Here is a 144,179-nt window from a genome sequence, read left to right on the forward strand (position 1 = left end):
GTAAAATGAAACCAAATGGACCGTACGGGTCCATTTGGTTTCATTTTACGCTCTCAAGAGTTAAATTATTGTTAAACATCTGCATTACTTAATTTACAAGAAGTCTACACAATTAGAGAATGTTTTGATTTTGATCATTTTGTTTGCCTGTTATCTCTCCTATATGGTACCAACAGCATGGAATTGTGGACAGAATCCTATCCAACGATAACAAAAATGCTCTTTAGTTTTGGCTCTGAGAGGCTAAATCTCATCACATGGTGGTCCATCCGTGGCTCAAATCAATGCCAAATAAATAATGGGCCTTGCTATGAAAAGGGTCGAAAACCACTGCTTTATTGACTTTATCAACCTATCATTTTAGTTTCATCAGACCATCTTCCAGATTTGTATGAGGTCTTAACTACTCTTCCTATAGACAAAAAACATAATTGCCAGATGCTGGTGCTCACCAGTGCTTTTTCCTTAGAGTATATATGAATAGAGACGGCACCCGAGTTCTCCTTCCATCCACTTGCATTAAGTTGCTCAGAAGCGCATGAGGCGATTTCACTCCTCCTTCCGGTTAGGAACAGAGTGCATTCTGGGATTGATTGGGCCAAAGACATGAACGCGCTGCCATTGCACTGAAACCGCGCTCACGTGTCATCATGAACGTGCGCAATGATAGTCAACGGACCAGCGTGTTCATGTTATTGGCCCAGCGCTGCAATACCAAATTCGGCCACTATGTCCATTGCGCCTCAGGGTTTCCTCCGGGTGCCGTCTCTATTCATATATACTCTAAGGCTTTTTCCCACTTACATTATTTGCTCTTAATGTTATTAACTTGCTCCTTATGTTGCCATCCTAATATGCTGCCATGGCAGTGCATATGATTTTCTTTGGCCTTGTTTGGCCGTCCTTTATAAGGTTCCAGGAATGCAAAAACAATGCTTTGTCAAAAGGCAAGGCAAGGCAGGGCCTTTTTATTTGCCACCACCGGTTAAAGGCGTTAAAGGAATAATACCAAAGAATGACTTATTTTCTATCAATTTCTCACCCCATGAAGCCTTGAATACATGGAGATTTTTATTTTTTATTTTATATAGTATTTATTTTATTTTATTTATTTCGTTTTTGTCGCATTCCTGAACCAATAATCCAATATTTGACTAATTTGAGTTAACACATTTTGTGCCCAAGACGTCCACAGACGTCCTAGGAATTACCGCATGTAGTGCCCAAAAAAAAAAAATTCCTTAAAAAATGTCAAAAAGTGGGTCTAAAAAGTGGGCACCCTGGGTCACCATTTTGAAAGAATGAAAGGGCACATAATGTGTTAATAGGAGACCAATCTTAACAAGAGCAATACTATATTTAAAGCATTCTCTTTGAACATGGATCATCACATGGTGGGCGGCGGGGGCTCAGGGGTAGAGTGGCTGGATGGGAACCGCAAGGTTGCCATTTCCAACCCGGGCTCCCCTAGAGTTAGTGTCGAAGTGTCCCTGAGCAAGACACTGAACCCTGGTTTCCTCTGTCATCGGGTGTGTGAATGGGTGAATGTAATGCACAATCTATGTAAAGCACCTTGGATAAAGGCGCTACATAAAGGCACCATTTATCAGTAGGTCTCTCAAGTGATGACACTGTGAGAGCCGTTTTAAGTTAAGAAGTTTTATAATAATGTTTTATATAGTGTAGTTGTCTTGGTCTCCTACCACCGCCTATATTGGATTATTGGCTCACAAATGTGACAAAAACAAAAACATCACCATTAATTCAAGGCTTCGTGGGGTGAGTAATTGATATTAAAAGACTATATTTTTTGGGGTGAAGTATTCTTTTAAGGCCAATTTCTCCAGTCCTTTCGCCTTTAAGCAATACATGGGATACAACAGCACAATAAGATAATTAGACGACGTTTACTGTCACTGACGTTAACTTGGCACTCACATGTTGGTCGCAAAGTGTTTTAAGAAGTACACCTTGAATTTTGTGTGCAGATAATTATGTACACTGCAAAGAAACTGCAAATTGTGATTGCGTTTTGTTAACGCATCACATAACCGGAAGGTTCATTTACGTCTGCACCGAGTAGTTAGTTTGCAGTGTTCAGGCTACTGATTGCAGACACTAGCAGTGGTGGACAAACGGTGTGCCGAGTCAGGAATTTTGCCTTGGAATTTTGTGTCAACCATACAGTATTGTATCAGTTTAATCTTTATACATTTTCTCAAAACAGAGGAAAATTCTACGGTATACCCATGTGTCATTTCTCAATAAAGGAAGCAAATTCTACTGTATACTATATATGTTTTTAAACACTTAAAATTTGGCGGCCCTATTTTGGGTATGTAATTAGCGGAAGTTTAAATTTATTTTAATTTTCCAAATTGTACAAAAATAGCTAAAATAGCTGTGAGCTTGTAGATGGGGCTATTTTTCACTATGACTTTAGGTGTGCCTTGAGATTTTAAATTGCCCTGGGCACAAAAAGTTCGAAAACCACTGCAGTAGCCCATATGGATGTAAAACATATACAAATTTAGTTTAATCTTTTCCATATGGGAGACTAGAGTTAACGGTTTGAACAATCCAAGTCTTACTAACTGCAACAGCGACGTTCCAAGGCCATAATATGACAGACGGGAATCTAGTTTCATAGATCATTTTACATTTCAGTAGGAATATTAACAAGCTGCTATAGACTGTAGGTTGGTAGGTTTCGGTTTGCGGCTTGGCACTGGCATAGAAGTCAATGGTGAAATCTTTGATTTAATTTTAACATGACTTAACAGTACATTCAAGAGTTTCTTGATACCATGGTCTAAGAAGGAACTTTCCATTTAAATGAGATGGGAAATGAAGGTAAAACAGATTATGCAAAAAAAAAGGAGAAAAGAAAGTATGTATAGATAGATAGATAGATAGATAGATAGATGTATACTTTATTAATCCCAGAGGGGAAAATGAAGTGTTACAATAGCAGCGCCAAAAAACGGGGCTTCATGTGTAAATGCTGCGTATGAACAAAACTCGGCTCAAAACCAGCCGTACACCAGTTTCCATTCATGCAGTTTAACCACTTGAAACCTAGCATCTATTCTGAGGGTAACTTCCACAGAGAATAGAAACCTAGCATCTATTCTGAGGGTAACTTCCGCAGAGAATAGCCGACCTACAAACTCAGAACGTGTTGAGTTTGTGGGATTTGGTATATAGAGGGGGGAAAGTACAGAGTTGACCCCAATAAACTTAAGTATTAGTTAACCAAGTATAAAGGGTTTAAGGTCCTTAACACTGGGAGTGTTTATTTTGTCTAATTCACATGACTTCAAACTGCCCTTTTGTGAACTGCGTACAAGAGTACATTGATTGAGAACAGTACGCGATAAAGTGCCGTAATTTCCGAAATGAAACCGATTTATATTTTGTCTTCAAATGGAACATTTAATGTAAATTACATTGGATACTCATTCTTCAATAATCAATAATGCAAATGCAACATAAATGTAAATAAAATAACATTCTGGGCTTAACATTCTGGCTGGTTAATGAATGAACAAATTCAAATGGAACATTTAATGCAAATTAAATCATAAAATGACATTCTGGCTGTTGGCATGAACAAATTCAATTTGAATATTTAATGCAAATTAGTAGTAAATGACATCTAGAAGCTCAGCCTGGAGGGGTTGTCTAGTCAAAAAGGCCATCTTAGATAAGTTGGTCCTTGTCGGCGGCCTCCTTCTCCACAGCCTAGTTTATCGTGGTGACACTTTTCTACAAAAGTGCCCACAGACTGGGAGGTCTACCATCGTCTTTATCCATCCATCCATCCATCTTCAACCACTTATCCGTAGTCGGGTCGCGGGGGCAACAGCTCCACCAGAGAGCTCCAGACTTACATCTCCAGAGCAACATTAGTGACTTCCTCCTGGGGGATCCCCGAGACGTTCCAAGGCCAGTGAGTCGATGTATTTCCTCCAACTGCGCCTTGGTGTGCCCCGGGGTCTCCTCCCAGTGGGACGTGATCCTTGGTGTGCCCCGGGGTCTCCTCCCAGTGGGACGTGATCCTTGGTCTGCCCCGGGGTCTCCTCCCAGTGGGACGTGCCTCGAGGACCTCCCTAGGGAGACGCCCGAGAGGCATCCTAACCAGATGCCCGAACCACTTAAAGCTGGCTCCTTTCCAGGTGACGAAGCAACGACTCTACTCCGAGTCTGTCTCGTGTGACTGAACTGAACTTGGTCTTTATTCCCCTGTCTAATCTCAAACTGCATCTGTTCGTTCTGCTTTTTGGGCAAGGTAGCAGCGGTCTTCTTCATCCATGACTATCCCTGTTCCATCCAATCAAAGCTATTGAGCATTCCTCCCTCGCACCCTTTCTGTCTCTGTTAGCTTCTCTGCGTTTCGCCCCTTTCCAGGTGACGAAGCAACGACTCTACTCCGAGTCTGTCTCGTGTGACTGAACTGAACTTGGTCTTTATTCCCCTGTCTAATCTCAAACTGCATCTGTTCGTTCTGCTTTTTGGGCAAGGTAGCAGCGGTCTTCTTCATCCATGACTATCCCTGTTCCATCCAATCAAAGCTATTGAGCATTCCTCCCTCGCACCCTTTCTGTCTCTGTTAGCTTCTCTGCGTTTCGCCGCATTTCTCTTGAAAAGAAGGTTATTGTTGATCTTTATAAATTTAGGTCATCTTTTCACGTCCGCAGGATCCGAAAACATGAGGCAGATTTTGCACCGCAAATAAAAGCAAAAAGAAAACCCCGAAAAACTGAGGCATCGCTAAATTTATAGTTTCATGTGAAATATTTTAGCATTTTCTGATCATTTATTTGTTGCTTGGTGTGTACGGACCGTTAATAAAGCTGCTCTGCCCCCTGTGTTTTGGACTCGTCTACACACCTTGAATATTTTAGGAAGGTAATTATGTAACATGACTTGAATTATGACTAGTCTAGACTAGGCTACTCACGAGATTGTTTCTTATGAGAGCTGCGGTAATGTACTATAACTACAGTAATTGGGAGCATTGCTGGTTGTTAATGTCAGGACTTAAATTTGACAGATCACTCACACTGATTTAGTCAATCGTTTTCAACAAAAAGTGTTTTTCTCATAATCAAACATATATATCCACATCACTATAAGAAATGGCTGGCTAGATTTAGCCTGGCTAATAAGCCAGACCGAATCAGCCGTTGGCTAGGCTAGATTGGCCTTCATCACTTAACTGAATTTAAGGTCCTTAGAGAGCGAGAGGGGTGTCTGTGTCGCAAGGGTTATTGTTGGCAATTATTCGTGAAACCGTTTGAATTAGTAAAACATGACCGATAACAGTTGACCACATAAGAATTAAAAGTAATTATTCCTCAGCACTTCGACTGCTAAAACTATCACCAAAAACGACTCCAGTCTGTGACAATCCACTCCATGAGCAGCGATCTATGCGCCAGACCACTCATGTGATTGGCTGACCGTCGTTCTATGCGCCGGACCTCTCGTGCGATTGGCTGACCGTCGTTCTATGCGCCGGACCTCTCGTGCGATTGGCTGACCGTCGTTCTATGCGCCAGACCTCTCGTGTGATTGGCTGACCGTCGTTCTATGCGCCAGACCTCTCGTGTGATTGGCTGACCGTCGTTCTATGTGCCAGACCACTCGTGTGATTGGCTGACCGTCGTTCTATGTGCCAGACCACTCGTGTGATTGGCTGACCGTCGTTCTATGTGCCAGACCACTCGTGTGATTGGCTGACCGTCGTTCTATGTGCCAGACCACTCGTGTGATTGGCTGACCGCCGTTCTATGCGCCAGACCTCTCGTGTGATTGGCTGACCGTCGTTCTATGTGCCAGACCACTCGTGTGATTATACGAGGCCATTTAACATACTATTAGTGAGGGGGGTTGTTCAGGTGTGTGCTAACTGAACCATATTGGAGTGTATAATGATCACTAGAATACAGACACATGCCAGTTTTATCCATTGAAATATTTGTATGCTTTTTCTCCTAATTATATATATTTATTTGTTCCTCATTTGTCCACACAGTGAATTTTGGTTTTGATGCAATGACATTTTGGGCTCCATTTGTCACCACTACATTTTCTTTTTACTATTTTGCAAAACATTTTTGAATAGTTAAAATGGCCAGTCTACAAGCTCACAACTTGAGCTTGTAGACAATCGATTGAAAATCGATCATGTGAGCGGGGGGGGGGGGGGGGGAGGGAGGGGACCAAGTATAGACCCCTGGGGTATTTAGGGTTTTAAGTGGTTAAATAGTCTTGAAATTATTTGGTGCATCAATACGATGGGGAAACTGTAAAGTGTGACATAATGTAGATAGACAGGTAAGATGAAATGAAGATGTTGCAGCAGCTATCATCATCGGAAACAAAGAAGAAACATAAAAAACATCTAAAATGCGCTTCTTAAGAATCTACAGTATTCAAAGACAGTCCAAACACGAGTAAAAACAAAACAGTCCAGTGCATTTATTGAATTTTAACGTGGCTCCTTCATAATCGGCCAAATCAAGTGTACGACAAAGATTGAGTGAATTGCGTCTTAGCTGTAAAAAATGACAACCCCCTACATACAGTAGCTTGGTCTACATACTGCTGGTAGACATTTAGTATGCTGTATATTGATATTAGGTTGAGTTAGGTTAAGAAATGAAGCTTCTTCAGTGCAATGTCTTGAGATGAAAGTGTTTGACACACATTTTTTAAGAATAGACGAGAAGCAAGTAAATGTCTTATCAAGTTCAAACAAGTAGTCCAATAATTAAATGGCATAGTTTGGACAAAATCGGATTATTGTGTAGTAAACTTTGTGTAGTTTTGCACAAAAAAACACTCCTTGGGTTAAAAACAGCCATAGCCATCATCACAAATGTGATGATGTCAGCACATTTTGTGGACATTTGGGTAAGTGGCTATGGCCAAATTTAGTCCAAGGAGTGTTTTTCTTGCAAAACTAATGCTTGGAATGGATTCAGAATCATGAAAACCCCCTAGTTTGACACGTCACATGCTACTTAAAGCAAATTTAGAAAATATTGCCTTATAATAGGGTGTCAATGGTGGCATCTTGGATTAAGGCAAATTTAGGCTATTTGCAGTGAGCAGATTATGGTAGATCTTTTATCCTGGCTAGTAGACCTAATGTCCTGTCAGAAACACTTGAGAAACAAAATAATCCAATTTTGTCCAACCTGAGAGGATTTTTTTTACTTTATTTACTGGACTAAAGTGGTACGAGGTGCTGTAAGATGTAAAATCGAGAGAAACTAAAAACATGAAGACTGCACAGAAGGCAAAACCATCACAAAACAAAGTGTTTATGAAGTGTGAGTGTTGTGCGAGTGAATCTTTAACAGCTTCTTAAAACTTTCTCCTGTTTTTTTTATTTTTTAGAGAGAGCGTAATTAATTAAATCCTATTCACCATAGCATATATTACCAGTAGGAACCTAAGTTGTATTGAAGTACGTATACACTTCACCTCACTTTACCTTAGATGTATTGATGAAGTCAGTGGACCACTAAGCATAATCTCATGCAAATTGATTTAACGGTAATCAACGTTTGTTTGTTTGTTTTGGGGTTTTTTTAGGTTTCAACCTATTTTTAGGTTGTATAACAGCTCCAAATAAACAGTACATTATATGCACACAAGTATGGCAAGTTCAGTTGGACATCCTGGCATTCTTGGTTTGGATTGTTCACAATCAACAATTCACAATGTCCCCATCATGTAATACTAGCCTTGTGAATAGCACTGATAGTGATAATGGTAGTTTTACACTTTGCCGTCAAACACTTTTACAAAATGTAATTTGCAAATAGCCTACTACTGTAGGTCATATCGGAGTGATTCCTTTGGCTCATATAGGGTGATATCAGGGAATTATTGGAGTCTTCTTCTTCTCACTGGATCTGTGATCCCAATTGCTTTATCCGTTTTGTTTCCTCGAACCTGTGTCTTATGTATGACAATCTTTTACATCTCGATAAATCTTGACAAAACTATCTGGGTTGAATGAACTGTGAGCTGTGTTCATTTGACTGCACACAATGGTGTAAAAAAAAAAAAAAAAAGAGAACTCCACTGAAAGCTTTCCTCTGACGCTCACGCAGTCTACACAGTGAAATCCACTGATAGTTTAACTCTGAAAGTCAATTTATTACACTTTTAGAGTTAAATGAATGAAGGCGTCTACAGTGTGAATATTCATGTTGATGTCATTTGTGAGAATAGAGAATGAATGTTATCGAGACATTTTTTTTCCCCCTCTCCTACTGTTGGTGTTGACTCGGCATCTTCATTATCTGGAAGTTGGTCCATTGTCTCAGACGTGGGCTGGTCTAATCATGATACAGATACAACCATCATGCCATTGTGAAACCTTCTGCAGGTGGGACCAAAAGCCATAGAAGTTAGACCAGTCTGTGACTTTAGCCTCCTGCCAAGTGCTGGTAACGTCCCCCACCCACACAGCCATCTATTTGAATCAGTGGCGTGCACAGATAGACACTAGGGGGTGCTAGAGCACCCCCTGCCCTTTTGGCAATGTGCCCTTTTGGGGGAAAAAAGGCACATTTTCAAAAATAGCAGACCTACAAGCTCGTAGCGCTATGAGCTTGTAGATCTGCTATTTTTCAATAGCTAAAGCATAACACCAAAAGGGGTTCCCGCCCAAAATGGATTAAGGCAACCGGCCGGTTCCACGCGCTGCACAAGGTGCCCTTTTTTAACTTGAGCACCTGCCCCTCTAAATGTCTGTGCACGCCACTGATTTGAATTGTGATTCCCACTTTTCCACGCCATACCCATGCCATATGTGAACAAATATACGAGCTGTTGTGTCATTTACTCATGTTGTAAAGGTACTGAACAGCTGTCTTCCCTTCCACAGCAAAGCTTGAGGCCCTTTTGACAGGAAATCGAGGCTGCAGTCAGACTGACACTGGAAAGCCATATACTCTGTTTTATAGAATAACGAAAGAAATATGTATTAAAGCTGCACTATGCAAGTTTTTAGAGCAACAGTACTAAGAGTTAAATCACAAAATGGATTGAAACCCCGTAAGATCAGCCCATCACCCCAGATTTAACTTGATGCTGTACTTTTATTGAAATGAGCTTGAGTGGCCCCCGGTATGACCCGTGGCACGAGTACCAACACGGTTACCTCTCGCTGCCACCTGGGCACCCAAGTGTGTACAAACTCTGGCTCTTCTACTCTCAGCGCAGGTTCATTGGTAATGTTTATGTTGCCCAGGCTGGATTTCACAATTTATCCCAGCAAGCAACAGTTCTACCTCCATCACTCAGGCAAGCAGGCCCAGCAACTAGAGCCTGGCTGATATACTGGCCATTATTTGACTTAATTTTTTTTTTTTTTACAACATTGGCATTGGCAATTATGTAGCCGATGTGTCCTTGATGTTTAACCACTTTCAACCTGGTGTCCTTATTTTGGGGCATGTCGTAGGCAAAAAATGTCAAAAGATCTACAAGCTCACAGGGTGACGCATCATCTTGCGTCTATTTTTTAAAATTTTATTTTTTTGAATAGGACATAAAATGGTAAAAAAAAAAAATCAAAAAAATATATATCGATCAAAACATCGTAAAAACATCGGTCTGGGACTCTCAAAAATCAGGGTCGGCATTGGACCCAAAACTTTGGCATCGCTATACCAGCAACTACATTTTGCATTGGCTTTCCTTCAAGGCAAGGCATTGACTTTTCAGCTATAAAGTCAGCTTTGTCAAAATATCAGTGGAGTTCTCTGTGACAGTGGCTAATTCTTCTCACTGTAGTTGTTTGTTTTTCTATACATGTTATACCCATCGCTATGCTGTAGTTGCTTTTCAGTGTGATCTTTTTTTATGATTTATTATATTATATGTTATATTTTGCTTTTATATTGCTCTAATTTCAGTGACCATAAACTATAGGTTATATTTTGAAAAATATCAGTTAATGTTTTTAAAGGTATTTATGTGTTGTACTTTTCTAAATAACAGGTACAGTATATATTGCTGTCTCATCAGTAGTGGCTACTGTTGGGTTTTTTTTTTTTTTTTTTTTTGCAATTATGAACCTTATCCCCAAAGGTGTTGTGCTCTCATTTTGGATCTGGAGTAGTATTTTGAGAATTTAAAAAAAATCACACCCGTGTGAACTGAGTGGTGCAAGGTCTTATAAAGTCTGATCAGCTATGTCGGTGACGTCACACACTAACCATAGCAACCATGCTCACCTGTGCACGGACACGTACACAGGTGCACAAACATACAGACAAAGCTGGTTGTTGGAGTGGTTTGCACCACAAAAAAAAAAAAAAAAGACTAAAAGGAAATACATCCAGATAAGGCAGGTTGTGGGTTTTGTATCAGGTTTGCAAGAAATTCACTTCACCTCCTATTGTAAATGGTAGTGAAATGTGGCGGGAACAAAATGCTAAAGTCCAGAGACGGAGAGAAGTTCATTGGGGCTATATTGTAGCACACGTGATAATTGGGTTTGTTTGTGATGGATTTTGTGAAAATCTTTATCACACAACACCTTAAAAACGGTAAAGGTGGTTGTTTTATTTTCATCCTATACCACCAATTATTACTTGCCAAGTAATACTTTATCAATACGTTCTTATGCCAATTAATTTGGCTGGTTGGTTTTGTTTGTCCATGTCTTGCACTGGATTTAGAAACGATTATCTCTTTGAGTATTAGCAGCACAGGCAATACTTTGTCATAATTATGCTTTTATTTTGGGTGAAACCTCATTGTGGGCAGTGTTATGTTATGTAATATTTCTGTTTTTTATATTTTCTAACTTGATTTCATATCTGTTTGAATATTTAACTTTTGAATCATATGGCACTTGTTACAAATATATTATTTAAAGATGATACTTTGCATGTGCACTAATTGTGTTTCATTGAACTGCATTATGTTTAAATAAAAGAGGTTTAATACCTGATGTCATTTATTTTGTTAACTGTGATTTTGATTTGCCCCAACTACATGAATTGTGAAGAAAAAAAAATCGTTGGAGAATAGAAACTAGTGGATTTTGGAGAAAGAATGATTTCTTATATACAAAATCGCCATTTGTTTTTTGCCATGTATGATGTACATACAAGGAATGATTTGCCATCTGATACCATGATAAACTAATTAAAAATACATCTGACAATTTAGAGAGGAAAAAGGTATTGTACGGAACAGCCATCACGTTAAAATCTGGACAACCGTGGACCCGACCGACTTGACACCGGGCACTGCACTCCCTGTGGCGGTGTGGAACACGTGTGTCGAATTTGAACGGTTCTCGAGTTACGTGGATTACAGACGTGACACACACACACAGAGACTTGCATTTATATACATGTGTATGTACTGTATATTCAGGCCTATACTGATTATAATTAATGCTATAGATTGATTGATCAGTAACAGGAGTCTCTCTGGCTCCTTAGAAAACACATTATAGCAATGATTACTATCAAAATCTAGACATTTTACCTTTTAACAAAACACTGTTTTAACAATATCTAAAAAAGATCACATACCCTATAACTGCAGGCCATTGATCGAGTCATATTTCACATCACTCTAGACTACTAGATAATTACAATCTGATGGTAATTGCTTTCTCTCAGACAGAAACAACTAATCATTAGACAAAGCTAATGGAGGGAGGCTGAGATGGCATTGAAAATATGAACAGCTTCAAGAACTCACCACAGTTCTGCGGCTGCCCTGCATTTGCCATGCATGGTAACCTTCCATGTCCTTCCATGTCCATGGTAGTGATGTATCTGAACCATGAGAGCCCCGGAGAAAAGTTGTGACACACGGCAGACAGCAGAAGCAGATCCGAGATGATGTTGTTTATTTCACAAGTACACAGCGCAGCAATGCATACAGGTTAAAGCTCACGCCAGCCAGAGATGGCCTGACGTGCATCCACAAGGCTCGCGCCCGACTGACAAAGAGTCCCATCTTGGTCAACCTTTTAAGCAGTTTACATGAGTGTAGGGTGTCAACAGACATTTTAGTGACAAGTCGTTTGATCAATCAGTCTGTTCCTTCATGTCAACAAACTCCTTTGTCACACAAATAGCCACAGGAAGGCACATAGCAAATGGATGGCCCTCACCACATGGGACCGGGTGTGTGGGAAAGACAGTCACATACTTTGGAGACGAACTGACTAGTGCAATTAACTATGCTTACTGAATAAACAGGATCACCCATATGCTATGAGCACAGTAGCACACATTATGGATAGAATTATGAATTCCAGATTCATCATAACCCCCCTTATGACCGTCCAAAAGACTGTCATACTAAAATATGGAATCATAATTCTTACCACCCCCCTTGATCCTCAGCTGGACGGTACATTCAAGACATCAGAAACAGCAGCATTACAGTAGGACTTTCCCCAAAATGGTTTACAGACATTTAAGATTACAGCTTGTCATAAATGATTACATTACATTACATTTCATCCTCGATGTGCTTTTAGGACTCTCTCTGTGTTACTTTAATCTTAGGCTAAAACATAAAAAAATAAACACTTACAACATTCACTTCATGACCCCTTAGGTCATGGACGGACCATCGTGAGACCTGACCACCTCTTTGTGATTCACACCCACGGAAACAACATATAAAAAACTACATTTTAGCTTAAAAACCACAGTAAAAATCCCCTTTACACCTCGATAACTCAGCTGTCTGTAATTCAAATCATTTTTCTGACAAATACCTAATCCCAAACAAAGAATAATGGTCAAATGATTAGTACAAATAATAACTGACATTTAACAGACGTTGCCGCTTTCAGGAAATTTAGGACGTGCAATAACATACACGTTTATAATGCTTTAAATAAAACTCTGCTCTACTAGGGTAGTACATAATAAATGACGCTGGACCCCAGCTAAACAGTCTGGACCCCAGCTAAACAGTAATAAGAAAAGATAAAAATACATTAACAGGCCAGAGTTTAAGCAATATTTAACTAATATTCTCTACACGTCTCGAGGAAATTACCTAATTGTTTCATAAGTAGGCTACTCATGACTCAACTTATCTAATTATACGACAAAAACATACACCAACATAATGCCTATTAATTCATGTTGAAAACAAACGCGACACACGATTTGTAATCAGAGAGAAGGGAAGTTCATCTTCGCCTCTGATATATGGACAAAGGAAAATCTTCTGTATGCTGCATTCCGTTACCTCAATGTTCGCCAGGCCACGGATCAAGTTGTGAAAAAGTTCACACTGTTTTCGCTGTCCTCATCATCATCTCATCTCCCCCCTCCCAACTCAGAACTCATCAGAGTCGGGAAGAAAAAGGCCATTGCGTAACTTCATCACAGACGCCTCGTAGACGACCGTAAGGCCCTCAGCTTGTGTTGGTCAGCCGGCCAAGGAAAGTGAAAACCACCGCCGCGCCATGCGTCGAGTGGTCGCCCCTCCCCCGGGGAACCATGGGGTCCCCGCCGCCGTGCTGCGCTGCGTCCCATCACCCCGCCGTCCACCGCCAGCGCGCTGATGCAAAGACGAAGGTCCCCGCCAACCACAGCCGCACACCGCTCACCGTCTCCCCGCTGTCGATGCGACCGCTCCTGTCCATCCTCTCGCAGGGCAGGGTCGTGAGGCAGCCTGTAGCCGGTGAAGGCCCCCATCTCCATGTAGACGCACTGAACGCCGGATCACGCGTCCCCGTCGCCGCTCACAAAAACACACTAATTAGACTGAATGAAAAAGCCACCGGTTCTGTTTGTCTGGCACATAAAAAATGTCCAATGACAACGGATTTCGGACACCATCTGATGTATCTGAACCATGAGAGCCCCGGAGAAAAGTTGTGACACACGGCAGACAGCAGAAGCAGATCCGAGATGATGTTGTTTATTTCACAAGTACACAGCGCAGCAATGCATACAGGTTAAAGCTCACGCCAGCCAGAGATGGCCTGACGTGCATCCACAAGGCTCGCGCCCGACTGACAAAGAGTCCCATCTTGGTCAACCTTTTAAGCAGTTTACATGAGTGTAGGGTGTCAACAGACATTTTAGTGACAAGTCGTTTGATCAATCAGTCTGTTCCTTCATGTCAACAAACTCCTTTGTCACACAAATAGCCACAGGAAGGCACATAGCAAATGGATGGCCCTCACCACATGGGACCGGGTGTGTGGGAAAGACAGTCACATACTTTGGAGACGAACTGACTAGTGCAATTAACTATGCTTACTGAATAAACAGGATCACCCATATGCTATGAGCACAGTAGCACACATTATGGATAGAATTATGAATTCCAGATTCATCAGTAGTCTCCTACTAGCTCTGGTCCATAGCCTTCTACTGCTTCTACGATTCTGCCCTCATGCAGTATAAGGCTATGGGACTTTCAGTTTTAAATCTCAAATCGAAATCAGACCAGCCTCTCCTCTTTAGTGGAAATCTCACGAACGTTTGACCTACTCACCAATACAAAGACGGGTTGTGTCAATAGAAAGCCTACTTTCCTTAGTGGACGCACTCTGAGCCCCCCACCACACGTATAAACGGTACTTTTTGGCCAAAAAGGGATTTTGTTTTCACCGGTAAAAAAATACTTTTAGTTACTCCAATGCGCCCTCTACCGATATTGCCCAGAGAACTGCCTCATAGAGAATATTTTTCCTCCGGTGAAAAAAAATCCCTTTCTGGCCAAAAAGTACCGTTTATACATGTGGTGGGGGGCTCAGAGTGCGTCCACTAAGGAAAGTAGGCTTTCTAATGACACAACCCGCCTTTGTTTTGGTGAGTAGCAAAAACGTTCTTTTTATTTACGCTAAAGAGGAGAGGCTGGTCTGCATTCATGCGAGCGGCGGAAGTTGAGAGTAACATAGCTCTAAATGAAACGCATTAGAGCTATGGACCAGAGCTAGTCTCCTACCAGATACACGGCGTCATCAAATTATTGGCTTATAGGCATGCGACAAAAACGGGGTAAAAAAATCTCAATTAATTCAAGGCTCCAGTCCATGGTGTGGGTAATCGATAGAAAAAAAGGTCATTTTGGGGGTGAACTATCTATCCCTTCAACCCTGTCTTCTATCTACCCTAAGCGATCCAAAACTAGCCAAGTGTGTTGAATTTAGGTGAGTCAAGTGGTTTAGTAGTCAAATCAGTTTGTTTTCGGGGGGTCTGAAGCTTTGTTTTTAGTGCCATTGAGGTGTTGGAGAACTAAGAGGTGCCAGCAAGCTAGAATCTTTAGTGCACTCTTGTTGGCAAAAGAGGAGATCCTCTCCGAAATATTGTTTTGTGTTATTTGTTCCACCTGTCAGCTTCAAGAACCACCGACTTATACAGTTATCTTTAACCCATTTTGGGGCGGGAACTCCTTTTGGTGTTTCAAGCATTCTGTTATACTTTAGCTATTGAAAAATAGCAGATCTACAAGCTCATAGCGCGCCACCGAGTGGCGCGCTATGAACTTGTAGGTCTGCTATTTTTGAAAAATCGTAAAAATGCGGCACAAATCTTTGAATAGGTATATATTCTTTCAGAGCCAATGTTTTTTTTATTTCGACGTCAGGCCTGAATGGGTTAAATGCACAACTATGCAATGTTGTGCTCAGGGACGTGCACACATAGACATCAAAGGGGGCTTCAGCCCCTGCCCTTTTACCCGTCTGTAAAACAACTGACCATGAATGCAGCATTTACTACATGGTGGTGAAAGAAATGCAAATGCCACTCCATTCCTTCCCATGCCATGCCGGAAGGCAGCATTCAGGAGAATTGCTTTTTTCCCCGAAGTCTCCTGAACTTGAACGCAGCATTTTGCGTTGAACAAATTTGTTTGGAAATCCATGTCGTTACACCGACCGCATCTCCACTAGCTGAAGAGTGCTGGGTTGCTCCCCGAAAATAGCTGATGTACAAGCTCACAACGCGTCGCAGCGTGACGCGTTGTGAGCTTGTAGATCTGCAATTTTTTGTCCAAAAGTGCCCTCTTTTACGGGATTTCAGCCCCTGCCCCTCTAACACTCTCTGCACGGCCCTGGTTGTGCTCCAGTGCTCCCTATCAGTTTGATCATGCATGTTGGGATCATGTTCATGTTTTGTAGCAACATCCTACATCAGGTTTCGCTGTAGGCTCTGTAATAGGATAACAGAGTATATTGTACTGTTTCAACTCGGAAGGGTTTTGAATTGGGGCAGTTAAGTTGTTAAACCACCTGTGATGTCATCAACCATTGTTGATGGGGGGGAGGGGGAGGGGGGGGGGGGATATTAAATGCAGCAGAATTGCCTGCCCATTTGACCTCCCATGGGGGAGACCCAGGTTCAATTAAATCGGTTCAAATCCAGGTGGTTTACATTATGCTTAACCTGACTTCTCTTAAAAATGACATGAATGCTTCCTCCCACCATCCCAAAACAAACACAAACACACGCACGCACACACGCACGCACGCACACACACAGAGCATTCTTACCCCCTTCCGCCTGTGTTCTGTCTGTGTGACAGTCTGGAAAGATGCCTACATTGTGACCTGACTTTCATGTTGTAATTGGACACAAGGGATTAGAGCGTCCCTCTCCTCCAGAGACCATCTGTGCGTGCGTGCGTGCGTGCGTGCGTGCGTGCGTGCGTGCGTGCGTGCGTGCGTGCGTGCGTGCGTGCGTCTGTGTGAGCGTCTGTGCGAGCGTGTGTGTGTGTGTGTGTGTATGAGCGTGCGTGCGTGCGTATGTGCGTGCGTGCGTGTGTGTGTGACTGTGTGTGTGTTTACCTGAGCAGGCAGATTGCCGTCTCTCTCTCTTCTCAGGCTCAGGTCCATTCCCAGGTGTGAGAAACCAGCTGCTCTTTGAAGAGGAGAGGAGAGGGGGAGGAGAGGAGAGGAGGGGGGGAGAGGAGGGGGGAGAGGGGGAGAGGGGGAGAGAGAGGAGAGGGGGAGAGGAGGGGGGAGAGGGGGAGAGGAGGGGGGAGAGGGGGAGAGCCACCTCTGGAGTTCTGGGGCGAGTCGTTGGGACAAAAGGCAGCGGCGACATTCAATATGATTCCAGCACACTGTCCATCTGTATGCTAATGAGGAGTCCAGTGCAGAGGGGGGAGGGAAACTGGAGATGGCTAGTAAACATCCCGCAGTGGCTTTGTGCGAGACGACTAAAGTGAGAGTGTGCGTTCCCCTCTGTGCGTCTGCCCGCTGCCACCATGGTGCACTCCATTTCACAAGTAACACGCACGCACACACACACACACACACACACACACACACACACACACACAGATGGTCAACACAAAGTATGTGCATGTGGTGGTTTATTTTTGTCACTATTTGGAGAATCTTTGCATGTTTCCTCCACCCTGCTCATGCACCACCTTGGTGTTCTACTACTGCGGCTACAGACGTTAGGCACTTTGTTTCATGCACCACCTTGGTGTTCTACTACTGCGGCTACAGACGTTAGGCACTTTGTTTCATGCACCACCTTGGTGTTCTACTACTGCGGCTACAGACGTTAAGGCACTTTGTTTCGAGGGCACCTTGATGTCGTTTGGTTTGCTGAGGGAGGAGAAAATAAAGCTTCTCATTTATTTTCCCTGCCCAAAATGTTCCCTGCAGCTGGGCAGGCTAACCATGAGTGACCTTCTGGTAAGGGAGCAACGGAATTCAGTGCTCCATCACATCATGATCGACCCCCAATATTCAATTCAAGTTCAAATTCCTTTAATCACCGCACAGTGACAGATAGGCTGGTGGAATTAGTTTCCAGTACAGGCTTAAATGAGCTCATTTCAGATATTAATTGAGACAGGAATGACTGATTACAGGCAAGTAAGGGGGCTAACGCTACCATTTAAAGGAGAATTCCATGCTAGAAGGCTTTCTTACCTTTATTTGTAGTTGTTACGTCCCCACCAAAGAGGTCCAGGTGTTATTTTGTGCAAAAGTGCATTATTGGCTATTTCCCCTACCATAAGCCCTCAATGAATTGCATTGAATTGAATGGGGCTATGGGGTGCTGTGCTAATTCGCTTATTTCCATCTTGATAGGTTCTGACAGACAGGTAGTGTGTGCAGGCTGGGTGGTGTGTGGTTCTGACAGACTGGTAGTGTGTGCAGGCTGGGTGGTGTGTGGTTCTGACAGACTGGTAGTGTGTGCAGGCTGGGTGGTGTGTGGTTCTGACAGACAGGTAGTGTGTGCAGGCCGGGTGGTGTGTGATAATCCGGTTGAAGTATTCCTTTGGTACGGCGACTGCGGCGGCGGGCCCGGGGAGAACAATAACGCGACACGAGACAGTATCACGCTAAAGGTTCACAAAGTTTATTACACAAACAGGGAACATATATAGTGCTGGATCATAATGACGTGACAATAAGATATGAGACAGAATAACGTGCCTACTGCAGCAAGGCTGACCTTGCTGCCACTGATGTCTCTCGTAGCCTCTCTATAAAGTATGCTACAGTACAGGCAGTACACAATACATATCAAGTACACTGTATCTCAAGTTGGAATACACAGACATGGGCAACTCATGATTATAACATAACAGTGATCATGAGTGAGAGTGAGCCAACAGCAAAGAGCCTGGTGTCGGATTGGAACCAGCGCTGGCTGTGGGAACTGGACTACAGTATTATAGCCTTATTTATACACGGGTGCACTTTATGAGGCGACTGTGGCTCAGGAGGTAGAGCAGGTCGTCCAATGATCCATGGGTCGGCGGTTCGAATCCCGGCTCCTCCTGTCTACATGTCGAAGTGTCCTTTATGGGCAAGACACTGAACCCCAAATTGCTCCCGATGTGCTGGTTGGTGCCTTGCATGGCTTCCGCCGCAATCGGTGTATGAATGTGTGTGTGAATGGGTGAATGTAATGCACAATCTATGTAAAGCGCCTTAAGGCGCTATATAAATGCACCATTTACCATTTACCATTTTACACAACCACAACGCGTAGAGGACTAATAAACTATTGTGAGGAATTGTAGAGTATGGCTTTCAGCTGCAAAAATCTAAATTCCTGGAAAGATTAGTCAATTAAATAGTATCTCTTCATCAGTTAAGCTGATCCTTTATTGCTTCGCGCAGCCACTCATTCTTCTATCCTTCGTGCTTTGAAATTATACCTGAAGATTGACTTTTCTTTTCTGCCCCATCATGCACGGGCAAAAGTCTAAGCAGAGTTCCACTGATTGGGTCGTACCCTCGCATCACCTGGGTCAACATGCTTTAAGGCTTTAACCCGTTTAGGCCTGACGTCAAAAGAATGTCTTCTAAATGACATTCTGTATCAGTGGTGCTCAATATTTCATGTCAAGGACCCCAAAAATGATATGTAATTCGTCACCGACCCCCCATCTGAAAATTTGTTGTTCCAGGAACCTCTCAGAAGCAAAGATTTGAGTTAAAAACGTTCGCTCTGAAAGAATATATATTCAAAGATTTTAGCCACATTTTCAAGACTTTTCAAAAATAGCAGACCTACAAGCTCGTAGCGCGGCACTCGGTGCCGCGCTACGAGCTTGTAGATCTGCTATTTTTCAATAGCTAAAGTACCAGTATAACATAATGCTTCAAACACCAAAGGCAAAGCAAAGTTCTTTGTTTGCCCAGGGTGAATGGACTAAGCTCGAGATGCTTGTTTACAGCCAGACCCTGCTCATAGAACATTTCATGGTAGGAGTTCAATGCCTTGCTCAAGGGCACTTCAGCGGTGGTAATTTTAACGTGCCGGTCCGGGGATTCGAACTGGCGACCTTCCGATAACAAGACCGCTCCGCAAACCGTTCGGCCACCGCTGCCCAAAAGGGGTTCCCGCCCAAAGTGCGTTAAGAAGAGCAGAAGGGTAGACTGATCCGATTGGTCTGAACTGATAACGTGTATATGGCCCCGGATAGAAACCAGATGAAACCTTAAGACTTTGTTTTTCCTCATATAGCCCAATATCAAGCCAATCACTCCGCTTTCACTCCACTTGGTTTAGGGTTGGTCAACATAGTGTGTGACCTTATGCTGGAGTGTCTACTGGGTCTTATCAGTTGACCCCTAGGTATATTTACGAGGCTCTGTGGAAAGGGGGTGGCTTGAGGGATAAATGAGCTATCTCTCTCTCTCTCTACATTTAGCTTTTGTTCTGCCTACCGCTCTGCTATCTGGTTTGTTACAACTGGCAGGACATAAATGTGAACATACAGTAGAAGTAGACGTACCTCATCCTATCTAACATCATTGATCTGCGAAAGACAGGCCATGCATGTTGATTTTCTTTTTACATCATGGATGGAGAGGTGTTCATTTTGTTTGTTTAGGATGTGCTTATTGATTGTTTTGTTTTTGTTTGTTTGATGTATATTTATTTGTTTTACACAAAATGCATACTGTATATTTAACCTAATACAATATATCTACCCGTCAGAAGGATAAAGTACAAAACATCTTCAGTAGTTATTTCCAATATACACCCTTTTGAGTGTATGGGCTCCATTTTCGTCACCGCTAAACCCCTTACCCCTAAACTTCTTTGCCTTTTTTTACTATTTTGCAAAACATTTTTGAATAGTTAAAATGGCCAGTCTACAAGCTCACAACGTGTCAATGTAGATTGGCAAGTTGAACTATTCAAAATGTTTTTCAAAATAGTAAAAAACCGCAAAGAAGTTTAGGGATAAGGGGTTTAGCGGTGACGAAAATGGAGCCCCATATGTCCTCCCTGTCCCGCCAGCAGTTATGTGTCATGTAGATCGGCATGTATGGAATCTGAAATGTTTGCAAAAGAAGATTCAAAACTCTAAACATTACCTGCAGCAAAGCAGAGCATCATGAGGGCATGATACATCATTCTCATTACCTGCAGCAAAGCAGAGCATGAGGGCATGATACATCATTCTCATCGTCTTGCAGAGCATCATGAGGGCATGATACATCATTCTCATTGCTCAGACTGGGCTAGACAAACCCACACGTCTCATCGTCTCGTCTCGTCTTGTCAACAGAGGAACTGCTCTTTCCGGCCACTCGATAGCTCAGTCAACCCTGAAGCAAATGGGAACGACCCGTGAAATGTTTTGATGCCATTATTTAAAACATGTATCTGACGATTACATAAATGTAAACATTTGGGGGCATTTAGTTGTTCAGTAAAATCCTCCGTGTTAATTGAATAGGACTGTACTGTGTGTAATGGTCAAATTGAAGCTGAGAAAAGCTTCAACTCGTCTCCAAGCATTATAAGGAGAGTTCATGGGGTTCAAACAATGCTCATGTGATCCTAGATACCCATGTACCACACCATGTTATTTATATAGCCCTGTGTATTTTTACAATTTACAACTTTGGCGAATTGAATTCGATTTGGTCAGAGGCCTCGAATTTCATATTAAAACTTATAGATGTGGCCTTCGATGTAGAGTACATCATTGCTATATATGCTATTGCTATATGCACAACATTTTTTTAACTGTAAAACTAACACCCCATGTTCCCTCTGCCAGCCTTTGTTGTGTCATTTTCCCATTCTTGCCAACCTCCAGCGTTCAAACTATATCGCATTGGGTGGCGGGCGGGGTCTTTTTATGGTTTGTTCACACTCCCTAGTAAAAAGTGCAGCTACATGGCATTTCTCCCACATGCTGTTGAACAGTGAGGAGTGTGTGAGGCGTGTACACCTGCTGTTGAACAGTGAGGAGTGTGTGAGGCGTGTACACCTGCTGTTGAACAGTGAGGAGTGTGTGAGGCGTGTACACCTGCTGTTGAACAGTGAGGAGTGTGTGAGGCGTGTACACCTGCTGTTGAACAGTGAGGAGTGTGTGAGGCGTGTACACCTGCTGTTGAACAGTGAGGAGTGTGTGAGGCGTGTACACCTGCTGTTGAACAGTGAGGAGTGTGTGAGGCGTGTACACCTGCTGTTGAACAGTGAGGAGTGTGTGAGGCGTGTACACCTGCTGTTGAACAGTGAGGAGTGTGTGAGGCGTGTACACCTGTTTCCTGCAGGGAGAACAGACGCATGGGCAGTATTATACGTGTCTTAAGTACCAGGTCTTATTACTTAACTTAAGACCTGGAGGCGTGATCGATGTCATTTGGCTATTCTGAGTGGCCAAACAGCATTGACCACGCCTCCAGGTCTTAAGTTAAGTAATAAGACCTGGTACTTAAGACACACATAATTCTGCCCATGCTCTGCGACATTACCTGCAGTGATGGGTATACACAAAACTGGACGTGTCCTATACTCTAGTCTACACGCTCTACCTTTCTGTATGATCATATAATTCAGCCTCTACCTGTCGGATCAGAGAAAATGACTGAGATTATGTATTCATTGATGTTTAACAGAGCAACCTTTTCTGGACTGACTCTGGAAGCATTTAAGAGGAAGTAGGACTTGGGTCACATTGGGTCAAAGTGAGATTAGGGTTGCTGTTTCCCAATTCTCCTGCATGAGAGGTTGATCTGTCTGTTTTGATGGAAAATGGCCATTTAGCCAACATTTTCTGTGATGTTGAACTTAAAAAGGCTCATTTACGTGTTTGGATTAATGCAATATAGGAGCACGCTGTCTGTCTTGGATGTGTTGCTTAATACCTTCCATTAATTCCGTTAACGTCATTATGTTAAACCCATGGAAACAATACAATTTAACCCATTTTGGACTGAGGTCGATTAAAAAAAAGGCTTCTAAACCTTTTTCATGTCAAGGACCCCCAGAATTATCTCTATTGGGCCACAGACCCCCATCTCAAAATATGTAGTTCCAGGCACCCCCCAGAAGCCAATATTTTAGTTAAAAATGTTCGCTCTGAAATATATATTCAAAGATTTGCACCACATTTTCACAATTTTTCAAAAATAGCAGATCTACAAGCTCATAGCGCACCACAGAGTGACGCGCTACGAGCTTGTAGATCTGCTATTTTTCAATAGCTAAAGTATAACATAATGCTTGAAACACCAACAGGGGTTCCCGGCCAAAATGAGTTAATAACCTGTTTCCAAGAGTCATCCATTCACGTGTACCTCTGGAGGTATATAGCTATAACTGATAATGATTAATAAATCTTGACCATAAGGGCAGCATTAAAAAAAAAACTATTACAAATCTTGAATCATAACCAAATCTAAATATGTCAAAGATCTTTGTACAATTTTAGCCTATATCGACATGCCAAAAAGTGTGTCAGAAATTGAGAAAAACAACAGTAATTTCTCACGCACGCACGCACGCACGCACGCACGCACGCACGCACGCACAGACAGTCCCCAAAAGATCAGAAAAAGATAAAAGGGAATCTAGCCGTCAGTTACAGACACACACACACACACACACACACACACACACACACACACACACACACACACACACACACACACACACACACACACACACACACACACACACACACACACACACACACACACACACACACACACACAGAGAGAGAGAGAGAGAGAGGAGGAGATCTGAAAGGAGAAAAGCCATGAAAAATGGATGAGAAGAAGAAATGTTCTTCACCCCCCTCTCCCTCCTGGAGGCTGCAAGCACCCCACAGAGCCCCATCTCTACACTCTCTAATCCTTCTCCTCTCCTCACCCAACCTCCTGCACACACTCACTCACACACACACACACACACACACACACACACACACACACACACACACACACACACACACACACACACACACCCAACCTCCTGCACACACTCCAGTCTCTCACTGTCTCTTTCTTTTCCACTCGTGCACACACCCACACGCGCACAAGCACACACACACACACACACACACACACACACACACACACACACACACACACACACACACACACACACACACACACACACACACACACACACACACACACACAAACAGTATATATAGAAAGACAGAGAGACAGAGTATCTAACACACACACACACACACACACACACACACACACACACACACACACACACACACACAAAAGCAGATACTCTATATATAGAAAGACACTGAGACAGAGTATATAGACTAGAACACACACACACACACACACACACACACACACAAACACACACATACATACAAACACATGCACACACCCACTACTAGCGCACGCAAGACACACGCACATGCCCTTCAGCACCTCGGGCCCTTTAGTAGGTGTGATGGAACTTAAGGCACACACACAGCCACTTGTGACAGCGTGCGAAACGTTCCAGCCAGAGTGAGCGTGGCGGTTCGGGCTATCACACTCCTTTCAGGCCTATCTGATGACATGGCAGTCGGCTGATGAGACAGACACAGAGATAGGAGGGGGGGGGGGGGGGGGGGGGGGGGCTGTCGAAACACAGTGGTTTTAAAAAGTGTGGTCCAGGTTGAGGAGGTTTCAGGGGGTCCCCAGCAGAAGGAGTTAATATAGCATCAAAATCAGTTCAACCACTTTAAACCTATATATCACACCGGATATTTGGAAGTAGCACATCTACAAGCTACATCTGCAAATTTCAAAATGTCTTGAAAACAATTGAATAGAGGAAAGAAGATCCTTTGTTGTGAACTGAATACAGGTGCTCGTTGGCAAGGGTTCAAACATGAAAAGGGGTCCAAGGCACTCTGTTCCAGTGAAGTGAAGGGTCCCATGGGACCGTACCCTGACAAAGGGGTCCAAGGCACTCTGTTCCAGTGAAGTGTAGGGTCCCATGGGACCCTGACGAAGGGGTCCAAGGCACTCTGTTCCAGTGAAGTGAAGGGTCCCATGGGACCCTGACGAAGGGGTCCAAGGCACTCTGTTCCAGTGAAGTGAAGGGTCCCATGGGACCCTGACGAAGGGGTCCAAGGCACTCTGTTCCAGTGAAGTGAAGGGTCCCATGGGACCCTGACGAAGGGGTCCAAGGCACTCTGTTCCAGTGAAGTGAAGGGTCCCATGGGACCCTGACGAAGGGGTCCAAGGCACTCTGTTCCAGTGAAGTGAAGGGTCCCATGGGACCGTACCCTGATGAAGGGGTCCAAGGCACTCTGTTCCAGTGAAGTGAAGGGTCCCATGGGACCGTACCCTGACGAAGGCTTGTAGCCCAAACACGTTGGTCCATTTTGAATGATCTTTGCCATGCCATAAAATAAAGGCTTCACTGGAACAGAGTGCCTTAATTATTTGGACCCCCTTTTTTTATCTTTTCATGTCTTGAAAACAAATTGACAAATCTTGAATGTTTTTCAAACTGTACATTTAACAACAAAAATCTTGCCATGGGGGCCTAGTTTGGCATATTTTCAGATGGGGGTCCAGAGACAAATAGGCAGCATAATTTGGGGATCTTCGACATGAAAACGTTTCCGAACCACTGGTCAACGTGGTTTTGTTTTTCTCTTTGTGAGGCATAGGCAGCCCAATGTTTTGCTTGCTGTTCAGACAGGAGGGGGACAGCTGCACTGCAGAATGCTACATGTGGCTAATCTGGGCACATCTTTTTATGAATGGAATAATGGGAGTTACAATTCTTATTTTAGTTTGAGGGGCTTATTATTGTTCAGTGAATCTTATTTCTTTATTTATTTTGTACCTTTTATTTGGATATTCTTAATTGTACTACACACATGATGAATTCCTGTTCTGTCTATAGAAGTGTCTATTTGTACGTCTCTAAATGTTTTGATGATTTGAACATGGTGGACCCTATTGGAAACAAGTGTAATGCTTAATTGGGTCGTCCACTCACAGTTAACAGCCTTTGTATTGAGTTTGTGCTTGAAATGTACTGTAATTCTGCAAACTGTTAATAAATTCTTCAATCAATCAATCAAAAACATACAAGGGTAGGCTACTATTATTTATGGAGGCTATGGACACACCTATAGCTACATGTAGGCCTACATGTGTGTGGTTAATAAGTTATTTTCATTCAAGAGTGAATGTGGGTTGAGAAAGTGAAAGGAAAGAAATTATACACAGTTAGAGATGTGACAAATGATTAAACTTTTTTTTTTTTTTAATATGTTGGAAATAATATTATGCAAGACATTATTGCTACGTAACATTTCACCCCCACAGCCCCTGTCTGCACTGGACAGAGAATCTAATCCACATAGACCGCTTTTCCACCGGTTGGTTCCCCCTTCCCGGCCGGTGGAAAAGGGGTCATACCGTCAGTGCATTGTCGGTTCATTGGCTGTAGCTATGTTCACGGAAGAGGGCGCTCTGAACTACTGCAATTGAGGCAATTGAATGGTGTGCGCCTGGCATCCATCCATTGTACATAGACAGACTGCTCACAAAAAGTGGTCCAAGTCATGTGAATTGCTGCTGCAATTGCAAGTCTTACATTGAAATTAAATGTGTAACTCATTGCGTCGGTGCATTATACTGCATAGTATAGCCTACATTATACAAAATACATTATTATTATTAATAGATGGGGGAGAGGAAGACGAAAAAAAGCCTAACAGATTGGTGTAGTAGGGCTAATGGTGAGACTGTATTCACTCGGTTTAATTGACTGCAATAATTAAGAAGCGAAGAAATTTGATCTGCAGCGATCGTCTAGATTAAATTAATTTAAATTTCTATTGAGTTTGCCATGCTGTCTGTGATGCGGCTTGTCATCATCATCAAGCCCCCCATATTAATTAAAAAGAAATGCAATTCAAGTTTTGGGTAGCTGCTATCGTCCGCCCCCTCTATAATCCGGTTGGCTCAAAGACTGGCCGCAGGCGGATTTCTAAGTGGTTTGTAGAGCTGCCAATCAGCGCAGACATCCTCTCCTCAGGCGTGCTGTGTGTGTGTGTGTGTGTGTGTGAGAGACAGTTGCTGTGTGGAGAGATTTGACGGAGGGACACTACTCAACGCTTGCAAACGGGCTCGCTCGCACACAACACGCATGTTGTAATGCTTTCGGCGAAATTTGGACATACATGTTGGAGAAAATAACGCATTTGATTATTTTTTTTGCATGTCAGGAGTGGCGGAACTGGTCGCCGGTAAACGGCCTTCTGTCGTTTTTGATCGCTTTTCCCCCTATGTCACTCTAATTAATCGGAGGCATGTGGGATCGTACAAGGATTAGGAATTGCCTCCCAAGAGTATGCCTGCTGTTGACGTTATGGACCGAGGTAAGAAGATAGCTAGGGCTTCTGTTTTGCAAAAAAATATTATGCTGTCAAATAAATTGGGGATGCACCTTAAAACGGGCAATGTCAAAAGTTGGTGGGCGTGGACACCTTATTTGCTTTCCAATATTGCGTATATTATTCGCATCATATTAATCGATAATTGGGCCCGTCAGTTTAACATGTGATCATGTGTTACCATGGACAAGATTGAAGTCTTGCGGAATTAATGTAGGGCTACTCTCTCTCCATTTTGTCAAGCTGTGTGCCTTACATGTTTTAGAATTAGCAGGCCTACAGTAGCCTACAACACACACACACACGCGCGCACAAGTTCTAAGTTGCATTGCATCAATTGCCTGCTGCTGCAACGATTCATTTACACCACACCACCCCCATATTATCTCGAGCGTTTAATTATCTAAAATTGTTGACTGGCTATGGGTTTAAATAAATAAATGCTCATGATGTAATTGTAACCCAATATTAAAACAAAACAAAAATCATATCCGTGTATCTAATGATTTTACGCACCTATGTTATTTCTATGCTTGTGTGTGTGTGCAGTCTTAAATTCTTCTTACACTTTTCTAAATTTTTATTTTTTATTTTTATTTTGTTAAAGATTTGCCACTCAACCGGCTATTTCGAGCTCCAGTTGATCTCGGTGGAGAACGTGAACGGAGAGCTGGCGGACGGGGAGTGCTGCGACGGCGCCAGGAGCTCCCAGGACCTGCGCTGCAGCCGCGACGAGTGCGACACTTACTTCAAGATCTGCCTAAAGGAATACCAGACGGAGGTCACCACCACGGGACACTGCACGTTCGGGGACGGGCGCACGGACGTGCTCGGTGGAAATATGTTGTCTTTCAGGAGCACGAAAAACCCCAATAAAGTCGACGACGCCGGCAAGATAATGATTCCGTTCCAGTTCGCGTGGCCGGTGAGTGTGTGTGTGTGACTGTGTGACTGTGCTCTGTTCCAATTAAGCCATTAAGAAGAGCGATTGCATGTTCTTCCATACGGATCCAGTTGCAAAGCCACACATACAGCGCTTCCGAATGCTATCTGGGCTCCTATTTTAAAGTTGCCGTGATGCATGAGGTTGGCTTTGTTCCAGTCCACAAACCTGCACCTGCCAAGGCCACGATAGGCTAATTAGATTGGTGGTGGTGTGTGTGTATGTATGTATGGGTGTGGGACTGTGTGTGGGTGTATGCATGGTGTAGGTGTTTGAGGAGTGGAAACTCGTCTATGTTATAGAATAGATTGCGTTGTGCTGCTTGTACAAGGAATGGGTCTTTCTTCTTTGGTCTATTTTATTAATCCTCCTGTAAAACAACGATAAACGAGTCTCATGTTCTTGTTGTGAGCCTTTCTTTAGCAGTCTGAAAGACGCGGTGTTCATAAGACAGAATGATTGGTGCCTCCAGGCAGTGGATTTGATCGTAATACCGTGGTGATGATGATGGTGGTATAGTTGGCTGGTTTTGACACCTCACTACTTCTCGGCACAAGCCTCTGCTCTGCTGCTGTCTGTCTGGGTGCCAGGTGGCCCCTACGGCGCAAATGATGCTTCTCACCGCAGGATGAGTGATGGCTGTTGTTAATAAGAAGAAGAAGTCGATGTACAGGCTACAGCAGTGGTTCCCAAAGTTTTTCATGTCAAGGAGGACCCCCAAATTGACACTAGATTAGCCTGCGGACCACCATTCGAAGAGATATGCCAGGGGGGACTATACCGCCCATAAGATAAGAGTTTTAGCAGTGATTCTCAACCGCTTAATTTCCCACCAGTTTGACATGCATTAGTCTATGGACCGTCTGACCCCCATTTAATGGCATTTCTATCTCTGGGACCCCTAATTTATATTGTAAAATCAATGTTAATGTAACTCTGAGAGTGTACAAATGGATTTGGTTCCATTTGTACACTCTCAGAGTTACAGACCAATAAGGGTCCATTTGGTTCTAAACTATCATTTAGCTGGGGACCCCCTGGAACTCCCTCAAGGACCCCTGGGGGGGGGGGCCCTGGGCCCCACTTTGGGAACCACTGGGGTCCATTTGGTTCCATTTGTACACTCTCAGAGTTACAGACCCATAAAGGGTCCATTTAGTTCCAAACTATCATTTAGCTGGGGACCCCCTGGAACTCCCTCAAGGAGCCCTAGGGGATGAGGATGGATCATTTCTAGTTTTATACCCGGTGTCATGCTCAGTAAAATTGCAGCTCTACAAGCACACCTTGCGTCGGATGTGACGTGTGGTGTGCTTGTATATCTGCTATTTTTCGGTATGCAACATCAGCGTGAAACGAAGTATGTATCAGATCAGATGAGGCTGAATTAGGCTGCGACTGAGAGTTGAACTATTTAAAAAAAAAATGATTTCAGTTGTCCCATGATGACACTCTGGATGCGTTTTATGGAATGTTTTGAATGTTGTATGACGGGCGTTGGGGTAGGCTAAAGAAATGCTGCAGGTCATGTTGTGCATGCTGCAGGCCGTGTAGAACAGAAAGTAGGGTACTACTATAGTCTCTTTTCTCAAAGCAAAAGTAAGATTCATTTGTGTCAGATGGTAGGCTACTTAATGGCCTATTAAAAGTGCAAGATGGTGCTCTTAACCCAGTTTTTTTTGTACTGAACATTCTGTGATCTTGTAAGGCTGTCACTATCAGTACACACTATTCTTATTCTAATGGTGTCTATTTCTAAAACTGGATCTCAGTAGTGTATTTATTATAGGCCTATGATGATGCTGATGATGATGATGATGATAATAATTTGGTAGTAATGAGGATGGACAGATATGTCTGCCTTTAAAAAAAAAATACAGCTGTTTAGTAATTTAACTTATTATTGACTCTTTGATGGCTGACAATTATTGATAACACTTGAAAAGCTTCATCAGCTCGACCACTGCAGTGAAAATGAAAACTTTTTGCGATGCATCACTATACAGACTGCCAACTTGAAACAATCAGTCCAGAGTCCAGGCCAGAATGGGTCTGGTCTTAGCAGTACGCTCATACCTGTGTGTCTGAAACCATACCCTAAAATCAATCCTTCATATCTTTTTATTGTTGTGCTACACAGTAGGGGTTGCCTCTTGTGTTTGGTGCTCATCATCCACACAAGCCGTATTTGTGTCACCCATTACATCCAATGACCAACTTGGATGATATGAACTTGGGATAAACCCTTGTGTCCTTTTTTTGTATTATTTTGACATATTGACTTTAGCACCTCCAGAGTCCAGACAGAGGTGGAGAGACCTATTCTGGTTCTGCTGTCATCCTGCTAAGTGGCTCGTGGCTGATAACAGTGCACTATGCTCCAGTGCCAGATGTCACAACAACCCTACAGGGCTACTGGCTGTGGCATTGTTGCTTCTCACTGAAGAAACAAAGATGCACAGTGTAGTTGACTGTCTCCTGCTGGCCAGCTGCCCAGTCCCAGCCCTGTGGAAGCCAGCATGGACTGGACTCCGCTGTCTGTCACGACTCTATATTGTAGTCATAGGAATGCTGTCTTTGCTCAATGCTCATGTAGATTCTCTCTTCTGTCATTTTGCTATTTTCTCTCTTGGCTAGGCCACTTCCATACCCAGAGGGAGCGGACTCATGTGTGTGTCCCCCCGTCCCTCTCATTCCGGTTATTGGCCCACTGGCACGATGCAATCACAAATAAGTCTGACTTTATTGTATGTGTATGCGTTGCTGCCAGGCATACGATAGTACTCGTGCTGTGTGATGCTTATCTGTGCTTAAGAAACGCTTCCTTAATAATGCTCCTAGAGGCATTTCCAGCTCTGGCTTGTCTTGTCAGCCAGATCAACCACAGTTGGCTTACTGTTGCCCGGTACACTCTGCAATTGGTTTTATGGTTTTGAATTCATGGGGAGACACCCTCTAAAGTCCTGTTTATGATCTATGTACCATAGAGACAGTCGTAAGGTAATGTCTATTGTATTAGTTACTGTATGGGTGTTTGGTAGGTATAGAAATAATTGTGCATAGCAAAGTTATTTATTTTATTGTAATTCACATGAGAAAATTCAGGTCACTGACATACAGTGTGGGTACCTCCATTATAGTTATATACAAATATATAGCTACATTTATGAGGTATGCTCTTCGATGATAATTAATCGGATTCTGTTTGATTGATTAGACACCTTAAAAAGGGGGGTCCTAGACTTGACTGGAGAAGCTTGAGTGTGCTTGCTAGGCTAGAAGTAGAGTCCTATTATTGAGTTTCCTCTATCGTTATCTAGAGTAGATGCAGGTACAGGCCTACAGGGTATAGTTCTCTAGATGCCGGCCGGCACAAGGGACAGTGTAAAGCAATATGAAACTACACTACATGATCAGTGGCTCATGTTGTGTCACTTTTCAAGTCTAGTGTATAGTTATTTACAAAAATAGCAGATCTACAAGGCAAGCTAATCATTCATGATGCGTTGTGACTTGAGCTTGCAGATTGGCTATTATCGGTGTGCAACACCAGCGTGCAACTAAGGATAAATCAGACTTCATGGATGGCTTGATTGTGTTTCCATCTTGTTGGCCCATACTGTGTCACGCAGTTCCATCTTGTGGGCCCATACTGTGTCATGCAGTTCCATCTTGTGGGCCCATACTGTGTCACGCAGTTCCATCTTGTGGGCCCATACTGTGTCACGCAGTTCCATCTTGTGGGCCCATACTGTGTCATGCAGTTCCATCTTGTGGGCCCATACTGTGTCACGCAGTTCCATCTTGTGGGCCCATACTGTGTCATGCAGTTCCATCTTGTGGGCCCATACTGTGTCACGCAGTTCCATCTTGTGGGCCCATACTGTGTCACGCAGTTCCATCTTGTGGGCCCATACTGTGTCACGCAGTTCCATCTTGTCGGCCCGTACTGTGTCACGCAGTTCCATCTTGTCGGCCCGTACTGTGTCACGCAGTTCCATCTTGTCGGCCCGTACTGTGTCACGCAGTTCCATCTTGTCGGCCCGTACTGTGTCACGCAGTTCCATCTTGTCGGCCCGTACTGTGTCACGCAGTTCCATCTTGTCGGCCCATACTGTGTCACGCAGTTCCATCTTGTGGGCCCATACTGTGTCACGCAGTTCCATCTTGTTGGCCCATACTGTGTCACGCAGTTCCATCTTGTCGGCCCATACTGTGTCACGCAGTTCCGGAGAGTCTTCCTAGTTCCTTCCTTTTTGGTGGCTAATGAAATTGCTGTTGGAATCTCTCTGTCACTCTCACGCTCTCTCTTGCTCTCAGTCTTTCTGTCCCAGCTGGACAAGACAGTGAGCCGTGTATGTATGTAGTACATCTATCTGCTCTGTATTGGGACAAACCACGTATATGTCATACCCCAGGGGTCACCAACATGTACAAATGTGTCTGGGTCTTGGTCTTGTCTGTGGCAGATTTTTAAAGTTCTGTTTTACACACCATTATAATGTTAGTTAGATCAGTCTCTGGGTTATGACACTTGTTTACTATGGTATTTTTGTGTGTCTGTGGCAAAAATGGAATTTTGACAATTAATGTCATACCTTGCATGCAAGGAAAAGGAAAAAACTTTGACCTGCATTTTTCACATCTGCATTTTATAGCGCCACCGCCGCCAGGAGGAAAACACATTTTTTTATATTACTCCTGCAGATTCTGTCCAAATATCCCGCAAATATTCCATATTCATATTCCATCCTAATTGGCTTTCAAAGTTTGCAGGATTGGCCAGTTTTGAACTAAAAGCCTCAAATCATGAATGCAGCGTGCAATTTACGTGAAATCTTTCATACACTTTTCTACTAGGCTGAGGAATATATCCCACCCTTTTCACATTTGCCTGTTCTAGCGCCACCAACGGGTGGATCATTGCAAAATGCCTCGAATCATTCAATTGCCATCAAAGAAAGAAATGGCACCCTTTTCACATTGGCCTATTATAGCGCCACCATGAGGCCACAACATGACCTGGAATGGAATCTGGTGGAAACCTGTGTCCAGAGGGTCACTTTTTCTAGTTTTTGATTTGCACTGGCCAACTCCTTTATAACTGCAGTGGTTCTTTAATGAACTCTAATATCATCTGTAGAAGTTATGGTCCTTGCACACTGCTGCCCTTTCCCGTTAAATATTTTTGCACAGAATGTCAGAAGAACTGCTCTGGAAAAGTGGATCTTTTGAAGAACGGGGTGGACTATCGTCGAGATTATCATTCATTTGAGAATGATGTGTAGAACCGCTGTATATGGAATATGGCCAAAATAATTTGAATATTTGCTTGATCGCGGTAGCTGTAGGCTATGTACATGAATTGGCAGGCAGTGGTTACTATTTCTTCTTGCTGTGAATATGGGCAAAATAATTTGAATATTGGCTTAATCGCGGTAGCTGTAGGCTATGTACATGAATTGGCAGGCAATGGCTACTATTTCTACTATATGGAATATGGCCAAAATAATTTGAATATTGGCTTGATCGCGGTAGCTGTAGGCTATGTACATGAATTGGCAGGCAGTGGCTACTATTTCGTCTTGCTGTGCATTGAGCCACTGCGTATGAGCCTAGAAAGCCATGTTTCACACACACACACACACACACACACACACACACACACACACACACACACACACACACACACACACACACACACACACACACAAAACCCAAGGCTAACCAGAACTGCCACGGTTAGACACACCTGATTGGGGAGCTTGCCGGGGCAGTTGCTAGGAGACAGTTTGATAGGCCTCTAGTAAACAATTATGTTCCGTTGTCGTGGTTCCTCCCTCCTCCACTTTGTGCCCTGGAGGTTTCTCTGCCGAGCCACTCGCAAGGCAGAAGGCACAGGGTACGTTTAATTTGCCTTATTAGTTTATCATAGTCTACACATGAGCTCTTGTTTAGTTAAGACCATTCTTTTAAACCTACAGATGGCTTTTAAATGCACTTCTATGGCAAGTGTATGCTTCCATTAACACAGTGGCCTTCATCATTTGGTTTCTTATCTGAATTTATTATTAGGTACAATTAAAATGTATGTATTTGGCAGAAATCTCCTATACACCTGATAATGTATGAAATAGGGGGTCCCTAGAAAACTATTATATACACAGTCGAATTTCACTGGCTAGATGTACCGGTATCCTTTTCCATCTACTGTACTACTTTATATACTTACTACAGGACACTTGAGAGTGCGGTCACTCTCGCCAATTTTTGCACAAATCATTTGGTGTTGTGCTCTTTATCTGGTTACTCCCTAATTTAGTCTCCATAGGTCGTCCTCGGGACGAGCCCTTCCAGTCATCCCGGTTCTCCATACTGTACATCTGGCCAGCTCGTTGGTGCTTTGCGCTCCCGCGCCGTTCCCGAGTACATCCATACATGTTTTTGATTGATTGATTTATTAACAGTTTGCAGAATTACAGTACATTTCAAGTTCAAGTACAACTCAATATGTAAGTGCGGGACGTTCTCGTGCCCGTGTGTCAGTTCTCACAGCACTAGTTTGCTGGTTGGCAGCTCCTGGTGTCTTTGGCAGTGTCCTGCTAGTCTCATTCTCCAGGCTGCTATTTTCTGGCTCACCCTTGGCATTCCATCATACTTACATACATCTTGTTGGTAACATGTGTACTCTTGCTGATGGTAGCACCCAATATGCCAATTAAATCCCTCCCCACACAGATTTCTGTGTGTTTTCACTGCTGTTGTATCCCACTGGCTCACCTGCCAGTGAGGATCCCCCACCGTGAGGACATGGTGTAGAGCACTTGGACCACACCTCCCGCCCAACGCTCCCCGTTGACAGGTGGCGCTCTCAGCCCGTAGAAGTACATGCAGTGTGACAAATATCACCTTCCCTTCCTGGCTCCCGGGCTACAAATGATTTCATCAATGGGGCGGGGCAGGGAGTACATAAGCCTATGGCACTGTTGAGGTGCCCAGATTTCTGTATTATAATTTTTTTTTTTAGTGGTCTCATAAAGACATGCGGCAAAGGCCGTCGGGATCGGGAGTCGAACCCGCGGCACGCCGTCAGGCTGGCTCAGCTGCCTAGGGTGCCCGGACCCCGTTGAGCTTACCGTCCGGGCCTGCAAGGAATATTTAAGGCAAAATGTACTCTCAAGCCTCACATACTATACTCTGCTGTCCTCGCTATTGATTTGGCAATTATTTGATCAAGGCAAATCAACAGGCAGGACTCCCCAAGGTAATGAGTCATAACAAACAAGCTTGTGCTTCATGATGTGCTGCATCTGGCTGTGTGTTTAATTGGTGCTTGATGTTTGAACTCTCAGGTGGAGGAGGGATGTTAACAGCTGGTAACGTGTCTTAATCCCATTCTGGACGGGAACCCCCTGTTGGTGTTTTTTTTTAACCATTATTTTAAACTTTAGCTATTGAAAAATAGCAGATCTACAAGCTAGTAGCACGGCATGGCACTCAGTGCCGCGCTACAAGCTTGTTTCTTGACATGAACATGTTTGAGAACAACTGACATAGAAACATGGGTTTTTCAGAAAACTGTCAGGATTTAGAAGACATTTGTAGAATTGTCTAAATGGTTTAAGCTCTATTTCATACCAAAGATTTCCCAGCAGTAAACGTCTAAGCCCGATTCATACTTTGACACAGGACGGTTATTTTCTGTTGCGCCTCGAATGAATGAGCACCGTTTCCCCTAAGAGTGGATCGGGACCCATGTTTGGGTTCGCAGACAACGCGTTGCTTCGCACCATGTTGTGAGCTTAAAGATCTGCTATTTTCACTAGTTTGGGTACCAGACAAAGTCTAATTTTTGTCTTTTGGGTCATGAGCTAGAAAGTTTGGGAACCACCTCTTTTATAGTAAGGTTGTGCGGTTTTAAGGGTTTAATACGGTTTCATGAAATCTTGACGGTCTCAGTTTCGTGTGTGTGTGTGTGTGTGTGTGTGTGTGTGTGTGTGTGTGTGTGTGTGTGTGTGTGTGTGTGTGTGTGTGTGTGTGTGTGTGTGTGTGTGTGTGTGTGTGTGTGTGTGTGTGTGTGTGTGTGTGTGTGTGTGTGTGTGTGTGTGTGTGTGTGTGTGTGTGTGTGTGTGTGTGTGTGTGTGTGTGTGTGTGTGTGTGTGTGTGTGTGTGTGTGTGTGTGTGTGTGTGTGTGTGTGTGTGTGTGTGTGTGTGTCACAAAAACACTTGTTGCCACGGAAACCCAGCAGTTTACATTACGTCGCAAAAATCATTGCTGTGGATAGCTCTGGTCCATAGCGTTAAGGACTTCTCTTAACGCTATGGACCAGAGCTATGCTGTGGATAGCTCTGGTCCATAGCGTTCAGGACTTCTCTTAACGCTATGGACCAGAGCTATGCTGTGGATAGCTCTGGTCCATAGCGTTCAGGACTTCTCTTAACGCTATGGACCAGAGCTATGCTGTGGATAGCTCTGGTCCATAGCGTTAAGGACTTCTCTTAACGCTATGGACCAGAGCTATGCTGTGGATAGCTCTGGTCCATAGCGTTAAGGACTTCTCTTAACGCTATGGACCAGAGCTATGCTGTGGATAGCTCTGGTCCATAGCATTCAGGACTTCTCTTAACGCTATGGACCAGAGCCATGCTGTGGATAGCTCTGGTCCATAGCGTTAAGGACTTCTCTTAACGCTATGGACCAGAGCTATGCTGTGGATAGCTCTGGTCCATTAGCGTTCAGGACTTCTCTTAACGCTATGGACCAGAGCTATGCTGTGGATAGCTCTGGTCCATAGCGTTAAGGACTTCTCTTAACGCTATGGACCAGAGCTATGCTGTGGATAGCTCTGGTCCATAGCGTTAAGGACTTCTCTTAACGCTATGGACCAGAGCTATGCTGTGGATAGCTCTGGTCCATTAGCGTTCAGGACTTCTCTTAACGCTATGGACCAGAGCTATGCTGTGGATAGCTCTGGTCCATTAGCGTTCAGGACTTCTCTTAACGCTATGGACCAGAGCTATGCTGTGTTGCAGCTCGACATTGCCAAAATATTCCTATCAGCCGTAAACTCAGCAATCACGAAAATGAAATAATGTGATTTGAGAACAGCTCCGCTCCCAAGCTGGAGTTATTAAATGTTGTACCTCGTCGTACAGCAAATGGCAGATATACTGTACAAGCTTACAGTGTGTCGTGCCCCGCGACGTGCTGTATGCTTTAACTGTAAACTTGTAGATATGCTATTTTCCGCACACTGCCCCGTCCTATGACAACTTATAGTACATTCTGTTGTAACACAGTCAATCTAAGCTAAAAAGAGGCGTGAGCCAAAATAAATTGCAATAGTAATCATTGTTTATGACGATTTTTTTTAATGATCTTAGGGTCATCCAAATAACATTAAATATTAAATTATAAATTGTGGATCATGGTAAATTCAGGGGTTGACAGTTGGGGTACCATTAACCCATTTTGAGCGGGAACCCCTTTTGGTGGTTACATACATTATGTTATAATTTAGCTATTGAAAAATAGCAGATCTACAAGCTCATAGCATTGAGGCACATTGTTAAAATGTGAAATCTTTCAGAAAATTGTCATGATTTATTTTTTTATTTATTTTGACGTCAGGCCTGAATGGGTTAAAAGCCTATAGGCTAAGGCAAAAAATAATAATTATGCTTTAAGTAGCATGTGACGTGTCAAACTAGGGGTTTCCATGATTCTGAGTCCATTCCAAGCATTAGTTTTGCATTGACTTGTCTCAGAATGATCAGGCATGTATACGAGTTGCTTCTATCATGGCACTATAAGTAGACAGCTATTTAGGGCTTAAGTGGTGAAATCGGGGTCCATTTGGTTACATTTGAGGTAAATTGACAAGCCCTTGGGTTTGTGGAAGAGCTGAGGAAGTGGATGCCACAGTTTTATCACAATCTTTTTTTTGTTTTGGTTTATAAAATGTGATTTAATGTAACACATTAATTGCCATTGATGTCCAGTGTTTCTCCTAAGCAGTACCTGATAGTCCAGTCCTGATGTCCAGTGTTTCTCCTAAGCAGTACCTGATAGTCCAGTCCTGATGTCCAGTGTTTCTCCTAAGCAGTACCTGATAGTGTGGGGGGATCTTTCACGTGTGCACGAGCAGCGGACCCAGGACTTTATTGTGGGGGTATTTTGCAGCTTTTTTTTTTTTATTTGCCTTTTTTGGGGGGGGGGCCTATACACGGGCGCCTCCCCCTCCCCACCGTCGTGCCGTCACGTGCGGACCGGTGCTCATGACACTGAGCGCAGCGCTTCCAGCCAGACTGTCAGAGTTTAAGAGAGAGAGAGAGTGAGCATGCTTGAGGGCGGCTCAGAATCCCAGCTTTGACTGTTCCATAATCAACGTCAGTAGGTACTACTGGCACTGCTGTTGTGAATCTGACATAAGGATGGCTTTATAAGCTGTGTTCTTGTATTGTCACACGTTGGTTAGGGACTAGGGAACCGTTGGTTAGGGACTAGGGAACACGTTGGTTAGGGACTAGGGAACACGTTGGTTAGGGACTAGGGAACCACATGTTGGTTAGGGACTAGGGAACCACATGTTGGTTAGGGACTAGGGAACACGTTGGTTAGGGACTAGGGAACCACACGTCGGTTAGGGACTAGGGAACCACACGTTGGTTAGGGACTAGGGAACACGTTGGTTAGGGACTAGGGAACACGTTGGTTAGGGACTAGGGAACACGTTGGTTAGGGACTAAGGAACACGTTGGTTAGGGACTAGGGAACACGTTGGTTAGGGACTAGGGAACCGCAGCCATGTTGGTTAGGGACTAGGGAACACGTTGGTTAGGGACTAGGGAACACGTTGGTTAGGGACTAGGGAACACGTTGGTTAGGGACTAGGGAACCACACGTTGGTTAGGGACTAGGGAACCACACGTTGGTTAGGGACTAGGGAACACGTTGGTTAGGGACTAGGGAACACGTTGGTTAGGGACTAGGGAACATGTTGGTTAGGGACTAGGGAACCACACGTTGGTTAGGGACTAGGGAACACGTTGGTTAGGGACTAGGGAACCACACGTTGGTTAGGGACTAGGGAACACGTTGGTTAGGGACTAGGGAACCGCAGCCATGTTGGTTAGGGACTAGGGAAGACGTTGGTTAGGGACTAGGGAACACGTTGGTTAGGGACTAGGGAGCACGTTGGTTAGGGACTAGGGAACCACACGTTGGTTAGGGACTAGGGAACACGTTGGTTAGGGACTAGGGAACACGTTGGTTAGGGACTAGGGAACCGCAGCCATGTTGACAGAAGTCTGTGGGTGTTTTCTCTTTTTATTGTGTGTGTGTGTGTGTGTGTGTGTGTGTGTGTGTGTGTGTGTGTGTGTGTGTGTGTGTGTGTGTGTGTGTGTGTGTGTGTGTGTGTGTGTGTGTGTGTGTGTGTGTGTGTGTGTGTGTGTGTGTGTGTGTGTGTGTGTGTGTGTGTGTGTGTGTGTGTGTGTGTGTGTGTGTGTGTGTGTGTGTGTGTGTGTGTGTGTGTGTGTGTGTGTGTGTGTGTGGACAGACAGAGTGCTCCCCAGCTTATTAAAAAAAGGGGGGGGGGGGGGGGGGTTGCAACTGAATGGCTGGAAAATGGAGATAATAGTTTTCATAGTACATGCATAGACTTTCCTTTAATGATTATATCTGGTTTCATTTATTTTTGATGAATTGTCTATTATTAAGGTTGTAGTAGCAATCGATTTGTATTGGGCGTGGGGAGGAGGGCAGGGCGGGGGTCACGAGACATAGCCAAAGCATTTCCGTGGGTCTCCAGCCAAAAAACTTTGAGAATCCCTAGTCTAGGGGGGGGGAGAGAACTAACTGTCGCGCTAAACTGTTGCGCCGTAGTGCGTTTATCTAGTTGGTGTGCTTCTTTCCCATAGTTTGCAACATCTAGTTCTGGGTGCCTGATGCAGTGCCCTGCCAGCCTCATCCTTCTCTCTCATTTCGGATGCGGTCCGTCCATGTGACACCTAGTGCCATTCGAAGCATTGACTTAAGAAAAGAAAAGCGTTGACTTAAGAAAAGCATGATGTCTTCACACAGCCACAATGATGGAAGACTTGAGCTCCATTGGGTCAGACCTGCCCAGAGAAATATCAGTTGGGCATTGAGATGCATCATCAGAGATTGTAGAGTGTGTGTGCGTGACTGCGTGTGTGAGTGATACATGGATATATTCCATTCTCTTCTGTTCAAGTGGGAAAGTTATTTCACCAATGGGATGTTTTTGTCATTAAATGACCAGTCAAATTTGGTCACTGGTACTCTTGAACTTGTTTGAAATGATAATGACACTTTTACTGGAAGCGACGATCTTAACAGGAGTTAGGCTAACCTATTCATGCTGAAGGACTATTCTCTAGTATAGGTGCTGCGATTTGGGACCGATCACCATTTAGACTATTCTATTGCTAACTAAACCACTTCAACACTTGCATGTAAAGCCAGTAATCAACTGGCATTTTGGCAACAAAAAGCTTCATAAAAACAATGTTGGTGTAAGATTTGCTGGGGAAAACAAACATTTTCCAGAGCATGGGAGAGTAACAGTGAGGTTGTGTGTGCATACGGAGTAGAGAGCATGGGAGAGTAACAGTGAGGTTGTGTGTGCATACGGAGTAGAGAGGATGGGAGTGTAACAGTGAGGTTGTGTGTGCATACGGAGTAGAGAGCATGGGAGAGTAACAGTGAGGTTGTGTGTGCATACGGAGTAGAGAGGATGGGAGAGTAACAGTGAGGTTGTGTGTGGATACGGAGTAGAGGGCATGGGAGAGTAACAGTGAGGTTGTGTGTGCATACGGAGTAGAGAGGATGGGAGAGTAACAGTGAGGTTGTGTGTGCATACGGAGTAGAGAGCATGGGAGAGTAACAGTGAGGTTGTGTGTGCATACGGAGTAGAGAGCATGGGAGAGTAACAGTGAGGTTGTGTGTGCATACTGAGTAGAGAGCATGGGAGAGTAACAGTGAGGTTGTGTGTGCATACTGAGTAGAGAGCATGGGAGAGTAACAGTGAGGTTGTGTGTGCATACTGAGTAGAGAGCATGGGAGAGTAACAGTGAGGTTGTGTGTGCATACGGAGTAGAGAGTGTGTAACAGTGAGGTTGTGTGTGCATACGGAGTAGAGAGTGTGTAACAGTGAGGTTGTGTGTGCATACGGAGTAGAGAGCATGGGAGAGTAACAGTGAGGTTGTGTGTGCATACTGAGTAGAGAGCATGGGAGAGTAACAGTGAGGTTGTGTGTGCATACTGAGTAGAGAGCATGGGAGAGTAACAGTGAGGTTGTGTGTGCATACGGAGTAGAGAGTGTGTAACAGTGAGGTTGTGTGTGCATACGGAGTAGAGAGTGTGTAACAGTGAGGTTGTGTGTGCATACGGAGTAGAGAGCATGGGAGAGTAACAGTGAGGTTGTGTGTGCATACGGAGTAGAGAGCATGGGAGAGTAACAGTGAGGTTGTGTGTGCATACGGAGTAGAGAGCATGGGAGAGTAACAGTGAGGTTGTGTGTGCATACGGAGTAGAGAGCATGGCAGAGTAACAGTGAGGTTGTGTGTGCATACGGAGTAGAGAGTGTGTAACAGTGAGGTTGTGTGTGCATACGGAGTAGAGAGCATGGGAGAGTAACAGTGAGGTTGTGTGTGCATACGGAGTAGAGAGCATGGGAGAGGGTGTAACAGTGAGGTTGTGTGTGCATACGGAGTAGAGAGTGTGTAACAGTGAGGTTGTGTGTGCATACGGAGTAGAGAGTGTGTAACAGTGAGGTTGTGTGTGCATACGGAGTAGAGAGTGTGTAACAGTGAGGTTGTGTGTGCATACGGAGTAGAGAGTGTGTAACAGTGAGGTTGTGTGTGCATACGGAGTAGAGAGTGTGTAACAGTGAGGTTGTGTGTGCATACGGAGTGGAGAGGACACAAGGTTAAAGTGGGAATAGGGTTTCCACTAGGCAATTTATTGTCCAGACTACGTGGCCGACAAGATTCTATTTCTCGTGCCAGATGTGAAATGAATCGGCCATAATGTAATCCACGTCATCTAATACACGTCCCCTTGTTTACAAATGCGTCCATGATCACTACACCTGTTAATGTAACTCGGCACACCTTTCCTTTATGCTTTAGCTATTGAAAAATAGCAGATCTACAAGCTCATAGCGCGCCACCGAGTGGCGCGCTACGAGCTTGTAGGTCTGATATTTTTGGAAAAAAACGACTGACATAGAAACATAGCTTTTTCAGAAAACTGTCAGGATGTAGAAGACATTTTTAGAATCTGATCGCAGGTCAAAATGGGGTAACACAGATGCACCACACTGTTACTGCGTTTCTCCATATTCTCCGAAAGCATCATTTATCTGCCCCATCATCATTCGGAGGCGTTTCTTACCAAAAAAGAACAAAGTATAAAGTAGTAGTCAAGATGTATTAAAGGTGACAAGCTATGGATAGAGCTACCAGTGCTTACCACGCCGCATTGTGTGGTGCAATATCACAGAGATAAACCTACCAAACCAAGCATGTATCTCCTTCAACTAAAGGCTGAAGGAGAACTTATGTACTGTAGGTAGGCTAGGAGACTATACATAATCATCCTGTGGAGCCATGCCTAAAAATAATATAAGGGGTGTCTAAAGCACATAAGACTAGGAATTTGAGGATGATAAAATATGTATTTGGGATGCGAAGAAAAAATAAATATCCTTCTGAAGGCTTGCATTGCAGACAAAGTTAATTCTCTGCTCGGGTCACAGCTCTCTCTCTCTCTGTTGCCCACTGCTTATGCACACAATGTACAGAGAAGATACACTTACAGTATAACTCTGATCGTAGTTGGCTGCAATTTTTATTTTTATTTACATTGCTCTCATTTTGTTCATCTGAGAATATTCAAATGCAGTTTGACGTTTTGCAGTAGAACATGTGATCCAAATATTTTAACTTGTGTTTTTATATTGAATCCTTATATCTAGTAATACATCTGAAATTTGAATCCATATTAAGATTTCACTGTGGTCTGCTCCCACTATTCTCATTGTAGTTGGTTGTAGTTGGTAATATGCTTTTGACTCACTGTCTCCTGCTTCCCATCAAAAGACTCTATTGGTTCATGATTAGGTTGTGATGGCTTTGTCCGCAATAAAAACATTATCTCTAGTTGGTCATAATGAGTCTCTTGCCATGCATAGTATATTTGGTTGGTTTGTGAGCGTGCACGGTGAGGTGTGTTTGTTTTGCATATCAGATTGCAAACTCGGCTCACGCTGGTTTAATTGGCTCCTGGAGGGGAGGAGTTTTGTTGTATTGCAAATGCATGCTTAATGACCCTGTTGGCATAGCAGCAGCATGCTCAATGAGCCATGTGTCTGTACACACAGTCGGAGAGCATACCAGCCAAGTGCCTCGCGTTCAGCGCGACATCTCCTTGGCACGGCGCCTCCAGTAAGCAACGGTGTCCAGAAGAAGAGCCACACCTCCGCAGCACTGTCAAGTTATTGGCACTTTTCCTTTTGTCTCCGTCTGCCCTCTCAGTGGCATTTCCTCACACCATGCCAGGAGGTGAATTAATATTCTCTTGTAATCTTTTTATGGGCCCTAAGTGAATGTGAAGATGCTTCCCACTGGGTGGAAATGTGTCTTGTCTGTCTTGTGTCTACTTCTTATTGTGTCACTGACTGCAGCACAGCATTAAACCATTCTGACCTGAGATCAGATTCTAAAAATGTCCTCTACATCCTGACGGTTTTCTGAAAAAGCTATGTTTCTATGTCAGTCGTTCTTCGATTTTTCAAAAATAGCAGACCTACAAGCTCATAGCGCGCCACCGAAGCGCGCCACTCGGTGGCGCGCTATGAGCTTGTAGGTCTGCTATTTTTCAATAGCTAAAGCATAACATAATGCTAACTCCAAAAGGGGTTCCCGTTCAGAATGGATTAAACCAGCTACTACTGTATAGTAGCTGTTGAACATCTAGACCCAGTAAGAGCAGCTTGTTAACAAGAGGGGTCACTATAGCATGGTGGTTGGAGCTGGTGGATAAGTTTTAGGAGAGTGTCCGATATCGGCACACCGCTGTCCGGTGACATCTGACACAGGCTATGGAGGTTCTATTGCTTTGCTGGAGTAATTCTGTGTGTGTCGGTGTGGGGGAGGTTGGACCCGTATGAGTGGCCATATGATATCTAGACATTGTATCTTGTTAAGTGATACCATACTGACTTGATTATTATTTTGTAGTGATGTATATCAACGTGTATTTACGGATTATGGATGTTCAGGTAACCGGTAAGACATTGTAACCGCTTTTACCGGTTAATTAAATGTAACTTTATAACGTTTTACGTTATACTACTAGGCATCACCCCAAAGTGATGCCTAGTAGAGTCAACCGCCACGTGCACGTAAGCTGCAAATGCTTCATAATTGCTGTCCATGGTGCTGCCTTATACAAGTTAAACATGTGCCTTGAATACTTCAAGTTGAGAGGCTAAGATGGCCTATCGATATAAAATTGTGCAGTGTGATGACTTGAGGCAATTATGTACTACTACTATGTATACTGTGCACAATGACACTCAGCACGGCAGATCTGCAGGAATAGATTAGGATTTTCTTATTTTTTCCTACCTGACAGAGTGGTGAATGGATCATGGTCTCCATACTTTACTTACTAAAGATTACATTTACCTGCATTTGGTTCACACTGGGTTCCTTTAGCAGTTCACGACTGTAAATACAGTCCTAGTGGATATGGATGTGACAGACAGAGTAGGGTCTGTACAGTAACAGTTGCGCTGAATATTTCGCGCTTCGCTGCTCTTTCATTTAGCTTGTTACATTTATCACACTTTTGGGTGGAAAATGAAACTCCTGTAAGTGTGACCAGAACACGTGCACTCGCTCAGAAACATTTCTATTTATTTTTTACAATGAGAGCATTGATAGTTAGCTCACTGGTTCTCAGTGGGGTTCCTGAGAGGATGTTGAAATTGTTGAAACACTTAATTCTTTGGTAGTAAATCTTCACAAGACCACGGGGTCCGTGGCACAAAATCTTTTCATGCGCGTCCATGGCCATTGATTGGCCCTCTATCCCTGAGGGGGACTAGCTTCAGATGAGATGAGATGAGATGAGATGGGGGTGTTCTGCTCTCATGTGGTGCATCAACCTTTTGAATCAGACAATCTGTCATTGTTACTTAGCATGCTAGGTGACAAATGCCACAGCAAGAGGCTAAAATATTGTTTTCCAACTTGATGTTTGTAGTGTGTGGTTCTGCAAAGCTCGTTGAGCCATCGTGAATGCATTGCATGCCCTTGATTCTCTTGGTTTAACTGTTACTCGGTAACTCTATGCTTCAGAGCAGGGGTGGGCAACTTTGACAATGGAGAGGGCCACTATATTTCAACACTCACTCCCTAGGGCCATATATTATGGTCGTCGCAACGTGTTTGCGACGTGTTTTGAGCTTGTAGATCGGCTATTTTTGCTATATTCGAATTGAAATCTTGAATTTTTGCTATTTTTTTTTAATCAGAATCCTGAAAATTAATATTTTTCATTTCAAATGCCTTTAATTATACTTGTGTTGAAGCATTGAGCTACTAATTTAGACTGAAGTAATTAAAGTGGTGTCATGTTCGCATGTTGTGGAATTGTAACAGCTGAAACCAATATTATATCAGTATATTCTGACATTAACCTGAGGGCCGCATTAAGTGAAGGTGGGGGCCGCATGTGGCCCCCGGGCCGCCAGCTGCCCACCCCTGCTTCAGAGCAATACTTCATGTCACAGACCCCGACTCTACTCTGCAGAAGAAAGAAAATGGGGTGGGGGGAGGACAAAGGAAAGAAACTAGAAAAAAGTGCTCATTGGAGGTGGAGCACAGGTCTCCACCAGGTCAGGTTGCATTTGGAATAGTCTTTTAGAGGTGGAGTGGAGTCTGTAGAAGTTATGGGAGTTATGTTGAAGTTACTGCACAGACACTATGTTGTTTTGTGCAATGTGCAATTGTGCATGAAATGTTTCACGGCACTGCATTGTTCAAAACTAGCCACTCCTGCAAACTGGACAATCAGGATGGAATAAGACACATCTGACAGATCATATGACTATAGAGCAGTCCCGCCCCCTACCATGGACCAAGGACAGTCTAAGAAGGATGAGACGCGAAGACCGTACGGGCGACGCCATGTTGCTTTGGAAGGAAAGAAACATGCGCAGTTGAGACCAAGGAAGCGAAGACCGTACGGGCGACGCCATGTTGCTTTGGAAGGAAAGAAACATGCGCAGTTGAGACCAAGGAAGCTGAACGCGGAAGTATTGGCTGCATATAGCCCATTGCGCATGTTTCTTTCCTTCCAAAGCAACATGGCGTCGCCCGTACGGTCTTCGCGTCTCATCCTTCTTAGACTGTCCTTGCCATGGACCAGGAAATGAATCCCAATGCATTTTTCCCATAGACATTTCTTAAAGTATTTATTTAAAGACGGTTACGCCGCGGACAAAGCCAACTCGAGTCGTGACAACTCATGACAACACAAACAATATTTTGGACCAAACAAATAATTACAAAGAAGAAAAACAACAAAAAGTGCCGTTTTTTTCTTCTTTCTAATTATTTGTTCGGCCCAAAAAATTGTGTTTGTTGTCATGATTTGTCACGACTCGAGTTGGCTTTGTCCGCGGCGTAACCGTCTTTAAATAAATACTTTCTGAAATGTCTATGAGGAAAATGAACGGAGAATCATTTCCTGGTCCCTGGTAGGGGGCGGGACTGCGACGCTCTATAGAGATGATGTGTATCCATTTGCATGATGTTTAAACAAAATCTGTACTTTTAAACGAGATCTGCACTTTTTCAAAGTGTTTTGCAAAAATCAGTCTCCTGGTGGCGCTATAAGAGGCCAATGTGAAAAATGAAGGGCAGAGGTTCTGCTCTGCCATCCAGGGAGTGTGTGTGCATGCACACTGCTTTTCCTACTTCACAAAAATGGTCCGTTTTGGTTACATTTAGTTAACTTTGGCAATTGTATTTTTTTTTTATCATTTGGCTGGTTGGTTAATAACACATACTGTGGTGTGACGAACTGGGTATGGAATTGCTTGGTATATGGCGGGCGAGATGTACCGGAGTCGGGCAATAATTGTACTATCTATTAGAGTTGTTCTCGGGCCAGTACCAAAACATCCAATTGACACTAGACTGAACGAATGCAACGATCTACAAGCATAAATGACAACTGACAAGTGTAGATCGGAGATCCATCTGCATCTATGAGAAAAAGGGGGTAAAATAAGGGGTTACTCAACAGAAATGAAGTACTCGTATCGGTACTCTGTATTGGCGAGTACTAAAAATGTAGTACTCGTACTCGGTCTGATAAAAATGGTATCGGGACAACTCTACTATCTATGTAAGGCCTCACTCAGACCTTTACTGCATTGCTGTATGCTTGTTGGATGAATGTTGTGTAGTGTCATGGCCGCCCCAATGCATTTCCAATGGAAGTCACATGGTTTGTAGTCCACATTTTGGACTACAAGCTGCTTTCGGCTGTGTTTCGACTGCGCCCCTCCCCCTCATACAACACAAATGTTGTGTCAAACCCATGTGACTTCCATTGGAAATTCATTGGGGCGGCCATGACACTACACAACATTCATCCAACAAGCATACAGTAATGCAGTAAAGGTCTGAGTGAGGCCTAAGTGAGACTGTATCACTGGACACAGCAGGGTCTGGAGACTACCTTTGCCACTGGCGAGTCTTGAGTACCGAAGTCCTGACGTCAAACTGACGATTGGTTTTTTGAGTCCGGCAGTTGTGTCAGGAAGGTGCCTCTGTATTGTTCAGGTATACTTCTCGGGAAGGATGCAAGTTGAGAAATGAGAATGCAAAAATGCAAGTCAGGAACGATGCAAGTTGGGAATGCATCCCCTGTCCCCATAGTACCCATCTATCTGTATCTCTTTTATCCCATGATATATGGAGATCTCTATCTGTCTGTCTGTGTCACTTTATGCCCCTATGTAGACCTCGCCATAAATGCATCGTATCTCTGTGTGTGTGTGTGTGTGTGTGTGTGTGTGTGTGTGTGTGTGTGTGTGTGTGTGTGTGTGTGTGTGTGTGTGTGTGTGTGTGTGTGTGTGTGTGTGTGTGTGTGTGTGTGTGTGTGTGTGTGTGTGTGTGTGTGTGTGTGTGTGTGTGTGTGTGTGTGTGTGTGTGTGTGTGTGTGTGTGTGTGTGTGTGTGTGTGTGTGTGTGTGTGTGATGCATGATATCTCTGCGACTGTGCGTGCTTCACGTATCCCATTTGAGAATTGTCTGACCGATTGACTTTAAACTTTGTGCACATATCGCAGAAGCCTCAAGGGAGTGCGGTGCCCGTGTCGGATATCCAGTTGTCAAAAACCGCTGATCCGACCAATATATGGGCCATATATGGGCATACATACAGAGATTTCTGCAAGCCTCCATACAGTTTGTTTTGGCGGGAAATTGTATAAATTCTGTAGCGGTATTGAAAAAGTACAGAATCAATGTACATGTGATTCACTGCGGCCTCACTGAAGCACATCACACTGTCAAAAACATTCCTGAGATTTGTAATCGGGGAGAATCACAGAGAATTGACGATGCTCTCCTACATTAAATAAAGAAGATATCCAATGCAACATGATGTGACACAGACGCTTACATGTGCCGTTGGTGTGTGCAGTGACCGCGTGTGAAATGGGAGATGTAGTCGTCACTACTAAGTCATTTTTAAACTTCAGAATTGTGGTCTTATTTGTTTGGATATACATTTGTGCTTTACTCATACTGTAACATGACTGAAAAAGTGTGTTGGGATGTTGAATTGGAGAAAACATCGTCATGGTCCTGGTGGCGTGGTTTATATCGTCATGGCCCTGGTGGCGTGGTTTATATCGTCATGGCCCTGGTGGCGTGGTTTATATCGTCATGGCCCTGGTGGCGTGGTTTATATCGTCATGGCCCTGGTGGCGTGGTTTATATCGTCATGGCCCTGGTGGCGTGGTTTATATCGTCATGGCCCTGGTGGCGTGGTTTCTGATGGCCCTGGTGGCGTGGTTTATATCGTCATGGCCCTGGTGGCGTGGTTTATATCGTCATGGCCCTGGTGGCGTGGTTTCTGATGGCCCTGGTGGCGTTGTTTATATCGTCATGGTCCTGGTGGCGTGGTTTCTGATGGCCCTGGTGGCGTGGTTTATATCGTCATGGCCCTGGTGGCGTGGTTTCTGACGTCAGATTTCGGTACTCTATAGATCTGGCTCCGGTAAAACCAAAAGCTGGGATTGACATCCCAGATTAATGAAGATTACATGCAGCGATTACTGGCCATGGGATGAATGGAGAGACGACCTTATGTCCTGCAGAGGGCAATAAATCAGGAGCTGTCACTGGAACTCCCCATGGAGCCGAGTAGTGTGGTGAGGGGTGAAGGATAGAGGAGGACATTCACTCAGTGTTTCCCATTGACCAGGGGGAAAGAGTTGGCTAATGGTAATTGGTAACATTGTGTGAAAGACATCTTAACCACATATGCCCTCCCTATATACTTTATTATTGTACCATTAACAGAGTAAAGAGCCAAACTACATGCTCAAAATGTGTCTCGATGAGATGTGATGTGAGCTTAATGTAGAGCTGGTATTTTCGCAGTGAAAGTTTTTTTTCTCCCCAATGTACAGATGCGAAGTTGAAAGTGATTCAAGAAACATGCTGGTGTTTTAGATGTTTTAGCCCAATGACTACAAATCACATAAGCCCAATGACTACAAATCACATAAGCGTACCACCAAATTTTCCTATATTCCTTTTTCCGATTGTTAGGTGATGAACCCACATTAGTTGATTTTAAGGGAGGCGTCGTTTGAATAAAGGTTGGAATATTCCCAAATACAAGAAGTTACGTTTTTCTTTTGACACTTAAATGTTGTCCATGGAGGCATTGATTTTCACTGTGCTACTTGTGCGTGAGCAGAGCGAGCAACTTACTCTCGTCAGAGGTATATGTCTACACAGTATATAAATCCTGTACAGTATTGGCCGAGCGACGCCACCAAAGATAATACACAATCCCTGATTGGCAGTAGCCTCGGTCCCAGGCTTACTTTTCTGCGAAAAGAAGAGCCTGGTCACAACGTAAGGCAAATAAGCTATCGGCGGACGTATCCTCCGGAACATCCATCGGATGTATTTCCCCTGGATACGATATTTTCCCGACCAATCACAACACTTGTTTCATTCGTGGAGAATGTAAACTGATTTGTAAAGCATCAACGTCATTTCCTTGGGAGATACTTCCGCTAAAATCCTGCAACTTCCGATGATAGTCTTTTCAGCGTAGGTCTTGTCCAGGGTGGATTGGCAGAGGGCACCACCAAAAAGTCGCAATCCCTGATTGGCTGAGGTAGTCACCGACATATGCAGCCGAAAACAGTACAGCACTTGCGCTCTGCTCACGCAAGTAATAATGCATCATTTGTTGAAAGGAGTAGCACATTAAAGTGGCACTTCTGGGAGTGCTTTTGTGTGTCGAGTGTGTGGAGAGATCATATTGAAGGTCCAATTAGAATACCATGGCTTTAAGGGGAATTTAAGGTGAAAAAAACGTGATTTTTGTTAGTGTCGAACTAGGTTACCTATTGTTGAGTAATTTTACTCTGGGAGCCAACCCAGGGCAAAGCCAGGAGGGGGAAAGAAGCGTACCACCTATGTAGACGTACTGCGGCGTGACCGCTTACCAAACGGCTCAAGTACCTGATGTTGGATAGGAAATTGTGGAGGGCAGCGATCTAGGAATGCACAAATACACTCCTTGGGCTAAATTCGGCCATAGCCACTTGCCCAAATGTGCCTCATCGCATTTGTGATGACCATGTCCATATTTAGGCGAAGGAGTGTTTTTTGTGCAAAACTAATGCTTGCAATGGATTCAGAATGATGAAAACCCCCAAGTTTGACATGTCACATGATACTTAAAGTATAATGAAATTTGGACATTTTTGCCTTATATTTGTATACCCCAACTTTCAGCAGCTGTCGCAAAGTTTCCCAAGGGAGTTGGGTTGGAACAAATTTATATGTGATTGTAGACACCTTTATGAACACATTTGTGAAGAAAGCTAGTGGTAAGCATTTCTTTGGCAGATTTGCCACACATTTCGATAATTTTCCCTTATTAATGTCTTTAACTGGCACACGACCAAAACACACAAAAAGATTGTGATGTTTCAAGGCTATAAATATGATATGTTTTATAATTTGGTGTCTTGTAGTGTCCTCCTAATAAGCTAGATTGATGGTGCTTATTATGACTGGAATTTTACAAATTTACAAGTGTGCGACAGCTTTTTGCTGACTCACTTAAATGTAGGCTTGGAAAGCATATGTGCCTATTTCTTAGAAAGCAAATGCACGTGCGTGCGTACACACACACACACATGCACGCGCGCGCTCTCGAAACCTCTGAAAAGAAGTGTAGATTAGTAGCCCTACTGACCCCAGGCCACCCCAGCTTCCACTTCCCATTGCAACCTCACTCTGTTCCCAGTCCTTTAATTTAAATGGCTACCTTCCAATCCCCCCCCCCCTCTCTACACCCAGTAGCCCCCACCCCTCATCCCCACCCCTTCATCTGGCGTGGGAACCTGCACCTGTGGCTCTCCCCAGGCCGCCCAGCCCACTGTCCACTCCCGACCCTCCAGTGCCTCGTTCACCAGTACAGTCCTGAGTGACGCATGTCTTGTTACTGGTGTTCTGCTTCTCGCAGAGGGCTGGGTGTAAATTCTGATCGCCGCCAACCAAGTGATTACATCACAAAACGGGCACACGTATGCAATTACGCAAAGTCACATGTGATATGTAAACATGGGCTATAGCCAGTCCCCTCGTCGCAGCTTGACAGGGATTTCTTTGGCTAAATCCTGTAATCCATTAGGGGAAGGGCTTGCCAGAGTTTGGGAGATTTGACTCTGACAGGGTACATTCCCCGAGGACCCTGGGGTCACAGTTTTGATTGCATTCCATCAATGCATGCGTGGTGTTGGATTAATTTGATGGTGTTTGAATTTCCTTTGCAACATCTTTAACTGTGGTCTGCTGGATGTCTGAATTGTAAATTAATTGGTGTAGCATGTAGACATGAACTGGCTATTTAGCTGGTCTAGCCTGAAGCGGTGCGGATAGTGCACATGTATGCCTGCTTAGTGCTTACTCAGACTAACTCAACCCTGCACTGCCACTGCTTTATTGAATGAAGGGGGGGTGGGGGTGGGGGGGGGGGGGGGGGGCAGGGGGTATGTTATGGTGTTGGGGACAAGGGTCTTTGTTTGGTAGCCTCTTCTCTTCCCTCCCCCCATTTATCCATCTATCTAGCTCCAGTCATTTGGGCAGCTGTCACTTAATCCAGCTAATCACAGACTGTGCTGGTCGGTGGGAAACCAGACTGTCCTGTGGCCTCAGTCAAACCCATCAGACACTAGTATAGAACCCGACCGATGCCAGATCTTATAGTCCTAGACTACCGATGTAGGTATTTTGTACAATTAAAATATATTTTTTAATTTCCATTTGTTTTGAAAGAGTTGGTCTATTTCCCTATTATGATATGCCCAAAACGGGGGCATCCGTTTCAAAGTGGTTAAAAATCGGGACACACCACTGCATAAATTGCTGATGCCGTCGAACAATGACTAATATTTGCCAAACGCCCAAACCCATATATCGGTCGGGCTCTATCAGACACACACAGATTTAGGTGCAGAGGATTCTTCATTGCACTCATGCGTAACGTGCTCATTATGTCACAGAAATTAAAAAGCTGGCTGACACCAAGATGGCAAAATAATCGTTTCATGTCAAGCCAGTGCTGTGCGTGCTCCCGTGCGTGTGTGTGTACGCACACCACTGGCTTCTTTCACGTGTGACCACACAGAAACGTACACACACACCCACGCGATCAGACGGGGGTGCCCGCCCTACAGCGGGAGGGGAGGGGTGGAAAGGTCAGAAGCCGCAATGCACGTCGTTGGATGATCCGCGTTCATGTTAAATAATCCATCTCGGGTGATGCTGCATCTGTCGTGCGTCTGCGACGGGCCGTGTGGGCGGAATGCAGTTTTTCACTGTCACACAGTGGCGGCAGCAAGGAATGGAGGAATGGCCACACAACCTGGTGTCATGAATGAAGCCCAAAGGCTGTTTGTAGCTCTGTTGGTTCCTATGCAGATCTAGCCCTGTCGTTCTGTTTCCAATTCCTTCCTCACTTCTCTTTTCTTCCCAGTCTCGAGTTCAACCATCACTTCTCTCCTTCTTGCCATCCCTGAAATGGTCGTCTCTTAACACAGTGACTACCCTTTTCTCCTCTTCTCTGCTCTAACCTGGTCTTCCACAACAACACCCCACCCCAGCCCGCCTGCCTGCCCTCCCTGTCTCCCTCCCTCCCTCCCTCCCTCCCACCCACCCACCACCACCACCCGCTGCCAGACAAGCCCACTTAATCCTGCAGCCCAGCAGTGGCTGGCTGGCTGGCTGGCCGGCCGGCCGGCCACCCAACCAACTAGCTCGCTGGACGCCCAGATCAACAACACACCAATGTATTACATTGGTTTATGTATTACTATTATATCGTATTCGTATTATTATTATTGATGTTTTTCCCGGGCTGCAATCAGAGATTCTCTCCCTCCCCTTCTGTCAAAAGCTATCCCATATCCCAAACACTCGTTGGTCTTAAGCTTTTCCTACAACCGGCCCTGTGGTCAATGTCATATCAATGACACTACATTAGAGGTCATATGCAGTCACAGCGTGGCTGCCACTGAAACACTGATGACGTAATGAGTGCTATTTAGGTCAGCTGGTTGCCCAGCAGCAGGCCAGCTAGATTACCCCTGCGCCTCTGGTTAGCTTGGTCGGCAAGCCTCAGCTGTGTGCGTGCGTGCATGCATGCGTGCGTGCGTGCGTGTGTGTGTGTGTGTGGTCAAACTGGTGTCAGATGTGTGCTGCACACTACTTACTAAATTTTGTTGCGTCATCGCAAACATGGACAAAAGAAGGGGAGCCCCACTGGAAAGGCATTGAATTCTCTTTTTGATTACTGATCCTTCAATGAATCAACGCAGCTGGTGATGTGCATTTGACCAACAAATGCTGAATTAATGGACATAAACCACGTTTTGCCGTTACATTCCATCCTCACAATACATTTTAATAGGTTAAAAATAAATTGACAATATGGGATTAGAATACTTCGCTCATTTCCATCTAGATGGGTTGTTTAGACGGTTTTGTTTTAAAGAAGTCGGTGTGGCAAACCCCAACCACCAGTGTATGTGACGACCATACAACTTTGACCCTGTACATCTAACGTATGCATGCATGCAGCTATAGGTTTGGTTCCACAATAATTACAATGCATCAGTACATGGAAATATTATAAATCAAAACAATCATGCAACTTGAACTCCATGCACTCGATTAGGGCTGGAACTAACTCCGTAATTGACTATGGATATTTATCATTGCATTTGATTCGTCCATGCTTGGGCTATAAATAAGATAATACATTATTTGAGCAGTCGATCAATAAGGAGATTATTGAATTAGGCTAATTGTTTCACCCTATGTCAATGCAGCAGTAGGTCATATTAAGTGTTATTATTAATATTATTATTAATGTGTTGAATTAACTGGGGGGGGGGGGGGGCAGTGACTCAGGGGTAGAGTGGCCGGTAGAACCACCGGATGGGGAAAGCGTGCGGTTCCCAGTTCGATCCCGGGCTCCCCCAGAGTTAGTGTCGAAGTGTCCTTGAGCAAGACGCTGAACCCCTAATTGCTCCCGATGTGCAGGTTGGTTCCTTGCATGGTTTCCGCTGCCATCGGTGTATGTGTGTGTGTGTGTGTGTGTGTGTGTGATGTGTGTGTGAATGTAATGCACTGCACCTAAAGCGCTTTGGATAAAAGTGCTATATAAATGTACCATTTAACTAATCCAGATAACGTATTTTTTGTTATAACTTATGAAGCTGTATGTCAATGACCACCAGTGACACGGGAGCAGACATAACACAGTTGCTTGAGGAAACGATCAAAGGCCAACTTTGTCTCCTCTAAACCTTCTGTCCTTCCTTCCTGTGACCATTTCTCACTTCCTTCCTCTTCGTCCTTTCCTGTCCATTTCTTATTTGTGTTGCACAAATATCCCAAGGAGTGTAAGCTGAAGTTGAAGGGCTGAATGGCGGTCAGACCAACATGAATGAATGAATCCACCCACCAGTGAAGGGCTGAATGGCGGTCAGACCAACATGAATGAATCCACCCACCAGTGAAGGGCTGAATGGCGGTCAGACCAACATGAATGAATGAATCCACCCAGCAGTGAAGTGTATAGTTGAAGGGCCGAATGGCGGTCAGACCAACATGAATGAATCCACCCAGCAGTGAAGTGTATATAAAAAGAATCCCCCTCTTCCATCTGACACACGTCAGTGATTACTGATATTGGCTGTAGCTGTGTGGGGTGGCTGTGTGTGCTTAGTGGTGAAGTGACCACCTTAAGTCATACTGATATTGGCTGTAGCTGTGTGAGGTGGCTGTGTGTGCTTAGTGGTGAAGTGACCACCTTAAGTCAGACCACCTGAGGTGTCTTTTTCCTAAAGGAAATTAGGGAAATCCACTGCTTGCTGTTTGACTTGAAGAGTGACAGGTCTACTACTGTAGTTCAAGAGTGGAGAAGGACCTGGAGGATTTCACCCTAGAAACTAAAGGTTCAGGGCTGGGTGAACAACCCTGTTTTTTTTTTTTTAAGCCATAGAAAGAGCACTGGGAGAAACTGCAGTCACTCTATGTTAATTCTATTTGCAGTAGATGGACACAATTTGAAATGTGCACCCTATAACCAAGGGGGCAGGCAGACTTTCCAACGTTGAAGCTCTGGGTCCTAGTGGTAGGAGGAGGGACTACAGGCGGACCCGTGGATTCATGACCGGGAAACCCCGTGCAGCTGGGCTTTAACGTTGAGCGCTCGGTTGCCCTACGTCACTCAGGACCTCAAAGTTGAGGTCCTGGGAGGGACTTCCGGCAGTCTTCCGGGTGCTTCAAAACGCCACTGAGCAACTTCCACTGACATGAATAGCTGGGGGGGCGGAGCTTCGCGCCAGTTCAGTCTCTATTATATATATACTCTATGCCTATAACCAGAAGAATTATGAAATATGTGTGTTTGACTGGATAGTTGAATTCCTACAATGCCCATAATGCTTAGTGTTTCTTGTGTCCTAAACATCATTAAAATAAGATCTGGTTGCAAAAGGGGTGATGTGGTCCTTTAACGGAAAACAATAGTCTGCAACACTGATATACTTATCAACCATACCAGTGATATACTAGCAATATACCAGTGTTGCAGACCTTCTTTTTTGGTTGAATCGCTGTCTGTGCGGCATCAGGGTGAGAGGGGACTGCTCATAATTTCCGACATCCCATTAGTCCGACTACGTGGCTTCCACGTGTGGTTAGGGTTAGTAAAGGGTCCTGTCGGACCAATTGGAACGTCGGAATAATGGGTTGTCGGATAAATGACATGGCACCGGGTGAGATTGGATCGCCTATATTTATTTGGGTGTTCCTTGCTATGGAATAGTATGGAGACCCCTGGTTATATGCAGTGGTATAACCATAGGATCAGTTCTCTTCTGCATTTGTTTTTGTGTAATTTTGTAAATGTATCATTGACTTATTCTTCCCCTCCTTTCTCTCTCTCCAGAGGGCGTATACACTGATGGTAGAGGCCTGGGACTGGGACAACTCCACACGCAACAGTGAGTACAAGAACACTTGAGTTCAACTACATAAAGATTCACATACATTTTGTTTTGCCTGTGTGTCAATATTGGTCGTAGTAATGTCAGGTAAATGAGGCGTTAGTCACTGTACCCATTTTGTGAAACTCGGGTGATAGTTGTAGTATTGTTTATCATTACTGTTGGTTATTGGTTACAAACAATCGTGTTATGTTAGAGAAAACACTGCAGACTGTTTGAAATGCAAATTAGACAATTATTGCCGAGCGGGATTCCAAGGCATGATTTGATAAATGGTACAACCCATTCTGGGAGGGAACCCCTTTTGGTGTTTTTTTTTTTTTTTTAAAGATTTTTTTTTTTGCGGCTTACGCCTTTTATTGTTTTTTTGAAGGGACAGACAGTAGGCTGACAGGAAACGGGAGAGAGATGGGGGAAGACATGCAGTAAAGGCCGTGTCGGGCTCGGGAGTCGAACCCGCGGCACACTGCGACTGGATTACCAGTCGGGTGCCCAGACGGTTACGCCACCGCCTGGGCCCCTTTTTGGTGTTTTAAGCATTATGTTATACTTTAGCTATTGAAAAATAACAGATCTACAAGCTCATAGCGCGCCACCGAGTGGCTTGTAGATCTGCTATTTTTGAAAAATTGTGAATGTGCTGCAAATTTGGAATATATATTCTTTCAGAGCGAACATTTTTAACTCAAATCTTTGCTTCTGGGGGGGTCCCTCGAAGTCGAACAACATATTTTCAGATGGGGGTCTGCGGCCAAATACAGATAATTCTGGGGGTCCTTGACGTGAAAAAAGTTGAGCACCCTGCACTGACATAGAAACATTTTAGACATTAGAAGACATTAGAAGACATTTTTATAAAATCGTTTGGCAGGTCTAAATGGGATAACCCAAGACTCCTTATAATATGATAATGGCCGTAATTCTGAGCCACTAGTGCCGTCTGGGACTGTGGACGCTCACCAGCTGTATCCTGTTTTCCCTTGGCCGTGTCCCCTGGGCGGACTCCTGACTCCTGTAGAACGCTTTCGTCCGGTCAGAGCAAACACCTAGTCTGTGAGGAAGAGAGGCCTGCTTGTGGAATGTAGGATAATGCTGTATCAACCTCCATGTGTGCATTTCACTTTGATCTGTGGATATTGTGGCACGGTTGATGACTGTCTTGTGCGTGTGCAAGTGCGTGCTTGTGTGTGTGTGTGTGTGTGTGTGTGTGTGTCAACCCATGTACTTAACATGGGAAGGACACAAGTAGTCCTTCGTAAATGCAAACTCACTGCGTGTTTACATGAGCTCATCATGTCCTGTTTTGTCCATAACATCAAAAGCACTTCCACCACTCATATGGACAATGGAAGTACGCTAGACATGACATCACACTCTGTAGCCTCCATCTACCCTCTAGCCGCGTCTGCATTTATTTAACCAGTCCGTCAATATTGTCCTTTTGATTTGTTGATATTGTTTGTCACGTCCCGCATGTAATTGCAATTACGGTATTACCAAAGGCACTTTTTCACCATAGCGATATTGTGAGAATAGGGAAAAGTCGAATATATTTTTAACCAGATTGCACAAGGACGTTGGAGATACTTTGAAGCTCAAGCAGGTTACTTTCAGTGTTGCACCTTGTTCAAAGACGAGAGAAGACCAGAATTATGTCACAACCATCAGCTGACCTCAGCCTTGATGTCATGGGTTCAAGGGACATAATCTTGTCAAACAAAGACTCCTTTCAACTCCCGTGGAGGATGACAAGGGAACATGTTTGACATTGTGAGTGTCCTGTCAGGTCGTAGTTTAAGCTGACGACCCTATGACTGACAGTTAGGAGATTCATGGCACTCTGGGGTAGGGTAGGATGACCGCACACCGTTCTTAAGCTCCCAGTAGTTGAAGGGTCGAAACGTTGAGTCATTCTAGCCTTAAATAAACTACTGGGAGCAGAAGAAGTTGCGGACATCCTACCTTCTTTCTGTATGTATATCTTTGTTCAGCACCCGTCATCTTTTTTCTGAGATGTGCGTGCTTCCCTTTTGGATCTTAACACTCTGGGTTAGGGTCCCATACGTCCTCAGGGCCATCAAGTGTTGTCAAAATGAAGCTTCATACCTTGTCTTTAGGCACAAGGTTTTTTTTACGGTGTGGCTCTGTAGGATGCTAGCCGTCTAGAAGAGGGTCAGTCTCTCTCTGTCTGTGTTTATAGGATTTGAGGAAAGCATTCAGTGATTGTGAGTTTGTAGAATAGAGAGGGGACCAGGTATATCATTGGAATACCATTTGGAAGAAGCAGTTTAAAACGCTGAGGAAGGCCGACGTACCGAAACGCGTCCGTTTCTCTAAGTATGACTGCTGCTGCTGTGCAAATCTCTAATAACATGAACCTAAGAAAGAAACTAATAAGAGTGCGGATAATCCTTTAACTGTATATCGTCAATATCCTGCACCCAGTTAAGTTGTAAGACTACACCTTGAGTTGAGTGCGCCTTCTTCTCCTGACTTACTTGATCCGGTAGGAGAGTTCCCTTGGGTTTAAATGGTTTACCCAAAAGGCCATAGTGGTCATAGGTCAGAAGAACTGGCATCGAAGTAAGTCATAAAGGTTTTGTCTGAGATGTTGGCTAACAGGTTTTGTTTAATGAGGAACATACCAAGTGATTAGTCAATGAATGCAGTAGTCAATTTTTAGAAGTGGAAATGTACATACAGACCACCTCTTGCTAGTGGCATGGCCGAGATCATTTCCACACCAGAAGACTTCTTCAGTCGATGCACATCTTCATTATGATCCACATAATGGGACAAATTCAGCTGAATAGAACGTGCATTCATTCATTTCGCCCATTCATTCACACACATTCACAAACCAAAGGCAGAGGAAACCATGCAAGGCACGTCTGTTCATCAGGAGCGGTTAAAGGAGAATTACATACTAAAAGGCTTTCTTACCTTTCTTTGTAGTTGTTACGTCCCCACCAAAGAGGTCCAGGTGTTATTTTGTGCAAAAGCTCCTTATTGGCTATTTCCCCTACCATAAGCGCTAAATGAATTGCATGAAGTGAATGGGAATTGAATGGGGCTATGGGGTGTTGTGCTAATTCGCTTAATTCCATCGCTCAAAATTATAATTTTTTTGTATATATCCTCTCTTCATAATGTAAATAATATCCCAAGCGGCACAGTTTACTACTTATTTCGATGGAAATAAGCGAATTAGTACAACACCCCATAGCCCCATTCAATTCCCATTCAATGCAATTCATTGAGGGCTTATGGTAGGGGAAATAGCCAATAAGGAGTTTTTGCACAAAAAAAACACCTGGACCTCTTTGGTGGGAACGTAACGACTACAAAGAAAGGTAAGTAAGGTAAAAAAGCCTTCTAGCATGGAATTCTCCTTTAAGGCTTCAGTGTTTTGTTCAAGTCCACTTCCACACTAACGGATCGAGCCTTCTGATTCCCAATCTGCCGCTCTACATCCTGAGCCACTGTCACCCCAGTTAATTCAAATGTCAAGATCTACCGCTTGCTTGCTTTTGGGTGGCAACATGGAAGAACAAAAGGTATCTTTCCATGTGCACTTCTTTTACAGTGTGTGCTAATACAGGGGTTCTCAACGTTTTTGACTAGGGACCCCCGGAAATGCTCTGGCCATGTCACCAAGACGCACCAAGTACCCAGTGGTCTAGGTTTACTATTAACCGTGTCAATTACCGTGCCGAATTCAAATGGCTACTACTTTGCACAGCTTTAACTGCTTATACCTGAGCGCACGTAGCCTACACTTGCAGCAGTAGGCTGTGGCTCCAGTAGGCTACTGCTGCTGTGAGGTGTTCTGCACACAAGGAGAATGCCTCCTCCTTCTCCATCAAAGAACAGATTCATTCGTCCAAAGCAAACCTTTTAGTTTCGCTAGTGTGCAGTAAAGATGTTTGACTATTTTTTTAAGTCTACTTTTGTGTTTTGTTTGTGTGTCTAAAACTCTCATACACTATTTAACAATAGGCTTAGCGGCTATGCAGCTGTTCCGTGTGCATGCCGAGATGCGATGCGCACATGCACGCACGCACGCACGTGCGTGAGCGTGACGTTCCGTGGTACCGAAATAAATATCACCATGACACCACTGATAATAGAGAAAATACAACATAAATAATGAAACCAGATATAAATAATGAAACCAGATATAATCATTAAGGAAAGTTTATGCATGTACTATGTGTAATGTAAACTCTTAATTTCCATTTTCCAGCTATTCAGTAGCACAAAAAAAACCCTGAAGGGTCGCGACTTCCAGGTGGAGAACCCCTGTGCTAATACACTGATAATATTATGTTAATGTTATTTTACTAATAAAATGTTCTCATTTGCCGTGTAGTGTGTAAACGGTTTTAATAGAAAAGTGTTATGCAAATAAATGTGTTCTTGTCACAGCACGTTACCAGTGTGAATCAAGTAGTCCGTCATTAATTAGCAAATCTGCTCAAAGCGTTACATCATTAAGTGACAACAACTGTGACTATTATGTTAACATGGATGGAGAGCAGCTATTCAAACAATTCCAGTCTGAAACAGTTGTCAGCGTTGTTGGCAGACAGTGAAACGAGGCTTGACACAGGGCTGGAGGTTAACCCCCTCGCTCATCACTACACCGTAAAACCCTGTATGTTTAGTGGGTGTTAATTTAACTCTGAGTGTACAAACGGTCCATTTGTACACCCTCGGAGTTAAATTAAATTATCACTCTGGATTTGACTGTTTAGAGGGTGATCTGTGGGCTCTAGGTGGTATTTAGGACATTAAATATAGGACTTAAAAGGTTTTATCTCAAAGGCAGAGCTGTATTTAATTGTTACCTCCCAAGGTTTGGATAAACAAATGAGATTGGCTGAATTTGAATGTGTTATGTGAGTGAGTCAGTCATTCTCCATACACACTCTTCACTTTTTCTGTTTTGTTAGGGTCGATATCGGTTTGGCCGATCTGTCCCGATTTAGAAATGGCAGATCTACATTTGCGCAACACCCTGTGAGCTTGTAGAGCTTCTATTTTTGAAACATACAAAATCAGTTTATTGTATAACTATTGTATAACTATCAAAAAGTTAGATATAAATATAACAGTTTCTTGTACCGTACTTTTTTAAATATATTTTTTTCTTAAATATAATATGGGCCATAACCTCAGTAATCTGTGAGCTGCGATTGCAAAAAACTAGTATTTGTTCCCATGTCCTAATCAAATTAAAGAAAAAAAATGCCCTACACTGTCTTCACTTTCTCAATACAGAATAAATGTGACGGCAACATGTATGTCAAGGACCTTATTCTGCAGGCATGTCTGAAGAAGGTCCTTGACCGAAACACGATGTCAATAATAACTAAAGAAGCCGTTCGGCTCGTTCCGCAGTCGACACACACCATACAGAAGAACAACATGTTATAGTCCCAACTGTCAGCTCCGTGTCTCAGCATTCACAAGCAGTTATTAGTGTTTCAGTGCAATTCCCTCCCTTCCAGCGTCATGTCCTCCAGTATGGGCCCCCCCAGCGTCATGTCCTCCAGTATGGCCCCCCCATGTCCTCAGGAAAACCAGCCGGCTGTTTGCCTTGTGTTTATCGAGCAGGAAGTGGGGAGGACTGTACGGCCGGACTCCGTGTTTAGACACCACGGCAGCAGGGCCCGCCTCGGGCCCGGAGCCCATTGTTCTCTATCTGGAAACTGCCGGGAGTTATTTCTGTTATTGTTGCTTAATTCTGTCTGACATTGTGTCGGTGCTCGCCAGAGGAAGGTGCGTGGTACGCTTGTGTGTGTGTGTGTTGGGGCGCGCACGGCGCATTGCAAGCCCAAAAGCGTCCAGGGCAAAGGAAATCGCGGGGCCCCCCATTTCCACAGAGATTGTTTGCCGGCTCTGATCCCACTGTGATAAAGATTGCTTTCTTTGTGGAGGCTGGCGTTGACCGTTAGCCCCACGAGGAGAACCTGAATGCCTAATGTGCGAGGGAGGCTAGACGGTAGCTACCTGCGTGCGTCCTGCCCCATAGAAACCAAGCAGCACTGCTGCCACAGAGAGGCTTAACCACATGAACCCTAGCAATACTAAACATTAGCATCATATTAAAAAGGTATACAGTGTTCTTAAAGTGCAGTTCAATAGACCAGTTTGTGCAACAGGAAAGGTAAAAGAAGCGTGTAGTTCACACCACCTCGGGTGAAAGCACGGCAGGTAGAATCTGCATGAAAAATGTATTTCCAGCAGTGATGTAAATAGGTTTTCAATGTAATGGGTCTCGGGACCCAGGGGTGGTCTTTTAGATGAGTCACAGGGACATTTTATGAGTCCTACTTCAACGATGTTGGAGAGTACAGTATTGCATCCCAGGACCCCCGCAGGGTGACATGATTGTGTCCTTTCTCATTTTAGTGAGTCTTAAGGATGCAGGCTAGTTTGCATCACTGCTACAGCAGCAGCATTTCTTTCCCCCAGTAGGTAGCACCGTAGCAGCTACTGGGGAAAAGATACATGCTGCTGGTATATACACTATACCAAGATTATATGCACGTACATTTTGATGATGCCCTTGAATCTATTGTATTATCTTTTCCTTTCTCAAGTGATGTAAATAGGTTTTCAAATTTCAATGTAATGTGTGTGTGTGTGTGTGTGTGTGTGTGTGTGTGTGTGTGTGTGTGTGTGTGTGTGTGTGTGTGTGTGTGTGTGTGTGTGTGTGTGTGCGTGTGCGTGTGCGTGTGCGTGTGCGTGTGCGTGTGCGTGTGCGTGCGTGCGTGCGTGCGTGCGTCGGTCGTGTGAAGTGAGCGGCGCTCTTATCATCATACATCATCTCATTCCGGCCAATCACAAATTGCGTCCTCACCTTCGTCGTCAAACACTGCACAAACACACAACTGGCCATACATTGTCAATAGCATTAAATGTTTGTGTTGACAACGTTTGCGTTTACACAAACCCTCAAAGCTGGACATTAGGAGGGGCTTAATGCTTACAGGGTTCTCCTTGTCCGAAATGCATCACGCTTATGAAGCCTACTTTTAACCACAACGTATCAGATATCCGTAGCTAGCTGCACACGCCTTCAATTAGGTGCTTGATGACAGCACGACCAGTGACTGCCAAGGCTGATAAGAAAACAGCTGCTGTTTTAGAGCCCAGTTCCTCTTTCCCCAACTTCTTTTAATTAAAATATATTGTATTGTAACTAAGATTATGCAACTGAAATGTACAGACATAATTGTGATGTACCACATCCTGGTGATGGAAATTAAACTGGTAGCTGAAAGAAGCCGCAAGGAAGGACTTTTGGTATAATAAAAAGGGCAGTTTTTTTTATTAGTCTGTCATTGCACCACAGCATGCCCCACATTTTCAGCATGCCCCTGTGATGTCATGTGGCAGGCAGCCACAGTGAGAGCCCCTCACTTCACACAAGTCTGATGTTTGAGGGGCGCTAGCCTCTCCTATTATACAGCTTTTGTCCACACATGTCTCATATTTTGCCTTTGACAATGAAAGGAGAAATTTGGACAAATGTCTGCCAAGTATGACGTGAATTTGTGGCAACACAAACATTGAATGGCATTGACAATGAAGGGAAAATTTACGTCGTATGTAGCCGAGCAAATCGGCGAACCAATTACATAAATTCAGTTGTTCATGACATGATGTATAATAATAATAAGAGCGCCCCTCACTTCACACGGGGGTGATTTTTAATGTCAAAAGGCCATTGGGTATTTGGCTTGATGCAGTGCAGCATTTAGTTTAGTCGGGAAGGGTTGCAAGGTACCACGGTAAACGCTTGCTTTACACTATGGGACCGTGGCCTGATCTGCTGCCTGGAAGGCCTCAAAGTATACCTCATCTCATCATCCCCCTCAGTTTGTATTCATGGTGGTCTTTTTGTTGGACAGCGTTCTCAGACTTGGGCTTGTGTGTGTGTTTTAGAGGTTGGTGGGTATTGTTGTTCGGGAGAACCAATGATGAGACGCAGAGGCAGTATCGCACCACCATAGATTCACAACGTTTATTAGACAGACAGGGAATATTTATAGTGCTGGAACATAGAAACGAGACGGTAAGATATGAAGATGCGCGACAGAGGAACGTGGCATGCTGATGTGCAAGGTTGACCTCACCATGTACAAGGCTAGCCTTACTGTCGGCATGCCAGGCGGACCTTATGGATGCCACCTACCAGGATGTACAAGGCTAGCCTTACTGTCGGCATGCCAGGCGGACCTTACGGATGCCACCTACCAGGATGTACAAGGCTAGCCTTACTGTCGGCATGCCAGGCGGACCTTATGGATGCCACCTACCAGGATGTACAAGGCTAGCCTTACTGTCGGCATGCCAGGCGTACCTTATGGATGCCACCTACCAGGATGTACAAGGCTAGCCTTACTGTCGGCATGCCAGGCGTACCTTATGGGTGCCACCTACCAGGATGTACAAGGCTAGCCTTACTGTCGGCATGCCAGGCGGACCTTATGGATGCCACCTACCAGGATGTACAAGGCTAGCCTTACTGTCGGCATGCCAGGCGGACCTTACGGATGCCACCTACCAGGATGTACAAGGCTAGCCTTACTGTCGGCATGCCAGGCGGACCTTATGGATGCCACCTACCAGGATGTACAAGGCTAGCCTTACTGTCGGCATGCCAGGCGGACCTTATGGGTGCCACCTACCAGGATGTACAAGGCTAGCCTTACTGTCGGCATGCCAGGCGGACCTTATGGGTGCCACCTACCAGGATGTACAAGGCTAGCCTTACTGTCGGCATGCCAGGCGGACCTTATGGGTGCCACCTACCAGGATGTACAAGGCTAGCCTTACTGTCGGCATGCCAGGCGGACCTTACGGATGCCACCTACCAGGATGTACAAGGCTAGCCTTACTGTCGGCATGCCAGGCGGACCTTATGGATGCCACCTACCAGGATGTACAAGGCTAGCCTTACTGTCGGCATGCCAGGCGGACCTTACGGATGCCACCTACCAGGATGTACAAGGCTAGCCTTACTGTCGGCATGCCAGGCGGACCTTATGGATGCCACCTACCAGGATGTACAAGGCTAGCCTTACTGTCGGCATGCCAGGCGGACCTTACGGATGCCACCTACCAGGATGTACAAGGCTAGCCTTACTGTCGGCATGCCAGGCGGACCTTACGGATGCCACCTACCAGGATGTACAGGGCTAGCCTTACTGTCGGCATGCCAGGCGGACCTTATGGATGCCACCTACCAGGATGTACAGGGCTAGCCTTACTGTCGGCATGCCAGGCGGACCTTACGGATGCCACCTACCAGGATGTACAAGGCTAGCCTTACTGTCGGCATGCCAGGCAGACCTTATGGGTGCCACCTACCAGGATGTACAAGGCTAGCCTTACTGTCGGCATGCCAGGCGGACCTTATGGATGCCACCTACCAGGATGTACAGGGCTAGCCTTACTGTCGGCATGCCAGGCGGACCTTACGGATGCCACCTACCAGGATGTACAAGGCTAGCCTTACTGTCGGCATGCCAGGCAGACCTTATGGGTGCCACCTACCAGGATGTACAAGGCTAGCCTTACTGTCGGCATGCCAGGCGGACCTTATGGATGCCACCTACCAGGATGTACAAGGCTAGCCTTACTGTCGGCATGCCAGGCGGACCTTATGGGTGCCACCTACCAGGATGCCTCACATATCTAGAAAGTAAAATGCAGACAGAAACATCTCGCTATCGAGCACAACGCAAGCTGAACTGTAACTTATGAAGTACACTGTATCTCAAGTTCAGTACACAGACTTACTTAGACTTAGACATTATGTAGACTTAGATAGTATTTTAAACAGACTTATAGCTTGTTACGTAGACAGCTCTAGAATTGCACTTTATGTAGTCATAGCACTTTATAGTACACATGTATAATATATTATATAGTATAGTATGTATAGTTTACATAGATACTCCACTGTTACGTTCTTAGTCTACGCATGATTCATGATAACTACTTTTTATATATGTGATGTATGCCATGCTTTTGTTATTGCTTAATGTAAGTCGCTCTGGATTAAGAGCGTCTGCTAAATGCCTAAATTGTAAATTGTACTTAGCTGTAGATGGCACGAATCATAACGGGTACATTGGCAGATATTAACAGTAATAGTCTTGTACTTTTCCCGCCCTTTTTTCCAGACGATGGGGAGCTGTTGATTGAACGCAGCATCCACACGGGTATGATCAATCCTGGAGACCACTGGCAGACCATCCCCCACGACGGGCCGGTGGCGCGGCTCATCTACCGCATCCGCGTCCGATGCAACGAGAACTATTACGGCAACAAGTGCAACAAGCTGTGTGTGCCTCGGGACGACTACTTTGGGCACTACCGCTGCGAGCAGTCTGGCAACCGGGTGTGTCTGGAGGGATGGATGGGCCACGACTGCACAACAGGTAAGCTAGTTTAGTTGGATAATGTTGGGGTTTGGAGCTACAGTACGTATAGTGATTGAATGTCGAGTGTCATTGAATTAATTGACTCTGCTAAAGCGGACCTTATTTGTTAGTCATTACATTCTACCTCACTCTACGTGGAGTAGGATGCTTATTGACTTAAATGAATGATGTAGAATATCTACCATTTAATTTTGCCCCTACGTTCCATTATTATTGTCAACATTTAGCCATTGAGTACACTTGATATTACATGACCCATTTTCAAATCCCTTTTAGAACACAATACAATTAGTTAAATTGGGGACTTCAAATGTCTGTGTCTGTCTGTCTGTCTGTCTGTCTGTCTGTCTGTGGGACAGCTAGTGAGTGCAGGGTTGTGGGTGGGATGGGGGGATGGAGCGATGGCCTTTCATAAATCATGCTGGCTGACCTTAGAGGAGCTGGGGGTGAGCAGAGGAGCAGAGTGCAGAGAGCCTGGGCTGACCTTAGAGGAGCTGGGGGTGAGCAGAGGAGCAGAGTGCAGACCTTAGAGGAGCTGGGGGTGAGCAGAGGAGCAGAGTGCAGAGAGCCGGGGTTGTTTTTAGGAGGGGTGGGTCATGTTGTACACGCTGGCCATAAAGTTGTCCCACCCCCCAGGCCCCCCCTGCTGTCACAGGCGGGGGGCCATCAATTCTCACGTCTTGTTACACTTGTTAGTTATAGCAAACAAACAAGCTTCTCCTCCTCTTGCACCCCCTACAACCACCACCACCACCACCTCGTAACCTCTCCTCTGCTGCATTCGCCCTCTGTCTTTTATGAGGGTGAGAAGTAATTGTATGGGGAGAAATGTAATCTCTCTCTCTGTCTCTCTGTCTCTGTCTCTCTCTCTCTCTCTCTCTCTCTCTCTCTCTCTCTCTCACAGCAATATGCAAGCAAGGCTGTAACCTGTTGCATGGAGGATGCTCTGTCCCAGGGGAATGCAAGTAAGATCACTTTAAAGTTTTGTTCTTTAACTTTGAATCCTATTCATCTTAAGCAAGCTTTTGAGATGTTCCGAGAAATTTTATATTTGCATTTGTATTCTTTCCCACATTCCAACTTAATTGTACTTGGGTTTCATGACAATGAAAGAGCTGGAGTCCTTTTTTAAGTGCATAGTACTTAACAGTAATACTAGTTTGAAATGTAGAACCAAGTGAAGTGAAGTGCTGAATGATTGCGAGTTAACAAGGGGCACCGGGTGCCAAAAGGGGCACCCTCCTCCTCCGTGACACTTCAGAAGAAAAAGGCAATGCCTGCTCATATTTATACCCACCGAAAAATCCTCCCATCCAGAACACCAAGCATCTCATCCCAGCACATGCTGTGCCTGGGCCAGACAGAAGGGAGGTCTCAGTGTGTAAATTTCACCACCAAAAACGACGTGCAGGGAATCGTCACGTCCCCCTTCCCCATCCCCTTCCCATCCCCCCCGTCTCACAACATTCCGCATTGCAGTCCCCCCCCCCCCCCCCTCCTTTTGAATGGCAGCACATTGGAACGGAAATGAATATCCCAGTGTGATGTACATCTAAATGAATATCCCAGTGTGATGTACATCTAAATGAATATCCCAGTGTGATGTACATCTAAATGAATATCCCAGTGTGATGTACATCTAAATGAATATCCCAGTGTGATGTACATCTAAATGTATATCCCAGTGTGATGTACATCTAAATGAATATCCCAGTGTGATGTACATCTAAATGAATATCCCAGTGTGATGTACATCTAAATGAATATCCCAGTGTGATGTACAACTAAATGAATATCCCAGTGTGATGTACATCTAAATGAATATCCCAGTGTGATGTACATCTAAATGAATATCCCAGTGTGATGTACATCTAAATGAATATCCCAGTGTGATGTACATCTAAATGTATATCCCAGTGTGATGTACATCTAAATGAATATCCCAGTGTGATGTACATCTAAATGAATATCCCAGTGTGATGTACATCTAAATGAATATCCCAGTGTGATGTACAACTAAATGAATATCCCAGTGTGATGTACATCTAAATGAATATCCCAGTGTGATGTACATCTAAATGAATATCCCAGTGTGATGTACATCTAAATGAATATCCCAGTGTGATGTACATCTAAATGAATATCCCAGTGTGATGTACATCTAAATGAATATCCCAGTGTGATGTACATCTAAATGAATATCCCAGTGTGATGTACATCTACGCTAAGAAGGAAATGACAACAGATGGTTAAAGTGATTGTTAAATATATGGCCATATATGGGATATGATGCACCTCTTCATCAACGCCCCCACCACCCATCAAGGAATGGCTAAGACACACACACACACACACACACACACACACACTGTGCTCCTGGGACAGTCCGAAGCAGCTTTAGTCCTTAGGAGTTGTCAGCCTCATCCTCAGGAAGTAGCTCAAAACATGGATTTTTTTAAAATAAAACAAACACTTTGCAGCTAGAAAGAGGATAATTCAAGTTTTTCATACAGCTGCAATGTTGGTGAGTTTGATGTCGTTTAATACAATCAGATAGGACTTTTCCCTTTGGATGTATGGGCTGTCAATGGGAGATTGCAGCTAGTTGCCACCCTGCAATTAACTTAACCCATTTTGACCTGAGATCAGATTCTAAAAATGTCTTCTACATCCTGACCGTTTTCTGAAAAAGCCATGTTTCTATGTCAGTCGTTCTTCGATTTTTCAAAAATAGCAGACCTACAAGCTCGTAGCGCGCCACTCGGTGGCGCGCTACGAGCTTGTAGATCTGCTATTTTTCAATAGCTAAAGCATAACATAATGCTAACACCAAAAGGGGTTCCCGCCCAGAATGGGTTTGGCAAGATGGCCGCGGTGTGCATATGGTCAATAAAATGGAGTTGTGGTATAAAAAAAGTTTGAGAACCCATGTATTAATTGATTAGATGGAGCACTAACGAGCACAGAGTGCACACAGTTTGACACCTTTAATGGCCCAATCAATCAACTCGGTGCACGACCCCTGTGAAGTTCAAAGGGAGCAATTAAGAGCTCTCGCCGTGACATGTCACATGTAAATGAGGTCACATGATGATGTCACATGTAAATGAGGCTTTGGTTACACTTTTTTGAATCTCATTTAAAACAATTGGCATTCGAATTCTGATTTGCCAAGATCAGTTTCCGTGGCTTTTTGCTGTTCAGACTTGATTAAAACTAATCTAGTTCCAATCTGGATACGGCAAAATAAAATAAAACAATTTGGGCAGCAAGCGTGAACATGGTTTTAAAATCACTAATTTCTACTAGGGTTTTCCCGATACGATCATGTGATCAGAAATCAGGGCCGAACACGTCCTTTTCTAATGATCGGAATCGGATCGGGAGCAAAAAAACGTGATCGGGACATCCATAGTATCAATATTATATCCATATCATATTAGACTGGATAATGTCTGTGATTTAGTGTGTTCTATAAAAAATATAAATATGGGATCTGGAAAAATCGGTATCTGCAGATATTCAAAATCAAATGATATGAATAGGATCAGGAGCAAAGGAAACGTGATCAGGACATCCCAAAAACGACCCTCTAGCCAAGCGGGTAATAAATGCGGCGATGATGCTTTGCTTAACGTCCACATCAAGCTGTTCCGAGCTAATCATATAGCCTATGGTGGGAAGGGTATGTCAAATATGTCCCGACCCCCCCCCCCCCCCCCCCCCCCCTGCACCCCTCATTCCCGCAGCTAACAGAATTTGCACGGATGGTTTTGAAGGCCTCGTCTCTTGGAGAACGAGGTAGTAGTGCTGTCTGTCGGGCCACCCGTCATGCCTGGCGGTGCCGTCTCCGAGAGAGAGAGAGAGAGCACAGGCTCAAAATAGCCAATTGACAAGACAGCTGGTCCGACAACACCAGCACAGCCTTTGAATACCAAGAGTGCTGTCATGTACACACACACACACACACACACACACGCACACACAAATACTGCCACAGTGGTCCTAGCCACATAACGCTGTCGGAACCGGCATGCCACCCTGCCACCCCCCACCGCCCCCCACTACACACGGGAGCCACTGGAAGTATTCTTAACCCCTCATGCCCTGGAATGTCACTCTTGACTAAGATTAGTTTGCACAAGGCCTTGGGATGGATGGATGGATGGATGGATGGATGGATGGATGGATGGATGCACATGGATATTCATGGATGACTGCAGACGGATGGGTGGAGTGGAGGGTAGGGTAGATTTGTGGAGTTTTGTTTCACTTTGAAATATTTTATTTTATTTTTTTATTATACTGACTTATTATTATTTATTATTATTAACAGTAAGACGCTCTGAGGGCGAGAAGCGTGCATGCATCTGCCTGGGTGACAGCAGACTGCTGGGCGAGTGCTGGCGCTTTGGCATTGGCATGATGAGGTCTGGCCATATATGGAGCGTGTTTTGAGTGTACAGGGTTTGATGAGGTCATATGGAATGTCAGATCAGGTCAGCTCCATATATGGAGATCTAAGGGTGGCAGCGGGGGCAGTGTCTTGAGTGTACAGGGTTTGATGAGGGCCCAGGTAGAGCCGGGCCTTAATTTTCGGTCTTGTAATAATTGCGACCAATGGTCGCAATTATTACCTTTTCCAGTGGAGCTCAGTCATGAAAAGGCAATCCACACAGATCACTATAGTCGTTATAGTTGTGAATGGCACATTTTTTTTTTTAAAGATATTTTTTTGCGGCTTACGCCTTTTATTGGTTTTTTGAAGGGACAGACAGTAGGCTGACAGGAAACGGGAGAGAGATGGGGGAAGACATGCAGCAAAGGCCGTGTCGGGCTCGGGAGTCGAACCCGCGGCACACTGCGACTGGACCACCAGTCGGGTGCCCAGACGGTTACGCCACCGCCTGGGCCAGTTTATTCTTCTTTTAAAGCAATTCCCTTATAGCTAAAGTGCTTGGTGTGGCCAGACATTATAATATGTATCTCTAATTCTCTATGTACAGTATTCTACTGCTATGCACACAGATTGGCAACAAGCGTTTTGCAGGTTCTAGCCCCTGGGAGAGTGTGCAGCAGTACAGTACATTAGAGCAGCAGAGCGTGATATAGTTGGAGTGCAGACACGGCAAGAGCGCAAACAACAATTGGTACTATAGTGTACTGTACAGCAACTGAGTTGCACTTATTTACTCGGATGAAATGTTTGCAGAGCATGTGACTGAGGTGACGGGGAGTGGGCTTTACCTTATGTTTATCATCCCATTTTGGGCGGGAACCCCTTTTGGTGTTAGTATTATGTTATGCTTTAGCTATTGAAAAATAGCAGATCTACAAGCTCATAGCACGCCACCGAGTGGCGCGCTATGAGCTTGTATAGGTCTGCTATTTTTGAAAAATCAAAGAACGACTGACATAGAAACATAGCCTTTTCAGAATCTGATCTCAGGTCAAAATGGGTTAATTGCCTGTTGCACTGGTCAGTTTACTGTAGACCAGGGGTTCCCAAACCTTTTTGGCCCAGGTACCCCTTAGGCGGGAAGATTTTCTTCCAGGTACCCCCTCATCCTCGCAACACCGATGAGCATATTTGCAACCTTACATTTAGAATGATGCATTGGAACTATTTGTATTAAAACGTTTCAATCAAAGTCACAATAAGATCTTAGAATAGATGTAGACCTATTTGACAGTGCAGAAACATACGACGACCATCAGCTGGTCACAGTCACAGACACTAGCACTCTAACTGAAAGTGACTGCAATGGAGTCTGTTTCATTTCTATCCAAAGGCCCTTGAATGATGGAATATGATTAAGGGTCACTGTGACCCCACTTTGGGAACCACTGCTGTAGACATGATTCCATGTCAGAACGACCTGCTGATATATAGTGGCTTTTAGCTGTTCTGGCACTCTCCATCCGGCCAGCGGATGACATCCTGCTGTCACCATTTCATTCATGTTTTACTTTGTCCCTTTATTTCTTCCTGGCATCATAAAAAAAAAAAAAAAGCCCCTACAAAACAGTCAATTCTTAAATGCCTCTTCACAGTTCTTTCTGATGGGAGGTGATGTTAACCAGTGGTCATGTTGTTCTTGGACAGGTGTAACTATGGCTGGCATGGTCAGTTCTTCGTGATGGGAGGTGATGTTAACCAGTGGTCATGTTGTTCTTGGACAGGTGTAACTATGGCTGGCATGGTCAGTTCTGCGATGACTGCGTGCCCTACCCCGGCTGTGTCCACGGAACCTGTGTGGTGCCCTGGCAGTGCAGCTGTGAGAGGAATTGGGGAGGTCTGCTCTGTGATAAAGGTATGGAGAATCTCACTTTCACATGCACCTAGCTTTTCATTTTGTTTATCAAATTTCAATTAATCTACAAGTCGGAACATTCAGTTAACAAATATTCTTTTTCCAGTACAGTCTCACAAGTAGTTACTCCTAGAAACATTTCAAAAATTTCTATTCAATTTAGAATAGAAAATGTATTGAAAAATGGAATAAAAGCATTTTCTGACATTTTTATTTGTTAAAACACTTTGACTGCCACGATTGTTTCAGTCTCTGAAGTTAGCTCACGGATAAGCAATCCTATCGCGGACCACCGGAGGCATGATCTGTTTTTAACCGTGACCAACGACGTGACTGGAATCGGCCGTAAATAAAGCTTGTTTTGATTAGAATCGTAATCTGGCATTAGAATCGGGAGATAAAAGGGTGTTAAGATTTCGCTATCGAGTCAACGAGTGGGGAACCTTTTTATTGACGGACCAACCACTTCCGGTTTCTCTCCTAGACACGGAGACGCTGATAGACGGTAGTATAGCAGCGCGATCTCAAACTGAATCAATATATAAAACATGAAAAGACGGTGATCTCCGTCTATGGCAGTCGTTTTACAAATCTGGTTTTGAATCACTTCCCTGATTGACTGTCCTCTGTGTCTGTGGTGGGGATTGGTGACTGGATACGGCCTTTTTCTGCCCGTGTGATCCGAGCGGCAGGAGGGACACTCGATCTGCCCGTGTCCCTTCGTCACGGAGGGCTTTTTGGGGGATGAGAATGGGTCCTCGGATCCCTGGTGGAGACAGATCCCTGCTCATTTATTTACCAGCCTTTAGGGCTAACTCGCCTAGCCTTTTTAAGCAGTCTGCGGATGGATGATGCTCAAGGATCAAGTAGGGCACAGTTTAGTTCATTGCGCACATTAATATCCTTCCAGAAATTATCGTCTCGTCTCTTTTTAATCTTGGCTTATGCAATATTGATGTTTCATTATAATTGCCTTCTCTCTTTTAAATCTTTGCTCATCCTATATTGATATTCCATTAAAGAATAATGCTGGGGCGACATGGTTTATCAGATTGTCGGCTTTTATTATGGATATGTGATCACTGGATGAAACTGTAGCTAAAATCACTGTATTGCTCTCTTTTTGGCTAATCCTCCATGGCTATCTTTAGAGGAGGTTAGGAAATTGAAAAGTCGTTCTATTATGGTAAATTGGTAACTTACGGTAATGTCCATCTGTGTCTGTCTGTTAGCAGGATATTTGTAATTCATGTTTTGGTACTGGTTGTAACGTGCCTTAGCTACTTGCCATTTGGCACCAAGGTCAGTTACCTTAACCTTGCTGCCAGTTGACCAACCTCAGAGATTGTGAGTAACTGCTAAGGGTTATATGAGTTAACTGCTGAAATGTGTCTGCTGCAGATCTCAACTACTGTGGCCGCCACCATCCCTGTGTCAACGGAGGCACCTGCATGAACACGGAGCCAGACGAGTACCAGTGCGCCTGTCCACAGGGATACTCTGGCAAGACCTGCCAGATAGGTGAGGAGCAACACTACCGAACACCACCTGCCGTGCATGTTAAAACTACAGAACACCACAGGCCGTGCATGTTAAAACTACAGAACACCACAGGCCGTGCATGTTAAAACTACAGAACACCACAGGCCGTGCATGTTAAAACTACAGAACACCACAGGCCGTGCATGTTAAAACTACAGAACACCACATGACCTGCATGTTAAAACTACAGAACACCACAGGCCGTGCATGTTAAAACTACAGAAGACCACATGCCGTGCATGTTTCTCCATAGCCTCGGAAACCCAGACGTTTTTAAAGTCTGGGACCGAGTCCACTTCAATTCGGCATAGAGTAGAGCAAACGTCGATCACTCTCTGCTGATTTCTGATCGTCTGCACCTTTGTTAAATTGACGCACACCCGTACACACACACACTCCTCTCTCTCGCTCTAATTAATTAGTCTTATGTCACACAGCTGTGTCTAGATTCTCCCGGCGGATCCTGCCGGGAGCTGCCTATGCCATAGAAAGCATAGGTGGACCCCAGGCTAGTTTCACCATGGCTAGTATTGTACCCCGATGACCTTCTGAAATGTCGTTATTCTTGGGAAGAAATGTGGAAATTGTTTGCCCTAAAACGGTAACGCCTATAACACTTTATTGTTTTTCTTATTTTACAGTAAGATGTCAAAATGTATCTCTTTCTTTATAATAATCTTTTAAATTCTATCCTTTCCGTTTCCTTGCTAGCGGAGCACGCCTGCGCGTCCAACCCCTGTGCCAACGGCGGTACGTGCCATGAGGTTACCACAGGCTTCGAGTGCCAGTGTCCCCCTGGCTGGGAGGGCCCGACCTGTGCCAGCGGTGAGAGCCCTTGCCCCACTGCCCCTACCCCACTGCCCCTACCCCTTGCCCTACTGCCCCACTACCCCTTGCCCCACTGCTCACCTCTCTTCCCCTCTTTGCTCTCAGTATGGATTGTGTTGCATGTTGACCTTTGCTATCGTATCCCTTCCTCTCCAGTTGTAGCTTTCCAGGTTTCCTTCTGACTTTAGTTTGTTTTTCTTTCCCTGTTGAGTGTACTGTTGAGTGTACTCTTACCTGATTTACATTATACCCGAGTTCAGTTCTATTCACTAATTCTATTTACTATTGCTAATAAACCATGGAAGAGTGGTGATGGCCTGGGCCGTGGCTCAGCGGTCCAGACACCTTGGCTGGTAATCCAGCCTGGCAGTGTGCCGCGGTGTTCGACTCCCGATCCCGACGGCCTTTACTGCATGTCTCCCCCCCATCTCTCTCCCCATTTCCTGTCAGCCTACTGTCTGTCCCTCCATAAAAAATATAAAATAAAGGGGAAAGCCACAAAAAAAAAAAGGGGAAAAAAAGAGTGGTGATGGAATCTCTTAATCATTCGCCCGCGCACACACGCGCTCGCCACACACACACACACACACACACACACACACACACACACACACACACACACACACACACACACACACACACACACACACACACACATTCATTAACCTCCATCTCTTCTTAGTCTTATTCATTACCTTATGTGCACGTGTGTGGTTGCAGGGGGCCCCCGGTCTTATAGGGCCCCACTGGGATTAGTTACCCCAGTAAGAAGGCGAAAGACTTGCTCAGATTTGGATTTACATAATCTTGGCCTCACTTGCATTTGTGTCACCGTGAATCAAGGTCATGGAGGAACACATACTCAACACAACATTCTAAACAAAAAAAAAAGACACACAAAACCTCAGTGTTTAACTTTGAGAATGTTAAAAAAAGTACAAGCCGGGGTTAGTTTCTACACTTTCAAATTAGGTACATCTGTAATGCCATACATCGGATGCAACACACCTGAGGGCAAACGATGGGGCACAGTAAGCTCTCACCAGAGGTGGGGTTGGCGAAACGGCCTTTCTGTGTGGAGTTTGCATGTTCTCCCCGTGTCCCCCTAGGGTAGGTAGTACCCTCACAAAAAACATGCAGTAATCCTGGTATCTAAACTGCCTCCCCCTGGCCAGCCGGGGGCACCTGATGGAGGGGAAAGGAACTGGTCGGAATAACGTGTTCCTTCCATGCGCTACGTCCGACCGGGGAAACTCTCCCCTGTCAGGTGGTGAAAAGAAGCAGCTTGTACTCCTCATGCACAGAAGGAAGCATGAGGTCCCCCTCCCCCCCAGGATTACATTAGAATAGATAATTGACACTGGGTGATAAAATGGAAAATGCAAAATCGTGGGATAAAAATTATTTGGAGAAAAAAAGTAAGCACTCACCCTCTCCATCTGCCTCTTTCCCTGTTCATCATTTCGGGGGGCGTGATGTTCACACACGGTAGACAACTCAAAGATTTCTGACTTCATGCCTTTGCCTCCTCAGACATGGACGAATGCGCCTCCAGTCCTTGCGCTCAGGGTGGGACGTGTATCGACTTGGAGAATGGCTTTGAATGTCTGTGCCCTCCACAGTGGGAAGGCAAGACCTGTCAAATAGGTGAGTGAGACCCCCACTACTACCCCCAACACTAGTGCCGACACGCAGTCGCACGCATGTTGTATTGAAGAATATGGTTCCATTACTTTTTTGACCCCATTTTGGGCGGGAACCCCTTTTGGTGTTAGCATTATGTTATGCTTTAGCTATTGTAAAATAGCAGACCTACAAGCTCGTAGCGCACCACCGAGTGGCGCGCTACGAGCTTGTAGGTCTGCTTTTTTTGAAAAATCGAAGAACGACTGACATAGAAACATAGCTTTTTCAGAAAACTGTCAGGACATTTTTAGAATCTGATCTCAGGTCAAAATGGGTTAACTTGTTTGTAGCATTCATACATCAGAGTACCGCAGACCCTGGACTCTTTTAAAACCTGAAAACATTCTTATTTCGGAAGGCCTTTTCATGTTGAACTGTTGTGTGACCGATGCCTTTTTTTTGTGCTTGACTTTTTTTTTCTCCAATAACCCTGGTGTTAACCTTCTGTGATTGATTGTGTTTTTAACCATGTAGCACTCTGGGATTCCTTGTGAATGAAAAGTGCAATACAAATAAAATTCATTATTTATTATTATACCAGCAATTTGATTACGCAATAATGCCAGCAGCATGACTTGGGGTATAATACGTGGTTGGGTTTTCTATCATCCATCATATTCAAGGTTGGCATTCCTTTTCACTCTCACTTGATTGAACATTTACTAGCTATGTGTTTGATCACGTTTTTGTGAGATTTGACACATTGATTTAAAAGTGTGTTTTATTCTGCTCAATTCTCGCACATTCTCGTGTTGTTCTGCATCACGTAAGTCCACGGGTAGTTGAAATCCAAACAAACTTTTGCCTTTTTTAGAAGTTGAAACCAGAGGCGTATCTACAATAAGGCGAGGGCAGGCGTCCGCCGGTCCAAATCCATTTCTGGCCTGTTGGCCAAAATCCATACAATGAGAAAAAAAGAGGAAGACCTGAGAACTATTAATGGACAGCTGATTGGCCCTCAATCACCCATTGGAATGTAAATGCATGCCTTTCAGCTTTTGTATCCTACTCGTCTGGCAGGTATATCTCTTTGAAAACCTTTAGTGCTACGAGTGTGCGCGGGGAGACGACAATTAACACATATCTTGCCTGCCCAAAACGTAATTCCTGGATACGCCACTGGCTGAAACATGTACTTCTAATAAGATTGAACGCACTAAGTCTTGTTTACTGTTGGCAACAGCTCTCCATATAGCTTTTATTTCTGGATAAACCTGGCAACTGCACGTGGAACCTGAGCCTCCTTTGGCTAGAATACAAGCAGTCAATAATTCTGGACAACCTGGCAGCAGCCCACGGCGCACTTTTCTCAATGAGTATTTTCCTATGGGTGACGAGCGTTACCAATATGCTATATCGGACTGTTTTGGTCGGTGGCAACGGCCGGTGTCCGCTGTCACTGTTTATGTATCTGTCCCGTCCCGGTAGGGAGGACGCAGCGGGAGGCGTGCTGCCAGGAAATGGATTACGACCAGTAAACAAAGTTGGGGTGCGTAGGAGGGGGCTCGGTGGAGGAAAAGGGAACCCAAGAATTCAGTGTCATCTTACCAGTACAGCTCTCCGCTTTCAGCCAGCAATTGCCCTACTAGCTTACCTGCAGAGCGCTGTGTGTGTGTGTGTGTGTGTGTGTCTGCACTGTGCGTGTGTACGTGCACACGGTTGTGAGTGCGCTCGTGGGAGTTTCAGGTTTCGGAGAGAAGACAGGTGTGTGAGGGGAGCAGGGCTCCCTTGGGGACGCCCCCCTGTTGAATATTTGATGATTGGCAGTGCTTTCTTTTCCTCCTGCTTTTTGGGGGGTGTTGTTGTTGTGAGGATAGATGATGGGGGGGGGTTATTTTGCAGACATGGAAGGGGCAGTGTGTCACCTGTGGTTTCTTGACTGGATTGACCAATAGCGCAGTGGACGTAGTGGCCGCATTACTGCCAACATTAGGCTGTGTGTGTGTGTGTGTGTGTGTGTGTGTGTGTGTGTGTGTGTGTGTGTGTGTGTGTGTGTGTGTGTGTGTGTGTGTGTGTGTGTGTGTGTGTGTGTGTGTGTGTGTGTGTGTGTGTGTGTGTGTGTGTGTGTGTGTGTGTGTGTGTGTGTGTGTGTGTGTGTGTGTGTGTGTGTGTGTGTGTGTGTGTGTGTGTGTGTGTGTGTGTGTGTCTCTTGAACGAGCAAAGTGGCAGAGTGCACGGCATATCCCACACAGAAACTGAGAATCGTCCATTTGATTTGTGACACTTGCTCCTTTATGTCCTGCATAAGAGTGCTGTGTCCCGGTCAGATTCTCAGCATTGGATTGGATTGTCTTCTCAAGCTAAGATTGCTATGTTGAATGTCGATGTTTCTGATTATGTAAAAATGGAATGTGTGAGGCCATCGGCTGCTCAGCAAGGGCACTTGCTGGCCTGGGCAGCTCGCTTGGGCACGCTTCACAAGTTGATACGAATTCACCGTCACGTCCTGCTGAACCAAAGCCCATCCTGGTGAAACACCTAGTTGTTTTGTGAGTCCCAGGTGTGTTTCCTCACTTTTTAGAGCTCTGCAAGCAATCTTTACTGAAACACAAAGTGAGAGATCACAAACGGAATGGGAAAGGTGGGCCTGTAACATTCCCGCCGTTGGCAATGAGATGATGTACTTCGGGACAAACGTGACTGTCTGTGTTGGCATTTTGGTGATTGGCCGTCCAAAGATGTGAGCCTTGCATTCCCTTCTCTTTGTCTTTCCACTCTTCCTCATTTTGATGGACTGGGTGTACTTATTGTTTTGCCTCCTGCCTTCACAGATGCGAATGAGTGCGCTGGGAAGCCCTGTGTGAATGCGTACTCGTGCAAAAATCTCATTGGCGGATATCACTGCGACTGTTTTCGAGGATGGGCCGGACAAAACTGTGACATCAGTCAGTATTTCCTCCTACTCGATGTCACTTACGACTTTTCCAACTTTTCACCCCTGGGCCCCTCCCCGCCACACCCCAAACGTCTCTCTGTTCCTGCCTTCTAGCCGTCAAACTCATAGACGTATATAAAGGCTAGATGGGTCAAGGAGGAGTCTCTGACGTAGGTCACCCAGCAGCCATCTTGCTGAGCTCCTACAGTACAGTACAGTACAGTACAGTATGTGCTATGGTAGCTCAAACAAAAATACTCATAAATCACTCAAATCTTGACGAATTTTCAAACGGGTTGGTTTATTACAAACGTTAGCAACGTGGCTATGATTCAAGATGCTTATCTATTTAATGTTTTTTTTATATGAACGTTGTATAAAAGCATACAAGTATGCGGACGTCTCTGACGTTTATAACAAACCAAACCGTTTGAAAATCGGTTGAAAATTTAGCAAGTTATGGTTATTTAAAAAGCACATAGACACAATGTTATGCTGCACCCCAGAAAGATGGCCGCCACCAGAGCCATAGAGTAAGACAGAGTTACGACAACTCCATTCACTTCATGGGGCCAGGCTCTTCTACATAGACTTCTATTGAAAAGGGACAACCGGAAGTTTACGGAATGCATTGGAGTCTATGGGCTCGTCCAGGCTGTTTTCTGCCCCCTCAATGTCGTAACTCTGTCTTACTCTACGGCTCTGGCCGCCATGTAGCGATGTCGCTCTCCCATTGGTCAGCAGTGCGGGTGAGCCATCTAGCCTTTCTTATATACTATCTCTATGGTCACTCTCTCCTCCCTGACTGACACCAGGCCTAGTTTTCCAGTCTGACCTCCTGTACTCTGACCATGTGGGCTAACATGCATGCAAGGCTCTCCTCCTCTCTCTCGGAGTTTAGCTGAGCCTGACTAGGCTTAAAAACAATTCTAACCCCACTTTTAACTTGACCTGCATGTCACACAGCATCATATACCGGTCAGCATACGGAGTCATTAGGAAATGGCTTAGAGCTGCTCCCATGCTTGGTATGGTCATTCTTTATTTGACCACTGTTGCTTTCATTTCAGATGTCAACAGTTGCCGTGGCCAGTGCCAGAATGGAGGCACATGTAAGGTATGATCACATAATTATGTGTATATTTATATGCATAATATCAAAGGAGAATTCCGGACTAGACTTTTTTTTGTATTACCGGAAGAAGAAAAATCATCAGGCACGCTATGGCTTTAAGCAGGTAGGCGGAGTTAAATGCCTTCCAGCTCAAGGCAGAAGCCACAGAGGGACAACATTCTGTACCCACGTTTTCATGTACTACAGATGTAAACAAGAGACCAGACAGTGGCCTTGTGGTTAGAGTGTCCGCCCTGGAACTGGGAGGTCGGGAGTTCGATCCCCGGCCGGGTCATACCAAAGACTGTAAAGATGGGACCCAATGCCTCCCTGCTTGGCACTCAGCATCAAAGGGTTGGATTGGGGGTCAAATCTACTAATCAAATGATTCCCGAGCGCGGCGCACGCTGCAGCTCACCGCTCCTTGGCTGCGGCTCAACTGCTCCAAGAGATGGGTCAAATGCTGAGAACAAATTTCACTGCGGTAACGTGTGTGACAAATCGTATGACTTTGACTTTGACAATCTAAATAAGTGATTCAGCGCGCACGGTCCTGAGCTGAGGAGAGCTCGGCATGGATTTTCTTTTTTTACTGATCAATGGATATGTTATCGTCATTTTACGGTAAGGAAACGGCTAGTCCGGAATTCTCCTTTTTTAATATGGTGATTCCATACTTTCAGATTTGACAGGAGTGTTTTGGGTTCCCTTTCTCACTCTCTCTCCCTTTCCCCCTCCTCTCTCTCTCTCTCTCTCTCTCTCCCCCCTACCCCTTTATCTCGCTCTGTTATTCTCTCCCCAGGAGGGGCCGAGGGGCCACCATTGCCACTGTCCTGCTGGCTTCACAGGCACCCGCTGCGAGATCCAGCGCAACAAGTGTGACAGCGGGCCGTGCCAGAACGGCGGCCGCTGCCACGCCGTGCTGGGCGGCTTTGTGTGCGAATGCGGGCCGGAATTCTCCGGGGAACTCTGTGAGGTCAGTGTAACGTTCGTCAACAGGGCCTCCGATAACTGGATAGTCATGGTCCAGTCATGGACCATGACAGTAATTCCCTGCTTCTCAAAGTAGGGGCCATGAGGTTACCTCATGGCCCCCAACTCGAGAAAACACAGACAGAAATGTCCCTATCTGATACTCCCTGCTCATATTGTAAATTGTAGGAAATCTGCAAGCACAACACATGTTGAATCGTAATGTGTTTTGTGGTTGCAGATTGAGATTTTTGAAAGGTTTTGAAAAGGTTCCTGGTTAAGAGGACACCAATCTGGCAACCCATAGGCAAAAAAAAGAATTGCCTCTGGGGTGCACCGCCCAGTTCCACGTGTAGAGGCCGCATGTCGGCCTGCTCGCTCTCCTTCTGCCCTCCTCTTCCGGTGTCTTTGTTTTCGTTCCTACTAACCACAAACTCTGCAAGTTCCAATGGGAGTTGCCGACAGATTTAGCTGCGGAGCTCTGAATCTGTCTTGAGAGATTAAGAGAACGTATCTTGTCACGCGATGATTGAGAATTGACCTCACTGGCTTCAATTCTTTCTTTCTTTCATTCCTTTTTTTTAAGTCGACATTTGACGCTAATGTGGGTTAGCAGTCAGGAAACTGACACTTCAGCACTGCTCTGGGGCCCTGAATGGAGGACATTGCTGGTCGGCAGCCAATCCTGATTTAGCATCTCTCCACTATAAATATGAGCTGCCTTGAATGAGACGATGCTGGAAGGCTGCCTGCATATAGTAGTACACTACTCTGCCTACTGAGACGATGCTGGAAGGCTGCCTGCATATAGTAGTACACTACTCTGCCTACTATGGCACGGGGCACATTCCTCCATTGTAGTGACAAAACCACTACGCTTTGGCTATTTTAGTTTTTCTCTTTACTACGCTATTTTATTTATTTATTATTGGGGAATTTCATCTAGATTTCCCTATAGGTTTAAATGAGGTCTTTGACTCTTTGCCACTTAAAGCAAAATCGCAAGAGAGGTTTGGGTTGTGTCCTTGCCCTGATGTAACCCCAAATATTGGTAAGATATCTTCAATAGTTTCTCTGTCGAGATATATTTGGTAGTTTCGGTAGTTGATTAGAAATTGCTATTTAAAAATAGACTCCTCATTGACTTTAATTGCACGGTGAAACGGTCTCAAAGTCAATCTCAAAGTCAAAGGGAAACGTGATTTTAAACGCTACCGCTAACTGTAATTCACAGTTCTGTGTGTGTGTGAAACTCTGTAGCATTGTCCTACAGTAGTCTGCCGTGTTAATAGCAAAATTGCAATCTCGAAAATCACAAAATATGAATCGGGTTAGCCTGGGGTCCACCTATGCTTTCTATGGCATAGACAGCTCCCGGCAGGATCCGCTGGGAGAATCTAGACGCACCGGCATGACATGAGACTAATTAATTAGAGCGACAGAGAGAGAGAGAGAGAGAGAGAGGAGTGTGTGTGTGTGTGTACGTGTGTGCGTCAATTTAACAAAGGTGCAGACGATCAGAATTCAGCAGAGAGTGATCGACGTTTGCGCTACTCTATGCCAAATTGAAGAGGGCTCGGTCCCAGACTTTTTTTTTTCTCCCTGGAAATAAAAACGTCTGGGTTTCCGAGGCTAGAATCGGGTTGACATGCAGTAATAATGGCAGCCATCGACCGTATGGGTCAAATTCGTATAGATGTTCTGGAGAAGAGGTCACTAGTGATCACATTGTTTAGCAAAGCTATTGTGATTATCCTGACTCACGTCTGTTCAGCACTTAATGTTTAATATCCGACAACTGAATGTTTTATGTAGTGAAGCGTGTCGAAAGACCTGCAAGTTCAAACATAAGGCCTACAAGGCAAGATGTCTCCTGCTCTGTTAATGGTGTTGTTGTTGCTCTGATGGAACCAAGATTTATAGAAGTTGAGACACATGAGTTTCCATCACATGCAAACACTCAAGCGCACGCACACACACACACACACACACACACACACACACACACACACACACACACACACACACACACACAGTTTATTTTACTTTAAGTGGCGGGACCAGATCTATTTATGCTAGCCTGTTTAGCAGCTCGAATGGGCTCTGTTGAGGTGCTGTGTGTCTGTCTCTCTCTCTCTCTCTCTCTTCACCCATCTTGTTGCCCACCATCACTCTCGTCTTTAGTACCTTAAATGGCAGCGGATGGAACCCGCAGTTTATGCAGACTTCTGTTTACACAAATTGCAGCCTTTTTCTGCACCAACCTCTAATACAGTACATATGGAAATGGTGAAAGATGTCAGAGCATGGCTTCCGGTGACTTCTCTCCGTCACTCACGGTGGCACATTGTATTTAAAGTGCATTTGCTATTGGTTTAGACGGCTTCAAGATTTATTGTGGAATAGGTTCGAGAAAATGTGATGATCCAACATTTCCACTTTTGGTCCATAGATATTGTGATGATCTTTTAAACCACTTTCAACCTGGGCATGTCATTATGGGCCAAAATTAATCTTAAATGTTCAAAACATAGCAACTCTACGAGGTCACTTTGCAATGCATTGTGAGCTTCTAGAGTGGCTATTTATGTGACGTGTGGTATGGTATGGTAAAGTATGAAATGGGGCTTAAGTGGTTAAGTCTTGTCTCCCAGTGCAGTTTTTAACACTTGGATATTTGCCATGGATGTTTCAACATGATGAACTGAAATTGCTGTCTCCTCCTCCCTTTCCACAGGTCCCAGCTTGGTCTCCTTCAGACGCATGTGATCCAAACCCATGTGAGAACGAGGCCAAATGCCACAGCATGGCCCAGGACTTCTACTGCGCCTGTCCTGAAGGCTATGAAGGCAAGACCTGTGGCCAGCTCAAAGACCACTGTCGCACCCCTCCCTGCCAAGGTAATATATCCATATTGATATTGTGAATTTGTGATGCAAGACTAGATATCATTTAGGATTTTGGGTGTCGTAATATCGCATAAGTGTTGTCTTTTCCTGTTTCTAATCACTTAATCACTCGGAAATGGCTGATCTACAAGGTCACGACATGTCATCTGGTGATGCTTAGTGAGCTTGTAAATCTACAATACATAAGAATCACAATACTGATATCTAGGTATTTGGTGAAAAATATTGTGATATTTGATTTTGGCCACCACAGTAGCAACTGTATAGAACTCCATTTGGACCCTGTGTGTGTGGAGTGTGCGCCACTTGTGCACGAGCCCAAGTTAACCCGCCTTGAGATGGCAAAATAATTGAAGTGTGTATTTCGGTTTCAATTCCTCCGCACAGTGATTGACAGCTGCACCATTGCCATTGCAACGAACGCCTCGGGCGACGACGTACGGCACATCTCCTCCAACGTGTGTGGTCCACGAGGTCGCTGCATCAGCCAACCGGCGGGCAACTTCACCTGTGTGTGCGATCCAGGCTTCAGCGGCACCTATTGTCATGAGAGTAAGTCCATATACACTCTGATCACAGTAGTTGGTTAGTTTCATTTATTGTCCACGTGTGGAAGTTTGGCGACAACAACAACAACAATTTATTTTCATGGCAAAAATGCAGGACAACAGTGGCAAATACATTAAAAAAAATAAAAATCTAGCGAGACATGGTATCATTTAGTGCCTTAATGGCATTAGGAATGCCTGTGTGTGCGATCCAGGCTTCAGCGGCACCTATTGTCATGAGAGTAAGTCCATATACACTCTGATCACAGTAGTTGGTTAGTTTCATTTATTGTCCACGTGTGGAAGTTTGGCGACAACAACAACAACAATTTATTTTCATGGCAAAAATGCAGGACAACAGTGGCAAATACATTAAAAAAAATAAAAATCTAGCGAGACATGGTATCATTTAGTGCCTTAATGGCATTAGGAATGAAGGAGTTTTTAAAGATGTTACGGTTAGCTTTTGGTACTTTGTACCGTCTACCAGAGGGAAGTAGTTGGAACTCCCTGCAGAGTGGATGAGAGGGAGTTCGAACTACTTCCCTCTGGTAGACGGTACAAAGGTGTATGTGGTGTGAGGAATGGTTTCTACATGCAGTACAGTAGCCAGTGGCTACTGTATCCACTATGACTGTATCCACTATGGCTACTGTATCCACTATGAGTTCCTAGAGGTGAACATTTCTGCCAGTAGTCAATGCTCTTTTATCTAACTAACCGTCATCAAATCTTTTTTGTAGATGTCAACGATTGTGTTGGCAAGCCGTGTAGGAACGGTGGAACCTGCATCGATGGAGTCAACTCCTTTCAGTGTTTCTGTCCCGATGGCTGGGAGGGCAGACTCTGCGACCTCAGTGAGCTCCTTTTCCTTTTTATTCCCTTCCTCTCCTCCCCTCTGTCCTCTTCCCTCGCGCCCCCAAATAACAGAAGGGTTCATTTTCTGCAGAAGAATGTGAAGCTTTGGGAACCCCTACACTACAGTACAGCTAATGCTCACCTAGTGCTAGCTAGTTGGTGAAAAATCTACAGCAACGCGTCGCAGCGCGTTGTGAGCTTGTAGATCAGCTATTTTCAGCATGCAACCAAGTGTAAAATGACTTCTCTCTTGTCCACTAGTCCCTTCCTAACATTTTAGTTTAGTTTTTATTTGTTGACAAAATCAACAGTATATTTAGTCATAGTTTTAGTCATCATGGCTTAGTTTTTATTTAGTTTTTGTCAGTGAAAAAAGGTAGTCGACGTCATAGTATTACTCGACGAAAACAACACTGTCCCAAGGTCTACTTTCTTACATAATTGTTGGCATTTGAGAGTTTGGCTCATGGAACATGGAGTGCATGCCAAGGAAATAAAAAACACCAACCTTACCCTCCCTCCCTCCCTCCCTCCCTCCCTCCCTCCTCAGATGTCAACGAGTGCAGGAGGAACCCGTGTAAGAACGGTGGACGATGTGTGGACCTGGTCAACGACTTCTACTGCGAGTGTGCAGACAACTGGAAGGGCAAGACCTGCCACTCCCGTGAGTTCTGTCAAGCTGTGTGTGTGTGTGTGTGTGTGTGTGTGTGTGTGTGTGTGTGTGTGTGTGTGTGTGTGTGTGTGTGTGTGTGTGTGTGTGTGTGTGTGTGTGTGTGTGTGTGTGTGTGTGTGTGTGTGTGTGTGTGTGTGTGTGTGTGTGTGTGTGTGTGTGTGTGTGTGTGTGTGTGTGTGTGTGTGTGTGTGTGTGTGTGTGTGTGTGTGTGTGTGTGTGTGACTGACAAGACAACAATGATTTTCCAACTGTGTGTGTTCCTAAGTTTTCATACATTTATGTAGGCTAAACGTCAACGCTCTGAACCGCATCTCACTTTTGACGTGTGTGTGTGTTAAATCCACTAGTTGACCTTGTTGGTACTAGTTGATAAGAAAGGGAAAAAATTGTTTGTTTTTTTCCCCCCGTTTTTGTAGGCCTCAAGATCAGCTAGATTATAGTTATAGTCACCAATGTACACCGTTTTTAAATTGTTGTAAGAGAAAGCCAGCTGTGTTCATAACTCTGAGTGTGGCATGTGCTACTGTAACTCATCCAGGTGAGAGCCAGTGTGACGGCACCACGTGCAGTAACGGAGGGACCTGCTATGACCACGGCGATGCGTTCCGCTGCGCCTGCCCACCGGGGTGGGGAGGCTCCACCTGCAACACGGGTGAGGCCCGAGGAGGGAGAGGCTGAATTAATGTCGTTTTGGATGTGGTGGTGTTGTGTGGTTATCTTCAGTGGTGGACAATGTACTGAACCCCCAAGTACTGGAGTCAAAATAATAGATGCTCTTGATCAAATAAAAGAAAACTACGTGAAAGTTGCTCACTCAAACTTGTACTTGAGTTAAGGAGTACTTGCTCTTAAATTACTTACTGTTAAATGACTGTGAATACATTGCTGTATTAAAATGTAGACATTCCCCCCAAAACAATATTCTAAGATTTTCCATAAATCACGACGTGTTGTGAGCTTACTATTTTAGTGGTTTTAGTCGTTAGTTCATAATCTTATTTTTTAATCCACTTTGTAGTGGAGTCAAAAGTACAATATCAGTCTTTGAAATGTAGTGGATCCAGTATTAGTATCCAAAAATACCAATACTCAAGAAATTACAAGTACACTAGAGGAAATTAACTTTGTTACTGTCCAGTGTCCACCACTGGTTGTGTGGTTATTTTGGTATTGATTTAAAAAAAATCACGTTTTCATTTTTGATTCAAAATAAATAAATGCACAACTTGCATAGTTAGAACATATTAAATTTGTATTTTTGTTCCCGCCCTAATGTATCTCAATATCTGACTCATCTCCTTCAACGCTCTCTCTGCAGCCAAGAACAGCACGTGTGCCTCCAGCCCTTGTTCCAACGGTGGCACGTGCGTGGGCGGAGGAGACACCTTCACCTGCATCTGCAAGGAAGGCTGGGAGGGCCCCACCTGCAGCCAAAGTAGGATTCAACTCACGCTGTCCAATTTGTTTGATTGATTGAAATATTTATTAACAGTTTGCAGAATTACAGTACATTTCAAGCACAAACTCAATGCAAAGACTGTTAACTGAGTGGACGACCCAATTAAGCATTACACTTGTTTACAAGAGGGTCCACCATGTTCAATTCATCAAAACATTTAGAGACGTACAAATAGACACTTCTATATAGTCAAAGAACAGAACAGGAATTCATCATAAAGGAGGTAAAAAGGGAAAAGAAACGTATACAGTGAGGGGGAAAAAGCACTTTTGCTGCAGATACACTCATAGAGAAGGCCATAGCCAGAGCAGATTTGACGCTCAGCAGTTGAGAATGGTCTTCCTTAAAATATAGCCTGAATTGTATTATTGATGTACAATGGGCACTCTGACAATGGGTACATAACCGGAGGGGCGTATATATGGTCCCAGTAGACACCGTTCTCAACGGGCATCAGCCTAGTTAACGATAACTAGTCCTGCTGGTTAGCAGACCAGTTCATAACATTGGAGTAGCACAACTGTCTTAACCCATTTTGACCTGAGATCAGATTCTAAAAATGTCTTCTACATCCTGACAAGTTTTCTGAAAAAGCTATGTATCTATGTCAGTGGTTCTTCGATTTTTCAAAAATAGCAGACCTACAAGCTCGTAGCGCGCCACTCGGTGGCGCGCTATGAGCTTGTAGATCTGCTATTTTTCAATAGCTAAAGCATAACATAATGCTAACACCAAAAGGGGCTCTCAGGGGTTTTCAACTGATTGTGAATGTGGGACCACCACCCTGACTTGGAATCAACCTTGGGGACCACTGTTGTGTTGGGTGGGCTAAGATTAGTGCTTTTTGTAACACTTGCTATGCATCCCATGTGTATACATCCCAACTGTTTCTCAACCAATGGTCCATTGACTACTAATAATTTCCTAATAATAATGACTCAACCAGACAATCCGGTGCACTTCCCCGTCTTGAGATTCTAACTCCCTTTTTCTGTTCAATTTCTTGACGTCCGACTTGTCAGTAAATGACTACAGTACATGGACAGTCATCATAGGTCACCGGGTCATAGGTCACCGGGTCATTCAGTTCACTGTTGGAAGGGGGGGGGGGGGGGGGGGGGAATCAACAAATGCTACATTACTAAATGCATGGTCAGGGACCACATGCGACACCTTCACAGACACCTGTTGAAAACCCCTGGCCCTGGTCTAAGTGAACGTTCACTTGAAGCTTTCCTGTCCTACTGTTGCGGACATCATAGGAATGATATTGTAATGGTAGACTAGAATTCATAATATTATAATGGGATATTATAATGTAATGGGATTCATATTGTGATGATGGGATCATAGCAATTATATTGTACGGATACAATAAGATTCATATTGTTATAGGATTACGTTGTAATATTGTGAGAAGCCAACACATCATTTTGATTTCCCTCCCATTCTACCAACAGATATCAACGACTGCAACCCTCACCCATGGTATGTATATTTATTTAGCATTGACGTGAAATTCACCACTTTCATCTCTCACTCACTCATGCTCCGAACCCACCCAAAGAGCACCCCAACACACGCTTTATAGGTTTATGTGCATTTGTTCTCTCCTAAACCCAGCCACAGTGGGACTCTATATGCAATGTATATTTCTATGAGAATTTGCGCGTACAAGCTTTTTTTTCCCGCCCAGAATGGGAAATAAATATTTGCGTCCATACGCACCACGCAGCCAGTGAGAACGGTTGCGTTAATGTTTTACGTGAGTGGAAGAAAAGCAGCGTTGTCGGTGTGCTTGTGCGTCACTCAAACACACAGCACGTCATAAACACGCCATAGAAGGAATATGTCCTAAGGTTGGTGTGTGTGTGTGCTGTGGAGGGGTGGGGATTAGGAGCATGTTGGTGTGAGTGACGAGCTGGTAAAATCAGTGGAAGTTGTCCTTTTAAATCAAGCCTCAAAGGGACATCGCTTGGGACATCGCTTGGGAAGAGGTGTGTGTGTGTGTGTGTGTTGGGGGGAGTTGGACATTGAATGGGGCAGGAGGGTGGGAGTTGTTGGGGAGTGGAGACGGGACGACAATGAGATCCCCCTGGACACAAGAGTCCCTCTTGCCCCCATGGAGGGAGGCAGTGGGGGGAGGCTCGTCCATTCTTTCCCCTGCGACCTGGGGGTGGGGGTGGGGGGGGTGGGGTGGCCAGCGCCTTTGAGGAGGGATGGGATGGAGGGATGATGAGGGGAGGGGAGGGGACCGGACACGCCTATTAGCATGTGAAAGGTGTGGGGGGGGGGGGGGGAGCTGTATTGATGAATTGAATTGAGCCTTGTGACCCACCCCCCCCCCCACCCCACCCCACAGCACATACATACATACCATGCTTTGTTGCAGCTGGAAAGGATACGGCCCTATATCTAATCGTTTCTCTCTCTTTCTGCGTTTCCCCTTCCTTCCTGTTTCTTTTTTCTTCCTCCTCCCAGCTACAACGGAGGCATCTGCGTGGACGGAATCAACTGGTTCCGCTGCGAGTGTGCGCCAGGATTCGCCGGACCTGACTGCCGCATCAGTGAGTGACGATATTATTATAGCTGAGGTTAATTTATTTTGGATCTGCTGCAACTCTCAAAACAAAACAACGGCAAATGAGGATCCTCCAATCAGGACGTTCAGTTGCATAACCCTGGGCTGCTGCAGGGGGATGGATAGATGGATGGAGGGAGGGAGGGAGGGAAGAATGGAGGACGGAAGGACGAGGGGAGTGGCACACCTCGACACCTAAATGTCAGGCCAGGACACCCCTCCTCGACCCCCACTTTTTCCAGTCCTTTAACCCCCAAGGGTCAGAGGTGGTCCCTCCTCCTCCATACTCTCACACAGAGCACACACAAGAAGACAAATTACCCACTGACCCTGAAATTCTTCCCCTCTCCTAGACTCCTAGTCTTTGTTTTGTCCAGGGGGCCAGTGTTCACCTTTGTCGGGCTTTGAATATATATATATTTTTTTGTTTTTTCTCACACACGGCTACTACCGTGTTTGCATCTTGTTGTGAAATCCAGGCGACAAAGGCCTAGAAGACCACATCTGTATGCACGCGATTGACGGACGGCATAATGATACCTTTTCCCTCAAGGAGCCCGTGAGCTCAAGCCGGCCCTGCCAAGGCGCTTGTGAAAGATATTAACGTGCTGGCACGTGTGCACTTTGGACACGCCGGCATACGTAGAACTGCAAAGAATTGACCTAACAATCTTTTTTTTTTTTGGGGTCTAATTTTAGAGTTCAGGGACACTAATCTTGTTATTTATCGTGACAGTCTTCCTCATGTGACCTGCGCTAATCTGATAATGATAGCGGCAACTGTATAATGAGTGACACACCCTCTCTTCTGTTTAGACATCAACGAGTGTCAGTCTTCGCCGTGCGCCTACGGCGCCACCTGCGTGGACGAGATCAACGGCTTCCACTGCGTGTGTCCACTCGGAAGAACAGGCCTCCGATGCCAAGAGTGTAAATAATCCCGTCTTCTGTCATCACCGCCTCATTGATTTGATTGATTCATTCATGCATGCATGTGTTCGCCCATTCATTCATTCTTTGCGTGTGGATTTGTGTCTTTCCTTGTCGTGCAGTCATAGGCATCGGGAAGCCCTGCTACCACACCGGGCTGCAGTTCCCCCACGGGAGCCACTGGGAGGAGGAGTGCAACAGCTGTCACTGTGGCAACGGCAAAGTCAACTGTACAAAGGTATATCACGCTGCTCCCAAATGAACTGTACAAAGTGAACTGTACAAAGGTATATCACGCTGCTCCCAAATGAACTGTACAAAGTGAACTGTACAAAGGTATATCACACATGCTGCTCCCAAATGAACTGTACAAAGTGAACTGTACAAAGTGAACTGTACAAAGGTATATCACACATGCTGCTCCCAAATGAACTGTACAAAGTGAACTGTACAAAGTGAACTGTACAAAGGTATATCACACTGCTCCCAAATGAACTGTACAAAGTGAACTGTACAAAGGTATATCATGCTGCTCCCAAATGAACTGTACAAAGTGAACTGTACAAAGGTATATCATGCTGCTCCCAAATGAACTGTACAAAGTGAACTGTACAAAGGTATATCACACTGCTCCCAAATTAACTCCTCTTCATATCGTCGCCGTCGCGCTTTTTTGTGCGCGTTTGTCCAAAACAGTCACTTTTCAGAAAACCTGATTGATTGATTGGTTCCAATAAATTCACTGCATTTTGAACCAGTTCAGAGTGTTTCCATTGAAAACCAATTGGTTCAGAACCCTAGAAGTTGGTTCGAAAAAATGTACGCCGGTTCGGTGGAAGCGCCACGGTTCCAAGAATATAGAACGGAACAAGTTCTAGAACCAGAGTTCGCTTGGTGGGGAAAAGGGGACACCGTGTAGTTGCAACAAACAGTACTTAAACCCTGTACTTCAATAACCGGAGTCCCTCAGGGGTCTATACTAGGGTCCCCTCCTTTTCCCCTCTATTCCAAACTGTCTAATGCCTCTGTTCCCTTGTACTATGTCAGGTGGTGTGTGGCCGTCGTCCCTGCCTGCTCCAGAGTTCGGGTCAGGAGCGTACTAGACAGCTGTGCCCGGCTGGTCGGGAGTGTGTGGAGCACAGCTACCTCACCTGCTTTTCCCCGCCATGCCACCAGTGGGGCGTGTGCGCCGTCCAGGGACCCCCGCCTCCGCAAGTGCCCACCAAATGCCAGCCCAACAGTGGGCACCTGGACAACAGCTGTGCCCGCATAACGCTAATTTTCAACAAGGATAAAGTACCAGCAGTGAGTACTGACTAATTATTTGTAATTATTATAGTATCGTTATTAAAAACTTGGAACATGTTTCCCCCTAGGGGCGGCGGTGGCTCAGGGCTAGAGTGGCTGGATGGTAACCGCAAGGTTCCCAGTTCGAACCCTGTGGGCTCCCCCAGAGTTAGTGTCGAAGTGTCCTTGAGCAAGACACTGAACTACTAATTGCTCCTGATGTGCTGGTTGGTGCCTTGCATGGTTTCCGCCCTAGCCTCGACGACCTTGCAGGCGTATGCAAAGGCTAGAATTGATGGCATATTATGTAGACATAGACATTCTATATAGTGTATTAAAATGTTATCGTCTTTTTTTTGTCTAATTTCTATTTAGTTCATAAAATATAATTAAAGGCATTTGAAATTACATAAAAATTCAAAGATGACACAAAATAATTCAGGATTTCAATTCAAATATAGCAAAAATAACAGATCCACAAGCTCAAAAGGCATCGCACTGCGACAGATCGTCTATTTTTTGCTAAGACAACATCTGCTATGTTTGAAATATTGTGAAAATGTGGTGCAAATCTTTGAATATATATTCTTTCAGAGCGAACGTTTTGAACTCAAATCTTTCCTACTGGGAGGGTCCCTGGAACAACATATTTTCAGATGGGGGTCGGCGGCCAATTTTTTTTTTTTGGGGGTCCTTGACATGAAAATGTTTGAGAACGACTGACATAGAAACATGTCCAGCCCTACTCCTCTCCTCGTGGTTCCGTTGTGTCAGTCAGTAATGTGGTGTCTGTGTGTCTCCTCAGGGAACAACAGTGGAGAGCATCTGCTCAGAGCTGAGGTATCTACCCGACACACGGACCGTGGCCAAGGACCGCGCCCTGCTGTTACTCTGCGAGCTCTCTCATTCTAACCGGGATGCGGTAGAGGTGGCCATAGTAAGTCACCGTCTAATCGGACCTCATCTTTCAACATCGTTTCCTGCCTCAAACCTTTTTGCTATTTCCAAACGGTCCAAAATAACTTTCCTAAATGTGTGCATTAAATGAGCAGAACAAAACAAAGTAAACATGAACTTAAATTTTAAGTTTGCTTTTTTAAATCAAAATTAAGCTGAAAGTTTAAAGATGTGTTTAAGCATACATCACACCCTTCAGCTGCAGTTTTAAAAGGAATATCACACTTTTGTGGAAAATTGCACCTCAATAGACGATGTGTAATGTGATGTCAGCCACCATCTCCACTAGGGCATTCACTTCTAGTCATTTTTACTAGTTGACTAGTTGCCTAGTTTACTAGTCGACTAGTCGAGTTTTTTTTTTGGAAATAAATATTTGTACATTTAAAAACTGTGTACATTGGTGACTATAACTATAATCTACCTGATCTTGAGGCCTACAAAATCAGGGAAAAATCAACTAGTCAACTAGTACCAGCAAGGTCGACTAGTGGATTTACTAGTCGACTAGTAAACTAGTCGACTAGTTGCTTAATGCCCTAATCTCCACACATCTTCAGTCACGTACCACAAAACACACCCCGGTAGCTGAAAAATGAATACATAAAATACATCTGCAAAGCGACACACATCAAATTGACCTATATGTCCTGTTGTCTTTCTCTTTTTTTCCCCTGTTTTTCCTTTCCTTGGTGGTTCTTAGTCTTTCCAGCCAGAGGACCAACCAGATCACAGTCTGATCCAGGAAGCGGCCAGCACCATCATAGGCACCTTGTCGAAGCGCCACAATAGCACCATAATGCTAGCCATCATCGAGGTCAAAGTGGAAACGCAGGTCATGCCCCCCTCAGTGGGTGAGTAATCATTTGAAAAGGTGTCCCACAGGGGTTTTATTTTAGGCCCGTCTAATTCCTGATGAGAAGCATTCAGCTCGTTAGACTGAAGGCAGTGTGTGAACTGCTGGAACCAATTGCATTCATTAAGGGAAAACGGATCATTAAAAAACTGTCGATAGTGCAGAACGTACTGAGGTGGCACACTGCCTGCCAAGTTTGGTTTTACCTCACAGGTCAAATACTGTTTTTACATGGGAATTAGTTACAGTACATGAGAGAGACCTGTTTTTACATGGGAATTAGTTCCAGTACATGAGAGAGACCTGTTTTGACATGGGAATTAGTTCCAGTACATGTTTTTATTCATGCCTTACTCCTATACCATTTAATTTAAAGTATGTGTTAAAATAGTTTTGCTTCAGTGAATAATTTCCACCCCCGTCTCCCTTTCTCTTTCTACCACATGGCCTTTCTTCTCTTCTCTTCTCTTCTGTGTCTACCTGTGTTGCAGACTACCTGGTGCCCGTCCTGTGTGTGGTCTTCTGCCTGCTGTGTCTGTTCTGCATCATCGTGTGTGTCTGGTGGACGCGCAAGAGGCGAAAAGAGCGCGAGAGGCTGACTCAAGCCGCGGCGGACGATACCGTCAATAACCAGTGGGAGCCGCTGCGGCTGGTGGCCGGCCGACCACAGCCACAGTCGCTCAAAGAAAGCAACAGGGAGGCTCAGCAGGAGCGCAAAAAGCTAATGGGCTCCTCCTATCGAACATGTGATGGAGGGGAGGAGGAGGAGGAGGACGAGGAGGAGGAGGAGGAGGATGAGGAAGAGGCGGAGACGGAAGGAGAGCTGGAACTGGAGGAAGGCGGGGCGGAGGCGGGAAAGCGCACGGTTTGTAAGTACTCTAAGACTGCGGGGCAGTCCAACAGAGGAGCCTTGATCTGCACCTCGCAGAGTTCCGGCTCACCCCTCAAAGCCCCCCACCGGACCCCCGTCTTCAGCCCCAAATACAACCACTGGAATAATGTCAACGCAAGCTTGGCCGGTCCAGACCACAGAGATCAGCTTGTATAAAAAAAAAAAGGACTCGCGAGATGGAGCGAGCAAGGAGCCACAAGTCTCTTGACTATAAGAGATCGAGAGGAAAAAAAAGGCTGAGTTTGAATAAGCCATTTTCAGTTTTTCATATTTTAAGTTCCTTCGTTTTGTCACTGTCATCTGTGAGAACAATTTCTTTTTGCGTCCGAGTGCGAGGACGAGGTGAACATTCTTTTTTTTTCTTTTGGCTTTCGTTCACGTCTATATATTTTTTTATTTTTTTCATTATGTACAGATGAGGCAGAAATGTTTCTGCGTTAGGCGAAAGAAGGCCTAGTCTTTTTTTTTTCGTTCCTGGAATTTTTACCATTCAAGCAATGATGACTGGTCTAAATGAGAAGCAAAGTGAACCTGTATAAAGGAAGTTTTTGTTTACAATGATTGTGATTTTTGTTTGTCATCGGGCTCCTGTTCATGGGAAGGGAGGGGAGGGGGAACGCAGATTCGAGAGGATGCTAATATCCTTTTCGACGGACAGTGGAAAGGGTTTTTGTCGTAACCGTGGTGAACCCCTCCCTTTATCGCTCTGTAACTTCCTGGTATTGCCTGCCAATCCGCCTGCAGCCATCCTGCGTCAGCCTTACCAAAAACACATGGCCTGGAGAGGAGAAAAGGGGAGAGACGCCCCAGTGCCTAAAGCTTCATTCATACTCCATCGCACCACAGTGTGGCTTGACGACCAGAACTTATTTTCAAGCCGACAATGGGTCGCAATTGCAGCGCGTTGTTGGCTGGGAAAAGTTCTTGTTGGCAGGTGGCGCCGTTGTACTATGTAGTATTAATTAGGCTTAAGACGTGGCCTTCCATTTACTATTTTCTTTCTCCCTTCTTCCTCACGTCTCTCAGTTCATCTGGGCTGAAAGCTCTGGTTTTAAAGATGTTTTGCAGTATTTCAGTTGGTAGCAAGTGCCTTTTCCACGAGCCTCAACTCTTCAGGCTTGCAACTAAGTCTCGCTGCCCCAATTTGACTTTTTTCCCCGTTCTCGAAAATGTCCTCCGACAAAGAGGGCCATCGTACAACCTGGAGAGTTCAGTTTCACAGCAACGCCGTTTAAGGTATTTGATCAAAGAAGAAAAAAAAGAAGAAAAAAAAAAAAGATGTGTACATATGTTGTAAATACTAAAGGAGTCGCTGTGTATATTTGAGTTTAGTAACTTAAAAAGGAGTCACACATTTTTATTATTATTATAATTATTATTGTATGATTTTTATTTTGTTTGTTTGTTTTTTTGTTTTTTACAATGCCATTCCTTTTATTTATGCCAGTCGAAATAGGCAGGTTTTATAACAGAGAATCATATCCAGCCTCCCTCAGTCAAGAAGCTTTACAATGAAGGTACCACCTAATTATGAAGGACTTTCTGAAGGGTTTATAAATGGTCCATGAACCTCAAGCCCCATTCATACTTTTGTCACACAACGGTGTCGCCTGTCAAAAACGGCAGACTTAACGACGTGTTGCGCTTTGCGACACGTCGTGTCAGGTCTGCTGTTTTCGGCGACACGGTCATAATATTAGGCTTCAGGTTATGCCCCTGATAAATGGAAGAATACAGTTTGGGGTGATAAAGGTGATTCAGCAAACAACTCGGTGACTATTGGCTCTCGTACCATTTGGTTATGCACGGCAAATGGGTATTGTTTTTTTTTGGCCAATGCTCACCACATTGTGTCTGTCTGTGGGGATCTGTTTATCATGGCGAGTTCCATTGATGTAATGTGACCGTAGAGCAACTCCTCAATTTGTTCTAATAGATTTGAATGAATACACCATTCTAGTATTACATGCTGAACCCCAAACCAGCTATTCCTTTTATCTTAATGCCCTCTCCACTTTATATATATATAATATATATTTTATTTTGGACACAAATAAAGGCCATTGCTTCTTTCAATATTATTGCACCTGTATGCATTGGTTAGACATTAATGTGCATTTGAAAACTGTCTGCTGTGCTTGACCTGTGAGTGCTTTAGAAAAGAGTGTTATTTGGTCAGTGTTGGTTATGATACTAAAACGGTTTGATTTATTTAGGACGATATAAGATGAATACAAAAGAAAACACAAAATATAATTGTCAGGCGGAGGCAAGAAGTCCAAAGGGCTTATTATACAAGGCCTCTACTAAGTATGTATAACACAAAAAAACATTTAGAACATGATTTGTAAACGAGAAGATATAAAATATACAGACAGTACTCTTCCACTTTCATCACCATTGATATTTAACTGTCCATCCACTGTTAACGACTCAAATGTTATGGCTGTTCCATGAAAGATGTCAGTGATTTTTTTTGTTTTGAGTGTTGAATTCATGGCAAAAACGAAACAGGATTGTTTGAACCGGCACTATTGCAAACAAAGCTCACAAACATTATGGCCTTAAAGATTCTGTGTATGTTTTAACTGGGACTAGTTGAGCCATTTGTAAACCCATCACAAACCCCTTTACTTTCAGGTGCCTTAATGTAAACGTGTATGCATTATTTGTGTAATGAATAGTCATCTTTTTATGTTAGTTTGTTTTCACTATTAAGGAAAGTAACTCTTTAAAACATTGTGTGGTGTATTGTGGCGTGTTTTATTCGCCTCAGTAAAAGTGCTCTCCCTGTTTCATATTTGCTTTCATTGGAGATTTGATTCCTAGGAAATCCACAATGGCTCTTTTGGTGTTCTGTACCATATGTGGATGACATGTCAAAATGTGGGTTAAAAATGATACATTGTCACGTTCACCTTTTTAGCCTGATGTTTCGGTTGAAGGCTTTAAAATGAAGCGAATTGTTTTGCTATCATACAGTTTTGTATTTTCGAGGTACCAGCTCGATCTAAACTGATTTCCCCCTCAGACACGTTGTCAGATGCACCCTCTCCCCCCCCACTATTCTTAACAGTGTAATTGCCTTCAATACCAATCATGTTTTCTCAAAGTGGGACATCGCAAAAATAAAAAAAACATTGAAAAGCATCCAACTTTTGGTGGTCAAAGATAAAACGGTGAACAAGCACATGCTGTATGATGTATATTATTATTCAGAAAGGGGTTAGACTGGTTTTATTTTTTTATTTGTTTTTTGTTATTTTATTTTTTATGATAACTTGCTTTAAGTATCTTCCTGTTCAAAGTTCTGATTTACACTTAGGTAAATAAATCAAAATTATTTATTGAATCAGCCTGCAGTGTTAATAATATGGTCTATAAGTGTTCGACATACGGTCGACTTATGAAGAATAACCAAGGTTGCAGCCAGAGAGTATCTCCTGCCAACAGTCCAACTTTTGGTAAACTGCGGTATATACATGTGAGGAGAGACCAGCAAATGATTCAAAGGGTGAAGTCACTTTTGAGTTGGTTTCAAAGTTTTTCCCAGAGTGCTATATTAATCCATTGAGACCTGGAACGCATCCATGTCACGTTAGCGTTTAACCACATTAACCATTAACCCATTTTGGGGCGGGAACCCCTTATGGTGTTTTAAACATTGTTATAATTTAGCTATTGAAAAACAGCAGATCTACAAGCTCATAGCGCGCCACCGAGTGGCACGCTATGAACTTGTAGGTCTGCTATTTTTGAAAAATCGTTAATGTGCCTCCGAAAATTGTCATGATTTAGAAAACTTTTTTAAAAATGTCGACGTCAGGCCTTAATGGGTTAATGACTGGATGGTAGAAAAGGTCATCTCACACCAGACCAGCTTTAGTTTAAACCAATGTAACATTTGAAACATTGTACAAATCCATAAATTAATTTCCATAGCTGAGTGTACGCGCACTCACACTCTGGCCACTGTGGTATGGGTTTGTTGGGGTCTTCATTTTGTTTCTCAGTAGAGGTCAAATACAGTACCTACTGCTTTAGTTTAAAGGGATAGTTCAGATTTTTTTAACTTAAGTTGTATGAAATACTTGCCATTAATATAGTGGTTTCAACTGTATTAATTGATTGCCCGAGTCCCATGGTGGGAGTTCTGCTCTGGTTTTGGTCAATATTAAGTAGTTCTGGTCATTTTGTGGGGGGCACAGTAAAAGTAAATGAATCCATAAAACGAACGTAATTTGTATTGTTGACCTATTTCTAAAATATTAGCGCGACTTTCGTTCAACTTTGACCCCTCTATCACATGGAACTATTTTTGGGGCGTAGTGATATGGACACAAAAAACATAGTTCTGTGTGATAGAGGGGTAAAAAAAGAACGGAAGTTGCACTAATATTTTAGAAATAGGTCAACAATACAAATGACTTTAGTTTTGTGGATTAATTTACTTTTACTGCGTGGCCCCCAGTGCACCCCACAAAATGACCGGAACTACTTGATATTTCACCAAAACCAGAGCAGAACTCCCACAACAGGACTCGGGCAATCAATGAATACAGTTGCAACCACTATATTAATGGCAAGTATTTCATACAACTTAATTTCAAAAAATCTGAACTATCCCTTTAAATTAGGTATCAAATGTGATTTTATTAGCCCCCCCCCCCTTTCAGTGTTTGACACACCATAACACCAATTATACCACAGGTCATTTCGATGAAGCAATCGGATTGGTTGAAACGGCTTTCTAGCCGTGCTTAAACCACGATAATGGCACGGCTGATCAAAAAGACTTCAGCTGTGCTTTTCTCTCGGCACACAGCAGACTTAGTGGAAAGGCTAGCTAGTTTCTTGGGACATTTGTGGTCGTAGTGGCTACATCTGTCATTGGAAAATTATTCTCTTTTCTGTGATTATCTTAGTTTTAAGGGTAACTGTTGTATAATTTGCAATATTACACTTCTACGATTCCTTTCCACTTCCTACGGCAGGGGTTCTCAACGTTTTTGGCCGGGGACCCCCGGAAATGCTTTGGCAATGTCTCGGGACCCCCGCCCCGCCCCCTCCCGACCCCCAATATAAATTGACTGCTACAATAACCTTGTAGCAGTCAGCAGAACCCCTTTTGGTGTTTTAAGCATTGTTATAATTTAGCTATTGAAAAATAGCAGATCTACAAGCTCATAGCGCGCCACCGAGTGGCGCGCTACGAGCTTGTAGGTCTGTTATTTTTGAAAAATCGTGAAAATAAAATTTAAAAAAAATCTTTTTTTTTCCTTTTTTTTTTTGAAAATAATTTGGGGACCCCCTAACATAATTTGGCGACCCCCCCCCCGAGGGGTCGCGACCCACGGGTTGAGAACCCCTGTCCTACGGCACCGCAGGCGTGCATTAATGACTGTAAAGAACACCATCTCGTGTAATTGCTTAAATCAAACTCAAGCAAGCTCCGGCTCCTCCCTCCACAGCCCGAGAATTAACGAGAGCAATGAAAACCCTGCAACACTTTGCCCTTGCATTGTGTTGGCTGAGGACACGGCGGGTCGATGGATCTGAGCAGCCTCCCCATTGGCTGAGGACACGGCGGGTGGATCGATCTGAGCAGCCTCCCCCCCCCCCGCCCCACCTTTCGATCACCTCCCCCTCGTTTCCCTGCAAACCGCACCAATGGAAACCAGTCTCCAGCTCTGGGCCGATCGGCCCTCAGCCAATGGGGGAGGCTGGCGTGACCAATCTTGGCTTCATAGCGATGTGAATGTTTCATGAGTAATGTTATGATGCCGGTGGTGGGTGGGGTGGGGGCACGTCTCCCGTGGGTGCTCATGGCGGGCGCTAATGGGACCTTCCTCTTGTCGGAAAGGCCGGATCGACTTACACATCTCGAAGGAAGTAGTGGAGTCATGGTGCTCAGCGAGGAGGAGAGAGAGAGAGAGAGAGAGAGAGAGAGAGAGAGAGATGATAACAAGAAGAGAGATGATGTGCAGTATTGGGAGTTATTGTTGAATATTTATGTGCGTGACCACTGTTGATGACAAATCTGGTAGACAATCATAGGAAATCGTCATTTACTTTATGGGTTGAGTGCTAGTGATCATAAACGGGTCTGGTCTGTGTTTGTTCAGGAGGGAAGGAGAAGGACCACGAACTGTTGCCCCCACAGCCCAAGCATCATTTGAGGAAGAAGTGCACTTTTTCCCAATATTGCACAATGGCACAAAACTGGTCTCTTTTTAAACTTCAGTTCAAAGGACCGAAAGCACTTTGATCTCTAGTCGTGTAACATAATACACCAATCACATCAACATACAGGAGGATAGGCTCCTTTACAAAGCTTACTGCAAAACCCAGACGGTGCAACTGATGGCAATACTGGCTAATTTCCAAATCGCCATGCAGTGTCCCTGAGCATTTGGGTCTATAATTGTGGCCCTGTTCAACCCTCCACACAGACAGAAACCTGAGACTTGCTGAGTAAATACCTTACTGTACTAGCCCCGAGTAATACCAGTTAAACTTTTATTGCATCTCTTTGGAAAACAATGAAAGTCCTTGTTTATGGGTGTCACTGTTTTCCAGCTGCCCGGATCTATACTACTGAGAAGTTTGGCAGGATTTGTTGCTCTGTTTTCCTGGCAATTTTAAACCAGAAAATTGAGTTACAAACCGCTAGGACATAATTAGCGGCCGGGCGGATCTACTGCCGGACCCTCGATCTTGTTTGCCTACTGCCGGACCCTCGATCTTGTTTGCCTACTGCCGGACCCTCGATCTTGTTTGCCTACTGCCGGACCCTCGATCTTGTTTGCCTACTGCCGGACCCTCGGTCTTGTTTGCCTACTGCCGGACCCTCGTCCTGTTTGCCTACTGCCGGACCCTCGGTCTTGTTTGCCTACTGCCGGACCCTCGGTCTTGTTTGCCTACTGCCGGACCCTCGGTCTTGTTGGCCTACTGCCGGACCCTCGATCTTGTTGGCCTACTGCCGGACCCTCGATCTTGTTTGCCTACTGCCGGACCCTCGATCTTGTTTGCCTACTGCCGGACCCTCGATCTTGTTTGCCTACTGCCGGACCCTCGATCTTGTTTGCCTACTGCCGGACCCTCGGTCTTGTTTGCCTACTGCCGGACCCTCGTCCTGTTTGCCTACTGCCGGACCCTCGGTCTTGTTTGCCTACTGCCGGACCCTCGGTCTTGTTTGCCTACTGCCGGACCCTCGGTCTTGTTGGCCTACTGCCGGACCCTCGATCTTGTTGGCCTACTGCCGGACCCTCGATCTTGTTTGCCTACTGCCGGACCCTCGATCTTGTTTGCCTACTGCCGGACCCTCGATCTTGTTTGCCTACTGCCGGACCCTCGATCTTGTTTGCCTACTGTCGGACCCTCGATCTTGTTTGCCTACTGCCGGACCCTCGATCTGGTTTGCCTACTGCCGGACCCTCGATCTTGTTTCTCTACTGCCGGACCCTCGATCTTGTTTGCCTACTGCCGGACCCTCGATCTTGTTTGCCTACTGCCGGACCCTCGATCTGGTTTGCCTACTGCCGGACCCTCGATCTTGTTTCTCTACTGCCGGACCCTCGATCTTGTTTGCCTACTGCCGGACCCTCGATCTTGTTTGCCTACTGCCGGACCCTCGGTCTTGTTTGCCTACTGCCGGACCCTCCATCTTGTTTGCCTACTGCCGGACCCTCGGTCTTGTTTGCCTACTGCCGGACCCTCCATCTTGTTTGCCTACTGTCGGACCCTCGATCTTGTTTGCCTACTGCCGGACCCTCGATCTTGTTTGCCTACTGCCGGACCCTCGGTCTTGTTTGCCTACTGCCGGACCCTCCATCTTGTTTGCCTACTGCCGGACCCTCGGTCTTGTTTGCCTACTGCCGGACCCTCCATCTTGTTTGCCTACTGTCGGACCCTCGATCTTGTTTGCCTACTGTCGGACCCTCCATCTTGTTTGCCTACTGTCGGACCCTCCATCTTGTTTGCCTACTGCCGGACCCTCGGTCTTGTTTGCCTACTGCCGGACCCTCCATCTTGTTTGCCTACTGCCGGACCCTCGGTCTTGTTTGCCTACTGCCGGACCCTCCATCTTGTTTGCCTACTGTCGGACCCTCGATCTTGTTTGCCTACTGTCGGACCCTCCATCTTGTTTGCCTACTGTCGGACCCTCCATCTTGTTTGCCTACTGCCGGACCCTCGGTCTTGTTTGCCTACTGCCGGACCCTCGGTCTTGTTTGCCACTCTGCTTCTTCTACGTCTACCAGGAAAGGTGCTTTCATGAAGAAAAAACAAACCACATTGCAAGTACAGTCTATGCCAAACGTTCTCAACTGGTAAATGGTGCATTTATATAGCGCCTTTATCCAAGGCTGTGTGCATCAATTCATTCCCATTCACACACACATTCATACACTGATGGCGGCAGAAACCATGCAAGGCACCAACCAGCACATCAGGAGCAATTAGGGGTTCAGAGTCTTGCTCCTGCTACAATAACCTTAAACCATTTTGGGCGGGAACCCCTTTTGGTGTTTTAAGCATTGTTATAATTTAGCTATTGAAAAATAGCAGATCTACAAGCTCATAGCGCGCCACCGAGTGGCGCGCTACGAGCTTGTAGGTCTGCTATTTTTGAAAAATCGTGAAAAAAATAAATATATATATATATATATTTTTTGAAAATAATTTGGGGACCCCCTAAAATATTTTGGCGACCCCCCCGAGGGGTCGCGACCCACGGGTTGAGAACCCCTGCCCTATACAACAACCATCAAAAGTTTTAAAAGGATTCATGATAAACCGTGTCGTATGTGCTACCACTTTGCAACCAAAATGTCGCCCCAACCTGAGCAGAAATATTCAGATACTTTGAGTTGTGAGGAATTCTGTCCCATTAAGTCCATCACACTGTTTTTCTCCAAATCTGTAAAACTAATTAAATCCATCTCCTCCCACATTCTTTTCTCAATTGACACCAAACTCACTACACTGACTGCATAATCACACGGCCTCTACAAATGTTCCAGGCAGAGTTTGCAATGGTCAAAAACCGTAGCCCAGTCATAGGGCATCAAAAGGTTTGACTGGAAACGGTAATCACTTCTCAATTCACTATTCTCGCAAATGCTCTTGTTTATCTATAAATACATTGTGTGTGTGTGTGTGTGTGTGTGTGTGTGTGTGTGTGTGTGTGTGTGTGTGTGTGTGTGTGTGTGTGTGTGTGTGTGTGTGTGTGTGTGTGTGTGTGTGTGTGTGTGTGTGTGTGTGTGTGTGTGTGTGTGTGTGTGTGTGTGTGAGAGAGAGAGAGAGAGACTCTAATACTGTACAGAATGTTGAGCACCGTCTGACAAAATTGTGTCAATATTTATTTTGTATTATATATTCATATAGCCTATTGCAGTCAACATCAATTTGATCACTTCTGGAGCAAACGATCTTAAAAAATAAACATTTCAGAAATCTCTAGTCTAGATTTAGTACACATATATTCTTAGAATTTAGTCTTAACTGAATGACAGTGTAAATCCTCTTACTAAGTAGCTGAAGAAGTTCATGACTTTCCCATGATATTATGGTTGTGCGTTTCAGTCCTGTTTCTTGCAGAATAAACAGGCTAATGTCTTCTCAGGCATTGTGCTGTGGGTTAGAGACGCATGACTTTAAAGTTATAATGATCATTTTCATCCAGAAAGTTCTGCTGATGAACCCTCCTGTATATTCCTCCTCCTTCCCATTTGTGCTTTTTCCTCCTCGAAATACCTTGCTGTGCAGCTTCTCTTAATTATTTATTATTAGTTTACTGCACCAGAACCAGCTCAGTGGCCTTGTGGTTGGTTAGAGAGTCCGCCCTGAGACTGGGAGGTCGGGGGTTCGATCCCCGGTCATACCAAAGACACTGAAAAATGGGACCCAGTGCCTCCCTGCTTGGCACTCAGCATCAAGGGTTGGATTGGGGTAAGTCCCTGCGTCATGTCCAGGGGGTGTACTTACTGCCTCACGCTACAGAAAATGTCCTATGGGCCTCATGGCTCTAGCCTGGCTAATAAGCCAGACTCAAATCACACTGTCGTGTGGTATTTGAGTCTGGAGATGCTGTGTATGGCTCTTGTTTCCTGGGGGGCGGGTTCAAACATTTTCTCTTTGACGCAATTGGTCAGAGCTACTGTCAGTCAAAGGTCTCAAGCATTGAACGTCACTGTACCAAAGCCCGCCCATATTGCATACCGTGTCCCGATTGGCCACACCAGTTCTCTGGTGTAGGAAATGGGTGTACAATTGAGCCTCTCCAGACCGTAATCCGCCGGCAGGCAATTCTTTTTTGCCAACGGCTGATTCGGTCTGGCTTATTAGCCAGGCTATCATGGCTCGGCAAGGCTACTTACTGCACCAGGATGACTGAAACGGTGATAGGTATACCTGGTATTTGATGACTGAAACGGTGATAGGTATACCTGGTATTTTAAACGGTGATAGGTATACCTGGTATTTACTGACTGCACCAGGATGACTGAAACGGTGATAGGTATACCTGGTATTTACTTACTGCACCAGGATGACTGAAACGGTGATAGGTATACCTGGTATTTGATGACTGAAACGGTGATAGGTATACCTGGTATTTTAAACGGTGATAGGTATACCTGGTATTTACTGACTGCACCAGGATGACTGAAACGGTGATAGGTATACCTGGTATTTACTTACTGCACCAGGATGACTGAAACGGTGATAGGTATACCTGGTATTTTAAACATTGAAATTGGCAAAACTCACTGCCATCTACAACCAATAACAAATGGGTGTCCTGTTTGACGTAGTGATAAAACTTAGCCTCGCGTTGCGATACTAATATACCACTCCGCTGCGCTGCGCCGCGCCGCGCCTTGGGGCATATGCATATGCAATAGGGGCGGATGAAGTCTGGCTGCGCCAGGCTAGATGAAACCCTCATCTACCGCAGACAGAGGCCAGGGTTCAATTCCTGGCAGCGGTACCTCCGGCTTGGCCACTGCAATCGAAGTTCAGGAGGGAAACTGGAGAAGATCGTGTGACCCTCCAACATGCATTGCACTCTCCAAGAAACTCTTCACTGTCATGATGTGAAAAGAAGCGTCTGGTGACTCCATATGTTTCAGAGCAGGCATGTAGGTTGTCTACACCCTCCACGGGACAACTGCGGGGATTGGCAGCCATGATGGGGACCACAGGACACCTTGGCAATGGCTTAATTAGCCCATTCTGGGCGGGAACCCCTTTTGGTGTTTTAAGCATTATGTTATTATCGTGAAGATGTGGCGCAAATCTTTGAATATATTTTCTTTCAGAGCGAACGTTTTTAACGCTTCTGGGGGGGGTCCCTGGAACAACATATTTTCAGATGGGGGTCAGCGGCCAATTTCGTATATTTTTGGGGGTCCTTGACATGAAAATGTTTATGAACGACTGACAGGTAGAAACATGGGTTTTTCAGAAAACTGTCATGATTTAGAATTAGAAGACATTTGTAGAATCGTCGTCCTCAGGTCTAAACAGTTGACTTGACCTAGTTTTATCTCGGAGATTAGACCAAGCTGAACAACTGCTCCCAGCACACAACAATCAATCATGAGTTTCCACAGATGAAATACATTTCACGCCAATACTTCGCTGCAAGGTAATGCCAAGTTCCTTCTGTTCCCGTTGACATGTCCTACTGTAGGTTTGCACTTGTCGCCCCCCCCGGTGTGGGTAAGCTGACACCGGATTCCTGGACTGGCTCCTTACAACTGGCTCCTTACAACAGGGCAAGGGCATCACAATGCTGTGGGTTTGTAAACATGCACTTGCCACTACACTTGGCTAAAAAGTGGACGTATTTATACTGAAGGAAAAGCTATCATCGTCACATAATAAGATCTTTGCACCAAAGCAGCTAAGAGACACATTCATATGCTTGTACACAAACACGCACGCGCACACACATACTAGAACCCTGTAGCGTACAGTATTTTGAAGATGCGGTGTTATTGAACAGTATTCCGTGCACATTGCACGCATTTGTGCTCTCATTTTATGACCAGTTCTTTTTGTGTATACATCTGTTAATGTGGGTCTTTGAGGCCATCTGACATTGGTGGCAGCTGGGTGGCAGGATTTTAGGTTAAGCCCTTCGTCCCTGCAAATACAAACACGCACCCGTGCGTGCGCACACACACATACACACACACACACACACACACACACACACATCGCAGCCTTTGTGGGACAGTAAGCTGGCACATGTGGGCTGGAGAGAGGCAGGACTTCCAGTCACAGTATGCTGGCTGGCTGGCTGACTGGCAAGCCAGCTACTGTACGTGCACTGAGGGGTGAGAGGGAGTGGGGGGGGATGGGTGAGGGAGTGGGGGGGATGGGTGGTGCTTTGGCTGGCACATACTGTAGGCTCCTTGCAGGGACTGCAGCCTACTCCAGCCCCAACCACCCCAGCTGGGTGGATGGATAATATGTTGGCTACAAGCGTGTGTGTGTGTGTGGGGGGGGGGGGGGGGGGGGGAGGGCCTTGCCCACAGGGTGTTAGTGATGTGTCTAGTGCAGTAGTTTGAGGGAAGGTACATGCCTACGTGACGTCGCACCATGCTTGCTACCCTCTCGCTTTCCGATTCTGCCGCTGCATGGCTGGCCCTTGTGGTGAAGCTGAACAGGGAAGCAGCCCCTCGTGTAAGCCTTCTCCTGCCATGCTGCACATCCTCTTCATCCCCAAGACTCCTGCCAGGCCTCCACGTGCACGGCCACATTCTATGACAGGGAATCTTGAAGCTGCAGTGGTTCCCCAGAGGTGTGATGCGCAGGCCCGCAGGCACCGGCATCAGACAACCACTGCAGCACTGCCTTGTGGGTTAGTCTGGCTGGCAGGACAAAAGGCTAGGCGGAGCACACCACACCCTGAAAGAAAAGCAGGTGCTGGCAGGAGGACCATAGGCGGTCCTCCGGCAGCCTCCAGCTGTGAGGAGGTTGCCAGTCATCCTGCAATGAAGTGATGTTGGAGCAAGCGCATCCCCCTTCGTCACTCAAAATAGAAAATAACTTCAGGCGCAGGTATATCTGCTACTGGTTTTAAGTAAATGAGTGAGAATGCGTGCACATCTTTTTCAAGTACCCACTTGTCTAATTAGTTTGTGCCTCATACAGTATGTGGGAGCCATTATAACCCTTAGAATTAATTCTAAGGAAGCAGACTTCCACCAAAATCTCCCCCAAAACATATATGACAACCTTAGTGGAGGTGTAAAGCAGAACAGTCATACTACAGTACTGTAATATATGTGCTACATGTTTCAGCTTGCTTTCTCCTCAACCTACCACCTCTTATACCTCCACTATACATGCATGACCTATAAAGTGAGTCATAGAGGAACAGTTCTCCAGATTATCACAAGCTGTTCTTAAAACAGCAATTACACAATTACTGAATTATGTGGTGGGATTGTATATTCACAGCTGAGGATTGATGATTTGATTGATGTCTTAATTGTCATACTTCACTCGCATGCAGAATTCAGTGTTTTGTTTTGAGAAGGAATTATCTTTTATATCTGGTGCTCCTGTGACGTCTTTTGGTTAGACATTTAACCACAAAAGAATCAACATGGAATGTCGGAACAGGTCAGCTCCATATATGGAGATCTAAGGTCAGCCGTAGAGTTGCTGGCCAGCTCCATATATGCATATTCTTTGCTGTGACATTTGAATCTGTTTCTAACCACCCCTTGGAAATGAATGTCTGATGTTCCAGACTAAATATATACGCAGTTATATTAGTCAGACCGTGCCAGGCTAGCGAGGTAGCCTACCTGGGCAAACAGTGCTGTACTCAGGAATCAGGTTAATTGTTCCAATTAAAAGCAATTATGCAGTGACACTGCCACATGTGTGAAGAAGAAATGTATTTCCTGTACTCATATAAGTATTGAAAGAAAATTAAACGTATACTGGGTGATAACAAAAGGTAATATATTGGTTAAAATGTGGAGGAATATTTTACCCCGAAATGTAGTGTACAGAAAATATGTTTTGTTTTGTGTAGTTAAAAACCATAGACATAGGCCTATAAAGATCGACGCGTCTTCCAGCTCTGGGGTGCACAGAAGAGGAAATTCGGTAGGCCAATCAGAGGCGTGACTCCCTCTTATCCCAACTGCACTTGCTTTGGCAATGTGCGGCGGTGGCTCAGGGGTAGAGTGCCTGGATGGTAACCGTAAGGTTGCCAGTTCGAACCCGGGCTCCCGCAGAGTTACTGTCGAAGTGTCCTTGAGCAAGACACTGAACCCCTAATTGCTCCCGATGTGCTAGTTGGTGCCTTGCATGGTTTCCGCTGCCATCGGTGTATGTATGTGTGTGTGAATGGGTGAATGTAATGCACAATCTCTGTAAAGTGCCTTGGATAAAGGCGCTATATGAATGCACCATTTACCAATGTAAACGTTTGTTTCCTCATGCCAATAAAGCTCCCTTGGATTGAATTGATAAGGCCAGGAAAAGACACGCTGTGATTGGCCAGTAGGCTAGTCACTTCCGCTTGACTTCCGCCCTTCGCTGCTATACGAAGTACCAAGCTTCGCTGGAGACACATCGCTCCAATGAACTGCAGCGGCCAATGAGGCATCTATACACAGGTTTGTTTTGTAAACGACATTGACAAAATAAATTACATCATAATGTAACTCATTACGTCATATTGTCTCTTTATTGTTAATGGCGTTTAATGTTTGTGTTGGCACCATTTGTTTTACATCACCATTACATCACCTAATCAACATGAGTTAGACTTTAATATATTAGCTCCCCTCACTGATTTTTGTCTTCTTTTGGTTAAAACCATGGTCATTAATTTTCCGTTGACAAGGTTTGATCATAGGGGGCGCTGTGGGGGAAAAAGCATGCTAGCAATAATAATTCCAGGAAGTGAGGTACCAGGAACATCTATAAAAGTACAGGAAGTGAGGCGGCCATTTTAGTTATGTATCAACAAGAGTGTTTGGTGGTGGTTTGTCAAAGAGACTTTTTTTTTTTTTTTAATACTGTTTTTATTAGGCATTTTGTATATGACATAACTTCAGAATATCATGGCCAAAATACTAAACCGTAGTGAGCCAGGAAAACTTTGACATCTGAAGAAGAAACGTTTGGTCAAGGAACCTTTCTGAGGGTTTAGCTCTGAATCAATCAATTCAGAGCTTTTGGACAAAGGGGAACCGGCTGTGGCCTCCTGGCTTGATCAAGGTTGGGTGAGCAATATATACTTTTTTCCCTTTTTGAGCAATGCATTTCCTTTTTATTTGAAGACTTTATGGATACTTGGTTTTTGATGTTGAAAATTAAGTAAAAGTTAACCGCAATTTGCATCACTAGATTTTTTTTAATGGGATGAATCTAGAGTTGCAATACCTTACATTGATAGGCAGCCCATTGATCAACATGACATTTCCGATCTGCGCCTTGTATTAAACAACGTTAAACTCATCAACATTGCAGCTGTAAGGCTAGTTTGATTTATCCTCTTTCAATCTGCAAAGCGTTTGTTTCATAAAAAATCCACCATAGACATGTTATGAGCTACATTCTAATTCTTTCTAAGTGTTGGAGTTTGGAAGCACTCATTTTTATTTACGGGTCGTGCTGCTGCATACTGCATAATGTGCAAATTTGAAATGGGTCGTATGGAGGGCCGTTCAGTGACTTCGGCGAACGCTTCCAAACTCCAACACTTAGAAAAATAATCAACTGCACAGAATTTCTTGACAAAGTATAGCTCATAACTTGTCTACGGTGAATTTTTATGAAACAAACGCTTTGCAAATTGAAAGAGAATAATTCACGCTTGCCCTATACAGCTACAATGTTGCATGGTGAGTTTAACGTTGTTTAATACAAGCAGATCGGAAAATTCAAAATCTACAAAGTAACTACCAGTAGTAACTAAAGTTTTCAAATAATTGTAGTGGCCTCTGAGATGTACAGTAGTGGAGTAGAATATAATTAATAATGATGTTTAAATACTCCAGTAAACACCCCTATCCTGGCCACCCTACATTGGCTGCCTGTCTCATACAGAATCAATTTTAAAATACTTTTATTCACCTTCAAAGCTAGATCCGGACTTGCTCCATCTTACATTTCTGACCTACTCGACCCCTACGAGCCAGCTCACGAGCTAAGATCATCCGGCACGGCCCTTCTCTCAATCAAATCAGGCTGCAAAAAAACTGTAGGCGACCGGGCATTCGCTATCCGTGCACCGTCTCTCTGGAATGCCCTGCCCCTAGAGATCAGGCTTGCCGAGTCTGTGCCCCGTTTTAAATCACTCCTTAAGACTCATTTCTACAAAGCTGCATTCGACCCCCTACCCTTGTGATTTTTTTTTATTGATTTCTTCTGTTCTGTTATTTTGTGCATTATTGACAATGTATTTTATTCTATAGTGTGCCTCCTTGCTATGTCTTTATATACGTTTCTCTGTTAAAGCACTTTGTGACTGGTTCTTAAAAGGTGCTATACAAATAAAGCTTTATTATTATTCCTCAAAATTGTACAGTACAGTATTTGAATGAAATGTTGTACAATGGTTACGTGACACCACTGGTTTAACTTGTGGGTCATGGCCAAGGGCAAAGGTCATAGTGGCGGGGGTTAAACAAACTGTGGAAATGTATCCCTCACCCAAGCTCTGCCAAGACCTTAATGTAGACGCATGTATGTTCACGCACGCACACAGACATGCATGTGCACACACACACACACACACACACACACACACACACACACACACACACACACGTGTGCACTTGTTGGTCTTGTAGTGAGAAATTGGCCCCTAGCAGGTGGCTCTTGCAGGCCAGGAAAGGGGCGACATAATGACAGAGATGGAGAGAGAGACACAACTTGCACAGTAGAAAGAGTTGTATCTTTGCGTATGCATGCACACGTGCGCTCGTGTGTGTGCCTGACCACGAGTATACGTGTATGTGTACATGCGGCCAACCATTTTGTGTTCAGTAAAGAAAATATATATATTTATAGTTATTTAGGTGGATGTGCACACCTTTCTGTTATGTATGTTTAATTGTGTTCCGTCATTACTTTTATGCCGTGTGAGCCTGCGCATGTCTGTGCGTGAGATCCCATCATAGTATGCATTTGTGTCACCCCCTACAGGTTCTGTGAAATGTCTATTTGTGCAAGCTCAAGTGACAGTGTGCAGTCAGTGCAACCTGATGCTGTCCATGTGATATGCAAGGTCATTTTGCACTTGTTTGAGTGTATACGGCCCCTTCTGACTCCTCCCCTCAAAGTGTTTGAGTGTATACGGCCCCTTCTGACTCCTCCCCTCAAAGTGTTTCATGCAAAGTCAAACTTTAGGTTGCATTTTATAGCCTCGTACTGCAGTGTGTGGGTAATATACACTCACTGCTGCACAATGTGCAGAAGGCCAGGGGGTTTCATCCAGACATAGTTTATATCCTGAATGGAAGGACGCTGCAGGTCCTCTGCAGGACTTTTGATTGAGTGATTATGGAGTTCCCATTCCAGGTGGTGATGCATCCCGTAGGCCTATAGTCACGTAGTGCCTCTCATACGTTAGTCCGACGTGCATGGCCGGTTGAGACTCACCGGTATGCTTCCACTTGCGCTTAGGGTTTGGGGTAGGGTAGGGTGTCGGCAGTGGTGGAAAAGGTACTCAATTGTTTTACTTAGGTAAAAGTAAAAGTAAAATACTGCAATTTAGAACTACTTCGTTACAAGTAATAGTACGGAATTGAAAATGTACTTAAGTAAAATTACTTAATTACTTTCCACGACTGGGTGTCGGAATATTGCGTGTCGGACTGGTAGGACGTCGGTCGGACCAAAGATTTCTTCTGCCACCTGAGGTGAAAGATGCTCATATAGCACCAGGTGAGGTCCTCTGTGATGTGATGGCAGACTGCTGCTGCTGACTCTCTACAGCTGAGCTGACCAACTGATGAGGATATATAGGGTCCAGCCTTTCTCTTCTCTTCTGTTGTTCACAATCGGCTCCTTGTTCTTCGTGTCAACATTGAGAGAGAGCTTGTTCTCAACTCAGGTTAGGTTGTTGACCTCTCTGCTGCAGGCCATCATGTCGTTGTCTGTGATCAGGCCTATCAATGTCACGTTGTCGGTGAACTTAATCACCAAGGTGAAGCTGTCCGTGGTCATGCAATCATGGGTGTACATGTAGTCAAAGTCAAAGTCGTACACATTAGTCACACACGTTACCGCATTGAAATTTGTTCTCCGCATTTGACCCATCTCTTGGAGCATGCGCTGCACTCGGGAATCATTAGTAGATTTGACCCCCAATCCAACCCATTGATGCTGAGTGTCAAGCAGGGAGGCATTAGGTCCCATTTTTACAGTCTTTGGTATGACCCGGCCGGGGATCGAACCCCGACCTCCCAGTTTCAGGGCGGACACTCTAACCACAAGGCCACTGTCTGTAGGGACTAAATCAAATCAATCTTTATTTATAAAGCACATTTACAACAATCGAAGTTGACCAAAGTGATGACTTTAGCCATCTGTCCTTTTGTAAGAGAAATATTTCTGAATCTCTCAAGCTGCAGTGTTTTTGATGGGCGCTAGCACCTCCTATGCACAGCTGTGTCTGTTTGTGTGAACACAAACGTTGGCTGATGATTGGCTGATCACCCCATAGCACCCCATTTGATTGGCTGAGCAAAGTACATATTGAGAATAAAAGTGAGGGCAGAAAAGTGAAGACATTTGTGATGATTTGATTGGCTGAGCACGGAATATGATGTGTGATAAGAGCGCCCCTCTCTGAACACGAGTGTGATTGTTTTTTTTGTTTTACTGTACTGTGATTTCTTATACGTTCTCTTTTATGTCATGGCATGGTATAGATTGTGTTGTTGCGAGCAAAATCAGTGGTTAGACTCTTCAGCCACCTGAGGTGGTACTTCAGTATAAAAAGGTTGGTAACCAGAGGTTTAGAGTTAAGCTTTACCCAGTAGCAGGCCTTACTGCTCCACCCAGCCATGCACCAGTGGGTCTTGTGGAAGGTTTATTTCCTTAAATCGTGAGACTGAATGCCAGTCAGTGCTAAACTACTGAACATGTCTGTATCCACCAGTTTTTTAATGATTTTACAATAAAGCATACAAAATACACATGACTTACACAAAAGAAAGAGACAAGAAAAACAAACAAAAAAACAAAACTAGCAGTCAAAAAAGAAAAACCCCAATGGACAACACCCCTCCACATTCTGTTGCTGACAATAGTGATTATATCCGCAATGTATTACCAATTACAAATTGTTAATGCAACCATCCTTTAATATACAAATAAAAGTAGTCCCATATTTCATGGAACTTCCCTTTGACATTGTTCCTCCTGGCAATTGAGTATTCGAAGGATGCAGTTTCCGTCATAAGTTGGGTCCAGTCTGTGATCTCTCTGCAGAGTCACTCCTAATAATCCATATATTATATATGGAATATGAAGTATGTAGAATCTTACATAATTTGGTAGATGTTATCCCCCCCCACCCTCCAGCGTGTCACCCTTGTCCTTCAGAAGAAAAATCAATTAATCAGCACCCAGCCATGCAGTCCATTATTAATCAATGGTCTCAACTTGACACGCTTGACCTCCAATACTTAATCAAAGGTCAACTCCATTTGATCCCCTATCGATTCAATTACCATAACTAATGCAAAGTTACATGCAGCACTTCACCTAAATTAACCTAACCCATAAATGACTGCATTGTGCTTCCACACTGTGAATTTATTTTTAATGACATTTTAATGTTTTTTTTTGTTGTGGTTTTTGCCTTTATTTTATATTTTTTTATGGAGGGACAGACAGTAGGCTGACAGGAAATGGGGAGAGAGATGGGGGGAAGACATGCAGTAAAGGCCGCCGGGATCGGGAGTCGAACCCGCGGCACACTGCCAGACTGGATTACCAGCCAAGGTGCCTGGACCACTGAGCCATGGCCCAGGCCTTTTAATGACATTTTAAACACAAAGTCACATTTAAGGTCCCTGCACACAGAGCGTGTTTTTCAGACTTTTAGCAGCGATTCTCCGTCGGTTTTCCGAAAAACGAGTGTGCAACCACCTTTAGATTTTTTTGTACCATTGGGTTTATATGGACATTGACTCACCAAAGTTACGCTTTCTTCTTCCAATCATTCCATGGACATGGTACATGGGTCTCTCTAGGCCTTTATGGTAATTCAATTTCCGTCAAGGTTGGCGAATCCAGCACTTAAGCTTGCATTGTCATCGGATTTTCCAAATGGTTTTGGGGTGAGGGGCAGCCAGGCCAGACCGGGAAGAAGATTGGTGTGAATGCAGACTGAGGATGTGCTGCTAGTTGCTAGACCAGATTAATTTACCTGACCCTGTAACCCTCATATTTTCAATGTGAGGCAGACGACATACTGTACATGAACATTCAATGTTTGGGCCTGTCCCTGTTTTCATAGAGCACTGAAGTCTGACGTCGCATTGTAATCCCCATAGGGGGATTTTTGATCGCTGTGGACTGTGTTGGAAAAATAAACATGTCATCCCGGCCGTTTCACTCATATGGATATGAAGAATCGACTGACTGAGAGAAAACGCTATTGTTACTGCTACTGAATTAGTTACTATTATTTTCGCTAGAAACGGACTGTATCATATATGAGTGACTGACTGTCGCAAACGATACAGAGACACCTCCCCGACAATAACGCTGAGACAGTTTGTTTATTTTTGGACCACAATGCTTATATGAAACGATTTTAAGATGACCCCATGTTAGTGTCCATAGAGAAATTACTTCCGTGAACCAGGCAGAACCAGGGGATGAGCGAGTGACGTCAGGACTTGGGCGCTCTATTGAGTCATGTTGAGTCAAACATTTAAAATAAAATACCTTATGAACAAACAGAAAGCACGTTAGCTGAGGTGAGCCATCTATCCTGAACGGTGGTGTGATGTGAGTAGTGGTGGAAAGTGACTAAGTACATTTACTTAAGTACTGTACTTAAGTACAATTTTGAGGTATTTGTACTTTACTTGAGTAATTCCAAATACACTACATCTCAGAAGCAAATATTGTACTTCTAACTCCACTACAACTATTTGAAAACTAGTTGTTTAGTTAATCGTTACTTTAGTTTACTTCTAGATTTGGATTATTATAACAAAACATACATTAACCACTTCAGCCCTATATACATTTCTACAAGCTCAGAGCTTGTAGATCTGCTATTTTCTAAAGAGTTTTACACATTTGAAAACTTGAAATGATGCATAATGTAGTATTATATTGCAGTATTGAGACTTTTCTACTTCAGTGTTGTTTTTGGCAGCAAATTTCTATTTTAGTTTTAGTAATAGTCTCTTGAATAGTTTTCACTTAGTTTTAGTCACATTTTAGTCACCTGGAATGTTTTAGGGTTAGTCTAGTTTTAGTCTACTAAATCTACAGTTTATTTAGTCGACTAAAATGAGTTTGGTGGGCTTTGATGCCGTCGTAATGACTGATTTTACACTTGCTGAAAATAGCCGATCTACAAGCTCACAACACGACGCGCTGCGATGCGTAGATCTGCTATTTTCCGCATGCAACCAATTGTAAAATGACTTATACTGGATCTCTTGTCCACTAGTCCCTTCCTAACATTTTAGTCTAGTTGTTTTTATTTGTTGACGAAATTGTCAGTATATTTCGTCTTAGTTTTAGTCATTGCATAGTTTTCATTTACTTCCCATTTAGTTTTCCTCAGTGAAAAAAGGTAGTCGACAAACATTTTTCGTCTTGGTTTTAGTCGACGAAATCAACACTGTTTTCCACCACTGGGTGTGAAAGAGAGGTCACACTGGGACTCAGGAGTTGGCATGGGGGCGACATCCATCCAGCTGCCACTGACATGTGGATGTGCTGCTTGGCGAGGTGCCCGCTCACTATGACAGCTGACTTAATAAGGAGGGCCTTTCTTTCATCCCGCAGCCCCAGAACATGTGGCTGACGCTCCAGCCTCTGTTCTATATCCCACTGGGATGCTTTATTCTGCCAAGACCGACCGTCCGGAGGGGGAAGGGAGAGAGCTGTGAGGCTGGGGGGAGATGTGAGTCTTCTGTATCCAGCCCAGGGAGGATAGGAAGAGAGCCACCACGCTGGTTGGGACTGGGAGTACCGTCCTACAGGTATGTGTGTGTTGTCTCTCTCCTTTTGCTCTGCCTGTGGCCTCATTGGAGATTTTAAGCTGTGAGGAAGGCACGTCGATTTTTTTTCAGCGTCGTTTTCATGTTAAAATTGGGAAAGGTCTTGTTAACAAGCTAATGTATTGGCAGGTATAACACCTGCCATACACGATCCGTCTGTTTTGGGATTGTTACTTTTGACCATAGTTGTAATATATCAAGAGAGCGGACGAGGAGCGGCAGCCCCGCCCCCCCTTCCGCTATTCATTTCAATGGAAGTTGCTCAGTGGCGTTTTGAAGCATCCGGAAGAACGCTCTCGTTCTGCATTTTTTTCGATTTGCCCATTTGGTGGGCAAAATGCTGAAGTGCTAACAAGCGCTCCATGTTAAACCCCAGCAGGCTGCACGGGGTTTACTCGTGCTAAATGCACGGGCCCGCCTGCAGTTCCAGCTCTGACCACTGGGCTCGACGGCTTCAATGGTCTGGGGGCTTGCTTTTGACCCACCCACCCATTTGCCAATTTTAATAGAGGATTGTGTGTGCAGTTGAACATTTTTGGTCTAAGGGTGGCACTAGAGGAAAAGGCATTGGATCAACACGATCAGTAGGGGCCAACCTCCAGGGAGTATAAATAGTGTATGTATTCAGTGAATTTCATGGCAGTTGTATTAATCTTTGTGCAAGTGTGGTCCAATGGCAGCACTAGAGCTAAGGCAATCGAGTTGCCAATAGGTGACCATCATTGTAGTTTTTTAAGATATGTTTGGGACCTAAGTGATGGCCAGACAGACAGACAGACAGACAGACAGACCTTTTAGAGCCGCGCCGCCTCAGTGAGGCTAAAATATGTCTTCAGTGCTGCTAGTCTATTTGTATTTTGTTTAGTTTTTGGCGGTGGTGTATCCATAGTGGTGAGACTAACAATGTGTTTACGCTTATAAGTGGCCTTTAACATCATAAACGGTGATCGATGTCTCAGAAAACAAGCCATTATTGTGACATATTGTATCTGAAGAACCTACTGTACATGTAATGAGAATATAGTTGCTGTCGGGAAGAAACCCCAAAGAAACTCCAAAATGTTAATTTTTCAGGAAATGAAAAATATATGTTTTTAAGGTAATGAAGAAAACCATTTTTTAAAAACAATGCAATACTCAGACAGTTTGAGGGTCCAATGGAGTTATTTTCTACATTCCATTGGTTCAATATTTTACCACTGACTGCACCATCCGATCTGCCACATGAAGCTCAGATTCTTTGCTCACAAAGTCGCTAATAGTCATGTTCCCTATTCCAGTGGTTCCCAAACCTTTTCATGTCAAGGACCCCCAAATTTATACTAATTAGCCTGCGGACCCCCCATTTGAAAATAAATGCCAGGGACCCTCATGAGAGAAGATTTTTACGGCTCTAGCAGTGATTCTCAACCCGTTTTAATTTCAAGGACCCCCCAGTTTGATATGCATTAGGCTACGGACCCCCATTTAATGGCAGTTTTATCTCTTTTATATTGTAAAATCTAATTTAATTTAACTCTGAGAGTGTACAAATGGTTCCATTTGGGTCTAGACCAATAAGGGCCCATTTGGTTCCTAACTACCATTTAGCTGGGGACCCCCCTGGAACTCCCTCAAGGACCCCTAGGGGGTCCCCGGACCACACTTTGGGAACCCCTGCCCTATTGGGTCTTGTTTTCAGCCTGTCCACTCTTCCTCCTTTTACCTTGTGATGTCCCTTAGTTTCCATGTCCACTCTTCCTCCTTTTACCTTGTGATGTCTCTTAGTTTCCATGTCCACTCTTCCTCCTTTTACCTTGTGATGTCCCTTAGTTTCCATGTCCACTCTTCCTCCTTTTACCTTGTGATGTCCCTTAGTTTCCATGTCCACTCTTCCTCCTTTTACCTTGTGATGTCCCTTAGTTTCCATGTCCACTCTTCCTCCTTTTACCTTGTGATGTCCCTTAGTTTCCATGCCCTTCGCAGATCTCTGGTATTTCCCCCCCTGCCTTCTTTTCCTCCTGTGTCAGCGAGGCCTCCAGAGGTAAATCATACATTTCGTTTTGAATCACTTCCTGCCTTTGGTACGTCACACTGTGCACAACAAATTCCACGGAAAAGGAACAGCTTCATCTCTGCCATAAATGTCCCTGCTGTGGGAGATGCTGTCAGGAATAAACAAGGGAGGATCATGCGAGCTCTCCATATGTCATTTCTAATACAGAATGCAGCGCTGGCGACTTAAATCACTTGGTTGAATGGTTGTCTTATAGGCTCAAATCTCACAAGAGTCCTGATTTCTCATGTTGAATAAGGTGAAAAGAATTATTTTTAGTTAATGTAAAAGGGTTGAGAGATGAGATGTTTCACCCCAATGGCATCTTTTTGTAACCATTTAATAATAATATCTCGATTTTTTACTTTATTTTAAATCCCATAATGTACGACGTCAAATCGCGAAGATACCAGAACAAGCTCACAATGTGTCGCCATGCCACGTGTTGTGAGGTCTGTTATTTTCGCCAAATGTTCACCAATTTCCCGGAATGTTTGCCAAATGTTCACCTATTTTTTTTTGCAAAATCTTAAATCTTAAGCCTTAAAATCTTATGACCAGAATAGGTCTGCTAGGGTTAAACTCATGTTATTTGACTTAAAGACATCTTTCACTCTCGATACCTTCGATACTAGCACATGGCCAGACATTATCCTAAAAATAAGGAGTTTGTTGTAAATAAAACATTTCAGTGTGTAAAATCAAAATGTAACCTTCAGTAAAGTTTATTTTCCGAGGTAGCACAAACCGGTGTCCTCATGAACGTGATGGCGAGTGCCACGGTGCGTCGGTGCGATGAGCTGCACGGCGCACTGAGCCTTGCATAAGTGGGTGAAAGAACTTTAATTTTGCTTTCTGCATGTAAAGCATTTCAGCAAAATGTCACTGGATCTCATGACCTTCCCTGTTAAGTTTCAATGATCTGAAACCTATATCTTACACACACACACACACACACACACACACACACACACACACACACACACACAGACCGCCCCTCCCCCCTACACACATACACTGATACCCTAGTCTACACTTTACTGCACACTGCTGAAATACATACATAGGCTGCCTACAACATGCATTCATGCTGGTGCCTGGTGAGGGACATAACATCTTTAGTGTACATTTATCTATTTGTAACTTGACTCAACAAATCCTACGCGTCCATTTGGTTACATTTTGTACACTCTCAGAGTTAAATGTTCACTCGTCCTAACTCTGAGAGTGTACTGAGAGTACTATGAGACTGAGGAATACTGGATAACTCACCGCTTCACCCCACAACTCAATTCAGCTTCATGTAGACACTTGAGTGTATGAGACTATCACTCATACACACCCCCACGCTCATCTCTTTCACTCTCACTCTCACACACTTTCTCACGCACGCACGCACGCACAAGCACACACACGCACACGCACACACACGCACACAGCCTCTCGTGGGATCAATCACATAAACAACTGTGGTTCGATTCTGGCTCAAAGGGACCTGTCCCTGCAGCCCCAGGTCTGTCTAAACAACTTCCTGTTCTAATAATCCAATCACTTTCAGTCTGCATGCGGAACGCAGAGCAGAGCAGAGCCGAGCAGAGCCGAGCAGAGCAGAGCAGAGCAGAGCAGAACCCCTCACCCCTGTGGACGTGGACGGAACACAGAGCAGAGCAGAGCAGAGCGCAGAACAACCCCTCACCCCTGTGGATGTGGACGGAACACACGGAGGGTTTCTCATGATGTTAACCCATTTGGACCTGAGGAGGATTCTACAAATATCTTCTAAATCCTAACAGTTTTCTGAAAAACCTGTGTTTCTAAGTCAGTCGTTCTCAAACAATTTCATGTCAAGGACCCCCAAATATATATGTAATTGGCCGCCGACCCCCATCTGAAAATATGTTGTTCCAGGGACCTTCCAGAAGCAAAGATTTGAGTTAAAAACCTTCACTGTGAAAGAATATACAGTATATTCAAAGATTTGCGCCACATTGTCACGATTTTACAAAAAATAGCAGATCTACAAGCTCGTAGCGCGCCACTCGGTGGCGCGCTATGAGCTTGTAGATCTGCTATTTTTCAACAGCTAAAGCATCACATAATGCCTAAAACACCAAAAGGGGTTCCCTCCTGAACGGGTTAAAGGCAGCCCAGTCACGGTGCAGCTGAGCACTACCTCATTTGAGAGGGAAATGGGCATCGAGACAGGCGAGAGCAGTGTAATGTGGTTAAAGGCGTCGCGAAAAAGCCAGCTGTAACAGGATTTAATTCCTGTCTGACTGCTGCCGTGAGGCAAGTCATTAGGGAGAGAGCGGTGCGTGTGTGTGTGTGTGCGCGCGTGTGTGTGTGGTGGGAGAGAGCACATGTTGAGTGTGCATGATGAGAATGCTTTTGGGTCCATGTTTGCATTCGTTTGGCTCTCACACTCAAAATGCAAATATGTTGTTAAATGTAAAATGTATGTTTGGAAACGTGTGTGTGTGTGCGTGTGCGTGTGCGTGTGCGTGTGCGTGCGTGCGTGCGTGCGTGCGTGCGCGCGCGCGCGCGTGCGTGCACATGTATAGAGCGAACATGTTGCAGGGCCAGCATTTTATGTGTCTGGGTGTTCGACAAACAGCAGTTATACCACCAACACATACGAGTCAGCAAAAGGTTACGTAGATCACAGCAAACTATGACGTTACCCATAGGAGGTCATTAACCACATGAACCCTCACATCCCAACATATAGCACACCCCCAGGATTTGTTGTATAGGGAGGAAATGGAGGAGGCCAAGTATAGACCACTGTGTGACACCGGTCAACGAGGTATAGCTTTTAAGTGATGGTCGGCTAAATGTCATCAAATGGTGGTTCCGTGGCTCAAATGCTGAATAAATAATGGACCTTGATATGAAAATGGTTGAAAACCACTGGGGTGGCATGAGCACGAGCACGAGCCCCAGGAATTTTGGGAAGTAACGCAAGTATCCTGAGTGTTTAAAAAAAAAATCGGTGTACAAATAAAACCAATTGTACCCCCATTTGGTTTCATTTGCACGCTCTGAGTTAACTGAACACTCAATTTTACAGTGTATGAGGCTGTATGTTTCTGTGTGTCAGGGTGACTACTGTACTGTACTGTACTGTACTGTACTGTACTGTACTGTACTGTACTGTACTGTACTGTACTGTACTGTACTGTGGGTACACTGCGGGGCGTTGTGAGCTTGTAGATCTGCTATTTTTTTCTTATAGAATTTGACAATGTTTGAGCAGTTTTTAATTGTATAGTTGATTACTTTTGATGCAGCAATGGTCTTTTGTTTAAAAAGCTCTTACAAGTCCTTAAATCGTCACTTCACTGTCATCTGGGGGACCCTCCCAAAATCATGTGGGGACCCCCCTGAGGGTCCCAACCCACAGGTTGAGATCCACTGCTGTGCTGTACTGTACTGTACTGTACTGTACTGTACTGTACTGTACTGTACTGTACTGTACTGTACTGTACTGTACTGTACTGTACTGTACTGTTGTGCTTGTGTAAGAGCTCCTCGTCAAGGTCAGTGGCTTTTTGCTGTGCTATGTGTGGAATGAGCAGCGCTTTCACATTTATACGGTGGACTCCAGAAGGTCGCGTCCATTGTGTTGGCTGGCGTTGGAGGGAACAAAGACATTTCCACAGGAGGAACTTTGGGTTCCTGTCGATAAGGAGGGCCTCGTTCCGAGCCATGCTGTGTTTATACGTCTGTGTGCGGTAGCGGGCTCTATGGAGCAGACAACAAGTGGTGCCTGTATAAATAGATCCCCTTGGAGGAACTTCAAAGGTTGAGGGGGATTCCACCCAATGATCAAGAATCCTATAGCCCTGACGAGGTGTGTGTGTGTGCGTGTCCATGTGTGTGTACTGTACGCATGCACACGAGAATGCATGTGTGTGAGCGTGAACCGTGAACATGCTGGGTCAAATATGTGAATTCCACTTCCACTTCTCAAGCACAAACCTGAAAATGAGCTGCAACTTTGGAAAAATACACTGAAGGAATATGTCTGGAATTGGGGTTGGGGTGGACTGTGGGATATTTCTGTGCAACTCTGTTATATTGCTTTGTTTTGTTATGTGTTTGTTTTGTTATGCATTTCTTTGGTTGTGTTTTTTCTATGTCTATATCAATGTCTTTAATAAGAAGATTAAGTACAAATCATTAAAAAAAAACCCTGAAAATGAGGTCAGTATTGTCAGTATAACAGACAATATAGTGTTTAGGATCAATGATCAAATTGGCTAATGCTAGAGATCAAACTAAGTGTGTTTTACGTTCTAGATTTAACACAAACCAGTGCAGCCATTGAAATTCCTTGCTCTTTGCATTTATTCAGATATAGGACAGAAACAGGAGAGCTGGGCAGAGAGGACATGCACTGTATAGGGCCGATGCTAGCCTGCTGCGAATATATGGGTGGGAGTCCCTGCACCTGGCCGTCACATAGCGGAGCGGGCAAGCATATTTTGGGGGGGTCAAATTCCTGTAAACCCCCGAAATGCGTAGAAAACTATGACTATCATATCAGTTTATCTAGCCATCTATCTATCTTCTCCTTCTTTGACCAACAGCAATCTGGGAACCCATCGGCAAAAAAGGAGAGAGATTAGACGAACGAACAGTTCCATTCTGCACCCTGTCGGTTAACAGCACTGATGGCAAACAGCGTTTAGGTGGGTCTAAATGTCTTTAAAAAGGCTGCCCATCAAATGATAAATGGTACAGATATTTTGTGGTATTTTTTATATTGGCTAAAAATAAATATAGCCCCATAACTTTTGATTGGGTGAGCAGGACGCATGACGTTCGGGTGCCCGGCCCTGAGGACTGCAGTTAAATACAGTAGCTGTGTTCTCACTGGCTGAGACATTCAAATAATCCTACAATAAAACAAGGATACTTCTCTCCTTTCTTCTATTCGTCCTCTTCCATTTTCCTCCTCAGTGGGTTGCTTGACCTATCAATCTGAACTTGCTCATGGGCAATGACCATTGGCATATGAAGGGAGTGAGGAAGCCATGTCTTTTACCAAATTTAAGCTGATATAGCATTTTGTACACAAGATACCTTTTTTGCATGGCTGCTTAGAGATCTGGCAGGTGTTTTGCGTTAGTTTTAGTGTTTTTAGAGTGGCAGGTGCTTCCAATTGTCCAATTATGGACTAATTCTTTTAGTAGCATGCTGTACTGGGATAAATGCTACAAAACGCACACACGCACGCACGCACGCACACATGCACAGACTTTCATAGCCTACAGTTATGTGGCTGTTGGCATGCATTCATCTCCTCGTGTTGGTATCTCTTAAAACTGATTGAGGATGAATTGTAACATTTCCCAAAATCTAAGCTGTTATTAGAGTTTTTGTCACATGCTATCTGTATGATAAGAGATGATGTACTTTATTGTCAGTTTGCACTGAAATTTGTCTTGCGACCGGACAGCGGCCTTGTATGCAACACATACAGTATACGCGTACACATTTGACATATAGCACAAAACAGAAAAGAAAATACACTTACATACATGGAAACATAAAGGCAAGAGCAATGTCCACAGCTCAGTCTAGTCCTGGACACAGAGCGATGTCCACAGCTCAGTCTAGTCCTGGACACAGAGCAATGTCCACAGCTCAGTCTAGTCCTGGACACAGAGCGATGTCCACAGCTCAGTCTAGTCCTGGACACAGAGCAATGTCCACAGCTCAGTCTAGTCCTGGCCACAGAGCAATGTCCACAGCTCAGTCTAGTCCTGGACACAGAGCAATGTCCACAGCTCAGTCTAGTCCTGGACACAGAGCAATGTCCACAGCTCAGTCTAGTCCTGGACACAGAGCAATGTCCACAGCTCAGTCTAGTCCTGGACACAGAGCAATGTCCACAGCTCAGTCTAGTCCTGGACACAGAGCAATGTCCACAGCTCAGTCTAGTCCTGGACACAGAGCAATGTCCACAGCTCAGTCTAGTCCTGGACACAGAGCAATGTCCACAGCTCAGTCTAGTCCTGGACACAGAGCAATGTCCACAGCTCAGTCTAGTCCTGGACACAGAGCAATGTCCACAGCTCAGTCTAGTCCTGGACACAGAGCAATGTCCACAGCTCAGTCTAGTCCTGGACACAGAGCAATGTCCACAGCTCAGTCTAGTCCTGGCCAAAGTTGACTGATGGACCTTCAGTCTGACCTTATTGTATGCTGGAACACCATATCTCCTTCCTTTATTCTCCATACATAGCATGGCTTGTATTAGAGGTGATATTCCTTGCTAACCTTAGGATGCTGTTATCATATGTGCCAGTTGTGGTCTCAGATCTGCTCATAGTCAGTCTGAGTAAACATATCCCAGCTTATGGACTAGTTTTCTTTAGTAAAAAATGAGAGGTCGGGATTGCAGGTCACACTTAACAGTTAGTCCGCCAGCATTTATTAATAAATTGTGATAAAATTCACGCCAGCATTTTTCCCTGTTGAGCTCTTATTTTGAAAAGCCACATTTCCAGACTTCCGGTGTTGATCTTGTGTTAGGAAGTTGGACGATGCGTGGTCACTTCCTGTTTATCAAACGGAGCTAACCCAGTCTAATAGAAGGCATCACAGAGTCTGCTCTGGGTCGTGGAATAAACCTTGTTTTGACCAAAAATGCCATCTGGGACAAGGAATATAGGAGATACAGGCGATTGAAAGAAACGGATAGAATGGATGATTATGGCGACGATGAGTTTAATGCCGCGATCCTGTGTTATTGACAGCACGCCAGCTAGCAACCCGACGCTAACGTGAGTAGCATTATGACTTGATCAATCAAAAGCGCTATAAAAGCCCAATTGCCGTACAGTAGATCAACGCCAATGGCGTTAAGCGTAGCATTCATTAATTGCTTTTAATTGACGTAGATCAACGCCAATGGCGGATTTTGGGTTAATCACATACGTTGTTGAGTGGCATAACCCTCATACTAGTGTGTTTTCATATCTTGGCTTGGCCGATTGACATGTTTGTATAAGCTTGTCGATCTGCTATGTCCTGCGAACGTTTTCCCAGAATACATACAGATGCTGGGGTTTTAGTAGCCTGGGCAGCATTCCTCTTCTGGTTTATGATCCGGTCGGGAGTGGAAGTGATATGATATCTTACGTCATGTTGTAGTCACTGATTTGTAGTCATCAGTAACACCTTCCCCGCGACCCGCGATCATGTTGTAGTCGCTGATTTGTAGTCATCAGTAACACCTTCCCCGCGATCATCATTTTAGGGCCTACCCAAGAAAATAGAATTTCCCGGTGGGATAACAAAGACGCTAAATAGTCTCTCACATTTATTTTGTATTTTAAAAGTCACATTTATATTTATTTTGTATTTTAAAAGTCACATTTATATTTATTTTGTATTTTAAAAGTCACATTTATATTTATTTTGTATTTTAAAAGTCACATTTATATTTATTTTGTATTTTAAAAGTCACATTTATATTTATTTTGTATTTTAAAAGTCACATTTATATTTATTTTGTATTTTAAAAATCACACTCGTGTGTAAAGTGAGGGGCGCTCTTATCATCATACATCATCATACATCACATTCTGTGCTCAGCCAATCAAATCATTACAAATGTCATTCTGGGCCAATCACATTTTGGCGTCTTCACTTTTCTGCCCTCACTTTTATCCTCAATAATTGTACTTTGCTCAGCCAATCAAATCAATCAAGTCAAAGAGAGTGTACCCCCTCTTGGAGTTACAAATTGATACATGAGGATTTAAACGACGTGATTGACACTTGTACGTACATACATGCACAAGGCAGCTTACGTCGAGTTGGGGGCCAGACGTTAGTCCGACGACATACCAACAGTCCGACATGCGTGGCCGGTTAACACTCACCCGTAGCTTCCGCGTTGGGGTAGTGTCGGACTGTTATACGAAGATATGCACCCATTGTACCCTGTAGACCATGCTCAAGGAACACTGAAGATATGCACCCTGTAGGCCATGCTCAAGGAACACTGAAGATATGCCCCCTGTAGGCCATGCTCAAAGAACACAGAAGATATGCACCCTGCAGGCCATGCTCAAAGAACACAGAAGATATGCACCCTGTAGGCCATGCTCAAGGAACCCTGAAGATATGCACCCTGTAGGCCATGCTCAAGGAACCCTGAAGATATGCACCCTGTAGGCAATGCTCAAGGAACCCTGAAGATATGCACCCTGTAGGCCATGCTCAAGGAACCCTGAAGATATGCACCCTGTAGGCCATGCTCAAGGAACACAGAAGATATGCACCCTGTAGGCCATGCTCAATGAACACTGAAGTGAGATTAGCTTAACCCTTAACACCTCCACTTTAACCTGTTGTACCTATTTTGGACACTGTAAGTGAAATGTATCATGACATCTCAGACATGTTCAAATAGCCGATCTACGAGCTCACATCATGTATGTTGTGAGCTTGTAGATCAGAACTTTGGAAGTAGTGGATTTTTTGGGGGGAAGAGTAAAGGAAAAAGCAGTGTGTTGAGGTTTGTCTGTGAGTTAGGAGTTATTTGACCTCACATGTACGCTTGTGTTGTAATCACTCCTTTACCAGACAGCGCTGCAGCTGTCTTTTCCTTTCATCGGAGCTGCTGAAACTGGCCGTCACCAGTCCACCAGATCCTTGACAACGATCCCACAATCTATGACAGGTCCTCACACACAGGTCCCCTCGCTTTCGCCGAGGGGTGTGTGGTTTGGGGGTTATAATTATATGAGGTTAGGGTTAGGCATAGATCTTGTGAGGTTTAGGTCAGGTTAGGTTTAGGCATATAACCACGCCCACCTGGGTGAAAACCCTGTGAAAAAAGCAAATAGGGGAGGGAATCTATGTCACATGTTGACCTACATCCCGTATTTAAAATACCCTCGAAACAAGTCCCCCAGCGGCACAAGCAAGGAAGGCGTCTGACGGCAGGCCTTGGAAGTCTTTGGCCGGCGACCATCACAAGATCTTTCAATCCATAGTGTTCCTGATGATACATGCTCTAGATCGATCTCTCTATTGATGTGTGCAACACTTTATACTGTCGGCTGACAAAGCTCTGGTCTTACGTGACGTCACATGGCACAAACCGATGCCATGAATGTGTAACGACGGCCGTTTGCTCAGGTTTACACACATCACACTGTTCTTAACCACTTAAACCTACATATGTGGTTGACCGGAGTCCCTCAGGGATCTATACTAGTAGTGTCACAAGCAAAAACCCCATATTCACATTTTGAGCAGCGCTAACCTCTCCAACATGTGACTTTGTGTGTCTGGGTGTCTGTGTGTTCGTGTCTGTGTGTCGCCTCCTGTGATGTCATGTGGGTCAATACATCTGATCTAGCTGTAAAGACAATGGCACGTTTGGCCACTCTACTAAATGACACACGCTGCATGTCAATAAAGAGACAGAGTTGCAAGCACCGCAAACCAATTTATCAGTTTAAATTTCCACTTCCAGTTTTGTCAGCTAATTTATTTGTGTCATCACTTTCAATTTCACTTGTTTATCCTGGCTGTATCCTGTGTGCATTCTGTTTAATAAAGAGCTGGAGAGATATTGAGTTACTGTACACTCTATACTGTAGAAGATAGCAATAAGTATGATCAGAATGTAGAGCTATTTAACACTTATTTTAAGAAAATATCACTGACCCGCACTTTAATTAATTTGATAATAGAATAGAAAGAAGGAAAGTCGGATCATGCTTAAATATGGAGTCATATACGTCATAGATATGACATTGACATCACAGCCTGCACACATGAAACCCCAGATCGACAACAAACACAAAGCAGGTAACGGCTTGGTGTTCACATCAGAGCCCGTGTTGTGAATTCTAAAACATGAAACAGATCCGCTCCGTGGTGAGGTGAGAAACCTTTCAACGTTAGCCGGCCATGCTGCCGCCGCCACGCACCGACTCGCCTCGTCTCGACAGCCAATCGGCTGCGAGGCTGGCTGTCACGGCGAAGCCGCCGGAGGAGGAGCCTGAACGCGGCCTGTGCTGTTGCGAGTACGTGAACATGCACGGCGAGCGGAGCCACGCGGCGGTCCCGTGCTGTGACTGCGAGGACCTGGACGAGGCCTGCGACAGGTGGCTGAAACGCCAGCCGCAGAAACCCGAGTCGGTGTCGCGACTGCTAGCGGCGGTGTCGGACCGCGCTCGCATACCCTGGCTGTGGGGCGGAGCCCGGAAGGTAGACCCGTCTGCGATCGCGTCGCTCGTTCTGCTACCCGCCCTGCTGCACGTGGCGGCGCTTCACTTCCTCCTCCTCGCCGCGGTGGTTTTCGCGGCCCTGCCGGGCGTGCTGGCGTGGTATTACACCCGCCTGCGGAAAAAGGGACGTACGCGCTTCTTCCTCAGCCTGACACTCTGCTCCGTCGGCTACATGTGCTACGTGTTCGTCACGGAGGTGTGTCCGCGCGGTGACGTGGGGTCGGCACGTTCATCGGCTTTCACCGCGGGGATGATCCTAGGGCTTCTCGCGCTCGCCCACACCAGGAAGGACCCGGGCGCCGTGCGGCCCAGCCGGGGGGACGTCCCAGATAGGACGTTGACCTCCTCCCGCAACCCTTCGCCCGAGACGGAGGTCGCCTTCAGCGGAGCAACGGTGACCAAGTGGGCGGATTTGCGGGGTTCAGAACAGACGACGACGGGGGCGGAGCGGACAGAGCGGGGGGACGACAGCGGCGGCAGGAAGGACTGGTGGTGCGAGGCGTGCACTGCGCCACGGCCCCCCAGGGCGGGCCACTGCCGGACCTGCGGCGTGTGCGTGCGGCGCCTCGACCACCACTGCGTCTGGATCGACAGCTGCGTGGGGCAGGCCAATCACCGCAGCTTCCTGCTGATGATCCTCCTCTTCCTGTGGACGTCGCTGTACGGGATCGGCCTGTCGCTGCAGAGCGTGTGTCCCCAGAGGCAGAGCCTCCTCACCGCCCTGCTCTACTGCCCCGGCGTGTTCCAGCAGCACGCCACGGCGCTGGTCTTCGCCTGCGCCTGGTACGGCAGCGTGGTGACGGCGGGACTGCTCTGCCTGCTGCTGGCGCAGGTCATCAACATAAGCCACAACGTCACATTGCGCGAGGCGCACGTCGCCCGCACCCGAGAGAGCGCCAAAGCCCGTATCGGCTGCTGGGGGCTCGTCGTGGACGCGGGGGTCCACTCTCGAGGCTTACGGCGGAACTGGCTGGAGTTCATGACGATGGGCGACGATCTGTACGTCCTCCCCGACTGACGCAGTTCCGACTTTGACTCGAGTAATCCGCTATACAGACTTGCATCTGTTCGTATAAATATTTAATAGGGAAATTGTAAATCTGTTGTGACTAGTTTTTGAGGGGCGCTAGGCCCTCCTATGTGCAGCTTTTAGTGTGTGTGTAAACACAAACATTGTTCTAACACGAACATTAAATGCCATTGACAATGAATGAGTGTTTGTGTAAACACAAACATTGCGTAAACACAAACAAGACAAAGGTCAGGGCGCAAATTCTGATTGGCCGGAATGAGAGGATGTATGATGATGTACAATGATAAGAGCGCCCCTCACTTCACATGGGTGTGATTTAATTTTATCAGTGTGGTTGCTATAGGCAACACTCTATTGTTCTCTGTCCGAGAATTATTTGTCAGCAAAGTGAACCTGCCTACTTACAGAAAAGTAAAACTTTTGCTCATGCTTCCCACGCTGTTGTCACGGCTCACAATATATAAATATTAAGTCCCCTGAAAATGGAATAAATTAAAGTGGACGTATGAGATGTGTCCACTTTAATGTCACGGAATGTCCCTGCCATTAGGCCACAGAAGTACCTCTGCTAGGTTTCCCCCACATATTTCTGATACTTAATATTTAACTTCAGTGAAGATGGCACTGAAACCATGTCATATAGACAAATAAAGTCATAGATGTCTGATGTCACAGGTTGGTCAGGTTAAGTCCGAGATACACATTGCAGCCATGCCGTTTTTCGTTTCTGAGATCCTAGCTTGAAACCAGGATAGGGTTGTTGCAACCAGGGAGTATGGTACCTCCCACACACTGAACAGGCACCAAAAAAGCAACAACGATAATTCGGCACCACAAGTTGGTGAATGGGAAAGGAAAATCCTGTTTTCTTATGCCCAAAAAGAGGCAATTTTGATATCAGAAGATACCCAGGCAGCCTTTACTTGCACTGGGTGAGTAAATGGTAAATGGTGCATTTATATAGCGCCTTTATCCAAGGCGCTTTACATAGATTGTGCATCAATTCACACACACATTCATACACCGATGGCGGCAGAAACCATGCAAGGCAGCAACCAGCACATCAGGAGCAATTAGGGGTTCAGTGTCTTGCTCAAGGACACTTTGACACTAACTCTGGGGGAGCCCGGGTTCGAACTGGCAACCTAGCGGTTACCATCCAGCCACTCTACCCCTGAGCCACTGCCGCCCCGAAGTGATAAACGGACCAAGAGGGTGTTAACTGATAGCCCTATAGAGCCTAGAACAGCTGACCAATCAGTGCAAGTTAAAGTCTTACCGTGTGCTAAACTGTCACCATGGAGGAAGCAAACAAACTCAGCATGTCAACCATGGCCGCCACGGTTATCAAGAAAATATAGAAACTTATCCAATCGAGAAAGTAATCTAACCTAGAAACACAGTGTTTGCAATTTTGTTCATGTCTCCCTTCACTCAAAATGCATTCCTGCGATGTATAATATTTCCCCATGAGAAATCAGGGGTCCTTTTGGAGGTCAGTGTCAGGCAGCTACACAGAGAGACGAGAGAAAGGGACACATAGGGCCTCTATTTTTCGTCCATGCTAAACCCCTTATCCCTAAACTACTTTTTTTTTTACTATTTGGAAAATATTTTTTGAATAGTTCAACTAGCCGATCTACATCGACACGTTGTGAGCTTGTAGATTGGCTTTGAACTATTCAAAAATGTGAAAAAAAAGAAAAGTAGTTTAGGGATAGGGGGGGGGGGGGGGTAGGAGTAGAACCGCTGCTCCTTCGCCTGGAAAGGAGCCAGGTGGTTTGGGCATCTGGTTAGGATGCCTCTCGGGCGTCTCCCTAGGGAGGTCCTCGACGCACGTCCCACTTGGAGGGGACCCCGGGCAGACCAAGGCGCAGTTGGAGGAAACACATCGACTCACTGGCCTTGGAACGTCTCGGGATCCCCCGGGAGGAAGTCACTAATGTTGCTCTGGAGAGGGAAGTCTGGAGCACTCTGGTGAAGCTGTTGCCCCCGCGACCCGACTACGGATAAGCGGTTGAAGACGGATGGATGGATGGTTTAGCATGGCCGAAAATAGAGCCCATATAGGCTATAAAGAGAATGTGCAAGAAAGAAAGACTGGCCTCTTTCCAAACCATTCACCCCCCTCCCTCCCCTCCCATGGTGTTCCACTGCCTCCCTGATCTGGTGAGGTGTTGGCGTGCGATAGCGTTAGCTCTTCTGAGACCGGTGTTGCATTATTGTTCAACCCTTCAGATCTCGGCCGTGACCTTCACACTCTCCTGCAGGCAACCCCCTTGTCTGCTGCCTTTCCTGTCCAGTTATCAGTGGCTAATTGCCAATAATGTTGAAGAGACACTGGCTACATCAGAGCCACTGATTCACTTAGCCTGGTGTTGAGCCTGTACCCTTTTATGTCCCCTGTTCCCACGCTCATGGGCGAAGAGGCCCGCCGTGCAATTGCAGACGTTCTACGCAAGGGCATGTTAAAGATAGGCTAGATTAGCATTAGCCTCAAATTGCATATTGTGCTCTTTTATCGCCATGCCAAGACTAGCCTAAATTCAGTATACTCTCCAAAACGTTTCTCTCTGGTTAAGCTAACATACAGAATCTTGGAGACTATTGTTGGTCCAATATGGCTGGTTTGTGACAGATCTTTTAACCACAGAACCAATTAATCCTTAGAGTAAAATCTAAATCATCTTTGGGTGAAGATTTCAGATGGAAGAAATCCCCCAGTGATAGAAATAAACTCTGCTAGGCGTTAAGTTATGCTCCTGTAAAGGCTCCACGTGGCTTAAAAACCACTATGTGAAGGAGGGAAAAAGCAGAAGAGAGGCCCCTTATGTGACACCTGATAAGCAGCTTTCAGGAGGGTTTCCACTCCAGGGCAGTGCCATGCAGTGCCTGCCAGGCACGGAGCCAACGGCACTCCACGCCGGTGCCACCTTCATGATGAGACGTTTGAGTGGTGAAAGAAGCTTGTCTTCACATCAGCTCTTATCAGAGGTTTTCCTACAAACGCTAGTGTGCGTGTGTACATTGATGGGCACAACGTATGAGCGAGTCCTACAGTAATATGTATGACTGTGAAGCAGGGCCAATTTTCTAATTCACTCAATTCCAAATGTCAACTGAAAGGGAGCTGACCGGATAGTGTATCGACCATATAATTACAACGTCCTCAGTTCAATTCTGTCTCGAATGCCTGTTGCGTGACCACCCTCTCTCTGTGGTTTCCTGTCTCTCTATTGCTATTACACTCGCACGCACGCACGCACGCACGCACGCACGCACGCACGCACACAGGCCTAATCACACAGACAAAATGATCATTGTCATTATATGATCAGTAGATTTTTCAGGCCACTTAATTTGCGACTTTCAAATCTTCACAAAGCTTAGTTTGTGTGACGAAACCCACCATCCACAGAGACCTCCCTACATGGACATGTACGAAACCCACCATCCACAGAGACCTCCCTACATGGACATCTAAACCCACCATCCACAGAGACCTCCCTACATGGACATGTACGAAACCCACCATCCACAGAGACGTCCCTACATGGATATGTACGAAACCCACCATCCACAGAGACGTCCCTACATGGACATGTACGAAACCCACCATCCACAGAGACGTCCCTACATGGACATGTACGAAACCCACCATCCACAGAGACCTCCCTACATGGACATGTACGAAACCCACCATCCACAGAGACCTCCCTACATGGACATGTACGAAACCCACCATCCACAGAGACCTCCCTACATGGACATGTACGAAACCCACCATCCACAGAGACCTCCCTACATGGACATGTACGAAACCCACCATCCACAGAGACCTCCCTACATGGACATGTACGAAACCCACCATCCACAGAGACCTCCCTACATGGACATGTACGAAACCCACCATCCACAGAGACCTCCCTACATGGACATGTACGAAACCCACCATCCACAGAGACCTCCCTACATGGACATGTACGAAACCCACCATCCACAGAGACGTCCCTACATGGACATGTACGAAACCCACCATCCACAGAGACGTCCCTACATGGACATCTAAACCCACCATCCACAGAGACGTCCCTACATGGACATGTACGAAACCCACCATCCACAGAGACGTCCCTACATGGACATGTACGAAACCCACCATCCACAGAGACGTCCCTACATGGACATCTAAACCCACCATCCACAGAGACGTCCCTACATGGACATCTAAACCCACCATCCACAGAGACGTCCCTACATGGACATGTACGAAACCCACCATCCACAGAGACCTCCCTACATGGACATGTACGAAACCCACCATCCACAGAGACCTCCCTACATGGACATGTACGAAACCCACCATCCACAGAGACCTCCCTACATGGACATGTACGAAACCCACCATCCACAGAGACGTCCCTACATGGACATGTACGAAACCCACCATCCACAGAGACGTCCCTACATGGACATCTAAACCCACCATCCACAGAGACCTCCCTACATGGACATCTAAACCCACCATCCACAGAGACCTCCCTACATGGACATGTATGTTTAGTTTGCAACGCCCACCCTCCACCCCTCCCACAAGGCAATTTGTATAATAATAAGAACACATTACAGTACACTAGCAATAGGGTATCATAGAATAATGATGGATTTCTATTTACTTTTGCTACATAATTATGTAGATTATACACCCATAAATCAAAGGAATCGCAGGCGGGAGCAGAGCCACGTACAATAACCTAAGGCGCCTGCTTTGTGTTTGGAGGCTTGTAAAGGCCACGTTCACCATATATCCAGCACTGACAGTTTTACTGTTACCAATACCGCCTCCTTCTGTGGCCTCATTGATTTTTCCTTCTACTGGAGGAGTCAGTGTAGCTCTGCCTCTGAGAGCTACTGCAGAGAGAGAGAGAGGGTCAGTAAGTTTATAGTCTAGGGAAGGACACTACATACACACGAAGAAGCGAGAACAGTCTTTGTAGGAAATACATTAATAGGCTTTTGTGTGTTTTCATACCATCTTTTAGAGCTACTGCAGTATGAGTGTATGAAGATAAAGCACTTCAGGATACAGCGTATAGAACTACTTTGTAACTCTTTTAGTTTGCTTTAACGACGGACAAAATTAAATGGAGACTAGAAATAGTGCTCCTCGGAGCACTAGGTCTCTGCCAGGTCAGGTAGGTTATTGTGGCCTCCTGGTGGCGTTATAATAGAGCGCCGAAGTCCTGACGTCACTCGTTCGTCCCCTCGATTCCCCTGGTTCTCTAAGTAGTTTCTCTATGGAGAATAACATGGGGTCATCTTAAAATCGTTTCATATAAGCTGTCTCTGCCTTATTGTCAGGGAGGGAGGTGTCTGTTTCTAGCGAAAATGTAACTAATTCAGAAGCAGTAACAATAGCGTTTTCTCTCAGTCAGTTGATTCTTCATATCCATATGAGTGAAGCGGCTGGGATGACATGTTTATTTTTCAAACAGTTATTATATGAGGCGTTCTAAACTCCTCCTATGGGGATTACAATGCAAATAAAAAGTACATGAGCCAGTGGATTTGCGCCCTCTACCGATATTGACGTCAGACTTCGGTACTCTATAGGTCAATGTGAAAAGGGTGCCATTTCTTTTGAGGGGCGCTCTTATCATCGTACAACATCATGACTTAAAATACACTGACGTAAATTGTCCATTCGTTGTCAATGGGAATTTAATGTTTGTGCAGGACAAAGTTTGTGCACATACACCAAAAGCTGGACATAGGCGGGGCTAGCGCCCCTCAGAGACTAGGAGGCAATGGGTTCAAATCATTGTTACAGGATGAGAAGTATTTAATTCTATTGGCAATAATGTGTGTAAGCTACTATTACTTGCAATACGTCATACATTTATCTTTCTCTCCCTTTCTCGCTCCCTACTCTCCTCACTGCTCATCTCCATGCAAAGACAATGAGCACTCACCCAGTGCAATGATACATTAAAGGGGCATTCCACTAATTTTCAACATTTTACTATGTCATTAATGTACCTTAGTGCTGTTGTGTGGAAATAATAAAAAGGTTCCCCCATTCTGTGTTTCCTAGAACTAGAGGTCTGAAAAAAATCATTAACATGGTGAAACACATCTTGATGATGTCATCAAGATGTGTTTCACCATGTTAATGATTTTTGAGTGGTGTAAACCACTCCTACAACTGGCTTTTTTGTGCAGAAAAAATTAGTATGGTTGCTATGTTCAAAATCATTTCTGACGTAATTAAATCACACCCGGGTGAACTGGATGACCGTAGCAACCATGCTCATTTTTTCTGCACAAAAAAAGCCAGTTGTGAAATCACATCCAGGTGTGATTTCATTACGTCAGATCAGAGCTGATCAGGCTATATAATACCTTACCTTATATAATACCTCACATTGGACAAAAACTCCAGCTGAATCAACTTCATGGTCACAAATCATCACATCAGAAGACAACCCTACCTGGTTCACCAGGGTGTGATTTCATTACGTCAGACCACAGCTGATCATGCTATATAAAACCTTACACCACTCAGTTCACACGGGTGTGATTTTTTTCATAATTACAGTTCTAAGAAACACAGAATGGGGGGACTTTTTTTATTATTTCCACACAACCGCTCTAAGGTATATTAATTTTAATTTAATTTTTCAATAGCTAAAAGTATAACATAATGCTTAAAACACCAAGAGGGGTTCCCGCCCAGAATAGGGTTAAATTCTGATGTATTTTCAATAAAACGGGTGGAGCAGGTGCTGCTGGTCGATTCACGTCTTCTGCCTGTAGCCTATAGTATCTCTTCATGTTCGAGAGACATCTGTGACATCTTGACATCTCAACCTAATAATCCAATTTTTTAAACCACTTATTAAAGCATGATGGACGGACGGACGGCTGCACGCTCTGCTCTGTCTGTGCGATGCAAGCCCTGAGTTTCGATTAAACCTGTTTCACCCCAGTTCCCAGAACAGATACAAACGACCTTCTATCCTACAGTTTTTTTTGAGCATCACATTTTCAGGTTTGCACAAAGATATGCATGGGTAATATTATTATTTGACTTTATTTTTGGAGGCTTAAATGTGTACACTCGTGAACAACCATTCATCACCCTTTATGCACTTTCATGTGTGTGTGGGTTTGATGAAGAACGACGTCGTTCTTAGAACGTATTGTTCTGTGCTACATGTACATGACTGAAGTTCCAGTGGAGATAAAAGCCACAGGAAAATGTATTTCTGATGTTTATGTTTCTTTTCAAAGTTGTAATGGGTCATTGTGAGTGACTTCTTTTCACTAAAGCGACTTTGAAGTTTTGATAAGTTGTATTGCAGAGATGGGGGAGGACCATTGTGCACACTGTGCGTGCGTGCGTGCGTGCGTGCGTGCGTGCGTGCGTGCGTGCGTGCGTGCGTGCGTGCGTGCGTGTGTGTGCACGTTCCTGGATAGGTGATGTAACAGTATGCATCTTTCAGTCGCTGCATGGTTCACATATTACTCATGTAGTACCAACAGGGGGTGCTGTTGGACCACTCACTTCAGACGGGTCTGATTTTTGTTCTTAAATCCATTTCGGTGCTCTACCAGCACCCTATAAGCATGATAGCCTAAATAGAGTGACAAATGTCACAATTCACATCACAGCATATTATTCTGCCCAAAACGGGTATAATCTCCAATTCAAATGTTCACAATAGTTTTCTATCCAACCTCAGAAACCAGTAGTTGGATTCATTGGCACAACCCAGATCCCTCTTAAAACATCGTATTAGTCTGTACTTGGCTGCAATGTGATATCTCCATAGTATTACTAGCGTGCAATTCATCTGATAGTCCCCTGCACAAAGCCAGTGTGTATGAATATCCAGTACTATAAAAGGACCAGACAGAGAGGGCTTCCTGCCTCAGAATGGCAATGAAACCCAACACTCCTCTCAGCCTTGTGGGATGTGGGTGGGATGGGACACGGGAGGAGGGGTTTGCCAGCAGGAAGGCCAAAGGTGTGTGTGCGAGGGATCCTGGAAAGATCACGGCACCAAGGTGTTACGGGTAGAGGGGATTTGGATGTTATACAAATCCCATTTCTGGTCCAGCTTTGGGCTTAGAATGGTCTAACATATGGTCTAGCCGTAGCGGCAGCCTATAGCTTAGGGCTGGCAGTGCGGATGCCCATGGTGAGATAAAAGCCTGACGTTTCAACTGATGCAAACTGTAATCATGCTCTTTACAAGCAACAACACCTCATGCCCGCCTGATTGTTGACAGATGTCTCTCTAATTAAGGGCAAGCCATGTTTGTTGGCCGTTCCCCACTAATGTGTTTGGTCGAAATGCTGATGCACCTGCCAAGAGGAAACAGAGCTGGCCAAACAGCCCCAAATTAGGCTTAATTTTAATGCTACTGCTAAGACAGACGCACGCACGCACGCACGCACGCACACACTCACACACTCACGCACACACCCACCTTGTTAGAGGATGCGCGTGTGTGCGAGAGAGATCAAGAGAAACGGTGCCACTGCTGCAGAAGGCTAAAACAGTGGATTGAAACAGGTTTACGTCATTCAGTGGCTTCAAAAGAGAATGACCAGAGGACTCCAGGGACCATCTACTGTGTAACGATCTGAACAATATGTCCCGCACACACTCACTCTCAGCCGGTGTTTCTCAACCAAGGGCTCAAAAAAGTGGGTCAAGACGAGGGTTGCAGACAAAGAATAACTTTACTAGAGCAAGATATTAATATACTGCGTCCTGATTCCGTGCTCTGCGGTAAAGCATTGTGACAACAGTTAGAGAACCACCCACCCGCTCGTATGGCCATCCCCAGATACAATTGTGGAGACTTGCATCAAAAGGCAGAGAGTAGGAGCGTGGGTGTGGATAGGAGTGACCCTCATTGTCAGAGATGTAAGATTGTGGCCATAAATTCGTTTATGACAGATTTACAAGCTCACAACAGCATGTCACAACATAATGTATTGTGTGTACTGTACGTAGATCGGCTATTTTCGGTCAAGATATTTGTTGTGTAGAGGGGAGAAAAGGAGAGGACCCCGGTCAACTAAGTATGTAGGATTTAAGTAGTTTAATATGGCTATAGAGTAAAATAATGTAGTGATGGTTCCAATAAAATACAATAAAAACGGGAAACAGAATCCTCCTCACACACACATGACATCATGATGATGATGATACTAGTGAAATAATGACAGTAGATTGGCACTTCATGCTAAGCTCTAGTGAAGATGAAACCATACTTAAGCCTTAACCACACCAAAGGGTCACCATGCAACTCCTTGGGTCCAAACGGTTGCAAGGAGTTAACGCTAAAACCGTCTCGACCCTTTGGTGTGGTTTGGTCCAGTGAATTCCATGTGTTGAATCACTAGGGACGACGCGCGTCAACGTGCAACAGGACATATCACACCACAGGGACAACGCTAAAACCGTCTCGACCCTTTGGTGTGGTTAGGGCTTCGATCATTACTTAATTTACAAGAAGTCTACACAATTAGAGAATGCAGAAGAATTGATATTTTGATCGTTTTCCAGAGATAACAGGCACAAGTTGATCAAAATATGCCATGTTTGTTGGCATAACAATGGCATGTTGCATGAACCTCCCAAACACCTTGTTTATGATGGACCCACCCCACACAATAGTGGTGGTCCCCGGTGGTGGTCCCCTCTTACTCAGGATGGTGGTCCCCTCTTACTCAGGATGGTGGTCCCCTCTTACTCAGGATGGTGGTCCCCTCTTACTCAGGATGGTGGTCCCTGGGTCAGTGGTGGTCCCCTCTTACTCAGGATGGTGGTCCCTGGGTCAGTGGTGGTCCCCTCTTACTCAGGATGGTGGTCCCCTCTTACTCAGGATGGTGGTCCCTGGGTCAGTGGTGGTCCCCTCTTACTCAGGATGGTGGTCCCTGGGTCAGTGGTGGTCCCCTCTTACTCAGGATGGTGGTCCCCTCTTACTCAGGATGGTGGTCCCTGGGTCAGTGGTGGTCCCCTCTTACTCAGGATGGTGGTCCCTGGGTCAGTGGTGGTCCCCTCTTACTCAGGATGGTGGTCCCCTCTTACTCAGAATGGTGGTCCCCTCTTACTCAGGATGGTGGTCCCCTCTTACTCAGGATGGTGGTCCCTGGGTCAGTGGTGGTCCCATCTTACTCAGGATGGTGGTCCCTGGGTCAAAATCTGTTGAGAACCACTGCCATACTGTAAGCGCATCCCAGGGTGATATTTCAACCAAAAATAAAGGGCTTTGTTATAGGATAATGCAAGAGCATTTTAGGCAGTCCGACTCTGAACATACAATGGTAAATGGTGCATTTATATAGTGCCTTTATCCAAGGCGCTTTACATAGATTGTGCATTACATTCACCCATTCACACACACATTCATACACCGATTGCGGCGGAAGCCATGCAAGGTACCAACCAGCACATCGGGAGCAATTTGGGGTTCAGTGTCTTGCCCAAGGACACTTTGACATGTAGACAGGAGGAGCCGGGATTCGAACCGCCGACCCATGGATCATTGGACGACCTGCTCTACCTCCTGAGCCACAGTCGCCCAATAATTTAAATAATTTCTAGTGGGTAGATATACAGTACCTAGTAACAGTAGGCCGTCATCACACACACAGACTGCTGGGTAGACATAACATTAGTGAAACCAGAGAGAGGTGTGTGTGTGTGTGTGTGTGTGTGTGTGTGTGTGTGTGTGTGTGTGTGTGTGTGTGTGTGTGTGTGTGTGTGTGTGTGTGTGTGTGTGTGTGTGTGTGTGTGTGTGTGTGTGTGTGTGTGTGTGTGTGTGTGTGTGTGTGTGTGCGTGTGCGTGTGCGCGTGCGCGTGCCAGAGAGAGGAGGGGTATAAGGAATTGGATTTCATCTGTTTGTCAGGACAGCCCTGTGCTTGTGTATTGACAATGACTACACTGACACCTTCTGTTGCAACTCTGAAACTACAGACCTCTGAAACTACAGAAATCTGAAACTACAGATTAGGTGCAAGGGGTGTCTGTGGGGTTTGTACGACCTTTGTGGCTTCTCATTGGTCTCATTCCATTTGTCCTGATGGCAAGTGTGGACGTCTTCACTCCTGTGTGCATTTGTATTGGAGCGTGCCATAGTTGTTGGGGTGTGTGTGTGTGTGTGCATGCATGCATGCACATGTCACTGTGCTGTAGTGTGTGTGGCTGGGGTATTGCTTAATCATTACCAATGCCCCCCCCTATGCAAATGCACAATAAACTGGCCAATTAATGGAACATCTAGCATTCCGGGTCTTTCTATGGGGGACATAAAGGAAGCCATTCTACGGCAGCGCGGTGATAAATCAGTGCAATGTCATTCAGTGGCGACGCGGCACAATGTGTCAGTGTGGTGTTTCTATGTGGCTACAGTGTTAAGGGGTGGTGACTGGAGGGCAACACATTTCTGACCCCTCTCTTTCTTAGAGCCCTGCTGTGTAGCCTAGGAGGAGCACACTACTATAGCCCAATGAAACAAGGCAAGGGGAGGAGAGGTCTGCTGTTTAAACCCTCCTTCACACTGGTGGCCTCGCAAATTTACAATGCAAAGTTAACGACGACTCATTGTAAAAATGAACGTGTCAACCCTCGGAGCTAGCTGCTCTGATTGAAAAGAAATGGGAGTCATGCTAAAAGAAAGTATACTTTTATCACTTCGTATTATTATCGCATACTACTTCTTTTATTTACACATAATGAAAGGGGGAGGCTTTATTTACTTTTAAACCGAGGGCATAGAGGGGGAAGGACATGTAGCACAGTTCCTAACCAGCCAACAGTGGGTAGTAGGCCTACAGGTGAGAGGAGGGTGAAAAGGAAGGAATGAGCTACAGCTACTAA

The 144,179-nt window shown here is 44.8% G+C and overlaps 1 protein-coding gene and 1 pseudogene across 3 annotated transcripts; both read left to right on the forward strand.

The window, feature by feature from the left end:
- The first annotated feature begins 26,775 nt into the window (after positions 1-26,775).
- Positions 26,776-100,059, forward strand: jag2b (jagged canonical Notch ligand 2b). Of its 2 annotated transcripts, XM_079525832.1 has the most exons (26): positions 26,776-27,123; positions 27,746-28,063; positions 56,906-56,960; positions 67,166-67,423; positions 68,331-68,391; positions 73,610-73,740; positions 75,142-75,261; positions 75,994-76,107; positions 77,644-77,757; positions 80,568-80,681; positions 81,742-81,788; positions 82,588-82,761; positions 85,495-85,657; positions 86,054-86,218; positions 86,958-87,071; positions 87,623-87,736; positions 88,284-88,397; positions 89,064-89,180; positions 90,665-90,692; positions 91,686-91,771; positions 92,602-92,715; positions 92,838-92,953; positions 93,763-94,020; positions 94,808-94,939; positions 95,663-95,813; positions 96,307-100,059. In XM_079525832.1, the coding sequence occupies exons 1-26, from the start codon at positions 27,055-27,057 to the stop codon at positions 96,861-96,863; spliced, it is 3,804 nt and encodes a 1,267-aa protein (XP_079381958.1). In that variant the 5' UTR covers positions 26,776-27,054; the 3' UTR covers positions 96,864-100,059. The 2 variants fall into 2 exon arrangements, with proteins under 2 accessions (XP_079381958.1, XP_079381959.1); XM_079525833.1 differs by lacking the exon at positions 80,568-80,681.
- Positions 100,060-130,925: 30,866 nt separating this feature from the next.
- On the forward strand, positions 130,926-136,347 carry LOC306940571 (palmitoyltransferase ZDHHC23-B-like; annotated as a pseudogene). Its single transcript has 2 exons — positions 130,926-132,285; positions 135,778-136,347. The product of its transcript is annotated as a palmitoyltransferase ZDHHC23-B-like (transcript).
- The last annotated feature ends 7,832 nt before the right edge of the window (positions 136,348-144,179 follow it).

This window comes from Electrona antarctica (assembly GCF_951216825.1).
Source record: "Electrona antarctica genome assembly, chromosome: 17".
Taxonomy (NCBI): Eukaryota; Metazoa; Chordata; class Actinopteri; order Myctophiformes; family Myctophidae; genus Electrona; species Electrona antarctica.

Coding starts and splice junctions, on each gene's coding strand:
- jag2b (XM_079525832.1), top strand. CDS start 27,055: ATGTGGGATCGTACAAGGATTAGGAATTGCCTCCCAAGAGTATGCCTG. Junction 67,424..68,330: donor GGGCCACGACTGCACAACAG/GTAAGCTAGTTT, acceptor TCTCTCTCACAG/CAATATGCAAGCAAGGCTGT. Junction 82,762..85,494: donor TCTCCGGGGAACTCTGTGAG/GTCAGTGTAACG, acceptor CCCTTTCCACAG/GTCCCAGCTTGGTCTCCTTC.